We start from the raw sequence: 144,179 nt of genomic DNA on the forward strand, positions 1-144,179 counted from the left end.
AAGACTGACTCTTCCTTCTGTCTATGTTTTGTACCATTCCTGTGACACTAGTTATAGATTCCGATGCTTCACCTCACGTTTACTGTATCCCTCTGACCTTCTTATTGACGATGAAACATAGAAATCGCATCCGAATTAAATACAAAAGGCACAATGCCGACCCAAGTGCAAGAAATCTGGCTCTTCTTACTGACTATGTTTTGTACCAGTCATGTGACACTAGTTATAGATTCCGATGCTTCACTTCAGGTTTACTGTATCCCTCTGACCATCTTATTGACGAAGAAACACATAAATTGCATCGTAATTAAATATAATAGGCACAATGGCGACTCAAGTAGAAGAAGACTGGCTCTTCTTACTGTCTATGTTTTGAACCATTCCTGTGACACTAGTTATAGATTCCGATGCTTCACTTCAGGTTTACTGTATCGCTCTGACCTTCTTATTGTCGTTGAAATACAGAAATTGCATCGGAATTAAATACAAAAGGCACAATGCCGACTTAAGTACAAGAAAACTGACTCTCCTTACTATCTATGTCTTGAACCATTCCTGTGACACTAGTTATAGATTCCTAAGCTTCACTTCAGGTTTACTGTATCCTTCTGACCTTCTTATTGACGATGAAACACAGAAATTGCATCGGAATTGTATACAAAAGACACAACGCCGACTTAAGTACAAGAAGACTGACTCTTCTTACTGTCTATGTTTTTGAACCTTTCCTGTGACACTAGTTATTCATTCCGATGCTTCACTTCAGGTTGACTGTATCCCTCTGACCTTCTTATTGCCCATGAAACACAGAAATTACATCTTAATTAAATACAAAAGGCACAATGCCGACTTAAGTACTAGAAGACTGACTCTTCTTACTGTCTATGTTTTGAACCATTCCTGTGACACTAGTTATAGATTCCGATGCTTCACTTTAGGTTTACTGTATCCCTCTGACCTTCGTATTGACGATCAAACACAGAAAATTGATCGGAATTAAATAGAAAAGGCACAAGGCCGACTCAAGTACAAGAGGATTGGCTCTTCTAACTGTCTATGATTTGAACCATTCCTATTACGATAGTTATAGATTCCGATGCTTAACTTCAGGTTCACTGTATCCAGCTGACCTTCTTATTGACGATGAAGCACATATATTGCATCGGAATTAAATACAAAAGGCACAATGCCGACTCAAGTACAAGAAGACTGGCTCCTCTTACAATGTTTTGAACCATTTCTGTGACACTAATTATAGATTCCGATTCTACACTTCAGGTTTACTGTATCCCTCTGACCTTCTTATTGACGATCAAACACAGAAAATTCCTCGGAATAAAATACAAAAGGCACAATGCCGACTCAAGTACAAGAAGATCGGCCCTTCTTACTGTCTTTGTTTAGAACCATTCCTGTGACACTAGTTATAGATTGCGATGCTTCACTTCAGGTTTACTGTATCCCTCTGATCTTCTTATTGACGATGAAAAACAGAAATTGCATCTTCATTAAATACAAAATGCACATTGCATACGTAAGTACAAGAAGACTGACGATTCTTACAGTCTATGTTTTGAACCATTCCTGTGACACTAGTAATAGATTCCGATGCTTCACTTCAGGTTTACTGTATCCCTCTGTCCTTCTTATTGACGATCAAACACAGAAAATTCCTCGGAATTAAATACAAAAGGAACAATGCCGACTCAAGTACAAGAAGATCGGCCCTTCTTACTGTCTTTGTTTAGAACCATTCCTGTGACACTAGTTATAGATTGCGATGCTTCACTTCAGGTTTACTGTATCCCTCTGATCTCCTTATTGACGATGAAACACACAAATTGCATCGGGATTAAATATAAAAGGCACAATGCCGACTTAAGTACAATAAGACTGACTCTTCTTACTCTCTATGTTTTGAACCATTCCTGTGACACTAGTTATAGATTCCGATGCTTCACTTCAGGTTTACTGTATCGCTCTGACCTTCTTATTGTCGTTGAAATACAGAAATTGCATCGGAATTAAATACAAAAGGCACAATGCCGACTTAAGTACAAGAAAACTGACTCTCCTTACTATCTATGTCTTGAACCATTCCTGTGACACTAGTTATAGATTCCTAAGCTTCACTTCAGGTTTACTGTATCCTTCTGACCTTCTTATTGACGATGAAACACAGAAATTGCATCGGAATTGTATACAAAAGACACAACGCCTACTTAAGTACAAGAAGACTGACTCTTCTTACTGTCTATGTTTTTGAACCTTTCCTGTGACACTAGTTATTCATTCCGATGCTTCACTTCAGGTTGACTGTATCCCTCTGACCTTCTTATTGCCCATGAAACACAGAAATTACATCTTAATTAAATACAAAAGGCACAATGCCGACTTAAGTACTAGAAGACTGACTCTTCTTACTGTCTATGTTTTGAACCATTCCTGTGACACTAGTTATAGATTCCGATGCTTCACTTTAGGTTTACTGTATCCCTCTGACCTTCGTATTGACGATCAAACACAGAAAATTGATCGGAATTAAATAGAAAAGGCACAAGGCCGACTCAAGTACAAGAGGATTGGCTCTTCTAACTGTCTATGATGTGAACCATTCCTATTACGATAGTTATAGATTCCAATGCTTAACTTCAGGTTCACTGTATCCAGCTGACCTTCTTATTGACGATGAAGCACATATATTGCATCGGAATTAAATACAAAAGGCACAATGCCGACTCAAGTACAAGAAGACTGGCTCCTCTTACAATGTTTTGAACCATTTCTGTGACACTAATTATAGATTCCGATTCTACACTTCAGGTTTACTGTATCCCTCTGACCTTCTTATTGACGAAGAAACACAGATATTGCATCGGAATTAAATACAAAAGGCACAATGCCGACTTAAGTACAAGAAGACTGACCCTTCTTACCGTCTATGTTTAGAACTTATCCTGTGTCACTAGTTATAGATTCCGATGCTCCACTTCAGGTTTACTGTATCCCTCTGACCTTCGTATTGACGTAAGACACAGAAATTGCATCGGAATGAAATACAAAAGGCTAAATGCCGACTTAAGTACAAAAAGACTGACTCTTCTTACTGTCTATGTTTTGAAGCATTCCTGTGACACTAGTTATAGATTCCGATGCTTCACTTCAGGATTACTGTATCCCTCTGACTGTCTTATTGACGATGAAACACAGAAATTGCATCTTAATTAAATACTAAAGGCACAATGCCGACTTAAGTACAAGAAGACTGACTCTTGTTACTGGCTATTTTTTGAACCATTCCTGTGACACTAGTTATAGATTCCGATGCTTCACTTCAGGTTTACTGTATCCCTCTGACCTTATTATTGACGATGATACACCGAAATTGCATCTTAATTAAATACAAAAGGCACAATGCAAACTTAAGTACAAGAAAACTGACTCTTCTTACTGTTTATGTTTTGAACCATTCCTGTGATACTAGTTATAGATTCCGATGCTTCAGTTCAGGTTTACTGTATCCCTGTGACCTTCTTATTGACGATGAATCACATAAATTGCATCGGAAATAAATACAAAAGGCACAATGCCGACTTAAGTACAAGAAAACTGACTCTTCTTACTGTCTATGTTTGAACCATTCCTGTGACACTAGTTTTAGATTCCGATGCTTCACTTCAGGTTTACTGTATCCCCCTGACCTTCGTATTGACGATGAAACACAGAAATTGCATCGGAATTAAATACAAAAGGCACAATGCCGAGTGAAGTACAAGAAGACTGACTCTTTCTATTTTCAACGTTTCGAACCATTTCGGTGACACTAGTTATAGATTCCGATGCTTCACTTCAGGTTTAGTGAACCCTCAGACCATCTTATTGACGATGAAACACAGAAATTGCTTCGGAATTAAATACAAAGGGCACAATGCCGACTCAAGTACAAGAGGAGACTGGTTCTTCTTACTGTATATGTTTTGAACCATTCCTGTGACACTAGTTATAGATTGCGATGCTTCACTTCAGGTTTACTGTATCCCTCTGACCTTCTCATTGACGATCAAACACAGAAATTACATCGGAATGAAATACAAAAGGCACAATGCCGACTCAAGTACAAGTAGAATGGCCTTTCTTACTGTCTATGTTTTGAACCATTCATGTGACACTAGGTATAGATTCCAATGATTCACTTCAGGTCTACTGTATCCCTCTGACCTTCTTATTGACGATGAAACACAGAAATTGCATCTTAATTAAATTCAAAAGGCACAATGCCGACTTCAGTACAAGAACACTGACTCTTTTTACTGTTAATGGTTAGAACCATTCCCGTGCCACTAGTTAAGGATTCCGATGCTTCACTTCAGGTTTACTGTATCTCTCTGACCTTCTTATTGACGATGAATCACAGATATTGCATCGGAATTAAATACAAAGGGCACAATGCCGACTCAAGAACAAGAAGACTGGCTCTTCTTACTGTCTATGCTTTGAACCATTCCTGTGATACTAGTTACAGATTCCGATGCTTCACTTCAGGTTTACTGTATCCCTCTGATCTCCTTATTGACGATGAAACACAGAAATTGCATCGGAATTAAATATAAAAGGCACAATGCCGACTTAAGTACAATAAGACTGACTCTTCTTACTCTCTATATTTTGAACCATTCCTGTGACACTAGTTATAGATTCCGATGCTTCACTTCAGGTTTACTGTATCCCTCTGACCTTCGTATAGTCGATGAAACACAGAAATTGCATCTGAATTAAATAGAAAAGGCACAATGCCTACTTAAGTACAAGAAAACTGACTCTTCTTACTGTCTATGTTTTGAACCATTCCTGTGACACTAGTTATGGATTCCGATGATTCACTTCAGGTTTACTGTATCCCTCAGACCTTCTTATTGACGATGAAACACAGAAACTGCATCGGAATTAAATACGAAAGGCACAATGCCGACTCAAGTACAAGAAGACTGGCTCTTCTTACTGTTTATGTTTTGAACTATTCCTGTGACACTAGTTATAGATTCCCATGCTTCATTTCAGGTTTACTGTATCCCTCTGACCTTCTTATTGACGATGAAACACAGAAATTGCATCGGAATTATTTACAAAAGGCACAATGCTGACTTAAGTACAAGAAGACTGACTCTTCTCACTGTCTATGTTTTCAACCTTTCCTGTGAGACTAGATATTGATTCCGATGCTTCACTTCAGATTGACTGTATCCCTCTGACCTTCTTATTGACGATGAAACACAGAAATTGCATCATAATAAAATACAAAAGGCACAATGCCGACTTAAGTACAGGAAGACTGACTCTTCTTACTGTCTATGTTTTGAACCATTCCTGTGACACTAGTTATAGATTCCGATGCTCACTTCAGGTTTACTGTATCCCTGTGCCCTTCTTATTGACGATGAATCACAGAAATTGCATCGGAATTAAATACTAAAGGCACAATGCCGACTTAAGTACAGGAAAACTGACTCTTCTTACTGTCTATGTTTTGAACCATTCCTGTAGCACTAGTTATAGATTCCGATGCCTCACTTCAGGTTTACTGTATCCCCCTGACCTTCTTATTGACGATGAAGCTCAGAAATTGCATCGGAATTAAATACAAAAGGCACAGTGCCGAGTGAAGTATAAGAAGACTGACTCTTTCTATTGCGTACGTTGTGAACCATTCCGGTGACACTATTTATAGATTCCGATGCTTCACTTCAGGTTTACTGTATCCCTCTGACCTTCTCATTGACGATCAAACACAGAAATTACATCGGAATGAAATACAAAAGGCACAATGCCGACTCAAGTACAAGTAGAATGGCCTTTCTTACTGTCTATGTTTCGAACCATTCATGTGACACTAGGTATAGATTCCGATGATTCACTTCAGGTCTACTGTATCCCTCTGACCTTCTTATTGACGATGAAACACAGAAATTGCATCTTAATTAAATTCAAAAGGCACAATGCCGACTTCAGTACAAGAACACTGACTCTTTTTACTGTCTATGGTTAGAACCATTCCCGTGCCACTAGTTAAGGATTCCGATGCTTCACTTCAGGTTTACTGTATCTCTCTGACCTTCTTATTGACGATGAACCACAGATATTGCATCGGAATTAAATACAAAGGGCACAATGCCGACTCAAGTACAAGAAGACTGGCTCTTCTTACTGTCTATGCTTTGAACCATTCCTGTGACACTAGTTACAGATTCCGATGCTTCACTTCAGGTTTACTGTATCCCTCTGATCTCCTTATTGACGATGAAACACAGAAGTTGCATCGGAATTAAATATAAAAGGCACAATTCCGACTTAAGTACAAAAAGACTGACTCTTCTTACTCTCTATATTTTGAACCATTCCTGTGACACTAGTTATAGATTCCGATGCTTCACTTCAGGTTTACTGTATCCCTCTGACCTTCGTATAGTCGATGAAACACAGAAATTGCATCTGAATTAAATACAAAAGGCACAATGCCTACTTAAGTACAAGAAAACTGACTCTTCTTACTGTCTATGTTTTGAACCATTCCTGTGACACTAGTTATGGATTCCGATGATTCACTTCAGGTTTACTGTATCCCTCAGACTTTCTTATTGACGATGAAACACAGAAACTGCATCGGAATTAAATACGAAAGGCACAATGCCGACTCAAGTACAAGAAGACTTGCTCTTCTTACTGTTTATGTTTTGAACTATTCCTGTGACACTAGTTATAGATTCCCATGCTTCATTTCAGGTTTACTGTATCCCTCTGACCTTCTTATTGACGATGAAACACAGAAATTGCAACGGAATTATTTACAAAAGGCACAATGCTGACTTAAGTACAAGAAGACTGACTCTTCTTACTGTCTATGTTTTCAACCTTTCCTGTGAGACTAGATATTGATTCCGATGCTTCACTTCAGATTGACTGAATCCCTCTGACCTTCTTATTGACGATGAAACACAGAAATTGCATCATAATAAAATACAAAAGCCACAATGCCAACTTAAGTACAGGAAGACTGACTCTTCTTACTGTCTATGTTTTGAACCATTCCTGTGGCACAAGTTATAGATTCCGATGCCTCACTTCAGGTTTACTGTATCCCCCTGACCTTCTTATTGACGATGAAGCTCAGAAATTGCATCGGAATTAAATACAAAAGGCACAGTGCCGAGTGAAGTATAAGAAGACTGACTCTTTCTATTGCGTACGTTGTGAACCATTCCGGTGACACTATTTATAGATTCCGATGCTTCACTTCAGGTTTACTGTATCCCTCAGACCTTCTTATTGACGATGAAACACAGAAATTGCATCGGAATTAAATACAAAAGGCACAATGCCGACTCAAGTACAAGAAGACTGGCTTTTCTTACTGTCTATGATTTGAACCATTCCTGTGACACTAGTTATAGATTCCGATGCTTCACTTCAGGTTTACTGTATCCCTCTGACCTTCTTATTGACGATGAAACACAGAAATTGCATCGGAATTAAATACAAAAATCACAATGCCGACTTAAGTACAAGAAGACTGACTCTTCTTACTGTCTGTGTTTTGAACCATTCCTGTGACACTAGTTATAGATTCCGATGCTTCACTTCAGGTTTACTGTATCCCTCTGACCTTCTTATTGACGATGAAACACTGAAATTGCATCGGAATTAAATACAACAGGCACAATGCTTACTCAAGTACAAGAAGACAGGCTCTTCTTACTGTCTATGTTTTGAACCATTCCTGTGACACTAGTTATAGATTCCGATGCTTCACTTCAGGTTTACTGTATCCCTCAGACCTTCTTATAGTCGATGAAACACAGAAATTGCATCTGAATTAAATACAAAAGGCACAATGCCTACTTAAGTACAAGAAAACTGACTCTTCTTACTGTCTATGTTTTGAACCATTCCTGTGACACTAGTTATGGATTCCGATGATTCACTTTAGGTTCACTGTATCCCTCAGACTTTCTTATTGACGATGAAACACAGAAACTGCATCGGAATTAAATACGAAAGGCACAATGCCGACTCAAGTACAAGAAGACTTGCTCTTCTTACTGTCTATGTTTTGAACTATTCCTGTGACACTAGTTATAGATTCCTATGCTTCATTTCAGGTTTACTGTATCCCTCTGACCTTCTTATCGACGATGAAACACAGAAATTGCATCGGAATTATTTACAAAAGGCACAATGCTGACTTAAGTACAAGAAGACTGATTCTTCTTACTGTCTATGATTTGAACCTTTCCTGTGAGACTAGTTATTGATTCCGATGCTTCACTTCAGATTGACTGTATCCCTCTGACCTTCTTATTGACGATGAAACACAGAAATTGCATCATAATAAAATACAAAAGGCACAATGCCGACTTAAGTACAGGAAGACTGACTCTTCTTACTGTCTATGCTTTGAACCATTCCTGTGACACTAGTTATAGATTCCGATGCTTCACTTCCGGTTTACTGTATCCCTGTGCCCTTCTTATTGATGATGAATCACAGAAATTGCATCGGAATTAAATACAAAAGGCACAATGCCGACTTAAGTACAAGAAAACTGACTCTTCTTTCTGTCTATGTTTTGAACCATTCCTGTGGCACTAGTTCTAGATTCCGATGCCTCACTTCAGGTTTACTGTTTCCCCCTGACCTTCTTATTGACGATGAAGCTCAGAAATTGCATCGGAATTAAATACAAAAGGCACAGTGCCGAGTGAAGTACAAGAAGACTGACTCTTTCTATTGCGTACGTTGTGAACCATTCCGGTGACACTAGTTATAGATTCCGATACTTCACTTCAGTTTTACTGTATCCTTCTGACCTTCTTATTGACGATCAAACGCAGAACACTGATCGGAATTATATACAAAAGGCACAATGTCGACTCAAGTGCAAGAGGAATGGCCTTTCTTACTGTCTATGTTTTGAACCATTCCTGTGACACTAGTTATAGATTCTGATGCTTCACTATAGGTTTACTGTGTCCAGCTGACCTTCTTATTGACGATGAAGGACAGAAATTGCATCGAAATTAAATACAAAAGGCACAATGCCGACTCAAGTACAAGTAGACTGGCTCTTCTTACTGTCTATGTTTTGAACCATTCCTGTGACACTAGTTATAGATTACGATGCTTCACCTCATGTCTACTGTATCCCTCTAAGCTTCTTATTGACGATGAAACACAGAAATTGCAACGGAATTAAATACAAAAGGCACAATGCCGACTTAAGAACAAGTAGACTGACTCTTCTTACTGTCTATGTTTTGAACCATTCCTGTGAGACTAGTTATAGATTCCGATGCTTATCTTCAATTTTACTGCATCCCTCTGACCGTCTTATTGGTGATGAAACACAGAAATTGCATCGAAATTAAGTACAAAATGCACAATGACGACTCAAGTACAAGTAGACTGGCTCTTCTTACTTTCTATGTTTTGAACCATTCTTGTGACACTAGTTATAGATTCCGATGCTTCACTTCAGTTTTACTGTATCCCTCTGACCTTCTTATTGACCATGAAACGCAGAAATTGCATCGGAATTAAATACAAAAGGCATAATTCCGAATTAAATACAAGAAGACTGACTCTTTCTACTGTCTATGTTTTGAACCATTACTGTGACACTAGTTTTAGATTCCGATGCTTCACTGCAGGTTTACTGGATCCCTCTGACCTCGTTATTGACGATGAAACACAGAAATTGCATCTTAATTGAATACAAATGGCGCAATGCCGACGTAAGTACAAGAAGACTGACTCTTCTTACTGTGTATGTATTGAACCATTCCTGTGACACTAGTTATAGATTCCGATGCTTCACTTCAGGTTTACTGTATCCCTCTGACCTTCTCATTGACGATCAAACACAGAAATTACATCGGAATGAAATACAAAAGGCACAATGCCGACTCAAGTACAAGTAGACTGGCTCTTCTTACTGTCTATGCTTTGAACCAATCCCGTGACACTACGTATAGATTCCGATGATTCACTTCAGGTCTACTGTATCCCTCTGAGCTTCTTGATGACGATGGAACACAGAAAATGCATCGGAATTACATAAAAAAAGGCACAATGCCGACTTAAGTACAAGTAGACTGACTCTTCTTACTGTCTATGTTTTGAACCATTCCTGTGACACTAGTTATAGATCCGATGCTTCACTTCAGTCTTACTGAATCCCTCTGACCGTCTTATTGATGATGAAACACAGAAATTGCATCGGAATTAAATACAAAAGGCAGAATGACGACTCAAGTACAAGAAGTCTGGCACTTCTTACTGTCCATATTTTGAACCTTTCCTGTGAGATCGGATTTGGAATCCGATGCTTCACTTCAGGTTAATGTATCCCTTGGACTTTCTTATTGACGACGAAACACAGAAATTGCATCGGAATTAAATAGAAAAGGCACAATGCCGACTTAAGTACATGAAAACTGGCTCTTCTTCCTGTCTATGTTTTGAACCATTCCTGTGACACTAGTTATAGATTCCGATGCTTCACTTCAGGTTTACTGTATCCCACTGACCTTATTATTGACGATGAAACACAGAAATTGCATCTTAATTAATTACAAAATGCACAATGCCGACCTAAGTACAAGAAAACTGACTCTTCTTACTGTTTATGTTTTGAAACATTCCTGTGACACTAGTTATAGATTCCGATGCTTCACTTCAGGTTTACTGTATTCCTCTGACCTTCTTATTGACGATGAAACACAGAAATTGCATCGGAATTATATAGAAAAGGCTCAATGCCGACTTAAGTACAAGAAGACCGACTCTTCTTACTGTCTATGTTTGAACCATTCCTGTGACACTAGTTATAGATTCCGATACTTCACTTCAGTTTTACTGTATCCCTCTGACCTTCTTATTGACGATCAAACGCAGAACACTGATCGGAATTATATACAAAAGGCACAATGCCGACTCAAGTACAAGAAGATTGGCTCTTCTTACTGTCTATGTGTTGAACCATTCCTGTGACACTAGTTATAGATTCTGATGCTTCACTATAGGTTTACTGTATCCAGCTGACCTTCTTATTGACGATGAAGCACAGAAATTGCATCGTAATTAAATACAAAAGGCACAATGCCGACTAAAGTACAAGTAGACTGGCTCTTCTGACTGTCTATGTTTTGAACCATTCCTGTGACACTAGTTATAGATTACGATGCTTCACTTCATGTCTACTGTATCCCTCTAAGCTTCTTATTGACGATGAAACACAGAAATTGCATCGGAATTAAATACAAAAGGCACAATGACGACTCAAGTACAAGTAGACTGGCTCTTCTTACTGTCTATGTTTTGAACCATTCCCGTGACACTAGTAATAGATTCCGATGCTTCACTTCAGTTTTGCTGTATCCCTCTGACCTTCTTATTGACGAAGAAACACAGAAATTGCATCGCAATTAAATACAAAAGGCTCAATTCCGACTTAAGTACAAGAAGACTGACTCTTCCTACTGTCTATGTTTTGAACCATTACTGTGACACTAGTTTTAGATTCCGATGCTTCACTGCGGGTTTACTGTATCCCTCTGACCTCCTTATTGACGATGTAACACAGAAATTGCATCTTAATTGAATACAAATGGCACAATGCAGACGTTAGTACAAGAAGTCTGACTCTTCTTACTGTGTATGTATTGAACCATTCCTGTGACACTAGTTATAGATTCCGATGCTTCACTTCAGGTTTACTGTATCCTTCTGACATTCTCATTGCCGATCAAACACAGAAATTACATCGGAATGAAATACAAAAGGCACATTGCCGACTCAGGTACAAGTAGACTGGCTCTTCTTACTGTCTATGATTTGAACCATTCCCGTGACACTAGGTATGGATTCCGATGATTCACTTCAGGTCTACTGTATCCCTCTGAGCTTCTTATTAACGATGGAACACAGAAAATGTATCGGATTTAAATACAAAAGGCACAATGCCGACTTGAGTACAAGTAGACTGACTCTTCTTACTGTCTATGTTTTGAACCATTACTGTGACACTAGTTTTAGATTCCGATGCTTCACTGCAGGTTACTGGATCCCTCTGACCTCGTTATTGACGATGAAACACAGAAATTGCATCTTAATAGAATACAAATGGCGCAATGCCGACGTAAGTACAAGAAGACTGACTCTTCTTACTGTGTATGTATTGAACCATTCCTGTGACACTAGTTATAGATTCCGATGCTTCACTTCAGGTTTACTGTATCCCTATGACCTTCTCATTGACGATCAAACACAGAAATTACATCGGAATGAAATACAAAAAGCACAATGCCGACTCAAGTACAAGTAGACTGGCTCTTCTTACTGTCTATGTTTTGAACCAATCCCATGACACTACGTATAGATTCCGATGATTCACTTCAGGTCTACTGTATCCCTCTGAGCTTCTTGATGACGATGGAACACAGAAAATGCATCGGAATTACATAAAAAAAGGCACAATGCCGACTTAAGTACAAGTACACTGACTCTTCTTACTGTCTATGTTTTGAACCATTCCTGTGACACTAGTTATAGATCCGATGCTTCACTTCAGTCTTACTGAATCCCTCTGACCGTCTTATTGATGATGAAACACAGAAATTGCATCGGAATTAAATACAAAAGGCAGAATGACGACTCAAGTACAAGAAGTCTGGCACATCTTACTGTCCATATTTTGAACCTTTCCTGTGAGATCGGTTTTGGAATCCGATGCTTCACTTCAGGTTAATGTATCCGCTGGACTTTCTTATTGACGACGAAACACAGAAATTGCATCGGAATTAAATAGAAAAGGCACAATGCCGACTTAAGTACATGAAAACTGGCTCTTCTTCCTGTCTATGTTTTGAACCATTCCTGTGACACTAGTTATAGATTCCGATGCTTCACTTCAGGTTTACTGTATCCCACTGACCTTATTATTGACGATGAAACACAGAAATTGCAACTTAATTAATTACAAAAGGCACAATGCCGACCTAAGTACAAGAAAACTGACTCTTCTTACTGTTTATGTTTTGAAACATTCCTGTGACACTAGTTATAGATTCCGATGCTTCACTTCAGGTTTACTGTATCCCTCTGACCTTCTTATTGACGATGAAACACAGAAATTGCATCGGAATTATATAGAAAAGGCTCAATGCCGACTTAAGTACAAGAAGACCGACTCTTCTTACTGTCTATGTTTGAACCATTCCTATGACACTAGTTATAGATTCCGATACTTCACTTCAGTTTTACTGTATCCCTCTGACCTTCTTATTGACGATCAAACGCAGAACACTGATCGGAATTATATACAAAAGGCACAATGCCGACTCAAGTACAAGAAGATTGGCTCTTCTTACTGTCTATGTGTTGAACCATTCCTGTGACACTAGTTATAGATTCTGATGCTTCACTATAGGTTTACTGTATCCAGCTGACCTTCTTATTGACGATGAAGCACAGAAATTGCATCGTAATTAAATACAAAAGCCACAATGCCGACTAAAGTACAAGTAGACTGGCTCTTCTGACTGTCTATGTTTTGAACCATTCCTGTGACACTAGTTATAGATTACGATGCTTCACTTCATGTCTACTGTATCCCTCTAAGCTTCTTATTGACGATGAAACACAGAAATTGCATCGGAATTAAATACAAAAGGCACAATGACGACTCAAGTACAAGTAGACTGGCTCTTCTTACTGTCTATGTTTTGAACCATTCCCGTGACACTAGTAATAGATTCCGATGCTTCACTTCAGTTTTGCTGTATCCCTCTGACCTTCTTATTGACGAAGAAACACAGAAATTGCATCGGAATTAAATACAAAAGGCTCAATTCCGACTTAAGTACAAGAAGACTGACTCTTCCTACTGTCTATGTTTTGAACCATTACTGTGACACTAGTTTTAGATTCCGATGCTTCACTGCGGGTTTACTGTATCCCTCTGACCTTCTTATTGACGATGTAACACAGAAATTGCATCTTAATTGAATACAAATGGCACAATGCCGACGTTAGTACAAGAAGTCTGACTCTTCTTACTGTGTATCTATTGAACCATTCCTGTGACACTAGTTATAGATTCCGACGCTTCACTTCAGGTTTACTGTATCCTTCTGACATTCTCATTGACGATCAAACACAGAAATTACATCGGAATGAAATACAAAAGGCACATTGCCGACTCAAGTACAAGTAGACTGGCTCTTCTTACTGTCTATGATTTGAACCATTCCCGTGACACTAGGTATAGATTCCGATGCTTCATTTCAGTCTTACTGAATCCCTCTGACCGTCTTATTGATGATGAAACTCCGAAATTGCATCGGAATTAAATACAAAAGGCAAAATGACGACTCAAGTACAAGAAGTCTGGCTCTTCTTACTGTCTATATTTTGAGCCTTTCCTGTGGGATCGGTTTTGGAATCCGTTGCTTCACTTCATTTTTACTGTATCCCTTGGACTTTCTTATTGACGACGAAACACAGAAATTGCATCGGAATTAAATAGAAACGGCACAATGCCGACTTAAGTACATGAAAACTGGCTCTTCTTCCTGTCTATGCTTTGAACGATTCCTGTGTCACTAGTTATAGATTCCGATGCTTCACTTCAGATTTACTGTATCCATCTGACCTTCTTATAGACGATGGAACACAGAAAACGCATCGGAATTAAATACAAAAGGCACAATGCCGACTTAAGTACAAGAAGACTGACTCTTCTTACTGTCTACGTTTTGAACCACTCCTGTGACACTAGCTATAGATTCCGATGCTACACTTCAGGTTTACTGTATCCCTTTGACCTTCTTATTGACGATGAAACACAGAAATTGCATCGGAATTAAATACAAAAGGCGCAATGCCGACTTAGGTACAAGAATACTGACTCTTCTTACTGTCTATGTATTTAACCATCGCCGAGACACTAGTTATAGATTCCGATGCTTCACTCCAGGTTTACTGTATCCATTGGACCTTCTTAATGACGATGAAACACAGAAATTGCATCGGAATTAAATACAAAAGGCACAATGCCGACTTAAGTACAAGAATACTGACTCTTCTTACCGTCTATGTTTTGAACCATCCCTGTGACACTAGTTATAGATTCCGATGCTTCTCTTCAGATTTACTGTATCCCCCTGACCGTCGTATTGACGATGAACACAGAAATTGCATCGGAACTAAATACAAAAGGGACAATGCCGACTCAAGTACAAGAAGACTGGCTCTTCTTCCTGTCAATGCTTTGAACCATTCCTGTGACACTAGTTATAGATTCAGATGCTTCACTTCAGGTTTACTGTATCCATCTGACCTCCTTATTGACGATGAAACACAGAAATTGCATCTTAATTGAACACAAAAGCCACAATGCCGACTTAGGTACAAGAAGACTGACTCTTCTTACTGACTATGTTTTGAACCATTCCTGTGACACTAGTTATAGATTCCGATGCTTCACTTCAGGTTTACTGTATCCCGCTGACCCTCGTATTGACGATGAAACACAGAAATTGCATCGGAATTAAATACAAAAGTGATATTCCGACTTAAGTACAAGATGACTGACTCTTCCTACTGTCTATGTTTTGAACCATTGCTGTGACACTAGTTATAGATTCCGATGCTTCACTCCAGGTTTACTGTATCCCTTGGACCTTCTTATTGACGATGGAACACAGAAAATGCATCGGATTTAAATACAAAAGGCACAATGCCGACTTAAGTACAAGTAGACTGACTCTTCTTACTGTCTATGTTTTGAACCATTCCTGTGACACTAGTTATAGATTCCGATGCTTCATTTCAGTCTTACTGAATCCCTCTGACCGTCTTATTGATGATGAAACTCCGAAATTGCATCGGAATTAAATACAAAAGGCAAATTGACGACTCAAGTACAAGAAGTCTGGCTCTTCTTACTGTCTATATTTTGAGCCTTTCCTGTGGGATCGGTTTTGGAATCCGTTGCTTCACTTCATTTTTACTGTATCCCTTGCACCTTCTCATTGACGATGAAACACAGAAATTGCATCGGAATAAAATAGAAAAAGCACAATGCCGACTTAAGTACAAGAAGACTGACTCTTCCTACTGTCTATGAATTGAACCATTCCAGTGACATTAGTTTTAGATTCCGATGCTTCACTTCAGGTTTACTGTAACCCTCAGACCTTCTCATTGACGTTGAAACACAGAAATTGCATCGGAATTAAATACAAAAGGCGCAATGCCGACTTGAGTACAAGAAGACTGACTCCTCTTACTGACTATGTTTGGAACCATTCCTGTGACACTAGTTGTAGATTCCGATGCTTCACTTCAGGTTTACTGTAACCCTTCGACCTTCTTATTGACAAGGAAACACAGAAATTGCATCGGAATTAAATACAAAAGGCACAATGCCGACTGAAGTACAAGAAGACTGACTCTTCTTACTGTCTATGTTTGAACCATTCCTATGGCACTAGTTATAGATTCCGATGTTTCCCTACAGGTTTACTGTATCCCTCAGACCTTCTTATTGACGATGAAACACAGAAATTGCATCGGAATAAAATACAAAAGGCACAATGCCGACTTAAGTACAAGGAGACTGACTCTTCCTACTGCCTATGTTTTGAACCATTCTTCTGACACTACTTATAGATTCCGATGCTTCACTCCAGGTTTACTGTATCCCTTGGACCTTCTTATTGACGATGAAACTCAGGTATTGCATCGGAATTGAAAAGAAAAGACACAATGCCGACATAAGTACAAGAAGACTGACTCTTCCAACTCTCTATGTTTTGAACCATTCCTGTGACACTAGTTATAGATTCCGATGCTTCAGTTCAGGTTTAATGTATCCCTTGAATCTTCTTGTTGACGATGAAACACAGAAATTGCATAGGAATTAAATACAAAAGGCACAATGCCGACTTAAGTACAAGAAGACTGATTCTTCTTACCGAATATGTTTGATTCATTCCTGTGACACTAGTTATAGATTCCGATGCTTCAGTCCAGGTTTACTGTATCCCTTGGACCTTCGTATTGACGATGAAACACAGAAATTGCATCGGAATTTAATACAAAAGGCACAATGCCGACTTAAGTACAAGAAGACTGCCTCTTCTTACTGACTACGTTTTGAACCATTCCTCTGACACTAGTTATAGATTCCGATGGTTCACTCCAGATTTACCGTATCCCTAAGTCATCCTTTTTGACGATGAAACACAGAAATTGCATCGGAATTAAATACAAAAGGCACAATGCCGACTTAAGTACAACAAGACTGACTCTTCCTACTGTCTACGTTTGAACCATTCCTGTGACACTAGTTATAGATTCCGATGCTTCACTCCAGGTTTACTGTATCCCTTGGACCTTCTTATTGACGATGAAACACAGAAATTGCATCGGAATTAAATAGAAAAGGCACAATGCCGACTTAAGTACAAGAAGACTGACTCTTCCTACTGTCTATGTTTTGAACCAATCCTGTGACACTAGTTATAGATTCCTAAGTTTCACTTCAGGTTTACTGTATCCCTCTGACCCTCTTATTGACGATGAAACACAGAAATTGCATCGGAATTAAATACAAAAGGCACATTCCGACTTAAGTACAAGATGACTGACTCTTTTTACTGTCTATGTTTTGAACAATTCCTGTGACACTAGTTATAGATTCCGATGCTGCACTCCAGGTTTACTGAGTCCCTTGGCCCTTCTTATTGACCGTGAAACACAGAAATTGCATCGGAATGAAATACAAAAGGCAAAATGCCGACTTAAGTACAAGAAGACTGACTCTTCTTACTGACTATGTTTTGAACCATTCCTGTGACACTAGTTATAGATTCCGATGCTTCACTCCAGGTTTACCGTATCCCTTAGTCATCCTTATTGACGATGAAACACAGAAATTGCATCGGAATTAAATACAAAAGGCACAATGCCGACTTAAGTACAACAAGACTGACTCTTCCTACGGTCTACGTTTGAACCATTCCTGTGACACTAGTTATAGATTCCGATGCTTCACTCCAGGTTTACTGTATCCCTTGGACCTTCGTATTGACGATGAAACACAGAAATTGCATCGGAATTAAATAGAAAAGGCACAGTGCCGACTTAAGTAGAAGAAGACTGACTCTTCCTACTGTCTATGTTTTGAACCAATCCTGTGACACTAGTTATAGATTCCGAAGCTTCACTTCAGGTTTACTGTATCCCTCTGACCCTCTTATTGACGATGAAACACAGAAATTGCATCGGAATTAAATAGAAAAGGCTCAGTGCCGACTTAAGTACAAGAAAACAGACGCTTCCTACTGTCTATGTTTTGAACAATTCCTGTGACACTAGTTATAGATGCCCATGCTTCACTTCAGGTTTACTGTATCCCTCTGACCCTCTTATTGACGATGAAACACAGAAATTGCATCGGAATGAAATACAAAAGGCACATTCCGACTTAAGTACAAGATGACTGACTCTTCTGACTGTCTATGCTTTGAACCATTCCTGTGAAACTAGTTATAGATTCCGATGCTTCACTCCAGGTTTACTGTGTCCCTTGGACCTTCTTATTGACGATGGAACACAGAAATTGCATCGGAATTAAATACAAAAGGCACAATGCCGACTTAAGTACAAGAAGACTGACTCTTCTTACTGACTATGTTTTAAACCATTCTTCTGACACTAGTTATAGATTCCGATGCTTCACTCCCGGTTTACAGTATCCCTTGGACCTTCTTATTGACGATGAAACACAGAAATTGCATCGGAATTAAATACAAAAGGCACAATGCCGACTTAAGTACAACAAAACTGACCCTTCCTACTGACTACGTTTGAACCATTCCTGTGACACTAGTTATAGATTCCGATGCTTCACTCCAGGTTTACTGTGTCCCTTGGACCTTCTTATTGACGATGAAACACAGAAATTGCATCGGAATTAAATAGAAAAGGCACAATGCCGACTTAAGTACAAGAAGACTGACTCCTCTTACTGTCTATGTTTTGAACAATTCCTGTGACACTAGTTATAGATTCCGATGCTGCACTCCAGGTTTACTGTGTCCCTTGGCCCTTCTTATTGACGATGAAACACAGAAATTGCATCGGAATTAAATAGAAGAGGCACAATGCCGACTTTAGTACAAGAAGACTGACTCTTCCTACTGTCTACGTTTTGAACCAATCCTGTGACACTAGTTACAGATTCCGAAGTTTCACTTCAGGTTTACTGTATCCCTCTGGCCCTCTTATTGACGATGAAACACAGAAATTGCATCGGAATTAAATACAAAAGGCACATTCCGACTTAAGTACAAGATGACTGACTCCTCTTACTGTCTATGTTTTTAACAATTCCTATGACACTAGTTATAGATTCCGATGCTGCACTCCAGGTTTACTGTGTCCCTTGGCCCTTCTTATTGACGATGAAACACAGAAATTGCATCGGAATGAAATACAAAAGGCAAAATGCCGACTTAAGTACAAGAAGACTGACTCTTCTTACTGGCTATGTTTTCAACCATTCCTGGGACACTAGTTATAGATTCCGATGCTTCACTTCAGGTTTACTGTATCCCTTGGACCTTCTTATTGACGATGAAACACAGAAATTGCATCGTAATTAAATACAAAAGGCACAATGCCGACTTAAGTGCAAGAAGACTGACTCTTCTTACTGACTATGTTTTGAACCATTCCTGTGACACTAGTTATAGATTCCGATGCTTCACTCCAGGTTTACCGTATCCCTTAGTCATCCTTATTGACGATGAAACACAGAAATTGCATCGGAATTAAATACAAAAGGCACAATGCCGACTTAAGTACAACAAGACTGACTCTTCCTACTGTCTACGTTTGAACCATTCCTGTGTCACTAGTTATAGGTTCCGATGCTTCACTCCAGGTTTACTGTATGCCTTGGACCTTCTTATTGACGATGAAACACAGAAATTGCATCGGAATTAAATAGAAAAGGCACAGTGCCGACTTATGTACAAGAAGACTGACTCTTCCTACTGTCTATGTTTTGAACCATTCCTGTGACACTAGTTATAGATTCCGATGCTTCATTTCAGTCTTACTGAATCCCTCTGACCGTCTTATTGATGATGAAACTCCGAAATTGCATCGGAATTAAATACAAAAGGCAAAATGACGACTCAAGTACAAGAAGTCTGGCTCTTCTTACTGTCTATATTTTGAGCCTTTCCTATGGGATCGGTTTTGGAATCCGTTGCTTCACTTCATTTTTACTGTATCCCTTGGACTTTCTTATTGACGACGAAACACAGAAATTGCATCGGAATTAAATAGAAAAGGCACAATGCCGACTTAAGTACATGAAAACTGGCTCTTCTTCCTGTCTATGCTTTGAACCATTCCTGTGTCACTAGTTATTGATTCCGATGCTTCACTTCAGATTTACTGTATCCAGCTGACCTTCTTATTGACGATGGAACACAGAAAACGCATCGGAATTAAATACAAAAGGCACAATGCCGACTTAAGTACAAGAAGACTGACTCTTCTTACTGTCTACGTTTTGAACCACTCCTGTGACACTAGCTATAGATTCCGATGCTACACTTCAGGTTTACTGTATCCCTTTGACCTTCTTATTGACGATGAAACACAGAAATTGCATCGGAATTAAATACAAAAGGCGCAATGCCGACTTAGGTACAAGAATACTGACTCTTCTTACTGTCTATGTATTTAACCATCGTTGAGACACTAGTTATAGATTCCGATGCTTCACTCCAGGTTTACTGTATCCATTGGACCTTCTTAATGACGATGAAACACAGAAATTGCATCGGCATTAAATACAAAAGGCACAATGCCAACTTAAGTACAAGAATACTGACTCTTCTTACCGTCTATGTTTTGAACCATCCCTGTGACACTAGTTATAGATTCCGATGCTTCTCTTCAGATTTACTGTATCCCCCTGACCGTCGTATTGACGATGAACACAGAAATTGCATCGGAACTAAATACAAAAGAGACAATGCCGACTCAAGTACAAGAAGACTGGCTCTTCTTCCTGTCAATGCTTTGAACCATTCCTGTGACACTAGTTATAGATTCAGATGCTTCACTTCAGGTTTACTGTATCCATCTGACCTCCTTATTGACGATGAAACACAGAAATTGCATCTTAATTGAACACAAAAGCCACAATGCCGACTTAGGTACAAGAAGACTGACTCTTCTTACTGACTATGTTTTGAACCATTCCTGTGACACTAGTTATAGATTCCGATGCTTCACTTCAGGTTTACTGTGTCCCGCTGACCCTCGTATTGACGATGAAACACAGAAATTGCATCGGAATTAAATACAAAAGTGATATTCCGACTTAAGTACAAGATGACTGACTCTTCTTACTGTCTATGTTTTGAACCATTCCTGTGACACTAGTTATAGATTCCGATGCTTCACTCCAGGTTTACTGTATCCCTTGGACCTTCTTATTGACGATGGAACACAGAAAATGCATAGGATTTAAATACAAAAGGCACAATGCCGACTTAAGTACAAGTAGACTGACTCTTCTTACTGTCTATGTTTTGAACCATTCCTGTGACACTAGTTATAGATTCCGATGTTTCATTTCAGTCTTACTAAATCCCTCTGACCGTCTTATTGATGATGAAACTCCGAAATTGCATCGGAATTAAATACAAAAGGCAAAATGACGACTCAAGTACAAGAAGTCTGGCTCTTCTTACTGTCTATATTTTGAGCCTTTCCTGTGGGATCGGTTTTGGAATCCGTTGCTTCACTTCATTTTTACTGTATCCCTTGGACTTTCTTATTGACGACGAAACACAGAAATTGCAGCGGAATTAAATAGAAAAGGCACAATGCCGACTTAAGTACATGAAAACTGGCTCTTCTTCCTGTCTGTGCTTTGAACCATTCCTGTGTCACTAGTTATAGATTCCGATGCTTCACTTCAGATTTACTGTATCCAGCTGACCTTCTTATTGACGATGGAACACAGAAAACGCATCGGAATTAAATACAAAAGGCACAATGCCGACTTAAGTACAAGAAGACTGACTCTTCTTACTGTCTACGTTTTGAACCACTCCTGTGACACTAGCTATAGATTCCGATGCTACACTTCAGGTTTACTGTATCCCTTTGACCTTCTTATTGACGATGAAACACAGAAATTGCATCGAAATTAAATACAAAAGGCGCAATGCCGACTTAGGTACAAGAATACTGACTCTTCTTACTGTCTATGTATTTAACCATCGCCGAGACACTAGTTATAGATTCCGATGCTTCACTCCAGGTTTACTGTATCCGTTGGACCTTCTTAATGACGATGAAACACAGAAATTGCATCGGAATTAAATACAAAAGGCACAATGCCGACTTAAGTACAAGAATACTGACTCTTCTTACCGTCTATGTTTTGAACCATCCCTGTGACACTAGTTATAGATTCCGATGCTTCTCTTCAGATTTACTGTATCCCCCTGACCGTCGTATTGACGATGAACACAGAAATTGCATCGGAACTAAATACAAAACGGACAATGCCGACTCAAGTACAAGAAGACTGGCTCTTCTTCCTGTCAATGCTTTGAACCATTCCTGTGACACTAGTTATAGATTCAGATGCTTCACTTCAGGTTTACTGTATCCATCTGACCTCCTTATTGACGATGAAACACAGAAATTGCATCTTAATTGAACACAAAAGCCACAATGCCGACTTAGGTACAAGAAGACTGACTCTTATTACTGACTATGTTTGGAACCATTCCTGTGACACTAGTTAGAGATTCCGATGCTTCACTTCAGGTTTACTGTATCCCGCTGACCCTCGTATTGACGATGAAACACAGAAATTGCATCGGAATTAAATACAAAAGTGATATTCCGACTTAAGTACAAGATGACTGACTCTTCTTACTGTCTATGTTTTGAACCATTCCTGTGACACTAGTTATAGATTCCGATGCTTCACTCCAGGTTTACTGTATCCCTTGGACCTTCTTATTGACGATGGAACACAGAAAATGCATCGGATTTAAATACAAAAGGCACAATGCCGACTTAAGTACAAGTAGACTGACTCTTCTTACTGTCTATGTTTTGAACCATTCCTGTGACACTAGTTATAGATTCCGATGCTTCATTTCAGTCTTACTGAATCCCTCTGACCGTCTTATTGATGATGAAACTCCGAAATTGCATCGGAATTAAATACAAAAGGCAAAATGACGACTCAAGTACAAGAAGTCTGGCTCTTCTTACTGTCTATATTTTGAGCCTTTCCTGTGGGATCGGTTTTGGAATCCGTTGCTTCACTTCATTTTTACTGTATCCCTTGCACCTTCTTATTGACGATGAAACACAGAAATTGCATCGGACTAAAATAGAAAAAGCACAATGCCGACTTAAGTACAAGAAGACTGACTCTTCCTACTGTCTATGAATTGAACCATTCCAGTGACATTAGTTTTAGATTCCGATGCTTCACTTCAGGTTTACTGTAACCCTCAGACCTTCTCATTGACGTTGAAACACAGAAATTGCATCGGAATTAAATACAAAAGGCGCAATGCCGACTTGAGTACAAGAAGACTGACTCCTCTTACTGACTATGTTTGGAACCATTCCTGTGACACTAGTTGTAGATTCCGATGCTTCACTTCAGGTTTACTGTAACCCTTCGACCTTCTTATTGACAAGGAAACACAGAAATTGCATCGGAATTAAATACAAAAGGCACAATGCCGACTTAAGTACAAGAAGACTGACTCTTCTTACTGTCTATGTTTGAACCATTCCTATGGCACTAGTTATAGATTCCGATGTTTCCCTACAGGTTTACTGTATCCCTCAGACCTTCTTATTGACGATGAAACACAGAAATTGCATCGGAATAAAATACAAAAGGCACAATGCCGACTTAAGTACAAGGAGACTGACTCTTCCTACTGCCTATGTTTTGAACCATTCTTCTGACACTACTTATAGATTCCGATGCTTCACTCCAGGTTTACTGTATCCCTTGGACCTTCTTATTGACGATGAAACACAGGTATTGCATCGGAATTGAAAAGAAAAGGCACAATGCCGACATAAGTACAAGAAGACTGACTCTTCCAACTCTCTATGTTTTGAACCATTCCTGTGACACTAGTTATAGATTCCGATGCTTCAGTTCAGGTTTACTGTATCCCTTGGACCTTCTTATTGACGATGAAACACAGAAATTGCATCGGAATTTAATACAAAAGGCACAATGCCGACTTAAGCACAAGATGACTGACTCTTCTTACTGTCTATGTTTTGAACAATTCCTGTGACACTAGTTATAGATTCCGATGCTGCACTCCAGGTTTACTGAGTCCCTTGGCCCTTCTTATTGACCGTGAAACACAGAAATTGCATCGGAATGAAATACAAAAGGCAAAATGCCGACTTAAGTACAAGAAGACTGACTCTTCTTACTGACTATGTTTTGAACCATTCCTGTGACACTAGTTATAGATTCCGATGCTTCACTCCAGGTTTACCGTATCCCTTAGTCATCCTTATTGACGATGAAACACAGAAATTGCATCGGAATTAAATACAAAAGGCACAATGCCGAATTAAGTACAACAAGACTGACTCTTCCTACGGTCTACGTTTGAACCATTCCTGTGACACTAGTTATAGATTCCGATGCTTCACTCCAGGTTTACTGTATCCCTTGGACCTTCGTATTGACGATGAAACACAGAAATTGCATCGGAATTAAATAGAAAAGGCACAGTGCCGACTTAAGTAGAAGAAGACTGACTCTTCCTACTGTCTATGTTTTGAACCAATCCTGTGACACTAGTTATAGATTCCGAAGCTTCACTTCAGGTTTACTGTATCCCTCTGACCCTCTTATTGACGATGAAACACAGAAATTGCATCGGAATTAAATACAAAAGGCTCAGTGCCGACTTAAGTACAAGAAGACAGACACTTCCTACTGTCTATGTTTTGAACCATTCCTGTGACACTAGTTATAGATTCCCATGCTTCACTTCAGGTTTACTGTATGCCTCTGACCCTCTTATTGACGATGAAACACAGAAATTGCATCGGAATGAAATACAAAAGGCACATTCCGACTTAAGTACAAGATGACTGACTCTTCTTACTGTCTATGTTTTGAACCATTCCTGTGAAACTAGTTATAGATTCCGATGCTTCACTCCAGGTTTACTGTGTCCCTTGGACCTTCTTATTGACGATGGAACACAGAAATTGCATCGGAATTAAATACAAAAGGCACAATGCCGACTTAAGTACAAGAAGACTGACTCTTCTTACTGACTATGTTTTAAACCATTCTTCTGACACTAGTTATAGATTCCGACGCTTCACTCCCGGTTTACAGTATCCCTTGGACGTTCTTATTGACGATGAAACACAGAAATTGCATCGGAATTAAATACAAAAGGCACAATGCCGACTTAAGTACAACAAAACTGACCCTTCCTACTGTCTACGTTTGAACCATTCCTGTGACACTAGTTATAGATTCCGATGCTTCACTCCAGGTTTACTGTGTCCCTTGGACCTTCTTATTGACGATGAAACACAGAAATTGCATCGGAATTAAATAGAAAAGGCACAATGCCGACTTAAGTACAAGAAGACTGACTCCTCTTACTGTCTATGTTTTGAACAATTCCTGTGACACTAGTTATAGATTCCGATGCTGCACTCCAGGTTTACTGTGTCCCTTGGCCCTTCTTATTGACGATGAAACACAGAAATTGCATCGGAATTAAATAGAAAAGGCACAATGCCGACTTTAGTACAAGAAGACTGACTCTTCCTACTGTCTATGTTTTGAACCAATCCTGTGACACTAGTTATAGATTCCGAAGTTTCACTTCTGGTTTACTGTATCCCTCTGGCCCTCTTATTGACGATGAAACACAGAAATTGCATCGGAATTAAATACAAAAGGCACATTCCGACTTAAGTACAAGATGACTGACTCTTCTTACTGTCTATGATTTGAACCATGCCTGTGAAACTCATTATGGACTCCGATGCTTCACTCCAGGTTTACTGTGTCCCTTGGACCTTCTTATTGACGATGAAACACAGAAATTGCATCGGAGTTAAACACAAAAGGCACATTGCCGACTTAAGTACAAGAAGACTGATTCTTCTTACTGTCTATGTTTGGAACCATTCCTGTGACACTAGTTATAAATTCCGATGCTTCACTCCAGGTTTACTGTATCCCTTGGACCTTCTTATTGACGATGAAACACAGAAATTGCATCGGAATTAAATACAAAAGGCACAATGCCGACTTAAGTTCAAGAAGACTGACTCTTCTTACTGACTATGTTTTAAACCATTCCTGTGACATTAGTTATAGATTCCGATGCTTCACTTCAGGTTTACTGTATCCCTCCGACCCTCTTATTGAAGATGAAACACAGAAATTGCATCGGAATTACATACAAAAGTCACATTCCGACTTAAGTACAAGATGACTGACTCTTCTTACTGTCTATGTTTTGAACAATTCCTGTGACACTAGTTATAGATTCCGATGCTGCACTCCAGGTTTACTGTGTCCCTTGGCCCTTCTTATTGACGATGAAACACAGAAATTGCATCGGAATGAAATAGAACAGGCACAATGCCGACTTAACTACAAGAAGACTGACTCTTCTTACTGACTATGTTTTCAACCATTCCTGGGACACTAGTTATAGATTCCGATGCTTCACTTCAGGTTTACTGTATCCCTCAGACCTTCTTATTGACGATGATTCACAGAAATTGCATCGGAATTAAATACAAAAGGCACAATGCCGACTTCAGAACAAGGATACTGACTCCTCTTACTGTCTATGTTTTTAACCATCGCTGAGACACTAGTTATAGATTCCGATGCTTCACTCCAGGTTTACTGTATCCCTTGGACGATCTTAGTGACGATGAAACACAGAAATTGCATCTGAATTGAATACAAAAGGGACAATGCCGACTTAAGTACAGGAATTCTGACTCTTCTTACTGACTATGATTTGAACCATTCCTGTGACACTAGTTATAGATTCCGATGCTTCACTTCAGGTTTACTGTATCCCTTGGACCTTCTTAATGACGATGAAACACAGAAATGGTATCGGACTTAAATACAGAAGGCACAATGCCGACTTAAGTACAAGAAGACAGACGCTTCCTACTGTCTATGTTTTGAACCATTCCTGTGACACTAGTTATAGTTTCCGATTCTTCACTTCAGGTTTACTGTATCCCTCTGACCCTCTTATTGACGATGATACACAGAAATTGCATCGAAATTATATACAAAAGGCACATTCCGACTTAAGTACAAGATGACTGACTCTTCTTACTGTCTATGTTTTGAACCATTCCAGTGAAACTAGTTATAAATTCCGATGCTGCACTCCAGGTTTACTGTATCCCTCTGACCCTCTTATTGACGATGAAACACAGAAATTGCATCGGAATTAAATACAAAAGGCATAATGCCGACTTAAGTACAAGAAGACTGATTTTTCTTACTGTCTATGTTTGAACCATTCCTGTGACACTAGTTATAAATTCCGATGCTTCACTCCAGGTTTACTGTATCCCTTGGACCTTCTTATTGACGTTGAAACACAGAAATTGCATCGGAATTAAATACAAAAGGCACAATGCCGACTTAAGTACAAGAAGACTGACTCTTCTTACTTACTATGTTTTGAACCATTCCTGTGACACTAGTTATAGATTCCGATGCTTCACTTCAGGTTTACTGTATCCCTCTGACCCTCTTATTGACGATGAAACACAGAAATTGCATCGGAATTAAATACAAAAGTCACATTCCGACTTAAGTACAAGATTACTGACTCTTCTTACTGTCTATGTTTTGAACCATTCCTGTGACACTAGTTATAGATTCCGATGCTGCACTCCAGGTTTACTGTGTCCCTTAGCCCTTCTTATTGACGATGAAACACAGAAATTGCATCGGAATTAAATACAAAAGGCACAATGCCGACTTAAGTACAAGAAGACTGATTCTTCTTACCGAATATGTTTGATTCATTCCTGTGACACTAGTTATAGATTCCGATGCTGCACTCCAGGTTTACTGTGTCCCTTGGCCCTTCTTATTGACGATGAAACACAGAAATTGCATCGGAATGAGATACAAAAGGCACAATGCCGACTTAAGTACAGGAAGACTGACTCATCTTACTGACTATGTTTTGAACCATTCCTGGGACACTAGTTATAGATTCCGATGCTTCACTCCAGGATTACCGTATCCCTTGGACCTTCTTATTGACGATGAAACACAGAAATTGCATCGGAATTTAATAGAAAAGGCACAATGCCGACTTAAGTACAAGAAGATTGACTCTTCCTACTGTCTATGCTTTGAACCATTCCTGTGACACTAGTTATAGATTCCGATGCTTCACTTCAAGTTTAATGTATCCCTGGGACCTTCTTGTTGACGATGAATCACAGATATTGCATCGGAATTAAATACAAAAGGCACAATGCCGACTTAAGTACAAGAAGACTGATTCTTCTTACCGACTGTGATTTGATTCATTCCTGTGACACTAGTTATAGATTCCGATGCTTCACTCCCGGTTTACTGTATCTCTTGGACCTTCTTATTGACGATGAAACACAGAAATTGCATCCGAATTAAATACAAAAGGCACAACGCCGAGTTAAGTACAAGAAGACTGACTCTTCTTACTGTCTATGCTTTAACCAACGCTGAGACAATAGTTATGGTTTCCGATGCTTCACTCCAGGTTTACTGTATCCCTTTGACCTTCTTAGTGACGATGAAACACAGAAACTGCATCGGAATTAAATACAAAAGGCACAATGCCGACTTAACTACAAGAAGACCGACTCTTCTTACTGACTATGTTATTAACCATTCCTGGGACACTAGTTATAGATTCCGATGCTTCACGTCAGGCTTACTGATCCCTCGGACCTTCTTTTTGATGATGAAACACAGAAATTGCATCGGAATGAAATACAAAAGGCACAATGCCGACTTAAGTACAAGAAGACTGACTCTTCTTACTGACTATGTTTGATTCATTCCTGTGACTCTAGTTATAGATTCCGATGCTTCAGTCCAGGTTTACTGTATCCCTCTGACCTTCTTATTGACGATGAAACACAGAAATTGCATCGGAATTTAATACAAAAGGCACAATGCCGACTTAAGTACAAGAAGACTGACTCTTCTTACTGACTATGCTTTGAACCATTCCTGTGACTCTAGTTATAGATTCCGATGCTTCACTCCAGGTTCACTGCGTCCCTTTGACCTTCTTATTGACGATGAAACACAGAAATTGCATCAGAATTAAATACAAAAGGCACAATGCCGACTTAACTACAAGAAGATTGACTCTTCTTAGTGTCTATGTTTTGAACCATTCCTGTGACACTAGTTATAGATTCCGATGCTTCACTTCAGGTTTACTGTATCCCTCTGACCCTCTTATTGACGGTGAAACACAGAAATTGCATCGGAATTAAATACAAAAGTCACATTCCGACTTAAGTACAAGATGACTGACTCTTCTTACTGTCTATGTTTTGAACCATTCCTGTGACACTAGTTATAGATTCCGATGCTGCACTCCAGGTGTGCTGTGGCCCATTGGCCCTTCTTATTGACGATGAAACACAGAAATTGCATCGGATTGAAATACAAAAGGCACAATGCCGACTTAAGTACAAGAAGACTGGCTCTTCTTACTGACTATGTTTTTTACCATTCCTGGGACACTAGTTATAGATTACGATGCTTCACTTCAGGTTTACTGTATACCTTGGACCTTCTTATTGACGATGAAACACAGAAATTGCATCGGAATGAAATACAAAAGGCACAATGCCGACATAAGTACAAGAAGACTGACTCTTCTTACTGACTATGTTTGGAACCATTCCTGTAACACTAGTTATAGATTCCGATGCTTCACTTCTGGTTTACTGTATCTTTTGTACCTTCTTATTGACGATGAAACACAGATATTGCATCGGAATTGAATAGAAAAGGCACAATGCCGACATAAGTACAAGAGGACTGACTCTTCCTACTCTCTATGTTTGAACCATTCCTGTGACACTAGTTATAGATTCCGATGCTTCACTTCAGGTTTTATGTATCCCTTGGACCTTCTTCTTGACGATGAAACACAGAAATTGCATCGGAATTAAATACAAAAGGCACAATGCCGACTTAAGTACAAGAAGACTGATTCATCTTACCGACTATGTTTGATTCATTCCTGTGACACTAGTTATAGTTTCCGATGCTTCAGTCCAGGTTTTCTGTATCCCTTGGACCTTCTTATTGGCGATGAAACACAGAAATTGCATCGGAATTTAATAGAAAAGGCACAATGCCGACTTAAGTACAAGAAGACTGACTCGTAATACTGTCTATGCTTTCAACCATTCCTGTGACACTAGTTATAGATTCCGATGCTTCACTCCAGATTTAGTGTATCTTTTGGACCTTCTTATTGACGATGAAACACAGATATTGCATCGGAATTGAATAGAAAATGCACAATGCCGACATAAGTACAAGAGGACTGACTCTTCCTACTCTCTATGTTTGAACCATTCCTGTGACACTAGTTATAGATTCCGATGCTTCACTTCAGGTTTTATGTATCCCTTGGACCTTCTTCTTGACGATGAAACACAGAAATTGCATCGGAATTAAATAAAAAAGGCACAATGCCGACTTAAGTACAAGAAGACTGATTCTTCTTACCGACTATGTTTGATTCATTCCTGTGACACTAGTTATAGATTCCGATGCTTCAGTCCAGGTTTACTGTATCCCTTGGACCTTCTTATTGACGATGAAACACAGAAATTGCATCAGAATTTAATACAAAGGGCACAATGCCGACTTAAGTACAAGAAGACTGACTCGTCCTACTGTCTATGTTTTGAACCATTCCTGTGACACTAGTTATAGATTCCGATGCTTCACTCCAGGTTTACTGTATCCCTTGGACCTTCTTATTGTCGATGAAACACAGAAATTGCATCGGAATTAAATAGAAAAGGCACAATGCCGACTTAAGTACAAGAAAACTGACTCTTCATACTGTCTATGTTTTGAACCATTCCTGTGACACTAGTTATAGATTCCGATGCTTCACTTCAGGTTTAATGTATCCCTTGGCCCTTCTTGTTGACGATGAATCACAGAAATTGCATCGGAATTAAATACAAAAGGCACAATGCCGACTTAAGTACAAGAAGACTGATTCTTCTTACCGACTATGTTTTCATTCATTCCTGTGACACTAGTTATAGATTCCGATGCTTCACTCCCGGTTTACTGTATTCCTTGGACCTTCTTATTGACGATGAAACACAGAAATTGCATCCGAATTAAATACAAAAGGCACAATGCAGACTTAAGAACAAGAAGACTGACTCTTCTTACTGTCTATGTTTTAACCATCGCTGAGACACTAGTTATAAATTCCGATGCTTCACTCCAGGTTTACTGTATCCCTTGGACCTTCTTATTGACGATGAAACACAGAAATTGCATCGGAATTAAATATAAAAGGCACAATGCCGACTTAAGTACAAGAAGACTGACTCTTCTAACTGACTATGTTTTGAACCATTCCTGTGACACTAGTTATAGATTCCGATGCTTCACTCCAGGTTTACCGTATCCCTTGGACATCCTTATTGACGATGAAACACAGAAATTGCATCGGAATTAAATACAAAAGGCACAATGCCGACTTAAGTACAAGAAGACTGACTCTTCCTACTGTCTATGTTTTGAACCATTCCTGTGACACTAGTTATAGATTCCGATGCTTCACTTCAGGTTTACTGTGTCCCTCTGACCCTCTTATTGACGATGAAATCCAGAAATTGCATCGTAATTAAATACAAAAGTCACATTCCGACTTAAGTACAAGATGACTGACTCTTCTTACTGTCTATGTTTTGAACCATTCCTGTGTCACTAGTTATAGATTCCGATTCTTCACTCCAGGTTTACTGTGTCCCTTGGACCTTCTTGTTGACGATGAAACACAGAAATTGCATCGGAATTAAATACAAAAGGCACAATGACGACTTAAGTACAAGAAGACTGACTCTTCCTACTGTCTATTTTTGAACCATTCCTGTGACACTACTTTTAGATTCCGATGCTTCACTCCGGGTTTACTGTATCCCTTGGACCTTCTTATTGACGATGAAACACAGATATTGCATCGGAATTGAATAGAAAAGGCACAATGCCGACATAAGTACAAGAGGACTGACTCTTCCTACTCCCTATGTTTGAACCATTCCTGTGACACTAGTTATAGATTCCGATGCTTCACTTCAGGTTTTATGTATCCCTTGGACCTTATTCTTGACGATGAAACACAGAAATTGCATCGGAATTAAATACAAAAGGCACAATGCCGACTTAAGTACAAGAAGACTGATTCTTCTTACCGACTATGTTTGATTCATTCCTGTGACACTAGTTATAGATTCCGATGTTTCAGTCCAGGTTTACTGTATCCCTTGGACCTTCTTATTGACGATGAAACACAGAAATTGCATCGGAATTTAATACAAAAGGCACAATGCCGACTTAAGTACAAGAAGACAGACTCTTCTTACTGACTATGTTTTGAACCATTTCTGTGACACTAGTTATAGATTCCGATGCTTCACTCCCGGTTTACTGTATCCCTTGGACCTTCTTATTGACGATGAAACACAGAAATTGCATCGGAATTAAATATAAAAGGCACAATGCCGACTTATGTACAAGAAGACTGACTCTTCTTACTGACTATGTTTTGAACCATTCCTGTGACACTAGTTATAGATTCCGATACTTCACTCCAGGTTTACCGTATCCCTTGGACATCATTATTGTCGATGAAACACAGAAATTACATCGGAATTAAATACAAAAGGCACAATGCCGACTTAAGTACAAGAAGACTGACTCGTCCTACTGTCTATGTTTTGAACCATTCCTGTGACACTAGTTATAGATTCCGATGCTTCACTCCAGGTTTACTGTATCCCTTGTACCTTCTTATTGACGATGAAACACAGAAATTGCATCGGAATTAAATAGAAAAGGCACAATGCCGACTTAAGTACAAGAAGACTGACTCTTCATACCGTCTATGTTTTGAACCATTCCTGTGACACTAGTTATAGTTTCCGATGCTTCACTTCAGGTTTAATGTATCCCTTGGCCCTTCTTTTTGGCGATGAATCACAGAAATTGCATCGGAATTAAATAGAAAAGGCACAATGCCGACTTAAGTACAAGAAGACTGACTCTTCATACCGTCTATGTTTTGAACCATTCCTGTGACACTAGTTATAGTTTCCGATGCTTCACTTCAGGTTTAATGTATCCCTTGGCCCTTCTTATTGGCGATGAATCACAGAAATTGCATCGGAATTAAATACAAAGGGCACAATGCCGACTTAAGTACAAGAATACTGATTCTTCTTACCGACTATGTTTTCATTCATTCCTGTGACACTAGTTATAGATTCCGATGCTTCACTCCAGGTTTAGTGTATCCCTTGGACATCATTATTGTCGATGAAACACAGAAATTACATCGGAATTAAATACAAAAGGCACAATGCCGACTTAAGTACAAGAAGACTGACTCGTCCTACTGTCTATGTTTTGAACCATTCCTGTGACACTAGTTATAGATTCCGATGCTTCACTCCAGGTTTACTGTATCCCTTGTACCTTCTTATTGACGATGAAACACAGAAATTGCATCGGAATTAAATAGAAAAGGCACAATGCCGACTTAAGTACAAGAAGACTGACTCTTCATACCGTCTATGTTTTGAACCATTCCTGTGACACTAGTTATAGTTTCCGATGCTTCACTTCAGGTTTAATGTATCCCTTGGCCCTTCTTTTTGGCGATGAATCACAGAAATTGCATCGGAATTAAATAGAAAAGGCACAATGCCGACTTAAGTACAAGAAGACTGACTCGTAATACTGTCTATGCTTTCAACCATTCCTGTGACACTAGTTATAGATTCCGATGCTTCACTCCAGGTTTAGTGTATCTTTTGGACCTTCTTATTGACGATGAAACACAGATATTGCATCGGAATTGAATAGAAAATGCACAATGCCGACATAAGTACAAGAGGACTGACTCTTCCTACTCTCTATGTTTGAACCATTCCTGTGACACTAGTTATAGATTCCGATGCTTCACTTCAGGTTTTATGTATCCCTTGGACCTTCTTCTTGACGATGAAACACAGAAATTGCATCGGAATTAAATAAAAAAGGCACAATGCCGACTTAAGTACAAGAAGACTGATTCTTCTTACCGACTATGTTTGATTCATTCCTGTGACACTAGTTATAGATTCCGATGCTTCAGTCCAGGTTTACTGTATCCCTTGGACCTTCTTATTGACGATGAAACACAGAAATTGCATCAGAATTTAATACAAAGGGCACAATGCCGACTTAAGTACAAGAAGACTGACTCGTCCTACTGTCTATGTTTTGAACCATTCCTGTGACACTAGTTATAGATTCCGATGCTTCACTCCAGGTTTACTGTATCCCTTGGACCTTCTTATTGACGATGAAACACAGAAATTGCATCGGAATTAAATAGAAAAGGCACAATGCCGACTTAAGTACAAGAAAACTGACTCTTCATACTGTCTATGTTTTGAACCATTCCTGTGACACTAGTTATAGATTCCGATGCTTCACTTCAGGTTTAATGTATCCCTTGGCCCTTCTTGTTGACGATGAATCACAGAAATTGCATCGGAATTAAATACAAAAGGCACAATGCCGACTTAAGTACAAGAAGACTGATTCTTCTTACCGACTATGTTTTCATTCATTCCTGTGACACTAGTTATAGATTCCGATGCTTCACTCCCGGTTTACTGTATTCCTTGGACCTTCTTATTGACGATGAAACACAGAAATTGCATCCGAATTAAATACAAAAGGCACAATGCAGACTTAAGAACAAGAAGACTGACTCTTCTTACTGTCTATGTTTTAACCATCGCTGAGACACTAGTTATAAATTCCGATGCTTCACTCCAGGTTTACTGTATCCCTTGGACCTTCTTATTGACGATGAAACACAGAAATTGCATCGGAATTAAATATAAAAGGCACAATGCCGACTTAAGTACAAGAAGACTGACTCTTCTAACTGACTATGTTTTGAACCATTCCTGTGACACTAGTTATAGATTCCGATGCTTCACTCCAGGTTTACCGTATCCCTTGGACATCCTTATTGACGATGAAACACAGAAATTGCATCGGAATTAAATACAAAAGGCACAATGCCGACTTAAGTACAAGAAGACTGACTCTTCCTACTGTCTATGTTTTGAACCATTCCTGTGACACTAGTTATAGATTCCGATGCTTCACTTCAGGTTTACTGTGTCCCTCTGACCCTCTTATTGACGATGAAATCCAGAAATTGCATCGTAATTAAATACAAAAGTCACATTCCGACTTAAGTACAAGATGACTGACTCTTCTTGCTGTCTATGTTTTGAACCATTCCTGTGTCACTAGTTATAGATTCCGATTCTTCACTCCAGGTTTACTGTGTCCCTTGGACCTTCTTGTTGACGATGAAACACAGAAATTGCATCGGAATTAAATACAAAGGCACAATGACGACTTAAGTACAAGAAGACTGACTCTTCCTACTGTCTATTTTTGAACCATTCCTGTGACACTACTTTTAGATTCCGATGCTTCACTCCGGGTTTACTGTATCCCTTGGACCTTCTATTGACGATGAAACACAGATATTGCATCGGAATTGAATAGAAAAGGCACAATGCCGACATAAGTACAAGAGGACTGACTCTTCCTACTCCCTATGTTTGAACCATTCCTGTGACACTAGTTATAGATTCCGATGCTTCACTTCAGGTTTTATGTATCCCTTGGACCTTATTCTTGACGATGAAACACAGAAATTGCATCGGAATTAAATACAAAAGGCACAATGCCGACTTAAGTACAAGAAGACTGATTCTTCTTACCGACTATGTTTGATTCATTCCTGTGACACTAGTTATAGATTCCGATGTTTCAGTCCAGGTTTACTGTATCCCTTGGACCTTCTTATTGACGATGAAACACAGAAATTGCATCGGAATTTAATACAAAAGGCACAATGCCGACTTAAGTACAAGAAGACAGACTCTCTTACTGACTATGTTTTTGAACCATTTCTGTGACACTAGTTATAGATTCCGATGCTTCACTCCCGGTTTACTGTATCCCTTGGACCTTCTTATTGACGATGAAACACAGAAATTGCATCGGAATTAATATTAAAAGGCACAATGCCGACTTATGTACAAGAAGACTGACTCTTCTTACTGACTATGTTTTGAACCATTCCTCTGTGACACTAGTTATAGATTCCGATACTTCACTCCAGGTTTACCGTATCCCTTGGACATCATTATTGTCGATGAAACACAGAAATTACATCGGAATTAAATACAAAAGGCACAATGCCGACTTAAGTACAAGAAGACTGACTCGTCCTACTGTCTATGTTTTGAACCATTCCTGTGACACTAGTTATAGATTCCGATGCTTCACTCCAGGTTTACTGTATCCCTTGTACCTTCTTATTGACGATGAAACACAGAAATTGCATCGGAATTAAATAGAAAAGGCACAATGCCGACTTAAGTACAAGAAGACTGACTCTTCATACCGTCTATGTTTTGAACCATTCCTGTGACACTAGTTATAGTTTCCGATGCTTCACTTCAGGTTTAATGTATCCCTTGGCCCTTCTTTTTGGCGATGAATCACAGAAATTGCATCGGAATTAAATAGAAAAGGCACAATGCCGACTTAAGTACAAGAAGACTGACTCTTCATACCGTCTATGTTTTGAACCATTCCTGTGACACTAGTTATAGATTCCGATGCTTCACTCCCGGTTTACTGTATCCCTTGGACCTTCTTATTGACGATGAAAGACAGAAATTGCATCGGAATTAAGTACAAAAGGCACAATGCAGACTTAAGAACAAGAAGACTGACTCTTCTTACTGTCTATGTTTTAACAATCGCTGAGACACTAGTTATAGATTCCGATGCTTCACTCCAGGTTTACTGTATCCCTTGGACCTTCTTATTGACGATGAAACACAGAAATTGCATCGGAATTAAATATAAAAGGCACAATGCCGACTTAAGTACAAGAAGACTGACTCTCCTAACTGACTATGTTTTGAACCATTCCTGTGACACTAGTTATAGATTCCGATGCTTCACTCCAGGTTTACCGTATCCCTTGGACATCCTTATTGACGATGAAACACAAAAAGTGCATCGTAATTAAATACAAAAGTCACATTCCGACTTAAGTACAAGATGACTGACTCTTCTTACTGTCTATGTTTTGAAATATTCCTGTGACACTAGTTATAGATTCCGATGCTTCACTCCTGGTTTACTGTGTCCCTTGGACATTCTTGTTGACGATGAAACACAGATATTGCATCGGAATTAAATACAAAAGGCACAATGCCGACTTAAGTACAAGAAGACTGACTCTTATTACTATCTATATTTGAACCATTCCTGTGACACTACTTTTAGATTCCGATGCTTCACTCTGGGTTTACTGTATCCCTTGGACCTTCTTATTGACGATGAAACACAGATATTGCATCGGAATTGAATAGAAAAGGCACAATGCCGACATAAGTACAAGAAGACTGACTCTTCCTACTCTCTATGTTTGAACCATTCCTGTGACACTAGTTACAGATTCACATGCTTCACTTCAGGTTTACTGTATCCCTTGCACCTACGTATTGACGATGAAACACAGAAATTGCATCGGAATTAAATAGAAAAGGCACAATGCCGACTTAAGTACAAGAAGACTGACTCTTCCTACTGTCTATGTTTTGAACCATTCCTGTGACACTACTTTTTGATTCCGATGCTTCACTTCAGGTTTAATGTATCCCTTTGACCTTCTTGTTGACGATGAAACACAGAAATTGCATCGGAATTAAATACAAATGTCTCAATGCCGACTTAAGTACAAGAAGACTGACTCTCCTTACCGACTATGTTTGATTCATTCCTGTGACACTAGTTATAGATTCCGATGCTTCAGTACAGGTTTACTGTATCCCTTGGACCTTCTTATTGACGATGAAACACAGAAATTGCATCGGAACGTAATACAAAAGGCACAATGCCGACTTACGTACAAGAAGACTGACTCTTCTTACTGACTATGTTTTGAACCATTCCTGTGAAACTAGTTATAAATTCCGATGCTTCACTCCAGGTTTACTGTATCCCTTGGACCTTCATATTGCCGATGAAACACAGAAATTGCATCGGAATTAAATACAAAGTGCACAATGCAAACTTAAGTACAAGAAGACTGACTCTTCTTACGGACTATGTTTTGAACCATTTCTGTGACACTAGTTATAGATTCCGATGCTTCACTTCAGGTTTACTGTATCCCTCTGACACTGTTATTAACGATGAAACACAGAAATTGCATCGGAATTAAATACAAAAGCCACATTCCGACTTAAGTACAAGTTGACTGACTCTTCCTACTGCCTATGTTTTGAACCATTCCTGTGACACTAGCTACAGATTCCGATGCTTCACCCCAGGTTTACTGTATCCCTTTGACCCTCTTATTGACGATGAAACACAGAAATTGCATCGGAATTAAATACAAAAGGCGCAATGCCGACTTAAGTACAAGAAGACTGACTCTTCTTACTGACTATGTTTGGAACCATTCCTGTGACACTAGTTACAGATTCCGATGCTTCACTTCAAGTTTACTGTATCCCTCAGACCTTCTCATTGACGATGAAACACAGAAATATCATCGGAATTAAATACAAAAGGCGCAATGCCGACTTAAGTACAAGAAGACTGACTCTTTTTACTGACTATGTTTGGAACTATTCCTGTGACACTAGTTATAGTTTCCGATGCTTCACTTCAGGTTTACTGTATCCCTTGGACCTTCTTATTGACGATGAGACACAGAAATTGCATCGGAATTAAATGCAAAGGGCACTATACCGACATAAGTACAAGAAGACTGACTCTTCTTACTGTCTATGTTTGAACCATTCCTATGACATTAGTTGTAGATTCCGATGCATCACTTCAGGTTTACTGTACCCCTCAGACCTTCTTATTGACGATGAAACACAGAAATTGCATCGGAATAAAATACAAAAGGCACAATGCCGACTTAAGTACAAGAAGACTGACTCTTCCTACTGTCTATGATTTGAACCATTCCTGTTACACTACTTATAGAATCCGATGCTCACTCCAGGTTTACTGTATCCCTTGGACCTTCTTATTGACGATGAAACACAGATATTGCATCGGAATTGAATACAAAAGGCACAATGCGGACATAAGTACAAGAAGACTGACTCTTCCTACTCTCTATTTTTTGAACCATTCCTGTGACACTAGGTATAGATTCCGATGCTTCACTTTAGGTTTAATGTATCCTTTGGACCTTCTTGTTGACGTTGAAACACAGAAATGGCATCGGAATTAAATACAAAAGGCACAATGCCGACTTAAGTACAAGAAGACTGATTCTTCTTACCGACTATGTTTCATTCATTCGTGTGACACTAGTTATAGATTCCGTTGCTTCAGTCCAGGTTTACTGTATCCCTTGGACCTTCTTGTTGACGATGAATCACAGAAATTGCATCGGAGTTAAATACAAAAGGCACAATGCCGACTTAAGTACAAGAAGACTGACTCTTCTTACTGTCTATGTTTTCAACAACCGCTGGGACACTAGTTATAGATTCCGATGCTTCACTCCAGGTTTACTGTATCCCTTTGACCTTCTTATTGACGATAAAACACAGAAATTGCATCGGAAATAAATACAAAAGGCACAATGCCGACTTAAGTACAAGAAGACTGACTCTTCTTACAGACTATGTTTTGAACCATTCCTGTGACACTAGTTATTGATTCCGATGCTTCACTGGAGGTTTACTGTATCCCTTGGACCCCCTTATTGACGATGAAACACAGAAATTGCATCGGAATTAAATACAAAAGGCACAAGGCCGACCTATCTACAAGAGGACTGACTCTTCCTACTGTCTATGTTTTGAACCATTCTTGTGACACTAGTTATGGATTCCGATGCATCACTTTAGGTTTACTGTGTCCCTTGGACCTTCTTATTGACGATGAAACACAGAAATTGCATCGGAATTAAATGTAAAAGGCACAATGCCGACTTAAGTACAAGAAGACTAACTCTTCTTACTGTCCATGTTTTGAACCATTCCTGTGACACTAGTTATAGATTCCGATGCTTCACTTCAGATTTACTGCATCCCCCTGACCGTCGTATTGACGATGAACATAGAAAATGCATCGGAATTAAATACAAAAGACACAATGCCGACTCAAGTACAAGACAACTGGCTCTTCTTCCTGTCAATGCTTTGAACCATTCCTGTGACACTAGGTATAGATTCAGATGCTTCACTTCAGGTTTACTGTATCCAGCTGACCTTGTTATTGACGATGAAACACAGAAAATGCATCGGAATTAAGTACAAAAGGCACAATGGCGAGTTAAGTACAAGACAACCGACTCTTCTTACAGTCTATGTTTTGAACCATTACTGTGACACTAGTTTTACATTCCGATGCTTCACTCCAGGTTTACTGTATCCATCTGACCTCCTTGTTGACGATGAAACACAGAAATTGCATCTTAATTGAATACAAAAGGCACAATGCCGACTTAGGTACAAGAAGACTGACTCATCTTACGGTCTGTGTTTTGAACCATTCCTGTGACACTAGTTATGGATTCCGATGCTTGACTTCAGGTTCACTGTATCCCTCTGACCTTCTTATTGACGATGAAACACAGAAATTGCATCGGAATTATATAGAAAAGGCACAATGCCGACTTAGGTACAAGAAGACTGACTCTTCTTACTGTCTATGTTTTGAACCATTCCTGTGACACTAGTTATAGATTCCGATGCTTCACCTCAGGTTTACAGTATCCCTCTGACCTTCTTACTGACGATGAAACACAGAAATTGCATCGGAATTAAATGCGAAAGGCAGAATGCCGACTTAACTACAAGAAGACTGACTCTTCTTATTGACTATGTTTTGAACCATTCCTGTGACACTAGTTATAGATTCCGATGCTTCACTCCAGGTTTACCGTATCCCTTGGACATCATTATTGACGATGAAACACAGAAATTACATCGGAATTAAATACAAAAGGCACAATGCCGACTTAAGTACAAGAAGACTGACACGTCCTACTGTCTATGTTTTGAACCATTCCTGTGACACTAGTTTTAGATTCCGATGCTTCACTCCAGGCTTACTGTATCCCTTGGACCTTCTTATTGACGATGAAACACAGAAATTGCATCGGAAGTAAATAGAAAAGGCACAATGCCGACTTAAGTACAAGAAGACTGACTCTTCATACTGTCTATGTTTTGAACCATTCCTGTGACACTAGTTATAGATTCCGATGCTTCACTTCAGGTTTAATGTATCCCTTGGCCCTTCTTGTTGACGATGAATCACAGAAATTGCATCGGAAATAAATACAAAAGGCACAATGCCGACTTAAGTACAAGAAGACTGATTCTTATTACCGACTATGTTTTCATTAATTCCTGTGACACTAGTTATAGATTCCGATGCTTCACTCCCGGTTTACTGTATCCCTTGGACCTTCTTATTGACGATGAAACACAGAAATTGCATCCGAATTAAATACAAAAGGCACAATGCAGACTTAAGAACAAGAAGACTGACTCTTCTTCCTGTCTATGTTTTAACCATCGCTGAGACACTAGTTATAGATTCCGATGCTTCACTCCAGGTTTACTGTATCCCTTGGACCTTCTTACTGACGATGAAACACAGAAATTGCATCGGAATTAAATAGAAAAGGCACAATGCCGACTTAAGTACAAGAAGACTGACTCTTCCTACCGTCTATGTTTTGAACCATTCCTGTGACACTAGTTATAGATTCCGATGTTTCACTCCAGGTTTACTGTGTCCCTTGGACCTTCTTGTTGACGATGAAACACAGAAATTGCATCGGAATTAAGTACAAAAGGCACAATGCAGACTTAAGTACCAGAAGACTGACTTTTCCTACTGTCTATATTTGAACCATTCCTGTGACACTACTTTTGGATTCCGATGCTTCACTCTGGGGTTACTGTATCCCTTGGACCTTCTTATTGACGATGAAACACAGATATTGCATCGGAATTGAATAGAAAAGGCACAATGCCGACATAAGTACAAGAAGACTGACTCTTCCTACTCTCTATGTTTGAACCATTACTGTGACACTAGTTTCAGATTCACATGCTTCACTTCAGGTTTGCTGTATCCCTTGCACCTACTTATTGACGATGAAACACAGAAATTGCATCGGAATTAAATAGAAAAGGCACAATGCCGCCTGAAGTACAAGAAGACTGACTCTTCCTACTGTCTATGTTTTGAACCATTCCTGTGACACTAGTTATAGATTCCGATGCTTCAGTCCAGGTTTACTGTGTCCCTTGGACCTTCTTGTTGACGATGAAACACAGAAATTGCATCGGAATTAAATACAAAAGGCACAATGCCGACTTAAGTACAAGAAGAGTGACTCTTCCTACTGTCTATTTTTGAACCATTCCTGTGACACTACTTTTAGATTCCGATGCTTCACTCCGGGTTTACTGTATCCCTTGGACCTTCCTATTGACGATGAAACACAGATATTGCATCGGAATTGAATAGAAAAGGCACAATGCCGACATAAGTACAAGAAGACTGACTCTTCCTACTCTCTATGTTTGAACCATTCCTGTGACACTAGTTATAGATTCCGATGCTTCACTTCAGGTTTAATGTATCCCTTGGACCTTCTTGTTGACGATGAAACACAGAAATTGCATCGGAATTAAATACAAATGGCACAATGCCGACTTAAGTACAAGAAGACTGACTCTTCTTACCGACTATGTTTGATTCATTACTGTGACACTAGTTATAGATTGCGATGCTTCAGTCCAGGTTTACTGTATCCCTTGGACCTTCTTATTGACGATGAAACACAGAAATTGCATCGGAACGTAATACAAAAGGCACAATGCCGACTTACGTACAAGAAGACTGACTCTTCTTACTGACTATGTTTTGAACCATTCCTGTGACACTAGTTATAGATTCCGATGCTTCACTTCAGGTTTAATGTATCCCTTGGACCTTCTTGTTGACGACGAATCACAGAAATTGCGTCGGAATTAAATACAAAAGGCACAATGCCGACTTAAGTACAAGAAGACTGATTCATCTTACCGACTATGTTTTGATTCATTCCTGTGACACTAGTTATAGATTCCGATGCTTCACTCCCGGTTTACTGTATCCCTTGGACCTTCTTATTGACGATGAACTACAGAAATTGCATCCGAATTAAATACAAAAGGCACAATGCCGACTTAAGTACAAGAAGACTGACTCTTCTTAGTGTCTATGTTTTGAACCATTCCTGTGACACTAGTTATAGATTCCGATGCTCCACTCCAGGTTTATGGTATCCCTTGGACCTTCTTATTGACGATGAAACACAGAAATTACATCGGAATTAAAGACAAAAGGCACAATGCCGACTTAAGTAAAAGAATACTGACTCTTCTTACTGACTATGATTTGAACCATTCCTGTGACACTACTTACAGATTCCGATGCTTCACTTCAGGTTTACTGTATCCCTTGGACCTTCTTATTGACGATGAAACACAGAAATGGTATCGGAATTAAATACAGAGCACAATGCCGACTTAAGTACAAGAAGACTGACTCTTCTTACTGTCTATGTTTTGAACCATTCCTGTGAAACTAGTTATAAATACCGATGCTTCACTCCAGGTTTACTGTGTCCCTTGGACCTTCTTATTAACGATGAAACACAGAAACTGCACCGGAATTAAATACAAAAGGCACAATGCCGACTTAAGTACAAGAAGACTGATTCTTCTTCCTGACTATCTTTGAACCATTCCTGGGACACTAGTTATAGATTCCGATGCTTCACTTCAGGTTTACTGTTTCTCTTGGACCTTCTTATTGACGATGAAACACAGAAATTGCATCGGAATTAAATAGAAAAGGCACAATGCCGACTTAAGTACAAGAAGACTGACGCTTCCCAATGTCTATGATTTGAACCATTCCAGTGACACTAGTTATAGATTCCGATGCTTCACTTCACGTTTACTGTATCCCTCAGACCTCCTCATTGACGATGAAACACAGAAATTGCATCGGAATTAAATACAAAAGGCGCAATGCCGACTTAAGTACAAGAAGACTGACTCTTCTTACTGACTATGTTTGGAACCATTCCTGTGACACTAGTTATAGATTCCGATGCTTCACTTCAGGTTTACTGTATCCCTCAGACCTTCACATTGACGATGAAACACAGAAATTGCATCTGAATTAAATACAAAAGGCGCAATGCCGACTTAAGTACAAGAAGACTGACTCTTCTTACTGACTATGTTTGGAACTATTCCTGTGACACTAGTTATAGTTTCCGATGCTTCACTTCAGGTTTACTGTATCCCTTGGACCTTCTTATTGACGATGAAACACAGAAACTGCATCGGAATTAAATGCAAAAGGCACAATGCCGACATAAGTACAAGAAGATTGACTCTTCTTACTGTCTATGTTTGAACCATTCCTATGACACTAGTAGTAGATTCCGATGCTTCACTTCAGGTTTACTGTATCCCTCAGACCTTCTTATTGACGATGAAACACAGAAATTGCATCGGAATAAAATACAAAAGGCACAATGCCGACTTAAGTACAAGAAGACTGACTCTTCCTACTGTCTATGATTTGAACCATTCCTGTTACACTACTTATAGAATCCGATGCTCACTCCAGGTTTACTGTATCCCTTGGACCTTCTTATTGACGATGAAACACAGATATTGCATCGGAATTGAATACAAAAAGCACAATGCGGACATAAGTACAAGAAGACTGACTCTTCCTACTCTCTATTTTTTGAACCATTCCTGTGACACTAGTTATAGATTCCGATGCTTCACTTTAGGTTTAATGTATCCTTTGGACCTTCTTGTTGACGATGAAACACAGAAATTAAATACAAAAGGCACAATGCCGACTTAAGTACAAGAAGACTGATTCTTCTTACCGACTATGTTTCATTCATTCGTGTGACACTAGTTATAGATTCCGTTGCTTCAGCCCAGGTTTACTGTATCCCTTGGACCTTCTTGTTGACGATGAATCACAGAAATTGCATCGGAATTAAATACAACAGGCACAATGCCGACTTAAGTACAAGAAGACTGATTCTTCTTACCGACTATGTTTTGATTCATTCCTGTGACACTAGTTATGGATTCCGATGCTTCACTCCCGGTTTACTGTATCCCTTGGACCTTCTTATTGACGATGAAACACAGAAATTGCATCCGAATTAAATACAAAAGGCACAATGCCGACTTAAGTACAAGAAGACTGACTCTTCTTACTGACTATGTTTTGAACCATTCCTGTGACACTAGTTATTGATTCCGATGCTTCACTCCAGGTTTACTGTATCCCTTGGACCCCCTTATTGACGATGAAACACAGAAATTGCATCGGAATTAAATACAAAAGGCACAATGCCGACCTATCTACAAGAGGACTGACTCTTCCTACTGTCTATGCATTGAACCATTCTTGTGACACTAGTTATGGATTCCGATGCATCACTTCAGGTTTACTGTGTCCCTTTGACCTTCTTATTGACGATGAAACACAGAAATTGCATCGGAATTAAATACAAAAGGCACAATGCCGACTTAAGTACAAGAAGACTGACTCTTCTTACTCACTATGTTTTGAGCCATTCCTGTGACACTAGTTACTGATTCCGATGCTTCACTCCAGGTTTACCGTATCCCTTGGACCTTCTTATTGACGATGAATTACAGATATTGCATCGGAATTGAATACAAAAGGCACAATGCGGCCATAAGTACAAGAAGACTGACTCTTCCTACTATCTATGTTTTGAACCAATCCTGTGACACTAGTTATAGAATCCGATGCTTCACTTCAGGTTTAATGTATCCTTTGGTCCTTCTTGTTGACGATGAAACACAGAAATGGCATCGGAATTAAATACAAAAAGGCACAATGCCGACTTAAGTACAAGAAGACTGATTCTTCTTACCGACTATGTTTCATTCATTCGTGTGACACTAGTTATAGATTCCGTTGCTTCAGTCCAGGTTTACTGTATCCCTTGGACCTTCTTGTTGACGATGAATCACAGAAATTGCATCGGAATTAAATACAAAAGGCACAATGACGACTTAAGTACAAGAAGACTGATTCTTCTTACCGACTATGTTTTGATTCATTCCTGTGACACTAGTTATGGATTCCGATGCTTCACTCCCGGTTTACTGTATCCCTTGGACCTTCTTATTGACGATGAAACACAGAAATTGCATCCGAATTAAATACAAAAGGCACAATGCCGACTTAAGTACAAGAAGACTGACTCTTCTTACTGTCTATGTTTTCAACAACCGCTGGGAGACTAGTTATAGATTCCGATGCTTCACTCCAGGTTTACTGTATCCCTTTGACCTTCTTATTGACGATGAAACACAGAAATTGCATCGGAATTAAATACAAAAGGCACAATGCCGACTTAAGTACAAGAAGACTGACTCTTCTTACTGACTATGTTTTGAACCATTCCTGTGACACTAGTTATTGATTCCGATGCTTCACTCCAGGTTTACTGTATCCCTTGGACCCCCTTATTGACGATGAAACACAGAAATTGGATCGGAATTAAATACAAAAGGCACAATGCCGACCTATCTACAAGAGGACTGACTCTTCCTACTGTCTATGTTTTGAACCATTCTTGTGACACTAGTTATGGATTCCGATGCATCACTTCAGGTTTACTGTGTCCCTTAGACCCTCTTATTGACGATGAAACACAGAAATTGCATCGGAATTAAATACAAAAGGCACAATGCCGACTTAAGTACAAGAAGACTGACTGTTCTTACTGTCCATGTTTTGAACCATTCCTGTGACACTAGTTATAGATTCCGATGCTTCACTTCAGATTTACTGTATCCCCCTGACCGTCGTATTGACGATGAACACAGAAAAGGCATCGCAATTAAATACAAAAGGCACAATGCCGACTCAAGTACAAGACAACTAGCTCTTCTTCTTGTCAATGCTTTGAACCATTTCTGTGACACTAGGTATAGATTCAGATGCTTCACTTCAGGTTTACTGTATCCAGCTGACCTTCTTATTGACGATGAAACACAGAAATTGCATCGGAATTAAATACAAAAGGCACAATGGCGAGTTAAGTACAAGAAAACCGACTCTTCTTACAGTCTATGTTTTGAACCATTACAGTGACACTAGTTTTACATTCCGATGCTACACTCCAGGTTTACTGTATCCATCTGACCTCCTTGTTGACGATGAAACACAGAAATTGCATCTTAATTGAATACGAAAGGCACAATGCCGACTTAGGTACAAGAAGACTGACTCATCTTACGGTCTGTGTTTTGAACCATTCCTGTGACACTAGTTACGGATTCCGATGCTTCACGTCAGGTTCACTGTATCCCTCTGACCTTCTTATTGACGATGAAACACAGAAATTGCATCGGAATTATATAGAAAAGGCACAATGCCGATTTAGGTACAAGAAGACTGACTCTTCTTACTGTCTATGTTTTGAACCATTCCTGTGACACTAGTTATAGATTCCGATGCTTCACCTCAGGTTTACTGTATCCCTCTGACGTTCTTACTGACGATGAAAGACAGAAATTGCATCGGAGTTAAATGCGAAAGTCCCAATGCCGACTTAAGTACAAGAAGACTGACTCTTCTTATTGACTATGTTTTGAACCATTCCTGTGACACTAGTTATAGATTCCGATGCTGCACTCTTGGTTTACTGTATCCCTTGGACCTTCTTATTGACGATGAAACTCAGAAATTGCATCGGAATGAAATACAAAAGGCACAATGCCGACTTAACTACAAGAAGACTGACTCTTCTTACTGACTATGTTTTGAACCATTCCTGTGACACTAGTTAGAGTTTCCGATGCTTCACTTCAGGTTTACTGTATCCTTCTGACCCTCTTATTGACGATGAAACACAGAAACTGCATCGGAATTAAATACCAAAGGCACATTCCGTCTTAAGTACAAGATGACTGACTCTTCTTACTGTCTATGTTTTGAACCATTCCTGTGAAACTAGTTATAGATTCCAATGCTTCACTCCAGGTTTACTGTGTCCCTTGGACCTTCTTATTGACCATGAAACACAGAAATTGCATCGGAATTAAATACAAAAGGCACAATGCCGACTTAAGTACAAGAAGACTGACTCTTCTTTCTGTCTATGTTGTGAACCATTCCTGTGACACTAGTTATAAATTCCGATGCTTCACCTCAGATTTACTGTATCCCCCTGACCGTCGTATTGACGATAAACGCAGAAAATGCATCGGAATTAAGTACAAAAGGCACAATGCCGACTAAAGTACAAGACGACTGGCTCTTCTTCCTGTCACTGCATTGAACCATTCCTGTGACACTAGTTATTGATTCGGATGCTTCATTTCAGGTTTACTGTATCCAGCTGACCTTCTTATTGACGATGAAACACAGAAATTGCATCAGAATTAAATACAAAAGGCACAATGGCGAGTTAAGTACAAGAAGACTGACTCTTCTTACTGTCTATGTTTTGAACCAATACTGTGACACTAGTCTTACATTCCGATGCTTCACTCCAGGTTTACTGTATCCATCTGACCTCCTTATTGACAAAGAAACACAGAAATTGCATCTTAATTGAATACAAAAGGCACAATGCCGACTTAGGCACAAGTTGACTGACTCTTCTTACTGTCTGTGTCTTGAACCATTCCTGTGACACTAGTTATGGATTCCGACGCTTCACTTCAGGTTCACTGTATCCCTCTGACCTTCTTATTGACGATGAAACACAGAAATTGCATCGGAAGTATATAGAAAAGGCACAATGCCGACTTAGGTACAAGAAGACTGACTCTTCTCGCTGTCTATGTTTTGAATCATTCCTGTGACACTAGTTACAGATTCCGATGCTTCACTTCAGGTTTACTGTATCCCTCTGACCTTCTTACTGACGAAGAAACACAGAAATTGCATCTTAATTGAATACAAAAGGCACAATGCCGACTTAAGTACAAGAAGACTGACTCTTCTTACTGTCTACGTTTTGAACCATTCCTGTGACAGTAGTTATAGATTCCGATGCTTAACTTCAGGTATACTGTGTCCCTCTGACCTTCTTATTGACGATGAAACACAGAAATTGCATCGGAATTAGATACAAAAGGCACAATGCCGACTTAAGTACAAGAAGACTGACTTATCTTATTGACTATATTTTGAACCATTCCTGTGACACAAGTTATAGATTCCGATGCTTCACTCCCGGTTTACGGTATCCCTTGGACCTTCTTATTGACGATGAAACACAGAAATTGCATCGGAATTAAATACAAAAGGCACAATGCCGACTTAACTACAAGAAGACTGACTCTTCTTACTGACTATGTTTTGAACCATTCCTGTGACACTAGTTATAGTTTCATATGCTTCACTTCAGGTTTACTGTATCCCTCTGACCCTCTTATTGACGATGAAACACAGAAATTGCATCGGAATTAAATACCAAAGGCACATTCCGACTTAAGTACAAGATGACTGACTCTTCTTCTTGACTATGTTTTGAACCATTCCTGTGAAACTAGTTATAGATTCCGATGCTTCACTCCAGGTTTACTGTGTCCCTCTGACCTTCTTATTGACGATGAAACACAGAAATTGCATCGGAATTAAATACAAAAGGCACAATGGCGAGTTAAGTACATGAAGGCCGACTCTTCTTACTGTCTATGTTTTGAACCATTACTGTGACACTAGACTTACATTCCGATGCTTCACTCCAGGTTTACTGTATCCATCTGACCTCCTTATTGACAATGAAACACAGAAATTGCATCTTAATTGAATACAAAAAGCACAATGCCGACTTAGGCACAAGATGACTGACTCTTCTTACTGTCTGTGTTTTGTACCATTAATGTGACACTAGTTATGGATTCCGAGGCTTCACTTTAGGTTAACTGTATCCCTCTGACCTTCTTCTAGACGATGAAACACAGAAATTGCATCGGAATTATATAGAAAAGGCACAATGCCGACTTAGGTACAAGAAGACTAACTCTTCTTACTGTCTATGTTTTGAACCATTCCTGTGACACTAGTTATAGATTCCGATGCTTCACTTCAGGTTTACTGTATCCCTCAGACCTTCTTACTGACGATGAAACACTGAAATTGCATCTTAATTAAATACAAAAGGCACAATGCAGACTTATGTACAAGAAGACTGACTCTTCTTACTGTCTATGATTTGAACCATTCCTGTGAAAGTAGTTATAGATTCCGATGCTTAACTTCAGGTTTTTCTGTATCCCTCTGACCTTCTTATTGACGATGTAACACAGAAATTGCATCGGAATTAAATAGAAAAGGCACAATGCCGACCTAAGTACAAGATGACTGACTCTTCTTATTGACTATGTTTTGAACCATTCCTGTGACACTAGTTATAGATTCCGATGCTTCACTCCCGGTTTACTGTATCCTTTGGACCTTCTTATTGACGATGAAACACAGAAATTTCATCGGAATTAAATACAAAAGGCACAACGCCGACTTAACTACAAGAAGACTGACTCTTCTTACTGACTATGTTAAGGAACCATTCCTGTGACACTAGTTACAGTTTCCGAAGCTTCAATTCAGGTTTACTGTATCCCTCTGACCCACTTATAGACGACGAAACACAGAAATCGCATTGGAATTAAATACAAAAGGCACAATCCGACTTAAGTACAAGATGACTGACTCTTCTTACTGTCTGTGTTTTGAACCATTCCTGTGACACTAGTTATGGATTCCGATACTTCACTCCAGGTTCACTGTATCCCTCTGACCTTGTTATTGACGATGAAACACAGAAATTGCATCGGAATTATATAGAAAAGGCACAATGCCGACTTAGGTACAAGAAGACTGACTCTTCTTACTGTCTATGTTTTGAGCCATTCCTGTGACAGTAGTTATAGATTCCGATGCTTAACTTCAGGTTTACTGTATCCCCTGACCTTCTTATTGACGATGAAACAGAGAAATTACATCGGAATTAAATACAAAAGGGACAATGCCGACTTAAGTACAAGATGACTGACTCTTCTTACTGTCTATGATTTCAACCAATCCTGTGTCACTAGTTATAGATTCCGATGCTTCTTTTCATGTTTACTGTATCCCTTGGACCTTCTTATTGACGATGAAACACACAAATTGCGTCGGAATTAAATACAAAAGGCACAAAGCCGACTTAACTACAAGAAGACTGACTCTTCTTACAGACTATGTTTTGAACCATTCCTGTGACACTAGTTATAGTTTCCGAAGCTTCATTTCAGGTTCGCTGTATCCCTCTGACCTTGTTGTTGACGTTGAAACACAGAAATTGCATCGGAATTATATAGAAAAGGCACAATGCCGACTTAGGTACAAGAAGACTGACTCTTCTTACTGTCTATGTTTTGAGCCATTCCTGTGACAGTGGTTATAGATTCCGTTGCTTCACTTAGGGTTTACTGTATCCCTCTGACCTTCTTATCGACGATGAAACACATCAATTGCATCTTAATTAAATACAAAAGGCACAATGCCGACTTAAGTACATGAAGAGTCAGTCTTCTTACTGTCTATGTTTTGAACCATTCCTGTGACAGTAGTTATAGATTCCGACGCTTAACTTCAGGTTTACTGTATTACTCTGACCTTCTTATTGACGATGAAACACAGAAATTACATCGGAATTAATTACAAAAGGCACAATGCCGACTTCAGAACAAGAATACTGACCCTTCTTACTGTCTATGTTTTTAACCATCGCTGAGACGCTAGTTATAGATTCCGATGCTTTCCCTCCAGGTTTACTGTATCCCTTGGACCATCTTATTGACGATGAAACACAGAAATTGCATCTGAATTAAATACAAAAGGGACAATGCCGACTTAAGTACAAGAATACTGACTCTTCTTACTGACTATGATTACAACCAATCCTGTGTCACTAGTTATAGATTCCGATGCTTCACTTCAGGTTTACTGTATCCCTTGGACCTTCTTATTGACGATGAAACACAGAAATGGTATCGGAATTAAATACAGAAGGCAAAATGCCGACTTAAGTACAAGAAGACTAACTCTTCTTACTGTCTATGTTTTGAACCATTCCTGTGACACTAGTTATAAATTCCGATACTTCACTCCAGGTTTACTGTGTCCCTTGGACCTTCTTATTGACGATGAAGCACAGAAATTGCAGCGGAATTAAATACAAAAGGGACAATGCCGACTTAAGTACAAGAATACTGACTCTTCTTACTGACTATGATTTCAACCAATCCTGTGTCACTAGTTATCGATTCCGATGCTTCACTTCAGGTTTACTGTATCCCTTGGAACTTCTTATTGACGATGAAACACAGAAAGTGCATCGGAATTAAATAGAAAACTCACAATGCCGATTTAAGTACAAGAAGACTGACTCTTCCCACTGTCTATGATTTGAACCATTCCAGTGACACTAGTTTTAGATTCCGATGCTTCACTTCTGGTTTACCGTATCCCTCAGACCCTCTCATTGACGATGAGACACAGAAATTGCATCGGAATTAAATACAAAAGGCGCAATGCCGACTTAAGTACAAGAAGACTGATACTTCTTACTGACTATGTTTGGAACCATTCCTGTGACACTAGTTATAGATTCCGATGCTTCACTTCAGGTTTACTGTATCCCTCAGACCTTCTTATTGACGATGAAACACAGAAATTGTATCGGAATGAAATACAAAAGGCACAATGCCGACTTAAGTACAAGAAGACTGACTCTTCCTACTGTCTATGTTTTGAACCATTCCTGTGACACTACTTATAGATTCCGATGCTTCACTCCAGGTTTACTGTATCCCTTGGACCTTCTTATTGACGATGAAACACAGAAATTGCATCGGAATTGAATAGAAAAGGCACAATGCCGACATAAGTACAAGAAGACGGAGACTTCCTACTGTCTATGCTTTGAACCATTCCTGTGACACTAGTTACAGATTCCGATGCCTCACTTCAGGTTTAATGTATCGCTTGGACCTTCTTGTGGACGATAAAACACAGAAATTGCATCGGAATTAAATACAAAATGCACAATTTAGACTTAAGTACAAGAAGACTGATTCTTCTTACCGACTATGTTTGATTCATTCCTGTGACACTAGTTATAGATTCCGATGCTTCAGTCCAGGTTTACTGTATCCCTTGGACCTTCTTATTGACGATGATACACAGAAATTGCATCGGAATTTAATACAAAAGGCACAAAGCCGACTTAAGTACAAGAAGACTGACTCTTCTTACTGACTATGTTTTGAACCATTCCTGTGACACTAGTTATAGATTCCGATGCTTCACTCCAGGTTTACTGTGTCCCTTGGACGTTCTTATTGACGATGAAACACAGAAATTGCATCGGAATTAAATACAAAAGGGACAATGCCGACTTAAGTACAAGAATACTGACTCTTCTTACTGACTATGATTTCAGCCAATCATGTGTCACTAGTTATAGATTCCGATGCTTCACTCCAAGTTTACTGTATCCCTTAGACCTTCTTATTGACGATGAAACACGGCAATTGCATTGGAATTAAATACAAAAGGCACAATGCCGACTTAAGTACAAGAAGACTGACTCTTCTTACTGACTATGTTTTGAACCATTCCTGTGACACTAATTATAGATTTTGATGCTTCACTCCCGGTTTACTGTATCCATCTGACCTCCTTATTGACGATGAAACACAGAAATTGCATCTTAATTGAATACAAAAGGCACAATGCCGACTTAGGTACAAGAAGACTGATTCTTCTTACTGCCTGTGTTTTGAACCATTCCTGTGACACTAGTTATGGATTCCGATGCTTCACTTCAGGTTCACTGTATCCCTCTGTCCTTCTCATTGACGATGAAACACAGAAATTGCATCGGAATTATATAGAAAAGGCACAATGCCGACTTAGGTACAAGAAGACTGACTCTTCTTACTGTCTATGATTTGAACCATTCCTGTGACACTAGTTATGGATTCCGATACTTCACTTCAGGTTCACTGTATCCCTCTGAACTTCTTATTGACGATGAAACACAGAAATTGCATCGGAATTATATAGAAAAGGCACAATGCCGACTTAGGTACAAGAAGACTGACTCTTCTTACTGTCTATGTTTTGAACCATTCCTTTGACACTAGTTATAGATTCCGATGCTTCACTTCAGGTTTACTGTATCCCTCTGACCTTCTTACTGACGATGAAACACAGAAATTGCATCTGAATTAAATACAAAAGGGACAATGCCGACTTAAGTCCAAGAATACTGACTCTTCTTACTGACTATGATTGCAACCAATCCTGTGTCAGTAGTTATAGATTCCGATGCGTCACTTCAGGTTTACTGTATCCCTTGGACCTTCTTATTGACGATGAAACACAGAAATTGCATCGGAATTACATAGAAAAGGCACAATGCCGACTTAGGTACAAGAAGACTGACTCTTCTTACAGTCCATGTTTTGAACCATTCCTGTGACACTAGTTATAGATTCCGATGCTTCACTTCAGGTTTACTTTATCCCTCTGACCTTCTTATTGACGATGAAACACAGAAATTGCATCGGCATTAAATACAAAGGGCACAATGCCGACTTAAGTACAAGAAGACTGACACTTCCTACTGACTATGTTTTGAACCTTTCCTGTGACACTAGTTATAGATTGCGATGCTTCACTTCAGGTTTACTGTATCTCTCTGACCCTCTTATTGACGATGAAACACAGAAATTGCATCGGAATTAAATACAAAAAACACATTCCGACTTAAGTACAAGATGAATGACTTTTCTTACTGTCTATGTTTTGAACCATTCCAGTGACACTAGTTATAGATTCCGATGCTTCACTCCAGGTTTACTGTGTCCCTTTGACCTTCTTATTGACGATGAAACAAGGAAATTGCATAGGAATTCAATACAAAAGGGACAATGCCGACTTAAGTACAAGAATACTGACTCTTCTTACTGACTATGATTTCAACCAATCCTGTGTCACTAGTTATAGATTCCGATGCTTCACTTCAGGTTTACTGTATCCCTTGGACCTTCTTATCGACGATGAAACACAGAAATTGCATCGGAATTAAATAGAAAAGACTCAATGACGACTTAAGTAGAAGAAGACTGACTCTTCCTACTGTCTATGATTTGAACCATTCCAGTGACACTAGTTTTAGATTCCGATGCTTCACTTCAGGTTTACTGTATCCCTCAGACCCTCTCATTGACGATGATACACAGAAATTGCATCGGAATTAAATACAAAAGGCGCAATGCCGACTTAAGTAGAAGAAGACTGACTTTTTTTACTGACTGTGTTTGGAACCATTCCTGTGACACTAGTTATAGATTCCGATGCTTCACTTCAGGTTTACTGTATCCCTTGGACCTTTTTGTTGACGATGAATCACAGAAATTGAATCGGAATTAAATACAAAAGGCACAATGCCGACTTAAGTACAAGAAGACTGATTCCTCTTACCGACTATGTTTGATTCCTTCCTGTGACACTAGTTATAGTTTCCGATGCTTCACTCCCGGTTTACTGTATCCCTTGGACCCTCTTATTGACGATGAAACACATAAATTGCATCGGAATTGAATACAAAAGGCACAATGCCGACTTAAGTACAAGAAGATTGACTTTTCTTACTGACTATGATTTGAACAATTCCTGTGACACTAGTTATAAATTCCGATGCTTCACTTCAGGTTTACCGTATCCCTTGCACATCCTTGGTGACGATGAAACACAGAAATTGCATCGGAATTAAATACAAAAGGCACAATGACGACTTAAGTACAAGAAGACTGACACTTCCTACTGTCTATGTTTTGAACCAATCCTGTGACACAAGTTATAGATTCCGATGCTTCACTCCAGGTTTACTGTATCCCTTGGACATTCTTATTGACGATGAAACACAGAAATTGCATCGGAATGAAATAGAAAAGGCACAATGCCGACTTAAGTACAAGGATACTGACTCTTCTTACTGTCTATGATTTGAACCATTCCTGTGACACTAGTTATAAATTCCGATGCTTCACTCCAGGTTTACTGTATCCCATGGACCTTCTTATTGACGATGAAACACAGAAATTGCATAGGAATTAAAAACAAAGGGCACAATGCCGACTTAAGTACAAGAAGACTGACTCTTCTTACTGACTATGTTTTGAACCATTCCTGTGATACTAGTTATAGATTCCGATGCTTCACTTCAGGTTTAATGTATCCCTTGGACCTTTTTGTTGACGATGAATCACAGAAATTGCATCGGAATTAAATACAAAAGGCACAATGCCGACTTAAGTACAAGAAGACTGACTCTTCTTACTGTCTATGTTTTGAACCATTCCTGTGACACTAGTTATAAATTCCGATGCTTCACTCCAGGTTTACTGTATCCCATGGACCTTCTTATTGACGATGAAACACAGAAATTGCATCGGAATTAAAAACAAAGGGCACAATGCCGACTTAAGTACAAGAAGACTGACTCTTCTTACTGACTATGTTTTGAACCTTTCCTGTGACACTAGTTATGGATTCCGATGCTTCACTTCAGGTTTACTGTATCTCTCTGACCCTCTTTTTGACGATGAAACACAGAAATTGCATCGGAATTAAATACAAAAGGCACATTCCGACTTAAGTACAAGATGACTCACTCTTCTTACTGTCTATGTTTTGAACCAGTCCTCTGACACTAGTTATAGATTCCGATGCTTCACTGCAGGTTTACTGTGTCCCTTGGACCTTCTTATTGACGATGAAACACAGAAATTGCATCGGAATTAAATACCAAAGGGACAATGCCGACTTAAGTACAAGAATACTGACACTTCTTACTGACTATGATTTCAACCAATCATGTGTCACTAGTTATAGATTCCGATGCCTCACTTCAGGTTTACTGTATCCCTTGGACCTTCTTATTGACGATGAAACACAGAAACTGCATCGTAATTAAATACAAAAGGCACAATGCCGACTTAAGTACAAGAAGACTGACTCTTCTTACTGTCTATGTTTGAACAATTCCTATGCCACTATTTATAGATTCCGATGCTTCACTTCAGGTTTACTGTATCCCTCAGACCTTCTTATTGGCGATGAAACACAGAAATTGCATCGGAATAAAATACAAAAGGCACAGTGCCGACTTAAGTACAAGAAGACTGACTCTTCCTACTGTCTATGCTTTGAACCATTCCTGTGACACTACTTATAGATTCCGATGCTTCACTCCAGGTTTACTGTATCCCTTGGACCTTCTTATTGACATGAAACACAGAAATTGCATCGGAATTGAATAGAAAAGGCACAATGCCGACGTAAGTACAAGAAGACTGACTCTTCCTACTGTCTATGTTTTGAACCATTCATGTGACACTAGTTACAGGTTCCGATGCTTCACTTCAGGTTTAATGTATCCCTTGGACCTTCTTGTTGACGATGAAACACAGAAATTGCATCGGAATTAAATACAAAAGGCACAATGCCGACTTAAGTACATGAAGACTGATTCTTCTTACCAACCATGTTTGATTCATTCCTGTGACACTAGTTATAGATTCCGATGCTTCAGTCCAGGTTTACTGTATCATTTGGACCTTCTTATTAACGATGAAACACAGAAATTGCATCGAATTTTAAACAAAAGGTACAATGCCGACTTAAGTACAAGAAGACTGACTCTTCTTGCTGACTATGTTTTGAACCATTCCTATGACACTAGTTATAGATTCCGATGCTTCACTCCCGGTTTACTGTATCCCTTGGACCCTCTTATTGACGATGAAGCACAGAAATTGCATCGGAATTAAATACAAAATGCACAATGCCGACTTAAGTACAAGAAGATAGACTCTTCTTACTGACTATGTTTTGAACCATTCCTGTGACACTAGTTATGGATTCCGATGCTTCACTCCAGGGTTACCGTATCCCTTGCACATCCTTGTTGACAATGAAACACAGAAATTGCATCGGAATTAAATACAAAAGGGACAATGCTGACTTAAGTACGAGAATACTGACCCTTCTTACTGACTATGATTTCAACCAATCATGTGTCACTATTTATAGATTCCGATACTTCACTTCAAATTTACTGTATCCCTTGGACCTTTTTGTTGACGATGAATCACAGAAATTGCATCGGAATTAAATACAAAAGGCACAATGCCGACTTAAGTACAAGAAGACTGACTCTTCCTACTGTCTATGATTTGAACCATTCCTGTGATACTAGTTATAGATTCCGATGCTTCACTTCAGGTTTAATGTATCCCTTGGACCTTCTTGTTGACGATGAAACACAGAAATTGCATCGGAATTAAATACAAAAGGCACAATGCCGACTTAAGTACAAGAAGACTGATTCTTCTTACCGACTATGATTTGATACATTCCTGTGACACTAGTTATAGATTCCGATGCTTCAGTCCAGGTTTACTGTATCCCTTTGACCTTCTTATTGACGATGAAACACAGAAATTGCATCGGAATTAAATACAAAAGGCACAATGCCGACTTAAGTACAAGAAGACTGACTCTTATTACTGACTATGTTTTGAACCATTCCTGTGTCACTAGTTATAGATTTCGATGCTTCACTCCCGGATTACTGTATCCCTTGGACCTTCGTATTGACGATGAAACACAGAAATTGCATCGGAATTAAATACAAAACGCACAATGCACACTTAAGTACAAGAAGACTGACTCTTCCTACTGTCCATGCTTTGAACCATTCCCGTGACACTGGTTATAGATTCCGATGCTTCACTTCAGGTTTAATATATCCCTTGGACCTTCTTGTTGACGATGAAACACAGAAACTGCATCGGAATTAAATAGAAAAGGCACAATGCCGACTTAAGTAAAAGAAGACTGACTCTTCCTACTGTGTATGTTTTGCCCCATTCCTTTGACACTAGTTATAGATTCCGATGCCTCACTCCAGGTTTACTGTATCCCTTGGACCTTCTTATTGACGATGAAACAGAAATTGCATCGGAATTAAATAGATAAGGCACAATGCCGACTTAAGTACAAGAAGACTCACTCTTCCTACTGTCTATGTTTTGAACCGTTCCAGTGACACTAGTTATGGATTCCGATGCTTCGCTTCAGGTTTAATGTAACCCTTGAACCTTCTTGTTGACGATGAAACACAGAAATTGCATCGGAATTAAATTCAAAATGCACAATGCCGACTTAAATACAAAAAGACTGAATCTTCTTACCGACTATGATTTGATTCATTCCTGTGACACTAGTTATAGATTCTGATGCTTCACTCCAGATTTACTGTATCCCTTTGACCTTCTTATTGACGATGAAACACAAAAATTGCATCGGAATTAAATACAAAAGGCGCAATGCCGACTTAAGTACAAGAAGACTGACTCTTCTTACTGTCTATGGTTTGAACCATTCCTGTGACACTAGTTATGGATTCCGATGCTTCACTTCAGGTTCACTGTATCCCTCTGACCTTCTTACTGACGATGAAACACAGAAATTGCATCTTAATTAAATACAAAAGGCACAATGCCGACTTAAGTACAAGAAGACTGACTCATCATACTGTCTATGTTTTGAACCATTCCTGTGACAGTAGTCATAGATTCCGATGCTTATCTTCAGGTGTACTGTATCCCTCTGACCTTCTTATTGACGATGAAACACAGAAATTGCATCGGAAGTATATAGAAAAGGCACAATGCCGACTTACGTACAAGAAGACAGACTCTTCTTACTGTCTATGGTTTGAACCATTCCTGTGACACTAGTGATAGATTCCGATGCTTCACTCCCGGTTTACTGTATCCCTTGGACCTTCTTATTGACGATGAAACACAGAAATTGCATCGGAATTAAATACAAAAGGCACAATGCCGACTTAACTACAAGAAGACTGACTCTTCTTACTGACTATGATTTGAACCATTCCTGTGACACTAGTTATAGTTTCATATGCTTCACTTCAGGTTTACTGTATCCCTCTGACCCTCTTATTGACGATGAAACACAGAAATTGCATCGGAATTAAATACAAAAGGCACAATGGCGAGTTAAGTACAAGAAGACTGACTCTTCTTACTGTCTATGTTTTGAACCATTACTGTGACACTAGTTATAGATTCCGATGCCTCACTTCAGATTTACTGTATCCCCCTGACCGTCGTATTGACGATGAACACAGAAATTGCATCGGTATTAAATGCAAAAGGCACAATGCCGACTCAAGTACAAGACGACTGGCTCTTCTTCCTGTCAATGCTTTGCACCATTCCTGTGACACTAGTTATAGATTCAGATGCTTCACTTCAGGTTTACTGTATCCAGCTGACCTTCTTATTGACGATGAAACACAGAAATTGCATCGGAATTAAATACAAAAGGCACAATGGCGAGTTAAGTACAAGAAGAACGACTCTTGTTACTGTCTATGTTTTGAACCATTACTGTGACACTAGTTACAGATTCACATGCTTCACTTCAGGTTTACTGTATCCCTTGGACCTACTTATTGACGATGAAACACAGACATTGCATCGGAATTAAATAGAAAAGGCACAATGCCGACTTAAGTACAAGAAGACTGACTCTTCCTACTGTCTATGATTTGAACCATTCCAGTGACACTACTTATAGATGCCGATGCTTCACTCCCTGTTTACTGTATCCCTTGGACCTTCTTATTGACGATGAAACACAGATATTGCATCGGAATTAAATACAAAAGGCACAATGCCGACTTAAGTACAAGAAGAGTGACTCTTCCCACTGTCTGTGTTTTGAACCATTCCTATGACACTAGTTATAGATTCCGATGCTTCACTTCAGGTTTACTGTATCCCTCTGACCTTCTTGTTGACGATGAAACACAGAATTTGCATCGGAATTAAATACAAATGGCACAATGCCGACTTAAGTACAAGAAGACTGACTCTTCCTACTGTCTATGTTTTGAACCATTCCTGTGACACTACTTTTAGATTCCGATGTTTAACTCCAGGTTTACTGTATCCCTTAAACCTATTTATTGACGATGAAACACAGAAATTGCATCGGAATTGAATAGAAAAGGCACAATGCCGACATAAGTACAGGAAGACTGACTCTTCCTCCTGTCTATATTTTGAACCATTCCTGTGACACTAGTTATAGGTTCCGATGCTCCACTTCAGGTTTAATGTTTCCCTTGGACCTTCTTGTTGACGATGAAACACAGAAATTGCATCGGAATTAAATACAAAAGGCACAATGCCGACTTAAGTGCAAGAAGACTGAATCTTCTTACTGTCAATGCTTTGAACCATTCCTGTGACAGTAGTTATAGATTCCGATGCTTCACTCCCGGTTTACTGTATCCTTAGGACCTTCTTTTTGACGATGAAACACAGAAATTGCATCGGAATTAAATACAAAAGGCACAATGCCGACTGAAGTACAAGAAGACTGACTCTTCTTACTGACTATGCTTTGAACCATTTCTGTGGCACTAGTTATAGATTCCGATGCTTTACACCAGGTTTACTGTATCCCTTGGACATCCTTATTGACGACGAAACACAGAAACTGCATCGGAATTAAATACAAAAGGCACAATGCCGACTTAAGTACAGGAAGACTGACTCTTCCTACTGTCTATGCTTTGAACCATTCCTGTGACACTAGTTATAGATTCCGATGCTTCAAGCCACGTTTACTGTATCCCTTGGACCTTCTTATTGACGATGAAACACAGAAATTGCCTCGGAATTAAAGACAAAAGGCACAATGCCGATTTAAGTACAGGAAGACTGACTCTTCTTACTCTCTATGTTTGAACCATTCCTGTGACACTAGTTATAGATTCCGATGCTTCACTTCAGGTTTACTGTATCCCTCAGACCTTCTTGTTGACGATGCAACACAGAAATTGCATCGAAATAAAATACAAAAGGCACAATGGCGACTTAAGGAAAAAAAAATGACTCTTCCTACTGTCTATGTTTTGAACCATTCCTGGGACAATAGTTATAGATTCCGAAGCCCCACTCCAGGTTTACTGTATCCCTTGGACCTTCTTATTGACGATGAAACCCAGAAATTGCATCGGAATTGAATAGAAAAGGCACAATGCCGACATAAGTACAGGAAGACTGACTCTTCCTACTGTCTATATTTTGAACCATTCCTTGACACTAGTTATAGATTCCGATGCTCCACTTCAGGTTTAATGTTTCCCTTGGACCTTCTTGTTGACGATGAAACACAGAAATTACATCGGAATTAAATACAAAAGGCACAATGCCGACTTAAGTGCAAGAAGACTGAGACTTCTTACTGACTATGCTTTGAACCATTCCTGTGACAGTAGTTATAGATTCCGATGCTTCACTCCCGGTTTACTGTATCCCTTGGACCTTCTTTTTGACGATGAAACACAGAAATTGCATCGGAATTAAATACAAAAGGCACATTGCCGACTGAAGTACAAGAAGACTGACTCTTCTTACTGACTATGTTTTGAACCATTCCTGTGGCACTAGTTATAGATTCCGATGCTTTACTCCAGGTTTACTGTATCCCTTGGACATCCTTATTGACGACGAAACACAGAAACTGCATCGGAATTAAATACAAAAGGCACAATGCCGACTTAAGTACAGGAAGACTGACTCTTCCTACTGTCTATGCTTTGAACCATTCCTGTGACACTAGTTATAGATTCCGATGCTTCAAGCCAGGTTTACTGTATCCCTTGGACCTTCTTATTGACGATGAAACACAGAAATTGCCTCGGAATTAAAGACAAAAGGCACAATGCCGATTTAAGTACAGGAAGACTGACTCTTCTTACTCTCTATGTTTGAACCATTCCTGTGTCACTAGTTATAGATTCCGATGCTTCACTTCAGGTTTACTGTATCCCTCAGACCTTGTTGTTGACGATGCAACACAGAAATTGCATCGAAATAAAATACAAAAGGCACAATGCCGACTTAAGGAAAAAAAATGACTCTTCCTACTGTCTATGTTTTGAACCATTCCTGTGACAATAGTTATAGATTCCGATGCCCCACTCCAGGTTTACTGTATCCCTTGGACCTTCTTATTGACGATGAAACCCAGAAATTGCATCGGAATTAAATAGAAAAGGCACAATGCCGACTTAAGTACAAGAAGACTGACTCTTCCTAATGTCTATGTTTTGAATCATTCCTGTGACACTAGTTATGGATTCCGATGCTTCGCTTCAGGTTTAATGTATCCCTTGGACCTTCTTGTTGACGATGAAACACAGAAACTGCATCGGAATTAAATACAAAAGGCACAATTCCGACTTAAGTACAAGAAGACTGATTCTTCTTACCGACTATGATTTGATACATTCCTGTGACACTAGTTATAGATTCCGATGCCTCACTCCAGGTTTACTGAATCATTTTGACCATCTTATTGACGATGAAACACAGAAATTGCATCGGAATTAAATACAAAAGGCCCAATGCCGACTTAAGTACAAGAAGACTGACTCTTATTGCTGACTATGTTTTGAACCATTCTTGTGTCACTAGTTATAGATTCCGATGCTTCACTCCCGGATTACTGTATCCCATGGACCTTCGTATTGACGATGAAACACAGAAATTGCATCGGAATTAAATACAAAAGGCACAATGCCGACTTAAGTATAAGAAGACTGACTCTTCTTACTGACTATGTTTTGAACCATTCCTGTGACACTAGTTATAGATTCCGATGCTACACTCTAGGTTTACCGTATCCCTTGGACCTCCTTATTGACGATGAAACACAGAAATTGCATCGGAATTAAATAAAAAAGGCAAAATGCATACTTAAGTACAAGAAGACTGACTCTTCCTACTGTCCATGCTTTGAACCATTCCCGTGACACTAGTTATAGATTCCGATGCCTCACTCCAGGTTTACTGTATCCCTTGGACCTTCTTATTGACGATGAAACCCAGAAATTGCGTCGGAATTAAATAGAAAAGACAAAAATGCCGACTTAAGTAAAAGAAGACTGACCCTTCCTACTGTCTATGTTTTGCACCATTCCTTTGACACTAGTTATAGATTCCGATACCTCACTCCAGGTTTACTGTATCCCTTGGACATTCGTATTGACGATGAAACACAGAAATTGCATCAGAATTAAATAGAAAAGGCACAATGCCGACTTAAGTACAAGAAGACTGACTCCTCCTAATGTCTATGTTTTGTAACCATTCCTGTGACACTAGTTATAGATTCCGATGGTTCACTTCAGGTTTAACATATCCCTTGGACCTTCTTGTTGACGATGAAACACAGAAACTGCATCGGAATTAAATAGAAAAGGCACAATGCCGACTTAAGTAAAAGAAGACTGGCCCTTCCGACTGTCTATGTTTTGCACCATTCCTTTGACACTAGTTATAGATTCCGATACCTCACTCCAGGTTTACTGTATCCCTTGGACATTCTTATTGACGATGAAACACAGAAATTGCATCAGAATTAAATAGAAAAAGCACAATGCCGACTTAAGTACAAGAAGACTGACTCTTCCTACTGTCTATGTTTTGAACCATTCCAGTGACACTAGTTATGGATTCCGATGTTCGCTGCAGGTTTAATGTATCCCTTGGACCTTCTTGTTGACGATGAAACACAGAAATTGCATCGGAATTAAATACAAAAGGCACAATGCCGACTTAAATACAAGAAGACTGATTATTCTTACCGACTATGATTTGATTCATTCCTGTGACACTAGTTATAGATTCCGATGCTTCACTCCAGGTTTACTGTATCCCTTTGACCTTCTTATCGACGATGAAACAAAAAAATTGCATCGGAATTAAATACAAAAGGCACAATGCTGACTTATGTACAAGAAGACTGACTCATCTTACTGACTATGTTTTGAACCATTCCTGTGTCACTAGTTATAGATTCCGATGCTTCACTCCCGGATTACTGTATCCCTTGGACCTTCTTATTGACGATGAAACACAGAAATTGCATCGAAATTAAATACAAACGGCACAATGCCGACTTAAGTACAAGAAGACTGACTCTTCTTACTGACTATGTTTTGAACCATTCCTTTGACACTAGTTATAGATTCCGATGCTACACTCCAGGTTTACCGTATCCCTTGGACCTCCTTATTGACGATGAAACACAGAAATTGCATCGGAATTAAATACAAAAGGCACAATGCATACTTAAGTACAAGAAGACTGACTCTTCTTACTGTCTATGCTTTGAACCATTCCCGTGACACTTGTTATAGATTCCGATGCTTCACTCCAGGTTTACTGTATCCCTTGGACCTTCTTATTGACGATGAAACACAGAAATTCCATCGCAATTAAATAGAAAAGGCACAATGCCGACTTAAGTACAAGAACACTGACTCTTCTTATTGACTATGTTTTGAAACATTCCTGTGACACTAGTTATAGATTCCGATGCTTCACTACAGGTTTACTGTATCCCTCCGACCATCTTATTGACGATGAAACGCAGAAATTGCATCGGAATTAAATAAAAAGGAACAATGCCGACTTAAGAACAAGAAGACGGGCTCTTCTTACTGTCTATGTTTTGAACCTTTCCTGTGAGACCAGTTTTAGATTACAATGCTTCACTTCAGGTTTACTGTATCCCTTGGACCTTCTTATTAACGATGAAACACAGAAATTGCATCGGAATTAAATACTAAATGCACAATGCCGTCATAAGTACACGAAGACTGACTCTTCTTACTGTCTGTTATGAAACTACCCTGTGAGACCAGTTTTAGATTCCAGTGCATCACCTCAGGTTTATTGTATCCCTTGGACCTTCTTATTGTCGATGAAACAAAAAAATTGCATCGGAATTAAATACAAAAGGCACAATGCCTACTTAAGAACAAGAAGACTGACTCTTCTTACTGTCTATGTTTTGAATGTTTCCTGTGAGACCAGTTTTAGATTACGATGCCTCACGTCAGGTTTACTGTATCCCTTGGACCTTCTTATTGACGATGAAACACAGAAATTGCATCGGAATTTAATACAAAAGGCACAATGCCGACTTAAGTACAAGATGACTGACTCTTCCTACTCTCTATGTTTTGAACCAATCCTGTGACACTAGTTATAGATTCCGATGCTGCACTTCAGGTTTGCTGTATCCCTCTGACCTTCTTATTGACGATGAAACACAGAAATTGCATCGTAATTAAATACAAAAGGCACAATGCCGACTTAAGTACAAGAAGACTGACTCTTCTTACTGTCTATGTTTGAACCATTCCTGTGACTCAAGTTATAGATTCCGATGCATTACTCCAGGTTTACTGTATCCTTTGGACCTTGATATTGACGATGAAACACAGAACGTGCATCGGAATTAAATAGAAAAGGCACAATGCCGACTTAAGTACAAGAGGACTTATTCTTCTTACCGACTAAGTTTTGATTCATTCCCGTGACACTAGTTATAGATTCCGAAGCTTCATTCCAGGTTTAATGTATCCCTTTGACCTTCTTATTGACGATGGAACACAGAAACTGCATCGGAATTAAATACAAAAGGCACAATGCCGACTTAAGTACAAGAAGACTGACTCTTCTTACTGACTATGTTTTGAACCATTCCTGTGTCACTAGTTATAGATTCCGATGCTTCACTCCCGGTTTACTGGCTCCCTTGGACCTTCTTATTGACGATGAAACACAGAAATTGCATCGGAATTAAATACAAAAGGCACAATGCCGACTGAAGTACAAGAAGACTGACTCTTCTTACTGACTATGTTTTGAACCATTCCTGTGGCACTAGTTATAGATTCCGATGCTTTACTCCAGGTTTACTGTATCCCTTGGACATCCTTATTGACGACGAAACACAGAAACTGCAACGGAATTAAATACAAAAGGCACAATGCCGACTTAAGTACAGGAAGACTGACTCTTCCTACTGTCTATGCTTTGAACCATTCCTGTGACACTAGTTATGGATTCCGATGCTTCAAGCCAGGTTTGCTGTATCCCTTGGACCTTCTTATTGACGATGAAACACAGAAATTGCCTCGGAATTAAAGACAAAAGGCACAATGCCGATTTAAGTACAGGAAGACTGACTCTTCTTACTCTCTATGTTTGAACCATTCCTGTGACACTAGTTATAGATTCCGATGCTTCACTTCAGGTTTACTGTATCCCTCAGACCTTCTTGTTGACGATGCAACACAGAAATTGCATCGAAATAAAATACAAAAGGCACAATGCCGACTTAAGGAAAAAAAAATGACTCTTCCTACTGTCTATGTTTTGAACCATTCCTGTGACAATAGTTATAGATTCCGATGCCCCACTCGAGGTTTACTGTATCCCTTGGACCTTCTTATTGACGATGAAACCCAGAAATTGCATCGGAATTAAATAAAAAAGGCAAAATGCATACTTAAGTACAAGAAGACTGACTCTTCCTACTTTCCATGCTTTGAACCATTCCCGTGACACTAGTTATAGATTCCGATGCCTCACTCCAGGTTTACTGTATCCCTTGGACCTTCTTATTGACGATGAAACACAGAAATTGCATCGGAATTAAATACAAAAGGCACAATGCCGACTTAAGTATAAGAAGACTGACTCTTCTTACTGACTATGTTTTGAACCATTCCTGTGACACTAGTTATAGATTCCGATGCTACACTCTAGGTCTACCGTATCCCTTGGACCTCCTTATTGTCGATGAAACACAGAAATTGCATCGGAATTAAATAAAAAAGGCAAAATGCATACTTAAGTACAAGAAGACTGACTCTTCCTACTTTCCATGCTTTGAACCATTCCCGTGACACTAGTTATAGATTCCGATGCCTCACTCCAGGTTTACTGTATCCCTTGGACCTTCGTATTGACGATGAAACCCAGAAATTGCATCGGAATTAAATAGAAAAGGCAAAAATGCCGACTTAAGTACAAGAAGACTGACTCTTCCTAATGTCTATGTTTTGAACCATTCCTGTGACACTAGTTATGGATTCCGATGCTTCGCTTCAGGTTTAATGTATCCCTTGGACCTTCTTGTTGACGATGAAACACAGAAATTGCATCGGAATTAAATACAAAAGGCACAATGCCGACTTAAGTACAAGAAGACTGATTCTTCTTACCGAGTATGATTTGATACGTTCCTGTGACACTAGTTATAGATTCCGATGCTTCACTCCAGGTTTACTGTATCCCTTTGACCTTCTTATTGACGATGAAACACAGAAATTGCATCGGAATTAAATACAAAAGGCACAGTGCCGACATAAGTACAAGAAGACTGACTCTTATTACTGACTGTGTTTTGAACCATTCCTGTGTCACTAGTTATAGATTCCGATGCTTCACTCCCGGATTACTGTATCCCTTGGACCTTCGTATTGACGATGAAACACAGAAATTGCATCGGAATTAAATACAAAGGGCACAATGCCGACTTAAGTGCAAGAAGACTGACTCCTCCTAATGTCTATGTTTTGAACCATTCCTGTGACACTAGTTATAGGTTCCGATGCTTCACTTCAGGTTTAATATATCCCTTGGACCTTCTTGTTGACGATGAAACACAGAAACTGCATCGGAATTAAATAGAAAAGGCACAATGCCGACTTAAGTAAAAGAAGACTGACCCTTCCTACTGTCTATGTTTTGAACCATTCCAGTGACACTAGTTATGGATTCCGATGTTCGCTGCAGGTTTTATGTATCCCTTGGACCTTCTTGTTGACGATGAAACACAGAAATTGCATCGGAATTAAATACAAAAGGCACAATGCCGACTTAAGTACAAGAAGACTGACTCTTCCTACTGTCTATGTTTTGAACCATTCCAGTGAAACTAGTTATGGATTCCGATGTTCGCTGCAGGTTTTATGTATCCCTTGGACCTTCTTGTTGACGATGAAACACAGAAATTGCATCGGAATTAAATACAAAAGGCACAATGCCGAATTAAGTACAAGAAGACTGACTCTTCCTACTGTCTATGTTTTGAACCATTCCTGTGACACTACTTTTAGATTCCGATGTTTAACTCTAGGTTTACTGTATCCCTTGGACGTATTTATTGACGATGAAACACAGAAATTGCATCGGAATTGAATAGAAAAGGCACAATGCCGACATAAGTACAGGAAGACTGACTCTTCCTACTGTCTATATTTTGAACCATTCCTGTGACACTAGTTATAGATTCCGATGCGCCACTTCAGGTTTAATGTTTCCCTTGGACCTTCTTGTTGACGATGAAACACAGAAATTGCATCGGAACTAAATACAAAAGGCACAATGCCGACTTAAGTGCAAGAAGACTGACTGTTCTTACTGACTATGCTTTGAACCATTCCTGTGACAGAAGTTTTAGATTCCGATGCTTCACTCCCGGTTTACTGTATCCCTTGGACCTTCTTATCGACGATGAAACACAGAAATTGCATCGGAATTAAATACAAAAGGCACAATGCCGACTGAAGTACAAGAAGACTGACTCTTCTTACTGACTATGTTTTGAACCATTCCGGTGACACTAGTTATAGATTCCGATGCTTTACTCCAGGTTTACTGTATCCCTTGGACATCCTTATTGACGACGAAACACAGAAACTGCATCGGAATTAAATACAAAAGGCACAATGCCGACTTAAGTACAGGAAGACTGACTCTTCCTACTGTCTATGATTTGAACCATGCCTGTGACACTAGTTATAGATTCCGATGCTTCAAGCCAGGTTTACTGTATCCCTTGGACCTTCTTATTGACGATGAAACACAGAAATTGCCTCGGAATTAAAGACAAAAGGCACAATGCCGATTTAAGTACAGGAAGACTGACTCTTCTTACTCTCTATGTTTGAACCATTCCTGTGACACTAGTTATAGATTCCGATGCTTCACTTCAGGATTACTGTATCCCTCAGACCTTCTTGTTGACGATGCAACACAGAAATTGCATCGAAATAAAATACAAAAGGCACAATGCCGACTTAAGGAAAAAAAATGACTCTTCCTACTGTCTATGTTTTGAACCATTCCTGTGACAATAGTTATAGATTCCGATGCCTCACTCCAGGTTTACTGTATCCCTTGGACCTTCTTACTGACGATGGAACCCAGAAATTGCATCGGAATTAAATAGAATAGGCACAATGCCGATTTAAGTACAAGAAGACTGACTCTTCCTAATGTCTATGTTTTGAATCATTCCTGTGACACTAGTTATGGATTACGATGCTTCGCTTCAGGTTTAATGTATCCCTTGGACCTTCTTGTTGACGATGAAACACAGAAATTGCATCGAAATTAAATACAAAAGGCACAATGCCGACTTAAGTACAAGAAGACTGATTCTTCTTACCGACTATGATTTGATACATTCCTGTGACACTAGTTATAGATTCCGATGCCTCACTCCAGGTTTACTGAATCATTTTGACCATCTTATTGACGATGAAACACAGAAATTGCATCGGAATTAAATACAAAAGGCACAATGCCGACTTAAGTACAAGAAGACTGACTCTTATTGCTGACTATGGTTTGAACCATTCTTGTGTCACTAGTTATAGATTCCGATGCTTCACTCCCGGATTACTGTATCCCATGGACCTTCGTATTGACGATGAAACACAGAAATTGCATCGGAATTAAATACAAAAGGCACAATGCCGACTTAAGTATAAGAAGACTGACTCTTCTTACTGACTATGTTTTGAACCATTCCTGTGAAACTAGTTATAGATTCCGATGCTACACTCTAGGTTTACCGTATCCCTTGGACCTCCTTATTGACGATGAAACACAGAAATTGCATCGGAATTAAATAAAAAAGGCAAAATGCATACTTAAGTACAAGAAGACTGACTCTTCCTACTGTCCATGCTTTGAACCATTCCCGTGACACTAGTTATAGATTCCGATGCCTCACTCCAGGTTTACTGTATCCCTTGGACCTTCTTATTGACGATAGAACCCAGAAATTGCATCGGAATTAAATAGAAAAGGCAAAAATGCCGACTTAAGTAAAAGAAGTCTGACCCTTCCTACTGTCTATGTTTTGCACCATTCCTTTGACACTAGTTATAGATTCCGATACCTCACTCCAGGTTTACTGTATCCCTTGGACATTCGTATTGACGATGAAACACAGAAATTGCATCAGAATTAAATAGAAAAGGCACAATGCCGACTTAAGTACAAGAAGACTGACTCCTCCTAGTGTCTATGTTTTGAACCATTCCTGTGACACTAGTTATAGATTCCGATGGTTCACTTCAGGTTTAACATATCCCTTGGACCTTCTTGTTGACGATGAAACACAGAAACTGCATCGGAATTAAATAGAAAAGGCACAATGCCGACTTAAGTAAAAGAAGACTGACCCTTCCGACTGTCTAAGTTTTGCACCATTCCTTTGACACTAGTTATAGATTCCGATACCTCACTCCAGGTTTACTGTATCACTTGGACATTCTTATTGACGATGAAACACAGAAATTGCTTCAGAATTAAATAGAAAAGGCACAATGCCGACTTAAGTACAAGAAGACTGACTCTTCCTACTGTCTATGTTTTGAACCATTCCAGTGACACTAGTTATGGATTCCGATGTTCGCTGCAGGTTTAATGTATCCCTTGGACCTTCTTGTTGACGATGAAACACAGAAATTGCATCGGAATTAAATACAAAAGGCACAATGCCGACTTAAATACAAGAAGACTGATTCTTCTTACCGACTATGATTTGATTCATTCCTGTGACACTAGTTATAGATTCCGATGCTTCACTTCAGGTTTACTGTATCCCTTGGACTTTCTTATTGATGATGAAGCACAGAAATTGCATCGGAATTAAATAGATAAGGCACAATGCCGACTTAAGTACAAGAAGACTGACTCTTCCTACTGTCTATGTTTTGAACCATTCCTTTGGCACTAGTTATAGATTCCGATGCTTCACTACAGGTTTACTGTATCCCTCCGACCATCTTATTGACGATGAAACGCAGAAATTGCATCGGAATTAAATAAAAAGGAACAATGCCGACTTAAGAACAAGAAGACGGGCTCTTCTTACTGTCTATGTTTTGAACCTTTCCTGTGAGACCAGTTTTAGATTACAATGCTTCACTTCAGGTTTACTGTATCCCTTGGACCTTCTTATTAACGATGAAACACAGAAATTGCATCGGAATTAAATACTAAATGCACAATGCCGTCATAAGTACACGAAGACTGACTCTTCTTACTGTCTGTTATGAAACTACCCTGTGAGACCAGTTTTAGATTCCAGTGCATCACCTCAGGTTTATTGTATCCCTTGGACCTTCTTATTGGCGATGAAACAAAAAAATTGCATCGGAATTAAATACAAAAGGCACAATGCCTACTTAAGAACAAGAAGACTGACTCTTCTTACTGTCTATGTTTTGAATGTTTCCTGTGAGACCAGTTTTAGATTACGATGCCTCACGTCAGGTTTACTGTATCCCTTGGACCTTCTTATTGACGATGAAACACAGAAATTGCATCGGAATTTAATACAAAAGGCACAATGCCGACTTAAGTACAAGAAGACTGACTCTTCTTACTGACTAAGTTTTGAACCATTCCTGTGTCACTAGTTATAGATTCCGATGCTTCACTCCCGGTTTACTGGCTCCCTTGGACCTTCTTATTGACGATGAAACACAGAAATTGCATCGGAATTAAATACAAAAGGCACAATGCCGACTTAAGTACAAGAGGACTTATTCTTCTTACCGACTAAGTTTTGATTCATTCCCGTGACATTAGTTATAGATTCCGAAGCTTCATTCCAGGTTTAATGTATCCCTTTGACCTTCTTATTGACGATGGAACACAGAAATTGCATCGGAATTAAATACAAAAGGCACAATGCCGACTTAAGTACAAGAAGACTGACTCTTCTTACTGACTAAGTTTTGAACCATTCCTGTGTCACTAGTTATAGATTCCGATGCTTCACTCCCGGTTTACTGGCTCCCTTGGACCTTCTTATTGACGATGAAACACAGAAATTGCATCGGAATTAAATACAAAAGGCACAATGCCGACTTAAGTAAAAGAAGACTGACTCTTCTTACTGACTATGTTTTGAACCATTCCCGTGACACTAGTTATAGATTCCGATGCTTCACTCCAGGTTTACCGTATCCCTTGGACCTCCTTATTGACGATGAAACACAGAAATTGCATCGGAATTAAATACAAAAGGCACAATGCATACATAAGTACAAGAAGACTGACTCTTCTTACTGACTATGTTTTGAAAAATTCCTGTGACACTAGTTATGGATTCCGATGATTCACTTCAGGTTTACTCTATCCCTTGGACTTTCTTATTGACGGTGAAGCACAGAAATTGCATCGGAATTAAATAGAAAAGGCACAATGCCGACTTAAGTACAAGAAGACTGACTCTTCCTACTGTCTATGTTTTGAACCATTCCTGTGACACTAGTTATAGATTCCGATGCTTCACTTCAGGTTTAATGTATCCCTTGGACATTCTTGTTGACGATGAAACACAGAAATTGCATCGGAATTAAATACAAAGGGCACAATGCCGACTTAAGTACAAGAAGACTGATTCTTCTTACCGACTATGTTTTGATTCATTCCTGTGACACTAGTTATAGATTCCGATGCTTCACTCCAGGTTTACTGTATCTCTTTGACCTTCTTATTGACGATGAAACACAGAAATTGCATCAGAATTGAATACAAAAGGCACAATGCCGACTTAAGTACAAGAAGACTTACTCTTCTTACTGACTATGTTTTGAACCATTCCTGTGTCACTAGTTATAGATTCCGATGCTTCACTCCCGGTTTACTGTATCCCTTGGACCTTCTTATTGACGATGAAACACAGAAATTGCATCGGAATTAAATACAAAAGGCACAATTCCGACTTAAGTACAAGAAGACTGACTCTTCTTACTGACTATGTTTTGAACCACTCCTGTGACACTAGTTATAGATTCCGATGCTTCACTCCAGGTTTACCGTATCCCTTGGACCTCCTTATTGACGATGAAACACAGAAACTGCATCGGAATTAAATACAAATGGCACAATGCATACTTAAGTACAAGAAGACTGACTCTTCTTACTGTCAATGCTTTGAACCATTCCCGTGACACTAGTTATAGATTCCGATGCTTCGCTCTAGGTTTACTGTATCCCTCTGACCTTCTTATTGACGATGAAATACAGAAATTGCATCGGAATTAAATAGAAAAGGCACAATGCCGACTTAAGTACAAGAAGACTGACTCTTCTTACTGACTATGCTTTGAAACATTACTGTGACACTAGTTACAGATTCCGATGCTTCACTTCAGATTTACTGTATCCCTTGGACTTTCTTATTGACGATGAAGCACAGAAATTGCATCAGAATTAAATAGAAAAGGCACAATGCCGACTTAAGTACAAGAAGACTGACTCTTCCTACTGTCAATGTTTTGAACCATTCCTTTGACACTAGTTATAGTTTCCGATGCTTCACTACAGGTTTACTGTATAACTCCGACATTCTTATTGACGATGAAACACAGAAATTGCATTGGGATTAAATAAAAAGGAACAATGCCGACTTAAGGACAAGAAGACGGGCTCTTCTTACCGTCTATGTTTTGAACCATTCCTGTGAGACCAGTTTTAGAATACGATGCTTCACTTCAGGTTTACTGTATCCCTTGGACCTTCTTATTAATGATGAAACACAGAAATTGCATCGGAATTAAATACTAAATGCACAATTCCGTCATAAGTACACGAAGACTGACTCTTCTTACTGTCTGTTATGAAACTACCCTGTGAGACTAGTTTTAGATTTCAGTGCTTCACCTCAGGTTTACTGTATCCCTCTTACCTTCTTATTGACGATGAAACAAAAAAATTGCATCGGAATTAAATACAAAAGGCACAATGCCGACTTAGTACAAGAAGACTGACTCTTCCTACTGTCTATGTTTTGAACCATTCCTTTGACACTAGTTATAGTTTCCGATGCCTCACTACAGGTTTACTGTATAACTCCGACATTCTTATTGACGATGAAACACAGAAATTGCATCGGAATTGAATACAAAAGGCACAATGCCGACTTAAGTACAAGAAGACTGACTCTTCTTACTGACTATGTTTGGAACCATTCCTGTGTCACTAGTTATAGACTCCGATGCTTCACTCCCGGTGTACTGTATCCCTTGGACGTTCTTATTGATGATGAAACACAGAAATTGCATCGGAATTAAATAGAAAAGGCACAATGCCGACTTAAGTACAAGAAGACTGACTCTTCCTACTGTCTATGTTTTGAACCATTCCTGTGACACTAGTTATAGATTGCGATGCTTCACTTCAGGTTTATGGTATCCCTTGGACATTCTTGTTGACGATGGACACAGAAATTGCATCGGAATTAAATACAAAGGGCACAATGCCGACTTAAGTACATGAAGACTGATTCTTCTTACCGACTATGTTTTGATTAATTCCTGTGACACTAGTTATAGATTCCGATGCTTCACTCCAGGTTTACTGTATCCCTTTGACCTTCTTATTGACGATGATACATAGAAATTGCATCGGAATTGAATACAAAAGGCACAATGCCGACTTAAGTACAAGAAGACTTACTCTTCTTACTGACTATGTTTTGAACCATTCCTGTGTCACTGGTTATAGATTCCGATGCTTCACTCCCGGTTTACTGTATCCCTTGGACCTTCTTATTGACTATGAAACACAGATATTGCATCCGAATTAAATACAAAAGGCACAATGCCGACTTAAGTACAAGAAGACTGACTCTTCTTACTGACTATGTTTTGAACCACTCCTGTGACACTAGTTATAGATTCCGATGCTTCACTCCAGGTTTACCGTATCCCTTGGACCTCGTTATTGACGATGAAACACAGAAATTGCATCGGAATTAAATACAAAAATCACAATGCATACTTAAGTACAAAAAGACTGACTCTTCTTACTGTCTATGCTTGAACCATTCCCGTGACACTAGTTATAGATTCCGATGCTTCGCTCTAGGTTTACTGTATCCCTCTGACCTTCTTATTGACGATGAAATACAGAAATTGCATCGGAATTAAATAGAAAAGGCACAATGCCGACGTAAGTACAAGAAGACTGACTCTTCTTACTGACTATGTTTGAAACATTCCTGTGACACTAGTTATAGATTCCGATGCTTCACTTCAGATTTACTGTACCCCTTGGACTTTCTTATTGAGGATGAAGCACAGAAATTGCATCGGAATTAAATAGAAAAGGCACAATGCCGACTTAAGTACAAGAAGACTGACTCTTCCTACTGTCTATGTTTTGAAACATTCCTTTGACACTAATGTAGATTCCGATGCTTCACTACAGGTTTACTGTATAACTCCGACCTTCTTATTGACGATGAAACACAGAAATTGCGTTGGGATTAAATAAAAAGGAACAATGCCGACTTAAGGACAAGAAGACGGGCTCTTCTTACCGTCTATGTTTTGAACCATTCCTGTGAGACCAGTTTTAGAATAGCATGCTTCACTTCAGGTTTACTGTATCCCTTGGACCTACTTATTAATGATGAAACACAGAAATTGCATCGGAATTAAATACTAAATGCACAATTCCGTCATAAGTACACGAAGACTGACTCTTCTTACTGTCTGTTATGAAACTACCCTGTGAGACTAGTTTTAGATTCAGTGCTTCACCTCAGGTTTACTGTATCCCTTGGACCTTCTTATTGACGATGAAACAAAAAAATTGCATCGGAATTAAATACAAAAGGCACAATGCCGACTTAGTACAAGCAGACTGACTCTTCCTACTGTCTATGTTTTGAACCATTCCTTTGACACTAGTTATAGTTTCCGATGCTTCACTACAGGTTTACTGTATAACTCCGACATTCTTATTGACGATGAAACACAGAAATTGCATCGGAATTAAATACAAAAGGCACAATGCCGACTTAAGTACAAGAAGACTGACTCTTCTTACTGACTATGTTTTGAACCACTCCTGTGACACTAGTTATAGATTCCGATGCTTCACTCCAGGTTTACCGTATCCCTTGGACCTCGTTATTGACGATGAAACACAGAAATTGCATCGGAATTAAATACAAAAATCACAATGCATACTTAAGTACAAGAAGACTGACTCTTCTTACTGTCTATGCTTGAACCATTCCCGTGACACTAGTTATAGATTCCGATGCTTCGCTCTAGGTTTACTGTATCCCTCTGACCTTCTTATTGACGATGAAATACTGAAATTGCATCGGAATTAAATAGAAAAGGCACAATGCCGACGTAAGTACAAGAAGACTGACTCTTCTTACTGACTATGTTTGAAACATTCCTGTGACACTAGTTATAGATTCCGATGCTTCACTTCAGATTTACTGTATCCCTTGTACTTTCTTATTGAGGATGAAGCACAGAAATTGCATCGGAATTAAATAGAAAAGGCACAATGCCGACTTAAGTACAAGAAGACTGACTCTTCCTACTGTCTATGTTTTGAAACATTCCTTTGACACTAGTATAGATTCCGATGCTTCACTACAGGTTTACTGTATAACTCCGACCTTCTTATTGACGATGAAACACAGAAATTGCATTGGGATTAAATAAAAAGGAACAATGCCGACTTAAGGACAAGAAGACGGGCTCTTCTTACCGTCTATGTTTTGAACCATTCCTGTGAGACCAGTTTTAGAATACGATGCTTCACTGCAGGTTTACTGTATCCCGTGGACCTTCTTATTAATGATGAAACACAGAAAATGCATCGGAATTAAATACTAAATGCACAATTCCGTCATAAGTACACGAAGACTGACTCTTCTTACTGTCTGTTATGAAACTACCCTGTGAGACTAGTTTTAGATTTCAGTGCTTCACCTCAGGTTTACTGTATCCCTTGGACCTTCTTATTGACGATGAAACAAAAAAATTGCATCGGAATTAAATACAAAAGGCACAATGCCGACTTAGTACAAGAAGACTGACTCTTCCCACTCTCTATGTTTTGAACCATTCCTGTGACACTTGTTATAGATTCCGATGCTTCACTCCACTTTTACTGTATCCCTTGGACCTTCTTATTGACGATGAAACACAGAAATTGCATCGGAATTAAATAGAAAAAGCACAATCCCGACTTAAGTACAAGAAGACTGACTCTTCCTACTGTCTATGTTTTGAACTATTCCTGTGACACTAGTTATAGATTCCGATGCTTCACTACAGGTTTACTGTATCCCTCTGACCTTCTTATTGACGATGAAACACTGAAATTGCATCGGAATTAAATGAAAAGGCATAATGACGACTTAAGTACAACAAGACTGACTTTTCCTACTGTCTATGTTTTGAACCATTCCTGTGACACTAGTTATAGATTCCGATGCTTCACTACAGGTTTACTATATCCCTTGGACCTTCTTATTGACGATGAAACACAGAAATTGCATCGGAATTAAATACAATAGGCACAATGCCGACTTAAGTACAAGAAGACTGACTCTTTTTACTGTCTATGATTTGAACCAGTCATGTGACACTAGTTATTGATTCCGATGCTTCACTTCAGGTTTACTGTATCCCTCTTACCTTCTTATTGGCGATGAAACACTGAAATTGCATCGGAATTAAATACAAAAAGCACAATGCCGACTTAAGTACAGGAAGACTAACTCTTCCTACAGTCTAAGTTTTGAATCATTCCTATGACACTAGTTATAGATTCCGATGCTTCACTTCAGGTTTACTGTATCCCTCTTACCTTTTTATTGACAATGAAACACAGATATTGCATCGGAATTAAATACAAAAAGTACAATGCCGACTTAAGAACAAGAAAACTGACTCTTCCTACTGTCTATGTTTTGACTCATTCCTGTGACGCTAGTTATAGATTCCGATGCTTCACTTCAGGTTTACTGTACCCCTTGGACCTTCATATTGACGATTAAAGACATAAATTGCATCGGAATTAAATACAAAAGGCACATTTCCGACTTGCGTACAAGAAGACTGACTCTTCTTGCTGACTATGTTTGAACTATTCCTGTGACAGTAGTTATAGATTACGATTCTTAACTTCAGGTTTACTGTATCCCTCTGACCTTCTTGTCGACGATGAAACTCAGAAATTGCACCGGAATTAAATACAAAAGGCACAATGCCGACTTAAGTACAAGAATACTGACTCTTCTTACTGTCTATATTTTGAACCATCCCTGTGACACTAGTTATAGATTCCGATGCTTCACATCAGGTTTACTGTATCCCTTGTACCTTCTTATTGACGATTAAAGACATAAATTGCATCGGAATTAAATACAAAAGGCACAATTCCGAATTGAGTACAAGAAGACTGACTCTTCTTACTGACTATGTTTGAACTATTCCTGTAACAGTAGTTATAGATTCCGATGCTTCACTCCAGGTTTTTCTGTATCCCTTGGACGTCCTTATTGACGACGAAACACAGAAATTGCATCGGAACTAAATACAAAATGCACAATGCCGACTTAAGTACAAGAAGACTGACTCTTCTTACTGTCTATGCATTGAACCGTTCCTGTGACACTAGTTATAGATTCCGATGCTTCAAACTAGGTTTACTGTATCCCTTGGACCTTCTTATTGACGATGAAACACAGAAATTGCTTTGGAATTAAATACAAAAGGCACAATGCTGACTTAAGTACAAGAAGACTGACTCTTCTTACTGTCTATGTTTGAACCATTCCTGTGACACTAGTTATAGATTCCGATGCTTCACTTCAGGTTTACTGCATCCCTCAGACCTTCTTATTGACGATGAAACACAGAAATTGCATCGGAATTAAATACAAAAGGCACAATGCCGACTTAAGTACAAGAAGACTGACTCTTCCTACTGTCTATGTTTTGAACCATTCCTGTGACATTAGTTATAGATTCCGATGCTTCACTCCAGGTTTACTGTATCCTTTGGACCTTCATATTGACGATGAAACACAGAACGTGCATCGGAATTAAATAGAAAAGGCACAATGCCGACTTAAGTACAAGAAGACCGACTCTTCCTACTGTCTATGTTTTGAACCATTCCTGTGACACTAGTTATAGATTCCCATGGTTCACTTCAATTTGAATGTATCCCTTGGACCTTCTTGTTGACGATGAAACACAGATATTGCATCGGAATTAAATACAAAAGGCACAATGCCGACTTAAGTACAAGAAGACTGATTCTTCTTACCGACTATGATTTGATTCATTCCTGTGACACTAGTTATAGATTCCGATGCTTCATTCCAGGTTTACTGTATCCCTTTGACCTTCTTATTGACGATGAAACATAGAAATTACATCGGAATTAAATACAAAAGGCACAATGCCGACTTAAGTGCAAGAAGACTGACTCTTCTTACTGACTATGTTTTGAAACATTCCTGTGACACTAGTTACAGATTCCGATGCTACACTTCAGATTTACTGTATCCCTTGGACCTGCTTATTGACGATGAAACACAGAAATTGCATCGGAATTAAATACAAATGGCACAATGCATACTTAAGTACAAGAAGACTGACTCTTCTTACTGACTATGTTTTGAAACATTCCTGTGTCACTAGTTATAGATTCCGATGCTTCACTCCCGGTTTACTGTATCCCTTGGACCTTCTTATTGACGATGAAACACAGAAATTGCATCGGAATTAAATACAAAAGGCACAATTCCGACTTAAGTACAAGAAGACTGACTGTTTTTACTGACTATGTTTTGAACCACTCCTGTGAAACTAGTTATAGATTCCGATGCTTCACTCCAGGTTTACCGTATCCCTTGGACCTCCTTATTGACGATGAAACACAGAAATTGCATCGGAATTAAATACAAATGGCACAACGCATACTTAAGTACAAGAAGACTGACTCTTCTTACTGTCAATGCTTTGAACCATTCCCGTGACACTAGTTATAGATTCCGATGCTTCGCTCTAGGTTTACTGTATCCCTCTGACCTTCTTATTGACGATGAAATACAGAAATTGCATCGGAATTAAATAGAAAGGGCACAATGCCGACTTATGTACAAGAAGACTGACTCTTCTTACTGACTATGTTTTGAAACATTCCTGTGACACTAGTTACAGATTCCGATGCTTCACCTCAGATTTACTGTATCCCTTGGACTTTCTTATTGACGATGAGGCACAGAAATTGCATGAGAATTAAATAGAAAAGGCACAATGCCGACTTAAGTACAAGAAGACTGACTCTTCCTACTGTCTATGTTTTGAACCATTCCTTTGACACTAGTTATAGTTTCCGATGCTTCACTACAGGTTTACTGTATAACTCCGACATTCTTATTGACGATGAAACACCTAAATTGCATCGGAATTAAATACAAAAGGCACAATGCCGACTTAAGTACAAGAAGACTGACTCTTCTTACCGACTATGTTTGGAACCATTCTTGTGTCACTAGTTATAGATTCCGATGCTTAACTCCCGGTGTACTGTATCCCTTGGACGTTCTTATTGATGATGAAACACAGAAATTGCATCGGAATTAAATAGAAAAGGCACAATGCCGACTTAAGTACAAGAAGACTGACTCTTCTTACTGACTATGTTTTGAAAAGATACTGTGACACTAGTTATGGATTCCGATGATTCACTTCAGGTTTACTGTATCCCTTGGACTTTCTTATTGACGATGAAGCACAGAAATTACATCAGAATTAAATAGAAAAGGCACGATGCCGACTAAAGTACAAGAAGACTGACTCTTCCTACTGTCTATGTTTTGAACCATTCCTGTGACACTAGTTATAGATTCCGATGCTTCACTTCAGGTTTAATGTATCCCTTGGACATTCTTGTTGACGATGGAACACAGAAGTTGCATCGGAATTAAATACAAAGGGCACAATGCCGACTTAAGTACATGAAGACTGATTCTTCTTATCGACTATGTTTTGATTAATTCCTGTGACACTAGTTATAGATTCCGATGCTTCACTCCAGGTTTACTGTATCCCTTTGACCTTCTTATTGACGATGAAACATAGAAATTGCATCGGAATTGAATACAAAAGGCACAATGCCGACTTAAGTACAAGAAGACTTACTCTTCTTACTGACTATGTTTTGAATCATTCCTGTGTCACTAGTTATAGATTCCGATGCTTCACTCCCGGTTTACTGTATCCCTTGGACCTTCTTATTGACTATGAAACACAGAAATTGCATCCGAATTAAATACAAAAGGCACAATGCCGACTTAAGTACAAGAAGACTGACTCTTCTTACTGACTATGTTTTGAACCACTCCTGTGACACTAGTTATAGATTCCGATGCTTCACTCCAGGTTTACCGTATCCCTTGGACCTCGTTATTGACGATGAAACACAGAAATTGCATCGGAATTAAATACAAAAGGCACAATGCATACTTAAGTACAAGAAGACTGACTCTTCTTACTGTCTATGCTTGAACCATTCCCGTGACACTAGTTATAGATTCCGATGCTTCGCTCTAGGTTTACTGTATCCCTCTGACCTTCTTATTGACGATGAAATACAGAAATTGCATCGGAATTAAATAGAAAAGGCACAATGCCGACGTAAGTACAAGAAGACTGACTCTTCTTACTGACTATGTTTGAAACATTCCTGTGACACTAGTTATAGATTCCGATGCTTCACTTCAGATTTACTGTATCCCTTGGACTTTCTTATTGAGGATGAAGCACAGAAATTGCATCGGAATTAAATAGAAAAGGCACAATGCCGACTTAAGTACAAGAAGACTGACTCTTCCTACTGTCTATGTTTTGAAACATTCCTTTGACACTAGTATAGATTCCGATGCTTCACTACAGGTTTACTGTATAACTCCGACCTTCTTATTGACGATGAAACACAGAAATTGCATTGGGATTAAATAAAAAGGAACAATGCCGACTTAAGGACAAGAAGACGGGCTCTTCTTACCGTCTATGTTTTGAACCATTCCTGTGAGACCAGTTTTAGAATACGATGCTTCACTTCAGGTTTACTGTATCCCTTGGACCTTCTTATTAATGATGAAACACAGAAATTGCATCGGAATTAAATACTAAATGCACAATTCCGTCATAAGTACACGAAGACTGACTCTTCTTACTGTCTGTTATGAAACTACCCTGTGAGACTAGTTTTAGATTTCAGTGCTTCACCTCAGGTTTACTGTATCCCTTGGACCTTCTTATTGACGATGAAACAAAAAAATTGCATCGGAATTAAATACAAAAGGCACAATGCCGACTTAGTACAAGAAGACTGACTCTTCCTACTCTCTATGTTTTGAACCATTCCTGTGACACTTGTTATAGATTCCGATGCTTCACTCCAGGTTTACTGTATCCCTTGGACCTTCTTATTGACGATGAAACACAGAAATTGCATCGGAATTAAATAGAAAAAGCACAATCCCGACTTAAGTACAAGAAGACTGACTCTTTTTACTGTCTATGATTTGAACCAGTCATGTGACACTAGTTATAGATTCCGATGCTTCACTCCAGGTTTACTGTATCCCTTGGACCTTCGTATAGACGATGACACAGAAATTGCATCGGAAATAAATAGAAAAGGCACAATGCCGACTTAAGTACAGGAAGACTGACTCTTTTTACTGACTATGTTTTGAACCATTCCTGTGACACTAGTTATTGATTCCGATGCTTCACTTCAGGTTTACTGTATCCCTTGGACTTTCTTATTGACGATGAAACACAGAAATTGCATTGGAATTAAATAGAAAAGGCACAATCCCGACTTAAGTACAAGAAGACTGACTCTTCCTGCTGTCTATGATTTGAACCATTCCTGTGACACTAGTTATAGATTCCGATGCTTCACTTCAGGTTTACTGTATCCCTCTTACCTTCTTATTGACGATGAAACACTGAAATTGCATCGGAATTAAATACAAAAAGCACAATGCCGACTTAAGTACAGGAAGACTAACTCTTCCTACAGTCTAATTTTTGAATCATTCCTATGACACTAGTTATAGATTCCGATGCTTCACTCCAGGTTTACTGTATCCCTTGGACCTTCGTATAGACGATGAAACACAGAAATTGCATCGGAAATAAATAGAAAAGGCACAATGCCGACTTAAGTACAGGAAGACTGACTCATTTTACTGACTATGTTTTGCACCATTCCTGTGACACTAGTTATAGATTCCGATGCTTCACTACAGGTTCACTGTATCCCTCTGACCTTCTTATTGACGATGAAACACTGAAATTGCATCGGAATTAAATGAAAAGGCATAATGACGACTTAAGTACAACAAGACTGACTTTTCCTACTGTCTATGTTTTGAACCATTCCTGTGACACTAGTTATAGATTCCGATGCTTCAGTACAGGTTTACTATATCCCTTGGACCTTCTCATTGACGATGAAACACAGTAATTGCATCGGAATTAAATACAATAGGCACAATGCCGACTTAAGTACAAGAAGACTGACTCTTTTTACTGTCTATGATTTGAACCAGTCATGTGACACTAGTTATAGATTCCGATGCTTCACTCCAGGTTTACTGTATCCCTTGGACCTTCGTATAGACGATGAAACACAGAAATTGCATCGGAAATAAATAGAAAAGGCACAATGCCGACTTAAGTACAGGAAGACTGACTCTTTTTACTGACTATGTTTTGAACCATTCCTGTGACACTAGTTATTGATTCCGATGCTTCACTTCAGGTTTACTGTATCCCTTGGACTTTCTTACTGACGATGAAACACAGAAATTGCATTGGAACTAAATAGAAAAGGCACAATCCCGACTTAAGTACAAGAAGACTGACTCTTCCTGCTGTCTATGATTTGAACCATTCCTGTGACACTAGTTATAGATTCCGATGCTTCACTTCAGGTTTACTGTATCCCTCTTACCTTCTTATTGACGATGAAACACTGAAATTGCATCGGAATTAAATACAAAAAGCACAATGCCGACTTAAGTACAGGAAGACTAACTCTTCCTACAGTCTAAGTACTAAATCATTCCTATGACACTAGTTATAGATTCCGATGCTTCACTTCAGGTTTACTGTATCCCTTGGACCTTCTTATTGACGATTAAAGACATAAATTGCATTGGAATTAAATACAAAAGGCACAATTCCGACCTGAGTACAAGAAGACTGACTCCTCTTACTGACTATGTTTGAACTATTCCTGTGACAGTAGTTATACATTCCGATGCTTCACTCCAGGTTTTTCTGTATCCCTTGGACGTCCTTATTGACGACGAAACACAGAAATTGCATCGGAATTAAATACAAAATGCACAATGCCGACTTAAGTACAAGAAGACTGACTCTTCTTACTGTCTATGCATTGAACCATTCCTGTGACACTAGTTATAGATTCCGATGCTTCAAACTAGGATTACTGTATCCCTTGGACCTTCTTATTGACGATGAAACACAGAAATTGCTTTGGAATTAAATACAAAAGGCACAATGCTGACTTAAGAACAAGAAGACTGACTCTTCTTACTGTCTATGTTTGAACCATTCCTGTGACACTAGTTATAGATTCCGATGCTTCACTTCAGGTTTACTGCATCCCTCAGACCTTCTTATTGACGATGAAACACAGAAATTGCTTTGGAATTAAATACAAAAGGCACAATGCCGACTTAAGTACAAGAAGACTGACTCTTCCTACTGTCTATGTTTTGAACCATTCCTGTGACATTAGTTATAGATTCCGATGCTTCACTCCAGGTTTACTGTATCCTTTGGACCTTCATATTGACGATGAAACACAGAACGTGCATCGTAATTAAATAGAAAAGGCACAATGCAGACTTAAGTACAAGAAGACTGACTCTTCCCACTGTCTATGTTTTGAACCATTCCTGTGACACTAGTTATAGATTCCCATGGTTCACTTCAATTTGAATGTATCCCTTGGACCTTCTTGTTGACGATGAAACACAGAAATTGCATCGGAATTAAATACAAAAGGCACAATGCCGACTTAAGTACAAGAAGACTGATTCTTCTTACCGACTATGATTTGATTCATTCCTGTGACACTAGTTATAGATTCCGATGCTTCATTCCAGGTTTACTGTATCCCTTTGACCTTCTTATTGACGATGAAACATAGAAATTACATCGGAATTAAATACAAAAGGCACAATGCCGACTTAAGTACAAGGAGACTGACTCTTCTTACTGACTATGTTTTGAAACATTCCTGTGACACTAGTTACAGATTCCGATGCTTCACTTCAGATTTACTGTATCCCTTGGACCTCCTTATTGACGATGAAACACAGAAATTGCATCGGAATTAAATACAAATGGCACAATGCATACTTAAGTACAAGAAGACTGACTCTTCTTACTGACTATGTTTTGAACCATTCCTGTGTCACTAGTTATAGATTCCGATGCTTCACTCCCGGTTTACTGTATCCCTTGGACCTTCTTATTGACGATGAAACACAGAAATTGCATCGGAATTAAATACAAAAGGCACAATTCCGACTTAAGTACAAGAAGACTGACTGTTTTTACTGACTATGTTTTGAACCACTCCTGTGACACTAGTTATAGATTCCGATGCTTCACTCTAGGTTTACCGTATCCCTTGGACCTCCTTATTGTCGATGAAACACAGAAATTGCATCGGAATTAAATACAAATGGCACAATGCATACTTAAGTACAAGAAGACTGACTCTTCTTACTGTCAATGCTTTGAACCATTCCCATGACACTAGTTATAGATTCCGATGCTTCGCTCTAGGTTTACTGTATCCCTCTGACCTTCTTATTGACGATGAAATACAGAAATTGCATCGGAATTAAATAGAAAAGGCACAATGCCGACTTAAGTACAAGCAGACTGACTCTTCTTACTGACTATGTTTTGAAACATTCCTGTGTCACTAGTTACAGATTCCGATGCTTCACTTCAGATTTACTGTATCCCTTGGACTTTCTTATTGACGATGAAGCACAGAAATTGCATCAGAATTAAATAGAAAAGGCACAATGCCGACTTAAGTACAAGAAGACTGACTCTTCCTACTGTCTATGTTTTGAACCATTCCTTTGACACTAGTTATAGTTTCCGATGCTTCACTACAGGTTTACTGTATAACTCCGACATTCTTATTGACGATGAAACACAGAAATTGCATCGGAATTAAATACAAAAGGCACAATGCCGACTTAAGTACAAGAAGACTGACTCTTCTTACCGACTATGTTTGGAACCATTCCTGTGTCACTAGTTATAGATTCCGATGCTTCACTCCCGGTGTACTGTATCCCTTGGACGTTCTTATTGATGATGAAACACAGAAATTGCATCGGAATTAAATAGAAAAGGCACAATGCCGACTTAAGTACAAGAAGACTGACTCTTCTTACTGACTATGTTTTGAAAAGATACTGTGACACTAGTTATGGATTCCGATGATTCACTTCAGGTTTACTGTATCCCTTGGACTTTCTTATTGACGATGAAGCACAGAAATTACATCAGAATTAAATAGAAAAGGCACGATGCCGACTAAAGTACAAGAAGACTGACTCTTCCTACTGTCTATGTTTTGAACCATTCCTGTGACACTAGTTATAGATTCCGATGCTTCACTTCAGGTTTAATGTATCCCTTGGACATTCTTGTTGACGATGGAACACAGAAATTGCATCGGAATTAAATGCAAAGGGCACAATGCCGACTTAAGTACATGAAGACTGATTCTTCTTACCGACTATGTTTTGATTAATTCCTGTGACACTAGTTATAGATTCCGATGCTTCACTCCAGGTTTACTGTATCCCTTTGACCTTCTTATTGACGATGAAACATAGAAATTGCATCGGAATTGAATGCAAAAAGCACAATGCCGACTTAAGTACAAGAAGACTTACTCTTCTTACTGACTATGTTTTGAACCATTCCTGTGTCACTAGTTATAGATTCCGATGCTTCACTCCCGGTTTAGTGTATCCCTTGGGCCTTCTTATTGACTATGAAACACAGAAATTGCATCCGAATTAAATACAAAAGGCACAATGCCGACTTAAGTACAAGAAGACTGACTCTTCTTACTGACTATGTTTTCAACCACTCCTGTGACACTAGTTATAGATTCCGATGCTTCACTCCAGGTTTACCGTATCCCTTGGACCTCGTTATTGACGATGAAACACAGAAATTGCATCGGAATTAAACACAAAAGGCACAATGCATACTTAAGTACAAGAAGACTGACTCTTCTTACTGTCTATGCTTGAACCATTCCCGTGACACTAGTTACAGATTCCGATGCTTCGCTCTAGGTTTACTGTATCCCTCTGACCTTCTTATTGACGATGAAATACAGAAATTGCATCGGAATTAAATAGAAAAGGCACAATGCCGACGTAAGTACAAGAAGACTGACTCTTCTTACTGACTATGTTTGAAACATTCCTGTGACACTAGTTATAGATTCCGATGCTTCACTTCACATTTACTGTATCCCTTGGACTTTCTTATTGAGGATGAAGCACAGAAATTGCATCGGAATTAAATAGAAAAGGCACAATGCCGACTTAAGTACAAGAAGACTGACTCTTCCTACTGTCTATGTTTTGAAACATTCCTTTGACACTAGTATAGATTCCGATGCTTCACTACAGGTTTACTGTATAACTGCGACCTTCTTATTGACGATGAAACACAGAAATTGCATTGGGATTAAATAAAAAGGAACAATGCCGACTTAAGGACAAGAAGACGGGCTCTTCTTACCGTCTATGTTTTGAACCATTCCTGTGAGACCAGTTTTAGAATACGATGCTTCACTTCAGGTTTACTGTATCCCTTGGACCTTCTTATTAATGATGAAACACAGAAATTGCATCGGAATTAAATACTAAATGCACAATGCCGTCATAAGTACACGAAGACTGACTCTTCTTACTGTCTGTTATGAAACTACCCTGTGAGACTAGTTTTAGATTTCAGTGCTTCACCTCAGGTTTACTGTATCCCTTGGACCTTCTTATTGACGATGAAACAAAAAAATTGCATCGGAATTAAATACAAAAGGCACAATGCCGACTTAGTACATGAAGACTGACTCTTCCTACTCTCTATGCTTTGAACCATTCCTGTGACACTTGTTATAGATTCCGATGCTTCACTCCAGGTTTACTGTATCCCTTGGACCTTCTTATTGACGATGAAACACAGAAATTGCATCGGAATTAAATAGAAAAAGCACAATCCCGACTTAAGTACAAGAAGACTGACTCTTCCTACTGCCTATGTTTTGAACCATTCCTGTGACACTAGTTATAGATTCCGATGCTTCACTACAGGTTTACTGTATCCCTCTGACCTTCTTATTGACGATGAAACACTGAAATTGCATCGGAATTAAATGAAAAGGCATAATGACGACTTAAGTACAACAAGACTGACTTTTCCTACTGTCTATGTTTTGAACCATTCCTGTGACACTAGTTATAGATTCCGATGCTTCACTACAGGTTTCCTATATCCCTTGGACCTTCTTATTGACGATGAAACACAGAAATTGCATCGGAATTAAATACAATAGGCACAATGCCGACTTAAGTACAAGAAGACTGACTCTTTTTACTGTCTATGATTTGAACAAGTCATGTGACACTAGTTATAGATTCCGATGCTTCACTCCAGGTTTACTGTATCCCTTGGACCTTCGTATAGACGATGAAACACAGAAATTGCATCGGAATTAAATAGAAAAGGCACAATGCCGACTTAAGTACAGGAAGACTGACTCTTTTTACTGACTATGTTTTGAACCATTCCTGTGACACTAGTTATTGATTCCGATGCTTCACTTCAGGTTTACTGTATCCCTTGGACTTTCTTATTGACGATGAAACACTGAAATTGCATCGGAATTAAATACAAAAAGCACAATGCCGACTTAAGTACAGGAAGACTAACTCTTCCTACAGTCTAAGTTTTGAATCATTCCTATGACACTAGTTATAGATTCCGATGCTTCACTTCAGGTTTACTGTATCCCTCTTACCTTTTTATTGACAATCAAACACAGATATTGCATCGGAATTAAATACAAAATGTACAATGCCGACTTAAGAACAAGAAAACTGACTCTTCCTACTGTCTATGTTTTGACCCATTCCTGTGACGCTAGTTATAGATTCCGATGCTTCACTTCAGGTTTACTGTATCCCTTGGACCTTCATATTGACGATTAAAGACATAAATTGCATCGGAATTAAATACAAAAGGCACATTTCCGACTTGCGTACAAGAAGACTGACTCTTCTTGCTGACTATGTTTGAACTATTCCTGTGACAGTAGTTATAGATTACGATTCTTAACTTCAGGTTTACTGTATCCCTCTGACCTTCTTGTTGACGATGAAACTCAGAAATTGCACCGGAATTAAATACAAAAGGCACAATGCCGACTTAAGTACAAGAATACTGACTCTTCTTACTGTCTATGTTTGAACCATCCCTGTGACACTAGTTACAGATTCCGATGCTTCACTTCAGGTTTACTGTATCCCTTGGACCTTCTTATTGACGATTAAAGACATAAATTGCATCGGAATTAAATACAAAAGGCACAATTCCGACTTGAGTACAAGAAGACTGACTCTTCTTGCTGACTATGTTTGAACTATTCCTGTGACAGTAGTTATAGATTCCGAATCTTCACTCCAGGTTTTTCTGTATCCCTTGGACGTCCTTATTGACGACGAAACACAGAAATTGCATCGGTATTAAATACAAAAGGCACAATGCCGACTTAAGTACAAGAAGACTGACTCTTCTTACTGTCTATGCATCGAACCATTCCTGTGACACTAGTTATAGATTCCGATGCTTCAAGCCAGGTTTACTGTATCCCTCGGATCTTCTTATTGACGATGAAACACAGAAATTGCTTTGGAATTAAATACAAAAGGCACAATGCCGACTTAAGTACAAGAAGACTGACTCTTCTTACTGTCTATGTTTGAACCATTCCTGTGACACTAGTTATAGATTCCGATGCTTCACTTCAGGTTTACTGCATCCCTCAGACCTTCTGATTGACGATGAAACACAGAAATTGCATCGGAATTAAATACAAAAGGCACAATGCCGACTTAAGTACAAGAAGACTGACTCTTCCTACTGTCTATGTTTTGAACCATTCCTGTGACATTAGTTATAGATTCCGATGCTTCACTCCAGGTTTACTGTATCCTTTGGACCTTCATATTGACGATGAAACACAGAACGTGCATCGTAATTAAATAGAAAAGGCACAATGCCGACTTAAGTACAAGAAGACTGACTCTTCCTACTGTCTATGTTTTGAACCATTCCTGTGACACTAGTTATAGATTCCCATGCTTCACTTTAATTTGAATGTATCCCTTGGACCTTCTTGTTGACGATGACACACAGAAATTGCATCGGAATTAAATACAAAAGGCACAATGCCGACTTAAGTACAAGAAGACTGATTCTTCTTACCGACTATGATTTGATTCATTCCTGTGACACTAGTTATAGATTCCGATGCTTCATTCCAGGTTTACTGTATCCCTTTGACCTTCTTATTGACGATGAAACACAGAAATTACATCGGAATTAAATACAAAAGGCACAATGCCGACATAAGTGCAAGAAGACTGACTCTTCTTACTGACTATGTTTCGAACGACTCCTGTGTCACTAGTTATAGATTCCGATGCTTCACTCCCGGTTTACTGGCTCCCTTGGACCTTCTTATTGACGATGAAACACAGAAATTGCATTGGAATTAAATACAAAAGGCACAATGCCGACTTAAGTAAAAGAAGACTGACTCCTCATACTGACTATGTTTTGAACCATTCCTGTGACACTAGTTATAGATTCCGATGCTTCACTCCAGGTTTACCGTATCCCTTGGACCCCCTTATTGACGATGAAACACAGAAATTGCATCGGAATTAAATACAAAAGGCACAATGCATACTTAAGTACAAGAAGACTGACTCTTCTCACTGTCTATGCTTTGAACCATTCCCGTGACACTAGTTATAGATTCCGATGCTTCACTCCAGGTTTACTGTATCCCTTGGACCTTCTTGTTGACGATGAAACACAGAAATTGCATCGGAATTAAATAGAAAAGGCACAATGTCGACTTAAGTACAAGAAGACTGACTCTTCTTACTGACTATGTTTTGAAACATTCCTGTGACACTAGTTATAGATTCCGATGCTTCACTTCAGATTTACTGTATCCCTTGGACTTTCTTACTGACGATGAAGCACAGAAATTGCATCAGAATTAAATAGAAAAGGCACAACGCCGACTTAAGTACAAGAAGACTGACTCATCCTACTGTCTATGTTTTGAGCCATTCCTTTGACACTAGTTGTTGTGTCGGTAGCTGGGCCGACACCGTGAAGTTGAGATGACTGAAAAGGCAAGCTAGACTAACGCAGACGGGCGTGAAGTACTGGAACAGGATACGTAATTAATGCTAGGAAGAAAAGTACGGAGCAGGTTTAATACTTAACTTTACTCATTGATTGAGGTACATCGATCTTGACGATACACAGGAGGCTTTAAGTACAATCACTGTATGGCTAATGGCGCCTTGCTAGTTCGTAGCCATTAACTTAGCTGATGGCTATTCTGTCTCTCGGCTAATGAGAGAGAAAGGCTTCGTACATCTGGTCGGTAGCAAGGTTCGCGTACAACTGGGGCGAGTGCTATATCGTCGCTCGAGACCTGCCTTGTGGTGGCGCTAGGTCTGCGATCACACAGTGGCGACACGCGGGTCCAACATGTACTAAATGGACCGCGGCCGATTTAAGCTACCACCTAGCAAGTGTGGTGTCTGGCGGTGACACCACACTAGTTATAGTTTCCGATGCTTCACTACAGGTTTACTGTATAACTCCGACCTTCTTATTGACGATGAAACACAGAAATTGCATCGGGATTAAATAAAATGGAACAATGCCGACTTAAGAACAAGAAGACGGGCTCTTCTTACCGTCTATGTTTTGAACCATTCCTGTGAGACCAGTTTTAGAATACGATGCTTCTCTTCAGGTTTACTGTATCCCTTGGACCTTCTTATTAATGATGAAACACAGAAATTGCATCGGAATTAAATACTAAATGCACAATTCCGTCATAAGTACAAGAAGACTGACTCTTCCTACTCCCTATGTTTTGAACCATTCCTGTGACACTTGTTATAGATTCCGATGCTTCACTCCAGGTTTACTGTATCCCTTGGACGTTCTTATTGATGATGAAACACAGAAATTGCATCGGAATCAAATAGAAAAGGCACAATGCCGACTTATGTACAAGAAGACTAACTCTTCTTACTGACTATGTTTTGAAAAATTCCTGTGACACTAGTTATGGATTCCGATGATTCATTTCAGGTTTACTGTATCCCTTGGACTTTCTTATTGACGATGAAGCACAGAAATTACATGGGAATTAAATAGAAGAGGCACAATGCCGACTAAAGTACAAGAAGACTGACTCTTCCTACTGTCTATGTTTTGAACCATTCCTGTGACACTAGTTATAGATTCCGATGCTTCACTTCAGGTTTAATGTATCCCTTGGACATTCTTGTTGACGATGAGACATTGAAATTGCATCGGAATTAAATACAAAGGGCACAATGCCGACTTAAGTACAAGAAGACTGATTCTTCTTACCGACTATTTTTTGATTAATTCCTGTGACACTAGTTATAGATTCCGATGCTTCACTCCAGGTTTACTGTATCCCTTTGACCCTCTTATTGACGATGAAACACAGAAATTGCATCGGAATTGAATACAAAAGGCACAATGCCGACTTAAGTACAAGAAGACTTACTCTTCTTACTGACTATGTTTTGAACCATTCCTGTGTCACTAGTTATAGATTCCGATGCCTCACTCCCGGTTTGCTGTATCCCTTGGACCTTCTTACTGATGATGAAACACAGAAATTGCATCGGAATTAAATACAAAAGGCACAATGTCGACTAAAGTACAAGAAGACTGACTCTTCTTACTGACTATGTTTTGAACCACTCCTGTGACACTAGTTATAGATTCCGATGCTTCACTCCAGGTTTACCGTATCCCTTGGTCCTCGTTATTGACGATGAAACACAGAAATTGCATCGGAATTAAATACAAAAGGCACAATGCATACTTAAGTACAAGAAGACTGACTCTTCTTACTGTCTATGCTTGAACCATTCCCGTGACACTAGTTATAGATTCCGATGCTTCGCTCTAGGTTTACTGTATCCCTCTGACCTTCTTATTGACGATGAAATACAGAAATTGCATCGGAATTAAATAGAAAAGGCACAATGCCGACTTAAGTACAAGAAGACTGACTCTTCTTACTGACTATGTTTTGAAACATTCCTGTGACACTAGTTATAGATTCCGATGCTTCACTTCAGATTTACTGTATCCCTTGGACTTTCTTATTGACGATGAAGCACAGAAATTGCATCGGAATTAAACAGAAAAGGCACAATGCCGACTTAAGTACAAGAAGACTGACTCTTCCTACTGGTTATGTTTTGAACCATTCCTTTGACACTAGTTATAGATTCCGATGCTTCACTACAGGTTTACTGTATAACTCCGACCTTCTTATTGACGATGAAACACAGAAATTGCATTGGGATTAAATAAAAAGGAACAATGCCGACTTAAGGACAAGAAGACGGGCTCTTCTTACCGTCTATGTTTTGAACCATTCCTGTGAGACCAGTTTTAGAATACGATGCTCCACTTCAGGTTTACTGTATCCCTTGGACCTTCTTATTAATGATGAAACACAGAAATTGCATCGGAATTAAATACTAAATGCACAATTCCGTCATAAGTACACGAAGACTGACTCTTCTTACTGTCTGTTATGAAACTACCCTGTGAGACTAGTTTTAGATTTCAGTGCTTCACCTCAGGTTTACTGTATCCCTCTGACCTTCTTATTGACGATGAAACACAGAAATTGCATCGGAATTAAATACAATAGGCACAATGCCGACTTAAGTACAAAAAGACTGACTCTTTTTACTATCTATGATTTGAACCAGTCATGTGACACTAGTTATAGATTCCGATGCTTCACTCCAGGTTTACTGTATCCCTTGGACCTTCGTATAGACGATGAAACACAGTAATTGCATCGGAATTAAATAGAAAAGGCACAATGCCGACTTAAGTACAGGAAGACTGACTCTTTTTACTGACTATGTTTTGAACCATTCCTGTGACACTAGTTATTGATTCCGATGCTTCACTTCAGGTTTACTGTATCCCTTGGACTTTCTTATTGACGATGAAACACAGAAATTGCATTGGAATTAAATAGAAATGGCACAATCCCGACTTAAGTACAAGAAGACTGACTCTTCCTGCTGTCTATGATTTGAACCATTCCTGTGACACTAGTTATAGATTCCGATGCTTCACTTCAGGTTTACTGTATCACTCTTACCTTCTTATTGACGATGAAACACTGAAATTGCATCGGAATTAAATACAAAAAGCACAATGCCGACTTAAGTACAGGAAGACTAACTCTTCCTACTGTCTAAGTTTTGAATCATTCCTGTGACACCAGTTATAGATTCCGATGCTTCACTTCAGGTTTACTGTATCCCTCTTACCTTTTTATTGACAGTGAAACACAGATATTGCGTCGGAATTAAATACAAAAAGTTCAATGCCGACTTAAGAACAAGAAAACTGACTCTTCCTACTGTCTACGTTTTGACCCATTCCTGTGACGCTAGTTATAGATTCCGATGCTTCACTTCAGGTATACTGTATCTCTTGGACCTTCATATTGACGATTAAAGACATAAATTGCATCGGAATTAAATACAAAGGCACATTTCCGACTTGCGTACAAGAAGACTGACTCTTCTTGCTGACTATGTATGAATTATTCCTGTGACAGTAGTTATAGATTACGATTCTTAACTTCAGGTTTACTGTATCCCTCTGACCCTCTTATTGACGATGAAACTCAGAAATTGCACCGGAATTAAATACAAAAGGCACAATGCCGACTTAAGTACAAGAATACTGACTCTTCTTACTGTCTATGCATTGAACCATTCCTGTGACACTAGTTATAGATTCCGATGCTTCAAGCCAGGTTTACTGTATCCCTTGGACCTTCTTATTGACGATGAAACACAGAAATTGCTTTGGAATTAAATACAAAAGGCACAATGCCGACTTAAGTACAAGAAGACTGACTCTTCTTACTGTCTATGTTTGAACCATTCCTGTGACACTAGTTATAGATTCCGATGCTTCACTTCAGGTTAACTGTATCCCTCAGTCCTTCTTATTGACGATGAAACACAGAAATTGCATCGGAATTAAATACAAAAGGAACAATGCCGACTTAAGTACAAGAAGACTGACTCTTCCTACTGTCTATGTTTTGAACCATTCCTGTAACATTAGTTATAGAATCCGATACTTCACTCCCGGTTTACTGTATCCCTTGGACCTTCATATTGACGATGAAACACAGAACGTGCATCGTAATTAAATAGAAAAGTCACAATGCCGACTTAAGTACAAGAAGACTGACTCTTCCTACTGTCTATGTTTTGAACCATTCCTGTGACACTAGTTATAGATTCCCATGCTTCACTTCAATTTGAATGTATCCCTTGGAACTTCTTGTTGACGATGAAACACAGAAATTGCATCGGAATTAAATACAAAAGGCACAATGCCGACCTAAGTACAAGAACACTGATTCTTCTTACCGACTATGATTTGATTCATTCCTGTGACACTAGTTACAGATTCCGATGCTTCATTCCAGGTGTACTGTATCCCTTTGACCTTCTTATTGACGATGAAACACAGAAATTACATCGGAATTAAATACAAAAGGCACAATGCCGACTTAAGTGCAAGAAGACTGACTCTTCTTACTGACTATGTTTCGAACGACTCCTGTGTCACTAGTTATAGATTCCGATGCTTCACTCCCGGTTTACTGGCTCCCTTGGACCTTCTTATTGACGATGAAACACAGAAATTGCATTGGAATTAAATACAAAAGGCACAATGCCGACTTAAGTAAAAGAAGACTGACTCTTCTTACTGACTATGTTTTGAACCATTCCTGTGACACTAGTTATAGATTCCGATGCTTCACTCCAGGTTTACCGTATCCCTTGGACCCCCTTATTGACGATGAAACACAGAAATTGCATCGGAATTAAATACAAAAGGCACAATGCATACTTAAGTACAAGAAGACTGACTCTTCTCGCTGTCTATGCTTTGAACCATTCCCGTGACACTAGTTATAGATTCCGATGCTTCACTTCAGGTTTACTGTATCCCTTGCACCTTCTTATTGACGATGAAACACAGATATTGCATCGGAATTAATTACTAAATGCACAATTCCGTCATAAGTACACGAAGACTGACTCTTCTCACTGTCTGTTATGAAACTACCCTGTGAGACTAGTTTTAGATTCCAGTGCTTCGCCTCAGGTTTACTGTATCCCTTGGACCTTCTTATTGACGATGAAACAAAGAAATTGCATCGGAATTAAATGCAAAAGGCACAATGCCGACTTAAGTACAAGAAGACTGACTCTTCCTACTCTCTATGTTCTGAACCATTCCTGTGACACTAGTTATAGATTCCGATGCTTCACTTCAGGTTTACTGTATCACTCTTACCTTCTTATTGACGATGAAACACAGAAATTACATCGGAATTAAATACAAAAGGCACAATGCCGACTTAAGTGCAAGAAGACTGACTCTTCTTACTGACTATGTTTCGAACGACTCCTGTGTCACTAGTTATAGATTCCGATGCTTCACTCCCGGTTTACTGGCTCCCTTGGACCTTCTTATTGACGATGAAACACAGAAATTGCATTGGAATTAAATACAAAAGGCACAATGCCGACTTAAGTAAAAGAAGACTGACTCTTTTTACTGACTATGTTTTGAACCATTCCTGTGACACTAGTTATAGATTCCGATGCTTCACTCCAGGTTTACCGTATCCCTTGGACCCCCTTATTGACGATGAAACACAGAAATTGCATCGGAATTAAATACAAAAGGCACAATGCATGCTTAAGTACAAGAAGACTGACTCTTCTCGCTGTCTATGCTTTGAACCATTCCCGTGACACTAGTTATAGATTCCGATGCTTCACTTCAGGTTTACTGTATCCCTTGGACCTTCTTATTGACGATGAAACACAGATATTGCATCGGAATTAAATACTAAATGCACAATTCCGTCATAAGTACACGAAGACTGACTCTTCTCACTGTCTGTTATGAAACTACCCTGTGAGACTAGTTTTAGATTCCAGTGCTTCACCTCAGGTTTACTGTATCCCTTGGACCTTCTTATTGACGATGAAACAAAGAAATTGCATCGGAATTAAATGCAAAAGGCACAATGCCGACTTAAGTACAAGAAGACTGACTCTTCCTACTCTCTATGTTCTGAACCATTCCTGTGACACTAGTTATAGATTCCGATGCTTCACTTCAGGTTTACTGTATCACTCTTACCTTCTTATTGACGATGAAACACTGAAATTGCATCGGAATTAAATACAAAAAGCACAATGCCGACTTAAGTACAGGAAGACTAACTCTTCCTACTGTCTAAGTTTTGAATCATTCCTGTGACACCAGTTATGGATTCCGATGCTTCACTTCAGGTTTACTGTATCCCTCTTACCTTTTTATTGACAGTGAAACACAGATATTGCGTCGGAATTAAATACAAAAAGTTCAATGCCGACTTAAGAACAAGAAAACTGACTCTTCCTACTGTCTACGTTTTGACCCATTCCCGTGACACTAGTTATAGATTCCGATGCTTCACTACAGGTTTACTGTATCCCTCTGACCTTCTTATTGACGATGAAACAATGAAATTGCATCGGAATTAAATGAAAAGGCATAATGACGACTTATGTACAACAAGACTGACTTTTCTAACTGTCTATGTTTTGAACCATTCCTGTGACACTAGTTATAGATTCCGATGCTTCACCACAGGTTTACTATATCCCTTGGACCTTCTTATTGACGATGAAACACAGAAATTGCATCGGAATTAAATACAATAGGCACAATGCCGACTTAAGTACAAAAAGACTGACTCTTTTTACTATCTATGATTTGAACCAGTCATGTGACACTAGTTATAGATTCCGATGCTTCACTCCAGGTTTACTGTATCCCTTGGACCTTCGTATAGACGATGAAACACAGTAATTGCATCGGAATTAAATAGAAAAGGCACAATGCCGACTTAAGTACAGGAAGACTGACTCTTTTTACTGACTATGTTTTGAACCATTCCTGTGACACTAGTTATTGATTCCGATGCTTCACTTCAGGTTTACTGTATCCCTTGGACTTTCTTATTGACGATGAAACACAGAAATTGCATTGGAATTAAATAGAAATGGCACAATCCCGACTTAAGTACAAGAAGACTGACTCTTCCTGCTGTCTATGATTTGAACCATTCCTGTGACACTAGTTATAGATTCCGATGCTTCACTTCAGGTTTACTGTATCACTCTTACCTTCTTATTGACGATGAAACACTGAAATTGCATCGGAATTAAATACAAAAAGCACAATGCCGACTTAAGTACAGGAAGACTAACTCTTCCTACTGTCTAAGTTTTGAATCATTCCTGTGACACCAGTTATAGATTCCGATGCTTCACTTCAGGTTTACTGTATCCCTCTTACCTTTTTATTGACAGTGAAACACAGATATTGCGTCGGAATTAAATACAAAAAGTTCAATGCCGACTTAAGAACAAGAAAACTGACTCTTCCTACTGTCTACGTTTTGACCCATTCCTGTGACGCTAGTTATAGATTCCGATGCTTCACTTCAGGTATACTGTATCTCTTGGACCTTCATATTGACGATTAAAGACATAAATTGCATCGGAATTAAATACAAAGGCACATTTCCGACTTGCGTACAAGAAGACTGACTCTTCTTGCTGACTATGTATGAATTATTCCTGTGACAGTAGTTATAGATTACGATTCTTAACTTCAGGTTTACTGTATCCCTCTGACCCTCTTATTGACGATGAAACTCAGAAATTGCACCGGAATTAAATACAAAAGGCACAATGCCGACTTAAGTACAAGAATACTGACTCTTCTTACTGTCTATGCATTGAACCTTTCCTGTGACACTAGTTATAGATTCCGATGCTTCAAGCCAGGTTTACTGTATCCCTTGGACCTTCTTATTGACGATGAAACACAGAAATTGCTTTGGAATTAAATACAAAAGGCACAATGCCGACTTAAGTACAAGAAGACTGACTCTTCTTACTGTCTATGTTTGAACCATTCCTGTGACACTAGTTATAGATTCCGATGCTTCACTTCAGGTTAACTGTATCCCTCAGTCCTTCTTATTGACGATGAAACACAGAAATTGCATCGGAATTAAATACAAAAGGAACAATGCCGACTTAAGTACAAGAAGACTGACTCTTCCTACTGTCTATGTTTTGAACCATTCCTGTAACATTAGTTATAGATTCCGATACTTCACTCCCGGTTTACTGTATCCCTTGGACCTTCATATTGACGATGAAACACAGAACGTGCATCGTAATTAAATAGAAAAGTCACAATGCCGACTTAAGTACAAGAAGACTGACTCTTCCTACTGTCTATGTTTTGAACCATTCCTGTGACACTAGTTATAGATTCCCATGCATCACTTCAATTTGAATGTATCCCTTGGAACTTCTTGTTGACGATGAAACACAGAAATTGCATCGGAATTAAATACAAAAGGCACAATGCCGACCTAAGTACAAGAACACTGATTCTTCTTACCGACTATGATTTGATTCATTCCTGTGACACTAGTTATAGATTCCGATGCTTCATTCCAGGTGTACTGTATCCCTTTGACCTTCTTATTGACGATGAAACACAGAAATTACATCGGAATTAAATACAAAAGGCACAATGCCGACTTAAGTGCAAGAAGACTGACTCTTCTTACTGACTATGTTTCGAACGACTCCTGTGTCACTAGTTATAGATTCCGATGCTTCACTCCCGGTTTACTGGCTCCCTTGGACCTTCTTATTGACGATGAAACACAGAAATTGCATTGGAATTAAATACAAAAGGCACAATGCCGACTTAAGTAAAAGAAGACTGACTCTTCTTACTGACTATGTTTTGAACCATTCCTGTGACACTAGTTATAGATTCCGATGCTTCACTCCAGGTTTACCGTATCCCTTGGACCCCCTTATTGACGATGAAACACAGAAATTGCATCGGAATTAAATACAAAAGGCACAATGCATACTTAAGTACAAGAAGACTGACTCTTCTCGCTGTCTATGATTTGAACCATTCCCGTGACACTAGTTATAGATTCCGATGCTTCACTTCAGGTTTACTGTATCCCTTGGACCTTCTTATTGACGATGAAACACAGATATTGCATCGGAATTAAATACTAAATGCACAATTCCGTCATAAGTACACGAAGACTGACTCTTCTCACTGTCTGTTATGAAACTACCCTGTGAGACTAGTTTTAGATTCCAGTGCTTCACCTCAGGTTTACTGTATCCCTTGGACCTTCTTATTGACGATGAAACAAAGAAATTGCATCGGAATTAAATGCAAAAGGCACAATGCCGACTTAAGTACAAGAAGACTGACTCTTCCTACTCTCTATGTTCTGAACCATTCCTGTGACACTTGTTATAGATTCCGATGCTTCACTCCAGGTTTACTGTATCCCTTGGACCTTATTATTGACGATGAAACACACAAATTGCATCGGAATTAAATAGAAAATGCACAATCCCGACAAGAAGACTGACTCTTCCTGCTGTCTATGATTTGAACCATTCCTGTGACACTAGTTATAGATTCCGATGCTTCACTCCAGGTTTACTGTATCCCTTTGACCTTCTTATTGACGATGAAACACAGAAATTGAATCGGAATTGAATACAAAAGGCACAATGCCGACTTAAGTACAAGAAGACTTACTCTTCTTACTGACTATGTTTTGAACCATTCCTGTGTCACTAGTTATAGATTCCGATGCTTCTCTCCCGGTTTGCTGTATCCCTTGGACCTTCTTATTGATGATGAAACACAGAAATTGCATCGGAATTAAATACAAAAGGCACAATGCCGACTTAAGTACAAGAAGACTGACTCTTCTTACTGACTATGTTTTGAACCACTCCTGTGACACTAGTTATAGATTCCGATGCTTCACTCCAGGTTTACCGTATCCCTTGGTCCTCGTTATTGACGATGAAACACAGAAATTGCATCGGAATTAAATACAAAAGGCACAATGCATACTTAAGTACAAGAAGACTGACTCTTCTTACTGTCTATGCATGAACCATTCCCGTGACACTAGTTATAGATTCCGATGCTTCGCTCTAGGTTTACTGTATCCCTCTGACCTTCTTAATGACGATGAAATACAGAAATTGCATCGGAATTAAATAGAAAAGGCACAATGCCGACTTAAGTACAAGAAGACTGACTCTTCTTACTGACTATGTTTTGAAACATTCCTGTGACACTAGTTATAGATTCCGATGCTTCACTTCAGATTTACTGTATCCCTTGGACTTTCTTATTGACGATGAAGCACAGAAATTGCATCGGAATTAAACAGAAAAGGCACAATGCCGACTTAAGTACAAGAAGACTGACTCTTCCTACTGTCTATGTTTTGAACCATTCCTTTGACACTAGTTATGGATTCCGATGCTTCACTACAAGTTTACTGTATAACTCCGACCTTCTTATTGACGATGAAACACAGAAATTGCATTGGGATTAAATAAAAAGGAACAATGCCGACTTAAGGACAAGAAGACGGGCTCTTCTTACCGTCTATGGTTTGAACCATTCCTGTGAGACCAGTTTTAGAATACGATGCTTCACTACAGGTTTACTGTATCCCTTGGACCTTCTTATTAATGATGAAACACATAAATTGCATCGGAATTAAATACTAAATGCACAATTCCGTCATAAGTACACGAAGACTGACTCTTCTTACTGTCTGTTATGAAACTACCCTGTGAGACTAGTTTTAGATTTCAGTGCTTCCCCTCAGGTTTACTGTATCCCTTGGACCTTCTTATTGACGATGAAACAAAATAATTGCATCGGAATTAAATACAAAATGCACAATGCCGACTTAGTACAAGAAGACTGACTCTTCCTACTCTCTATGTTTTGAACCATTCCTGTGACACTTGTTATAGATTCCGATGCTTCACTCCAGGTTTACTGTATCCCTTGGACCTTCTCATTGACGATGAAACACAGAAATTGCATCGGAATTAAATAGAAAAAGCACAATCCCGACTTAAGTACAAGAAGACTGATTCTTCCTACTGCCTATGTTTTGAACCATTCCTGTGACACTAGTTATAGATTCCGATGCTTCACTACAGGTTTACTGTATCCCTCTGACCTTCTTATTGACGATGAAACACTGAAATTGCATCGGAATTAAATGAAAAGGCATAATGGCGACTTATGTACAACAAGACTGACTTTTCTAACTGTCTATGTTTTGAACCATTCCTGTGACACTAGTTATAGATTCCGATGCTTCACCACAGGTTTACTATATCCCTTGGACCTTCTTATTGACGATGAAACACAGAAATTGCATCGGAATTAAATACAATAGGCACAATGCCGACTTAAGTACAAAAAGACTGACTCTTTTTACTGTCTATGATTTGAACCAGTCATGTGACACTAGTTATAGATATAGGTGCTTCACTCCAGGTTTACTGTATCCCTTGGACCTTCGTATACACGATGAAACACAGAAATTGCATCGGAATTAAATAGAAAAGGCACAATGCCGACCTAAGTACAGGAAGACTGACACTTTTTACTGACTATGTTTTGAACCATTCCTGTGACACTAGTTATTGATTCCGATGCTTCACTTCAGGTTTACTGTATCCCTTGGACTTTCTTATTGACGATGATACACAGAAATTGCATTGGAATTAAATAGAAAAGGCACAATCCCGACTTAAGTACAAGAAGACTGACTCTTCCTGCTGTCTATGATTTGAACCATTCCTGTGACACTAGTTATAGATTCCGATGCTTCACTTCAGGTTTACTGTATCACTCTTACCTTCTTATTGACGATGAAACACTGAAATTGCATCGGAATTAAATACAAAAAGCACAATGCCGACTTAAGTACAGGAAGACTAACTCTTCCTACTGTCTAAGTTTTGAATCATTCCTGTGACACCAGATATAGATTCCGATGCTTCACTTCAGGTTTACTGTATCCCTCTTACCTTTTTATTGACAATGAAGCACAGATATTGCGTCGGAATTAAATACAAAAAGTTCAATGCCGACTTAAGGACAAGAAAACTGACTCTTCCTACCGTCTATGTTTTGACCCATTCCTGTGACGCTAGTTATAGATTCCGATGCTTCACTTCAGGTTTACTGTATCCCATGGACCTGCATATTGACGATTAAAGACATAAATTGCATCGGAATTAAATCCAAAGGCACATTTCCGACTTGCGTACAAGAAGACTGACTCTTCTTGCTGACTATGTATGAATTATTCCTGTGACAGTAGTTATAGATTACGATTCTTAACTTCAGGTTTACTGTATCCCTCTGACCTTCTTATTGACGATGAAACTCAGAAATTGCACCGGAATTAAATACAAAAGGCACAATGCCGACTTAAGTACAAGAATATTGACTCTTCTTACTGTCTATATTTTGAACCATCCCTGTGACACTAGTTATAGATTCCGAAGCTTCACTTCAGGTTTACTGTATCCCTTGGACCTTCTTATTGACGATTAAAGACATAAATTGCATCGGAATTAAATACAAAAGGCACAATTCTGACTTGAGTACAAGAAGACTGACTCTTCTTACTGACTATGTTTGAACTATTCCTGTGACAGTAGTTATAGATTCCGATGCTTCACTCCAGGTTTTTCTGTATCCCTTGGACATCCTTATTGACGACGAAACACAGAAATTGCATCGGAATTAAATACAAAAGGCACAATGCCGACTTAAGTGCAAGAAGACTGACTCTTCTTACTGTCTATGCATTGAACCATTCCTGTGACACTAGTTATAGATTCCGATGCTTCAAGCCAGGTTTACTGTATCCCTTGGACCTTCTTATTGACGATGAAACACAGTAATTGCTTTGGAATTAAATACAAATGGCACAATGCCGACTTAAGTACAAGAAGACTGACTCTTCTTACTGTCTATGTTTGAACCATTCCTGTGACACTAGTTATAGATTCCGATGCTTCATTTCAGGTTTACTGTATCCCTCAGACCTTCTTATTGACGATGAAACACAGAAATTGCATCGGAATTAAATACAAAAGGCACAATGCCGACTTAAGTACAAGAAGACTGACTCTTCCTACTGTCTATGTTTTGAACCATTCCTGTGACATTAGTTATAGATTCCGATGCTTCACTCCAGGTTTACTGTATCCCTTGGACCTTCATATTGACGATGAAACACAGAACGTGCATCGTAATTAAATAGAAAAGGCACAATGCCGACTTAAGTACAAGAAGACTGACTCTTCCTGCTGTCTATATTTTGAACCATTCCAGTGACACTAGTTATAGATTCCCATGCTTCACTTCAATTTGAATGTATCCCTTGGAACTTCTTGTTGACGATGAAACACAGTAATTGCATCGGAATTAAATACAAAAGGCACAATGACGACCTAAGTACAAGAACACTCACTCTTCTTACCGACTATGATTTGATTCATTCCTGTGACACTAGTTATAGATTCCGATGCTTCACTCCAGGTTTTTCTGTATCCCTTGGACATCCTTATTGACGACGAAACACAGAAATTGCATCGGAATTAAATACAAAAGGCACAATGCCGACTTAAGTGCAAGAAGACTGACTCTTCTTACTGACTATGTTTCGAACGACTCCTGTGTCACTAGTTATAGATTCCGATGCTTCACTCCCGGTTTACTGGCTGCCTTGGACCTTCTTATTGACGATGAAACACAGAAATTGCATTGGAATTAAATACAAAAGGCACAATGCCGACTTAAGTTAAAGAAGACAGACTCTTCTTACTGACTATGTTTTGAACCATTCCTGTGACACTAGTTATAGATTCCGATGCTTCACTCCAGTTTTACCGTATCCCTTGGACCCCCTTATTGACGATGAAACAAAGAAATTGCATCGGAATTAAATACAAAAGGCACAATCCATACTTAAGTACAAGAAGACTGACTCTTCTCGCTGTCTATGCTTTGAACCATTCCCGTGGCACTAGTTATAGATTCCGATGCTTCACTTCAGGTTTACTGTATCCCTTGGACCTTCTTATTGACGATGAAACACAGAAATTGCATCGGAATTAAATACTAAATGCACAATTCCGTCATAAGTACACGAAGACTGACTCTTCTCACTGTCTGTTATGAAACTACCCTGTGAGACTAGTTTTAGATTCCAGTGCTTCAACTCAGGTTTACTGTATCCCTTGGACCTTCTTATTGACGATGAAACAAAGAAATTGCATCAGAATTAAATACAAAAGGCACAATGCCGACATAAGTACAAGAAGACTGACTCTTCCTACTCCCTATGTTTTGAACCATTCCTGTGACACTTGTTATAGATTCCGATGCTTCACTCCAGGTTTACTGTATCCCTTGGACCTTCTTATTGACGATGAAACACCCAAATTGCATCGGAATTAAATAGAAAATGCACAATCCCGACTTAAGTACAAGAAGACTGACTCTTCCTGCTGTCTATGATTTGAACCATTCCTGTGACAATAGTTATAAATTCCGATGCTTCACTTCAGGTTTACTGTATCCCTCTTACCTTCTTATTGACGATGAAACACTGAAATTGCATCGGAATTAAATACAAAAGGCTCAATGCCGACTTAAGTACAAGAAGACTGACTCTTCTTACTGACTATGTTTTGAACCATTCCTGTGTCACTAGTTATAGATTCCGATGCTTCACTCCCGGTTTACTGTATCCCTTGGTTATTCTTATTGATGGTGAAACACAGAAATTGCATCGGAATTAAATAGAAAAGGCACAATGCCGACTTAAGTACAAGAAGACTGACTCTTCTTACTGACTATATTTTGAAAAATTCCTGTGACACTAGTTATGGATTCCAATGATTCACTTCAGGTTTACTGTATCCCTTGGACTTTCTTATTGACGATGAAGCACAGAAATTACATCGGAATTAAATAGAAAAGGCACAATGCCGGCTAAAGTACAAGAAGACTGACTCTTCCTACTGTCTATGTTTTGAACCATTCCTGTGACACTAGTTATAGATTCCGATGCTTCACTTCAGGTTTAATGTATCCCTTGGACATTCTTGTTGACGATGATACACAGAAATTGCATCGGAATTAAATACAAAGGGCACTATGCCGACTTAAGTACAAGAAGACTGATTCTTCTTACCGACTATGTTTTGATTAATTCCTGTGACACTAGTTACAGATTCCGATGCTTCACTCCAGGTTTACTGTATCCCTTTGACCTTCTTATTGACGATGAAACACAGAAATTGCATCGGAATTGAATACAAAAGGCACAATGCCGACTTAAGTACAAGGAGACTTACTCTTCTTACTGACTATGTTTTGAACCATTCCTGTGTCACTAGTTATAGATTCCGATGCTTCACTCCCGGTTTGCTGTATCCCTTGGACCTTCTTATTGACGATGAAACACAGAAATTGCATCGGAATTAAATACAAAAGGCACAATGCCGCCTTAAGTACAAGAAGACTGACTCTTCTTACTGACTATGTTTTGAACCACTCCTGTGACACTAGTTATATATTCCGATGCTTCACTCCAGGTTTTTCTGTATCCCTTGGACATCCTTATTGACGACGAGACACAGAAATTGCATCGGAATTAAATACAAAAGGCACAATGCCGACTTAAGTACAAGAAGACTGACTCTTCTTACTGTCTATGTTTGAACCATTCCTGTGACACTAGTTATAGATTCCGCTGCTTCACTTCAGGTTTACTGTATCCCTCAGACCTTCTTATTGACGATGAAACACAGAAATTACATCGGAATTAAATACAAAAGGCACAATGCCGACTTAAGTACAAGAAGACTGACTCTTCCTACTGTCTATGTTTTGAACCATTCCTGTGACATTAGTTATAGATTCCGATGCTTCACTCCAGGTTTACTGTATCCCTTGGACCTTGATATTGACGATGAAACACAGAACGTGCATCGTAATTAAATAGAAAAGGCACAATGCCGACTTAAGTACAAGAAGACTGACTCTTCCTACTGTCTATGTTTTGAACCATTCCTGTGACACTAGTTATAGATTCCCATGCTTCACTTCAATTTGAATGTATCCCTTGGAACTTCTTGTTGACGATGAAACACAGAAATTGCATCGGAATTAAATACAAAAGGCACAATGCCGACCTAAGTACAAGAACACTGATTCTTCTTACCGACTATGATTTGATTCATTCCTGTGACACTAGTTATAGATTCCGATGCTTCACTCCAGGTTTACCGTATCCCTTGGACCCCCTTTTTGACGATGAAACACAGAAATTGCATCGGAATTAAATACAAAAGGCACAATGCATACTTAAGTACAAGAAGACTGACTCTTCTCACTGTCTATGCTTTGAACCATTCCCGTGACACTAGTTATAGATTCCGATGCTTCACTTCAGGTTTACTGTATCCCTTGGACCTTCTTATTGACGATGAAACACAGAAATTGCATCGGAATTTAATACTAAATGCACAATTCCGTCATAAGTACACGAAGACTGATTCTTCTCACTGTGTGTTATGAAACTACCCTGTGAGACTAGTTTTAGATTCCAGTGCTTCACCTCAGGTTTACTGTATCCCTTGGACCTTCTTATTGACGATGAAACAAAGAAATTGCATCGGAATTAAATACAAAATGCACAATGCCGACTTAAGTACAAGAAGACTGACTCTTCCTACTCTCTATGTTTTGAACCATTCCTGTGACACTTGTTATAGATTCCGATGCTTCACTCCAGGTTTACTGTATCCCTTGGACCTTCTTATTGACGATGAAACACAGAAATTGCATCGGAATTAAATAGAAAATGCACAATCCCGACTTAAGTACAAGAAGACTGACTCTTCCTGCTGTCTATGATTTGAACCATTCCTGTGACACTAGTTATAAGTTCCGATGCTTCACTTCCGGTTTACTGTATCCCTCTTACCTTCTTATTGACGATGAAACACTGAAATTGCATCGGAATTAAATACAAAAGGCACAATGCCGACTTAAGTACAAGAAGACTGACACTTCTTACTGACTATGTTTTGAACCATTCCTGTGTCACTAGTTATAGATTCCGATGCTTCACTCCCGGTTTACTGTATCCCTTGGACATTCTTATTGATGATGAAACACAGAAATTGCATCGGAATTAAATAGAAAAGGCACAATGCCGACTTAAGTACAAGAAGACTGACTCTTCTTACTGACTATGTTTTGAAAAATTCCTGTGACACTAGTTATGGATTCCAATGATTCACTTTAGGTTTACTGTATCCCTTGGACTTTCTTATTGACGATGAAGCACAGAAATTACATCGGAATTAAATAGAAAAGGCACAATGCCGACTAAAGTACAAGAAGACTGACTCTTCCTACTGTCTATGTTTTGAACCATTCCTGTGACACTAGTTATAGATTCCGATGCTTCACTTCAGGTTTAATGTATCCCTTGGACATTCTTGTTGACGATGATACACAGAAATTACATCGGAATTACATACAAAGGGCACCATGCCGACTTAAGTACAAGAAGACTGATTCTTCTTACCGACTATGTTTTGATTAATTCCTGTGACACTCGTTATAGATTCCGATGCTTCACTCCAGGTTTACTGTATACCTTTGACCTTCTTATTGACGATGAAACACAGAAATTGCATCGGAATTGAATACAAAAGGTACAATGCCGACTTAAGTACAAGAAGACTTACTCTTCTTACTGACTATGTTTTGAACCATTCCTGTGTCACTAGTTATAGATTCCGATGCTTCACTCCCGGTTTGCTGTATCCCTTGGACCTTCTTATTGACGATGAAACACAGAAATTGCATCGGAATTAAATACAAAAGGCACAATGCCGACTTAAGTACAAGAAGACTGACTCTTCTTACTGACTATGTTTTGAACCACTCCTGTGACACTAGTTATAGATTCCGATGCTTCACTCCAGGTTTACCGTATCCCTTGGTCCTCGTTATTCACGATGAAACACAGAAATTGCATCGGAATTAAATACAAAAGGCACAATGCATACTTAAGTACAAGAAGACTGACTCTTCTTACTGTCTATGCTTGAACCATTCCCGTGTCACCAGTTATAGATTCCGATGCTTCGCTCTAGGTTTACTGTATCCCTCTGACCTTCTTATTGACGATGAAATACAGAAATTGCATCGGAATTAAATAGAAAAGGCACAATGCCGACTTAAGTACAAGAAGACTGACTCTTCTTACTGACTATGCTTTGAAACATTCCTGTGACACTAGTTATAGATTCCGATGCTTCACTTCAGATTTACTGTATCCCTTGGACTTTCTTATTGACGATGAAGCACAGAAATTGCATCGGAATTAAACAGAAAAGGCACAATGCCGACTTAAGTACAAGAAGAGTGACTCTTCCTACTGTCTATGTTTTGAACCATTCCTTTGACACTAGTTATAGATTCCGATGCTTCACTACAGGTGTACTGTATATCTCCGACCTTCTTATTGACGATGAAACACAGAAATTGCATTGGGATTAAATAAAAAGTAACAATGCCGACTTAAGGACAAGAAGACGGGCTCTTCTTACCGTCTATGTTTTGAACCATTCCTGTGAGACCAGTTTTAGAATACGATGCTTCACTTGAGGTTTACTGTATCCCTTGGACCTTCTTATTAATGATGAAACACAGAAATTGCAACGGAATTACATATTAAATGCACAATTCCGTCATAAGTACACGAAGACTGACTCTTCTTACTGTCTGTTATGAAACTACCCTGTGAGACTAGTTTTAGATTTCAGTGCTTCACCTCAGGTTTACTGTATCCCTTTGACCTTCTTATTGACGATGAAACAAAAAAATTGCATCGGAATTAAATACAAAATGTACAATGCCGACTTAAGTACAAGAATACTGACTCTTCTTACCGTCTATATTTTGAACCATCCCTGTGACACTAGTTATAGATTCCGATGCTTCACTTCAGGTTTACTGTATCCCTTGGACCTTCTTATTGACGATTAAAGACATAAATTGCACCGGAATTAAATACAAAAGGCACAATTCTGACTTGAGTACAAGAAGACTGACTCTACTTACTGACTATGTTTGAACTATTCCTGTGACCGTAGTTATAGATCCCGATGCTTCAATCCAGGTTTTTCTGTATCCCTTGGACATCCTTATTGACGACGAAACACAGAAATTGCATCGGAATTAAATACAAGAGGCACAATGCCGACTTCAGTACACGAAGACTGACTCTTGTTACTGTCTATGCATTGAACCATTCCTGTGACACTAGTTATAGATTCCGATGCTTCAAGCCAGGTTTACTGTATCCCTTGGACCTTCTTATTGACGATGAAACACAGAAATTGCTTTGGAATTAAATACAAAAGGCACAATGCCGACTTAAGTACAAGAAGACTGAATCTTCTTACTGTCTATGTTTGAACCATTCCTGTGACACTAGTTATAGATTCCGATGCTTCACTTCAGGTTTACTGTATCCCTCAGACCTTCTTATTGACGATGAAACACAGAAATTGCATCCGAATTAAATACAAAAGGCACAATGCCGACTTAAGTACAAGAAGACTGACTCTTCCTACTGTCTATGTTTTGAACCATTCCTGTGACATTAGTTACAGATTCCGATGCTTCACTCCAGGTTTACTGTATCCCTTGGACCTTCATATTGACGATGAAACAAAGAACGTGCATCGTAATTAAATAGAAAAGGCACAATGCCGACTTAAGTACAAGAAGACTGACTCTTCCTACTGTCTATGTTTTGAATCATTCCTGTGACACTAGTTACAGATTCCCATGCTTCACTTCAATTTTAATGTATCCCTTGGACCTTCTTGTTGACGATGAAACACAGAAATTGCATCGGAATTAAATACAAAAGGCACAATGCCGACTTAAGTACAAGAAGACTGATTCTTCTTACCGACTATGTTTTGATTCATTCCTGTGACACTAGTTATAGATTCAGATGCTTCATTCCAGGTTTTCTGTATCCCTTTGACCTTCTTATTGACGATGAAACACAGAAATTACATCGGAATTAAATACAAAAGGCACAATGCCGACTTAAGTACAAGAAGACTGACTCTTCTTACTGACTATGTTTCGAACCACTCCTGTGTCACTAGTTGTAGATTCCGATGCTTCACTCCCGGTTTACTGGCTCCCTTGGACCTTCTTATTGACGATGAAACACAAAAATTGCATTGGAATTAAATACAAAAGGCACAATGCCGACTTAAGTAAAAGAAGACTGACTCTTCTTACTGACGATGTTTTGAACCATTCCTGTGACACTAGTTATAGATTCCGATGCTTCACTCCAGGTTTACCGTATCCCTTGGACACCCTTATTGACGATGAAACACAGAAATTGCATCGGAATTAAATACAAAACGCACAATGCATACTTAAGTACAAGAAGTCTGACTCTTCTTACTGTCTATGCTTTGAACCATTCCCGTGACACTAGTTACAGATTCCGATGCTTCACTCCAGGTTTACTGTATCCCTTGGACCTTCTTATTGACGATGAAACACAGAAATTGCATCGGAATTAAATAGAAAAGGCACAATGCCGACTTAAGTACAAGAAGACTGACTCTTCTTACTGACTATGTTTTGAAAAATTCCTGTGACACTAGTTATGGATTCCGATGCCTCACTTATGTTTACTGTATCCCTTGGACTTTCTTATTGACGATGAAACACAGAAATTGCATCGGAATTAAACCCAAAAGGCACAATGACGACTTAAGTACAAGAAGACTGACTCTTATTACTGACTATGTTTTGAACCATTCCTGTGTCACTTGTTATAGATTCCGATGCTTCACTCCAGGTTTACTGTATCCCTTGGACCTTCTTATTGACGATGAAACACAGAAATTGCATCGGAATTAAATAGAAAATGCACAATCCCGACTTAAGTACAAGAAGACCGACTCTTCCTGCTGTCTATGATTTGAACCATTCCTGTGACACTAGTTATTAATTCCGATGCTTCACTTCCGGTTTACTGTATCCCTCTTACCTTCTTATTGACGATGAAACACTGAAATTGCATCGGAATTAAATACAAAAGGCACAATGCCGACTTAAGTACAAGAAGACTGACTCTTCTTACTGACTATGTTTTGAACCATTCCTGTGTCACTAGTTATAGATTCCGATGCTTCACTCCCGGTTTACTGTATCCCTTGGACATTCTAATTGATGATGAAACACAGAAAGTGCATCGGAATTAAATAGAAAAGGCACAATGCAGACTTAAGTACAAGAAGACTGACTCTTCTTACTGACTATGTTTTGAAAAATTCCTGTGACACTAGTTATGGATTCCAATGATTCACTATAGGTTTACTGTATCCCTTGGATTTTCTTATTGACGATGAAGCACAGAAATTACATCGGAATTAAATAGAAAAGGCACAATGCCGACTAAAGTACAAGAAGACTGACTCTTCCTACTGTCTATGTTTTGAACCATTCCTGTGACACTAGTTATAGATTCCGATGCTTCACTTCAGGTTTAATGTATCCGTTGGACATTCTTGTTAACGATGATACACAGAAATTACATCGGAATTACATACAAAGGGCACTATGCCGACTTAAGTACAAGAAGACTGATTCTTCTTACCGACTATGTTTTGATTAATTCCTGTGACACTAGTTATAGATTCCGATGCTTCACTCCAGGTTTACTGTATCCCTTTGACCTTCTTATTGACGATGAAACACAGAAATTGCATCGGAATTGAATGCAAAAGGTACAATGCCGACTTAAGTACAAGAAGACTTACTCCTCTTACTGACTATGTTTTGAACCATTCCTGTGTCATTAGTTATAGATTCCGATGCTTCACTCCCGGTTTGCTGTATCCCTTGGACCTTCTTATTGACGATGAAACACAGAAATTGCATCGGAATTAAATACAAAAGGCACAATGCCGACTTAAGTACAAGAAGATTGACTCTTCTTACTGACTATGTTTTGAACCACTCCTGTGACACTAGTTATAGATTCCGATGCTTCACTCCAGGTTTACCGTATCCCTTGGTCCTCGTTATTGACGATGAAACACAGAAATTGCATCGGAATTAAATACAAAAGGCACAATGCATACTTAAGTACAAGAAGACTGACTCTTCTTACTGTCTATGCTTGAACCATTCCCGTGACACTAGTTATAGATTCCGATGCTTCGCTCTAGGTTTACTGTATCCCTCTGACCTTCTTATTGACGATGAAATACAGAAATTGCATCGGAATTAAATAGAAAAGGCACAATGCCGACTTAAATACAAGAAGACTGACTCTTCTTACTGACTATGTTTTGAAACATTCCTGTGACACTAGTTATAGATTCCGATGCTTCACTTCAGATTTACTGTATCCCTTAGACTTTCTTAATGACGATGAAGCACAGAAATTGCATCGGAATTAAACAGAAAAGGCACAATGCCGACTTAAGTACAAGAAGACTGACTCTTCCTACTGTCTATGTTTTGAACCATTCCTTTGACACTAGTTATAGATTCCGATGCTTCACTACAGGTTTACTGTATAACTCCGACCTTCTTATTGACGATGAAACACAGAAATTGCATTGGGTTTAAATAAAAAGTAACAATGCCGACTTAAGGACAAGAAGACGGGCTCTTCTTACCGTCTATGTTTTGAACCATTCCTGTGAGACCAGTTTTAGAATACGATGCTTCACTTCAGGTTTACTGTATCCCTTGGACCTTCTTATTAATGATGAAACACAGAAATTGCATCGGAATTACATACTAAATGCACAATTCCGTCATAAGTACACGAAGACTGACTCTTCTTACTGTCTGTTATGAAACTACCCTGTGAGACTAGTTTTAGATTTCAGTGCTTCACCTCAGGTTTACTGTATCCCTTGGACCTTCTTATTGACGATGAAACAAAAAAATTGCATCGGAATTAAATACAAAATGCACAATGCCGATTTAAGTACAGGAAGACTAACTCTTCCTACTGTCTAAGTTTTGAATCATTCCTGTGACACCAGTTATAGATTCCGATGCTTCACTTCAGGTTTACTGTATAGCTCTTACCTTTTTATTGACAATGAAACACAGATATTGCGTTGGAATTAAATACAAAAAGTACAATGCCGACTTAAGAACAAGAAAACTGACTCTTCCTACTGCCTATGTTTTGACCCATTCCTGAGACGCTAGTTATAGATTCCGATGTTTCACATCAGGTTTACTGTATCCCTTGGACCTTCATATTGACGATTAAAGACATAAATTGCATCGGAATTAAATACAAAAGGCACATTTCCGACTTGCGTACAAGAAGACTGACTCTTCTTGCTGACTATGTGTGAACTATTCCTGTGACAGTAGTTATAGATTACGATTCTTAACTTCAGGTTTACTGTATCCCTCTGACCGTCTTATTGACGATGAAACTCAGAAATTGCACCGGATTTAAATACAAAAGGCACAATGCCGACTTAAGGACAAGAATACTGACTCTTCTTACCGTCTATATTTTGAACCATCCCTGTGACACTAGTTATAGATTCCGATGCTTCACTTCAGGTTTACTGTATCCCTTGGACCTTCTTATTGACGATTAAAGACATCAATTGCACCGGAATTAAATACAAAAGGCACAATTCTGACTTGAGTACAAGAAGACTGACTCTACTTACTGACTATGTTGGAACTATTCCTGTGACAGTAGTTATAGATCCCGATGCTTCAATCCAGGTTTTTCTGTATCCCTTGGACATCCTTATTGACGACGAAACACAGAAATTGCATCGGAATTAAATATAAAAGGCACAATGCCGACTTCAGTACACGAAGACTGACTCTTGTTACTGTCTATGCATTGAACCATTCCTGTGACACTAGTTATAGATTCCGATGCTTCAAGCCAGGTTTACTGTATCCCTTGGACCTTCTTATTGACGATGAAACACAGAAATTGCTTTGGAATTAAATACAAAAGGCACAATGCCGACTTAAGTACAAGAAGACTGAATCTTCTTACTGTCTATGTTTGAACCATTCCTGTGACACTAGTTATAGATTCCGATGCTTCACTTCAGGTTTACTGTATCCCTCAGACCTTCTTATTGACGATGAAACACAGAAATTGCATCCGAATTAAATACAAAAGGCACAATGCCGACTTAAGTACAAGAAGACTGACTCTTCCTACTGTCTATGTTTTGAACCATTCCTGTGACATTAGTTATAGATTCCGATGCTTCACTCCAGGTTTACTGTATCCCTTGGACCTTCATATTGACGATGAAACACAGAACGTGCATCGTAATTAAATAGAAAAGGCACAATGCCGACTTAAGTACAAGAAGACTGACTCTTCCCACTGTCTATGTTTTGAATCATTCCTGTGACACTAGTTACAGATTCCCATGCTTCACTTCAATTTTAATGTATCCCTTGGACCTTCTTGTTGACGATGAAACACAGAAATTGCATCGGAATTAAATACAAAAGGCACAATGCCGACTTAAGTACAAGAAGACTGATTCTTCTTACCGACTATGTTTTGATTCATTCCTGTGACACTAATTATAGATTCAGATGCTTCATTTCAGGTTTTCTGTATCCCTTTGACCTTCTTGTTGACGATGAAACACAGAAATTACATCGGAATTAAATACAAAAGGCACAATGCCGACTTAAGTACAAGAAGACTGACTCTTCTTACTGACTATGTTTCGAACCACTCCTGTGTCACTAGTTATAGATTCCGATGCTTCACTCCCGGTTTACTGGCTCCCTTGGACCTTCTTATTGACGATGAAACACAGAAATTGCATTGGAATTAAATACAAAAGGCACAATGCCGACTTAAGTAAAAGAAGACTGACTCTTCTTACTGACAATGTTTTGAACCATTCCTGTGACACTAGTTATAGATTCCGATGCTTCACTCCAGGTTTACCGTATCCCTTGGACCCCCTTATTGACGATGAAACACAGAAATTGCATCGGAATTAAATACAAAACGCACAATGCATACTTAAGTACAAGAAGACTGACTCTTCTTACTGTCTATGCTTTGAACCATTCCTGTGACACTAGTTACAGATTCCGATGCCTCACTTCAGGTTTACTGTATCCCTTGGACTTTCTTATTGACGATGAAACACAGAAATTGCATCGGAATTAAACCCAAAAGGCACAATGACGACTTAAGTACAAGAAGACTGACTCTTATTACTGACTATGTTTTGAACCATTCCTGTGTCACTAGTTATAGATTCCGATGCTTCACTCCCGGATTACTGTATCCCTTGGACCTTCTTATTGACGATGAAACACAGAAATTGCATCGGTATTAAATAGAAAAGGCACAAGCCGACTTAAGTACAAGAAGACGGACTCTTCTTACTGACTATGTTTTGAAACATTCCTGTGACACTAGTTATGGATTCCGTTGCTTCGCTTCAGGTTTAATGTATCCCTTGGACCTTCTTGTTGACGATGAAACACAGAAATTGCATCGGAATTAAATAGAAAAGGCACAATGCCGAGTTAAGTACAAGAAGACTGACTCCTCCTAATGTCTATGCTTTGAACCATTCCTGTGACACTAGTTATAGATTCCGATGCTTCACTTCAGGTTTAATATATCCCTTGGACCTTCTTGTTGAGGATGAAACACAGAAATTGCATCGGAATTAAATACAAAAAGCACAATGCCGACTTAAGTACAAAAAGACTGATTCTACTTACCGATTCTGCTTTGATTCATTGCTGTGACACTAGTTATAGATTCCGATGCTTCACTCCAGGTTTACTGTATCCCTCTGACCTTCATATTGACGATGAAACACAGAAATTGCATCGGAATTAATTACAAAAGGCACAATGCCGACTTAAGTGCAAGAAGACTGGCTCTCCTTACTGACTATGTTTTGAACCATTCCTATGTCACTAGTTATAGATTCCGATGCCTCACTCCCGGTTTACTGTATCCCTTGGACGTTCTTATTGACGATGAAACACAGAGATTGCATCGGAATTAAATACAAAAGGCACAATGCCGACTTAAGTACACGAAGACTGACTCTTCTTACTGACAATGTTTTGAACCATTCCAGTGACACTAGTTATGGATTCCGATGCTTCACTCCAGGTTTACCGTATCCCTTGGACCTCCTTATTGACGATGAAACACAGAAATTGCATCGGAATTAAATACAAAAGGCACAATGCATACTTAAGTACAAGAAGACTGACTCTTCTTACTTTCTATGCTTTGAACCATTCCCGTGACACTTGTTATAGATTCCGATGCTTCACTCCAGGTTTACTGTATCCCTTTTACCTTCCTATTGACGATGAAACACCAAAATTCCATAGGAATTAAATAGAAAAGGCACAATGCCGACTTAAGTACCAGAAGACTGACTCTTCTTATTGACTATGTTTTGAAACATTCCTGTGACACTAGTTATAGATTCCGATGCTTCACTTCAGGTTTTCTGTATCCCTTGGACTTTCTTATTGACGATGAAGCACAGAAATTGCATCGGAATTAAATAGAAAAGGCACAATGCCGACTTAAGTACAAGAAGACTGACTCTTCCCACTGTCTATGTTTTGAACCATTCCTTTGTCACTAGTTATAGATTCCGATGCTTCACTACAGGTTTACTGTATCCCTCCGACCTTCTTATTGACGATGAAACGCAGAAATTACATCGGAATTAAATAAAAAGGAACAATGCCGACTTAAGAACAAGAAGACGGGCTCTTCTTGCTGTCTATGTTTTGAACCTTTCCTGTGAGACCAGTTTTAGATTACAATGCTTCACTTCAGGTTTACTGTATCCCTTGGACCTTCTTATTAACGATGAAACGCAGAAACTGCGTCGGAATTAAATACTAAATGCACAATGCCGTCATAAGTACACGAAGACTGACTCTTCTTACTGTCTGTTATGAAACTACCCTGTGAGACCACTTTTAGATTCCAGTGCTTAACCTCAGGTTTACTGTATCCCTTGGACCTTCTTATTGACGATGAAACAAAATAATTGCATCGGAAATAAATACAAAAGGCACAATGCCGACTTAAGAACAAGAGGACTGACTCTTCTTACTGTCTATGTTTTGAATGTTTCCTGTGAGACCAGTTTTAGATTACGATGCTTCACGTCAGCTTTACTGTATCCCTTGGACCTTCTTATTGACGATGAAACACAGAAATTGCATCGGAATTTAATACAAAAGGCACAATGCCGACTTAGTACAAGAAGACTGACTCTTCTTACTGACTATGATTTGAACCATTCCTGTGACACTAGTTATAGATTCAGATCCTTCAGTCCCGGTTTACTGTATCCCTTGGACCTTCTTATTGACGATGAAACACAGAAATTGCATCGGAATTAAATACAAAAGGCACAATGCCGACTTAAGTACAATAAGACTGACTCTTGTTACTGACTATGTTTTGAACCATTCCTGTGACACTAGTTATAGATTCCGATGCTTTACTCCAGGTTTACTGTATCCCTTGGACATCCTTATTTACAACGAAACACAGAAATTGCATCGGAATTAAATACAAAAGGAACAATGCCGACTTAAGTACAAGAAGACTGACTCTTCTTACTGTCTATTTATTAAACCATTCCTGTGACACTAGTTATAGATTCCGATGCTTAAAGCCAGGTTTACTGTATCCCTTGGACCTTCTTATTGACGATGAAACACAGAAATTGCCTTGGAATTAAATACAAAAGGCACAATGCCGACTTAAGTACAAGAAGACTGACTCTTCTTACTGTCTATGTTTGAACCATTCCTGTGACACTAGGTATAGATTCCGATGCTTCACTTCAGGTTTACTGTATCCCTCAGACCTTCTTATTGACGATGAAACACAAAAATTGCATCGAAATAAAATACAAAAGGCACAATGCCGACTTAAGTACAAGATGACTGACTCTTCCTACTCTCTATGTTTTGAACCCATCCTGTGACACTAGTTATAGATTCCGATGCTTCACTTCAGGTTTGCTGTATCCCTCTGACCTTATTATTGACGATGAAACACAGAATCTGCATCGGAATTAAATACAGAAGGCACAATGCCGACTTAAGAACAAGAAGACTGACTCTTCCTACTGTCTATGTTTTGAACCCTTCCTGTGACACTAGTTATAGATTCCGATGCTTTACTCCAGGTTTACTGTATCCCTTGGACCTTGATATTGACGATGAAACACAGAACGTGCATCGGAATTAAATAGAAAAGGCACAATGCCGACTTAAGTACAAGAAGACTGACTCTTCTTACTGTCTCTGCATTGAACCGTTCCCGTGACACTAGTTATAGATTCCGATGCTTCACTCCAGGTTTACTGTATCCCTTGGACCTTCTTATTGATGATGAAACACAGAAATTGCATCGGAATTAAATAGAAAAGGCACAATGCAGACTTAAGTACCAGAAGACTGACTCTTCTTATTGACTATGTTTTGAAACATTCCTGTGACACTTGTTATAGATTCCGATGCTTCACTTCAGGTTTACTGTATCCCTTGGACTTTCTTATTGACGATGAAGCACAGAAATTGCATCGGAATTAAATAGAAAAGGCACAATGCCGACTTAAGTACAAGAAGACTGACTCTTCCTACTGTCTATGCTTTGAACCATTCCTTTGTCACTAGTTATAGATTCCGATGCTTCACTACAGGTTGACTGTATCCCTCCGACCTTCTTATTGACGATGAAAAGCAGAAATTGCGTCGGAATTAAATAAAAAGGAACAATGCCGACTTAAGAACAAGAAGACGGGCTCTTCTTACTGTCTATGTTTTGAACCTTTCCTGTGAGACCACTTTTGGATTACAATGCTTCACTTCAGGTTTACTGTATCCCTTGGACCATCTTATTAACGATGAAACACAGAAACTGCGTCGGAATTAAATACTAAATGCACAATGCCGTCATAAGTACACGAAGACTGACTCTTCTTACTGTCTGTTATGAAACTACCCTGTGAGACCAGTTTTAGATTCCAGTGCTTCACCTCAGGTTTACTGTATCCCTTGGACCTTCTTATTGACGATGAAACAAAAAAATTGCATCGGAATTAAATACAAAAGGCACAATGCCGACTTAAGAACAAGAAGACTGACTCTTCTTACTGTCTATGTTTTGAATGTTTCCTAAGAGACCAGTTTTAGATTACGATGCTTCACGTCAGGTTTACTGTATCCCTTGGACCTTCTTATTGACGATGAAACACAGAAATTGCATCGGAATTTAATACAAAAGGCACAATGCCGACTTAAGTACAAGAAGACTGACTCTTCTTACTGACTATGATTTGAACCATTCCTGTGACACTAGTTATAGATTCAGATGCTTCAGTCCCGGTTTACTGTATCACTTGGACCTTCTTATTGACGATGAAACACAGAAATTGCATCGGAATTAAATACAAAAGGCACAATGCCGACTTAAGTACAAGAAGACTGACTCTTGTTACTGACTATGTTTTGAACCATTCTTGTGACACTAGTTACAGATTCCGATGCTTCAAGCCAGGTTTACTGTATCCCTCGGACCTTCTTATTGACGATGAAACACAGAAATTGCTTTGGAGTTAAATACAAAAGGCACAATGCCGACTTAAGTACAAGAAGACTGACTCTTCTTACTGTCTATGTTTGAACCATTCCTATGACACTAGTTATAGATTCCGATGCTTCACTTCAGGTTTACTGTATCCCTCAGACCTTCTTATTGACGATGAAACACAGAAATTGCATCGAAATAAAATACAAAAGGCACAATGCCGACTTAAGTACAAGATGACTGACTCTTCCTACTCTCTATGATTTGAACCAATCCTGTGACACTAGTTATAGATTCCGATGCTTCACTTCAGGTTTGCTGTATCCCTCTGACCTTCTTATTGACGATGAAACACAGAATTTGCATCGGAATTAAATACAAAAGGCACAATGCCGACTTAAGTACAAGAAGACTGACTCTTCCTACTGTCTATGTTTTGAACCACTCCTGTAACACTAGTTATAGATTCCGATGCTTTACTCAAGGTTTACTGTATCCCTTGGACCTTGATATTGACGATGAAACACAGAACGTGCATCGGAATTAAATAGAAAAGGCACAATGCCGACTTAAGTACAAGAAGACTGACTCTTCCTACTGTCTATGTTTTGAACTATTCCTGTGACGCTAGTTATAGATTCCCATGCTTCACTTCAGGTTTAATGTATCCCTTGGACCTTCTTGTTGACGATGAAACACAGAAATTGCATCGGAATTAAATACAAAAGGCACAATGCCGACTTAAGTACAAGAAGACTGATTCTTCTTACCGACTATGTTTTGATTCATTCCTGTGACACTAGTTATAGATTCCGATGCTTCATTCCAGGTTTACTGTATCCCTCCGACCTTCTTATTGACGATGAAACGCAGAAATTGCATCGGAATTAAATAAAAAGGAACAATGCCGACTTAAGAGCAAGAAGACGGGCTCTTCAAACTGTCTATGTTTTGAACCTTTCCTGTGAGACCAGTTTTAGATTACAATGCTTCACTTCAGGTTTACTGTATCCCTTGGACCTTCTTATTAACGATGAAACACAGAAACTGCGTCGGAATTAAATACTAAATGCACAATGCCGTCATAAGTACACGAAGACTGACTCTTCTTACTGTCTGTTATGAAACTACCCTGTGAGACCAGTTTTAGATTCCAGTGCTTCACCTCAGGTTTACTGTATCCCTTGGACCTTCTTATTGACGATGAAACAAAAAAATTGCATCGGAATTAAATACAAAAGGCACAATGCCGACTTAAGAACAAGAAGACTGACTCTTCTTACTGTCTATGTTTTGAATGTTTCCTAGGAGACCAGTTTTAGATTACGATGCTTCACGTCAGGTTTACTGTATCCCTTGGACCTTCTTATTGACGATGAAACACAGAAATTGCATCGGAATTTAATACAAAAGGCACAATGCCGACTTAAGTACAAGAGGACTGACTCTTCTTACTGACTATGATTTGAACCATTCCTGTGACACTAGTTATAGATTCAGATGCTTCAGTCCCTGTTTACTGTATCACTTGGACCTTCTTATTGACGATGAAACACAGAAATTGCATCGGAATTAAATACAAAAGGCACAATGCCGACTTAAGTACAAGAAGACTGACTCTTGTTACTGACTATGTTTTGAACCATTCCTGTGACACTAGTTATAGATTCCGATGCTTTACTCCAGGTTTACTGTATCCCTTGGACATCCTTATTGACAACGAAACACAGAAATTGCATCGGAATTAAATACAAAAGGAGCAATGCCGACTTAAGTACAAGAAGACTCACTCATCATACTGTCTATTTATTGAACCATTCCTGTGACACTAGTTACAGATTCCGATGCTTCAAGCCAAGTTTACTGTATCCCTCGGACCTTCTTATTGACGATGAAACACAGAAATTGCTTTGGAGTTAAATACAAAAGGCACAATGCCGACTTAAGTACAAGAAGACTGACTCTTCTTACTGTCTATGTTTGAACCATTCCTATGACACTAGTTATAGATTCCGATGCTTCACTTCAGGTTTACTGTATCCCTCAGACCTTCTTATTGACGATGAAACACAGAAATTGCATCGAAATAAAATACAAAAGGCACAATGCCGACTTAAGTACAAGATGACTGACTCTTCCTACTCTCTATGATTTGAACGAATCCTGTGACACTAGTTATAGATTCCGATGCTTCACTTCAGGTTTGCTGTATCCCTCTGACCTTCTTATTGACGATGAAACACAGAATTTGCATCGGAATTAAATACAAAAGGCACAATGCCGACTTAAGTACAAGAAGACTGACTCTTCCTACTGTCTATGTTTTGAACCATTCCTGTAACACTAGTTATAGATTCCGATGCTTTAGTCCAGGTTTACTGTATCCCTTGGACCTTGATATTGACGATGAAACACAGAACGTGCATCGGAATTAAATAGAAAAGGCACAATGCCGACTTAAGTACAAGAAGACTGACTCTTCCTACTGTCTATGTTTTGAACTATTCCTGTGACGCTAGTTATAGATTCCCATGCTTCACTTCAGGTTTAATGTATCCCTTGGACCTTCTTGTTGACGATGAAACACAGAAATTGCATCGGAATTAAATACAAAAGGCACAATGCCGACTTAAGTACAAGAAGACTGATTCTTCTTACCGACTATGTTTTGATTCATTCCTGTGACACTAGTTATAGATTCCGATGCTTCATTCCAGGTTTACTGTATCCCTCCGACCTTCTTATTGACGATGAAACGCAGAAATTGCATCGGAATTAAATAAAAAGGAACAATGCCGACTTAAGAACAAGAAGACGGGCTCATCTTACTGTCTATGTTTTGAACCTTTCCTGTGAGACCAGATTTAGATTACAATGCTTCACTTCAGGTTTACTGTATCCCTTGGACCTTCTTATTAACGATGAAACACAGAAACTGCGTCGGAATTAAATACTAAATGCACAATGCCGTCATAAGTACACGAAGACTGACTCTTCTTACTGTCTGTTATGAAACTACCCTGTGAGACCAGTTTTAGATTCCAGCGCTTCACCTCAGGTTTACTGTATCCCTTGGACCTTCTTATTGACGATGAAACAAAAAAATTGCATCGGAATTAAATACAAAAGGCACAATGCCGACTTAAGAACAAGAAGACTGACTCTTCTTACTGTCTATGTTTTGAATGTTTCATGTGAGACCAGTTTTAGATTACAATGCTTCACGTCAGGTTTACTGTATCCCTTGGACCTTCTTATTGACGATGAAACACAGAAATTGCATCGGAAGTTAATACAAAAGGCACAATGCCGACTTAAGTACAAGAAGACTGACTCTTTTTACTGACTATGATTTGAACTATTCCTGTGACACTAGTTATAGATTCAGATGCATCAGTCCCGGTTTACTGTATCCCTTGGACTTTCTTATTGACCATGAAACACAGAAATTGCATCGGAATTAAATACAAAAGGCACAATGCCGACTTAAGTACAAGAAGACTGACTCTTGTTACTGACTATGTTTTGAACCATTCCTGTGACACTAGTTATAGATTCCGATGCTTTACTCCAGGTTTACTGTATCCCTTGGACATCCTTATTGACAACGAAACACAGAAATTGCATCGGAAATAAATACAAAAGGAACAATGCCAACTTAAGTACAAGATGACTGACTCTTCCTACTCTCTGTGTTTTGAACCAATCCTGTGACACTAGTTATAGATTCCGATGCTTCACTTCAGGTTTGCTGAATCCCTCTGACCTTCTTATTGACGATGAAACACAGAATTTGCATCGGAATTAAATACAAAAGGCACAATGCCGACTTAAGTACAAGAAGACTGACTCTTCCTACTGTCTATGTTTTGAACCATTCCTGTGACACTAGTTATAGATTCCGATGCTTTACTCCAGGTTTACTGTATCCCTTGGACCTTGATATTGACGATGAAACGCAGAACGTGCATCGGAATTAAATAGAAAAGGCACAATGCCGACTTAAGTACAAGAAGACTGACTCTTCCTACTGTCTATGTTTTGAACTATTCCTGTGACACTAGTTATAGATTCCCATGCTTCACTTCAGGTTTAATGTGTCCCTTGGACCTTCTTGTTGACGATGAAACACAGAAATTGCATCGGAATTAAATACAAAAGGCACAATGCCGACTTAAGTACAAGAAGACTGATTCTTCTTACCGACTATGTTTTGATTCATTCCTGTGACACTAGTTATAGATTCCGATGATTCATTCCAGGTTCACTGTATCCCTTTGACCTTCTTATTGACGATGGAACACAGAAATTGCATCGGAATCAAATTCAAAATTCACAATGCCGACTTAAGTACAAGAAGACTGACTCTTCTTACTGACTATGTGTTGAACCATTCCTGTGTCACTAGTTATAGATTCCGATGCTTCACTCCCGGTTTACTGGCTCCCTTGGATCTTCTTATTGACGATGAAACACAGAAATTGCATCGGAATTAAATACAAAAGGAACAATGCCGACTTAAGTACAAGATGACTGACTCTTCCTACTCTCTGTGTTTTGAACCAATCCTGTGACACTAGTTATAGATTCCGATGCTTCACTTCGGGTTTGCTGAATCCCTCTGACCTTCTTATTGACGATGAAACACAGAATTTGCATCGGAATTAAATACAAAAGGCACAATGCCGACTTAAGTACAAGAAGACTGACTCTTCCTACTGTCTATGTTTTGAACCATTCCTGTGACACTAGTTATAGATTCCGATGCTTTACTCCAGGTTTACTGTATCCCTTGGACCTTGATATTGACGATGAAACGCAGAACGTGCATCGGAATTAAATAGAAAAGGCACAATGCCAACTTAAGTACAAGAAGACTGACTCTTCCTACTGTCTATGTTTTGAACTATTCCTGTGACACTAGTTATAGATTCCCATGCTTCACTTCAGGTTTAATGTGTCCCTTGGACCTTCTTGTTGACGATGAAACACAGAAATTGCATCGGAATTAAATACAAAAGGCACAATGCCGACTTAAGTACAAGAAGACTGATTCTTCTTACCGACTATGTTTTGATTCATTCCTGTGACACTAGTTATAGATTCCGATGATTCATTCCAGGTTCACTGTATCCCTTTGACCTTCTTATTGACGATGGAACACAGAAATTGCATCGGAATTAAATTCAAAAGGCACAATGCCGACTTAAGTACAAGAAGACTGACTCTTCTTACTGACTATGTGTTGAACCATTCCTGTGTCACTAGTTATAGATTCCGATGCTTCACTCCCGGTTTACTGGCTCCCTTGGACCTTCTTATTGACGATGAAACACAGAAATTGCATCGGAATTAAATACAAAAGGCACAATGCCAACTTAAGTAAAAGAAGACTGACTCTTCTTACTGACTATGTTTTGAACCATTCCTGTGACACTAGTTATAGATTCCGATGCTTCACTCCAGGTTTACCGTATCCCTTGGACCTCCTTATTGACGATGAAACACAGAAATTGCATCGGAATTAAATACAAAAGGCACAATGCATACTTAAGTACAAGAAGACTGACTCTTCTTACTGTCTCTGCATTGAACCGTTCCCGTGACACTAGTTATAGATTCCGATGCTTCACTCCAGGTTTACTGTATACCTTGGACCTTCTTATTGATGATGAAACACAGAAATTGCATCGGAATTAAATACAAAAGGCACAATGCCGACTTAAGTACAAGAAGACTGACTCTTCTTACTGACTATGTTTTGAAAAATTCCTATGACACTAGTTATGGATTCCGATGATTCACTTCAGGCTTACTGTATCCCTTGGACTATCTTATTGACGATGAAGCACAGAAATTGCATCGGAATTAAATAGAAAAGGCACAATGCCGACTTAAGTACAAGAAGACTGACTCTTCCTACTGTCTATGTTTTGAACCATTCCTGTGACACTAGTTATAGATTCCGATGCTTCACTTCAGGTTTTTAATGTATCCCTTGGACCTTCTTGTTGACGATGAAACACAGAAATTGCATCGAAATTAAATACAAAGGGCACAATGCCGACTTAAGTACAAGAAGACTGATTCTTCTTACCGACTATGTTTTGATTCATTCCTGTGACACTAGTTATCGATTCCGATGAATCACTCCAGGTTTACTGTATCCCTTTGACCTTCTTATTGACGATGAAACACAGAAATTGCATCGGAATTAAATACAAAAGGCACAATGCCAACTTAAGTAAAAGAAGACTGACTCTCCTTACTGACTATGTTTTGAACCATTCCTGTGACACTAGTTATAGATTCCGATGCTTCACTCCAGGTTTACCGTATCCCTTGGACCTCCTTATTGACGATGAAACACAGAAATTGCATCGGAATTAAATACAAAAGGCACAATGCATACTTAAGTACAAGAAGACTGACTCTTCTTACTGTCTCTGCATTGAACCGTTCCCGTGACACTAGTTATAGATTCCCATGCTTCACTCCAGGTTTACTGTATACCTTGGACCTTCTTATTGATGATGAAACACAGAAATTGCATCGGAATTAAATACAAAAGGCACAATGCATACTTAAGTACAAGAAGACTGACTCTTCTTACTGTCCATGCTTTGAACTATTCCCGTGACACTAGTTATAGATTCCGATGCTTCGCTCCAGGTTTACTGTATCCCTCTGACCTTCTTATTGACGATGAAAAACAGAAATTGCATCGGAATTAAATAGAAAGGAACAATGCCGACTTAAGAACAAGAAGACGGGCTCTTCTTACGTCTATGTTTTGAACCATTCCTGTGAGACCAGTTTTAGTATACGATGATTCACTTCAGGTTTACTGTATCCCTTGGACCTTCTTATTAATGATGAAACACAGAAATTGCATCGGAATTAAATACTAAATGCACAATTCCGTCATAAGTACACGAAGACTGACTCTTCTTACTGTCTCTGCATTGAACCGTTCCCGTGACACTAGTTATAGATTCCGATGCTTCACTCCAGGTTTACTGTATCCCTTGGACCTTCTTATTGATGATGAAACACACAAATTGCATCGGAATTAAATAGAAAAGGCACAATGCCGACTTAAGTACCAGAAGACTGACTCTTCTTATTGACTATGTTTTGAAACATTCCTGTGACACTAGTTATAGATTCCGATGCTTCACTTCAGGTTTACTGTATCCCTTGGACTTTCTTATTGACGATGAAGCACAGAAATTGCATCGGAATTAAATAGAAAAGGCACAATGCCGACTTAAGTACAAGAAGACTGACTCTTCCTACTGTCTATATTTTGAACCATTCCTGTAACACTAGTTATAGTCTCCGATGCTTTACTCCAGGTTTACTGTATCCCTTGGACCTTGATATTGACGATGAAACACAGAACGTGCATCGGAATTAAATAGAAAAGGCACAATGCCGACTTAAGTACAAGAAGACTGACTCTTCCTACTGTCTATGTTTTGAACTATTCCTGTGACGCTAGTTATAGATTCCCATGCTTCACTTCAGGTTTAATGTATCCCTTGGACCTTCTTGTTGACGATGAAACACAGAAATTGCATCGGAATTAAATACAAAAGGCACAATGCCGACTTAAGTACAAGAAGACTGATTCTTCTTACCGACTATGTTTTGATTCATTCCTGTGACACTAGTTATAGATTCCGATGCTTCATTCCAGGTTTACTGTATCCCTCCGACCTTCTTATTGACGATGAAACGCAGAAATTGCATCGGAATTAAATACAAAAGGCACAATGCCGACTTAAGAACAAGAAGACTGACTCTTCTTACTGTCTATGTTTTGAATGTTTCCTAAGAGACCAGTTTTAGATTACGATGCTTCACGTCAGGTTTACTGTATCCCTTGGACCTTCTTATTGACGATGAAACACAGAAATTGCATCGGAATTTAATACAAAAGGCACAATGCCGACTTAAGTACAAGAAGACTGACTCTTCTTACTGACTATGATTTGAACCATTCCTGTGACACTAGTTATAGATTCAGATGCTTCAGTCCCTGTTTACTGTATCACTTGGACCTTCTTATTGACGATGAAACACAGAAATTGCATCGGAATTAAATACAAAAGGCACAATGCCGACTTAATTACAAGAAGACTGACTCTTGTTACTGACTATGTTTTGAACCATTCCTGTGACACTAGTTATAGATTCCGATGCTTTACTCCAGGTTTACTGTATCCCTTGGACATCCTTATTGACAACGAAACACAGAAATTGCATCGGAATTAAATACAAAAGGAGCAATGCCGACTTAAGTACAAGAAGACTCACTCATCATACTGTCTATTTATTGAACCATTCCTGTGAGACTAGTTACAGATTCCGATGCTTCAAGCCAGGTTTACTGTATCCCCCGGACCTTCTTATTGACGATGAAACACAGAAATTGCTTTGGAGTTAAATACAAAAGGCACAATGCCGACTTAAGTACAAGAAGACTGACTCTTCTTACTGTCTATGTTTGAACCATTCCTATGACACTAGTTATAGATTCCGATGCTTCACTTCAGGTTTACTGTATCCCTCAGACCTTCTTATTGACGATGAAACACAGAAATTGCATCGAAATAAAATACAAAAGGCACAATGCCGACTTAAGTACAAGATGACTGACCCTTCCTACTCTCTATGATTTGAACCAATCCTGTGACACTAGTTATAGATTCCGATGCTTCACTTCAGGTTTGCTGTATCCTTCTGACCTTCTTATTGACGATGAAACACAGAATTTGCATCGGAATTAAATACAAAAGGCACAATGCCGACTTAAGTACAAGAAGACTGACTCTTCCTACTGTCTATGTTTTGAACCATTCCTGTAACACTAGTTATAGATTCCGATGCTTTACTCCAGGTTTACTGTATCCCTTGGACCTTGATATTGACGATGAAACACAGAACGTGCATCGGAATTAAATAGAAAAGGCACAATGCCGACTTAAGTACAAGAAGACTGACTCTTCCTACTGTCTATGTTTTGAACTATTCCTGTGACGCTAGTTATAGATTCCCATGCTTCACTTCAGGTTTAATGTATCCCTTGGACCTTCTTGTTGACGATGAAACACAGAAATTGCATCGGAATTAAATACAAAAGGCACAATGCCGACTTAAGTACAAGAAGACTGATTCTTCTTACCGACTATGTTTTGATTCATTCCTGTGACACTAGTTATAGATTCCGATGCTTCATTCCAGGTTTACTGTATCCCTCCGACCTTCTTATTGACGATGAAACGCAGAAATTGCATCGGAATTAAATAAAAAGGAACAATGCCGACTTAAGAACAAGAAGACGGGCTCTTCTTACTGTCTATGTTTTGAACCTTTCCTGTGAGACCAGTTTTAGATTACAATGCTTCACTTCAGGTTTACTGTATCCCTTGGACCTTCTTATTAACGATGAAACACAGAAACTGCGTCGGAATTAAATACTAAATGCACAATGCCGTCATAAGTTCACGAAGACTGACTCTTCTTACTGTCTGTTATGAAACTACCCTGTGAGACCAGTTTTAGATTCCAGCGCTTCACCTCAGGTTTACTGTATCCCTTGGACGTTCTTATTGACGATGAAACAAAAAAATTGCATCGGAATTAAATACAAAAGGCACAATGCCGACTTAAGAACAAGAAGACTGACTCTTCTTACTGTCTATGTTTTGAATGTTTCATGTGAGACCAGTTTTAGATTACAATGCTTCACGTCAGGTTTACTGTATCCCTTGGACCTTCTTATTGACGATGAAACACAGAAATTGCATCGGAAGTTAATACAAAAGGCACAATGCCGACTTAAGTACAGGAAGACTGACTCTTTTTACTGACTATGATTTGAACTATTCCTGTGACACTAGTTATAGATTCAGATGCATCAGTCCCGGTTTACTGTATCCCTTGGACCTTCTTATTGACCATGAAACACAGAAATTGCATCGGAATTAAATACAAAAGTCACAATGCCGACTTAAGTACAGGAAGACAGACTCTTGTTACTGACTATGTTTTGAACCATTCCTGTGACACTAGTTATAGATTCCGAAGCTTTACTCCAGGTTTACTGTATCCCTTGGACATCCTTATTGACAACGAAACACAGAATTTGCATCGGAAATAAATACAAAAGGAACAATGCCGACTTAAGTACAAGATGACTGACTCTTCCTACTCTCTGTGTTTTGAACCAGTCCTGTGACACTAGTTATAGATTCCGATGCTTCACTTCAGGTTTGCTGAATCCCTCTGACCTTCTTATTGACGATGAAACACAGAATTTGCATCGGAATTAAATACAAAAGGCACAATGCCGACTTAAGTACAAGAAGACTGACTCTTCCTACTGTCTATGTTTTGAACCATTCCTGTGACACTAGTTATAGATTCCGATGCTTTACTCCAGGTTTACTGTATCCCTTGGACCTTGATATTGACGATGAAACGCAGAACGTGCATCGGAATTAAATAGAAAAGGCACAATGCCGACTTAAGTACAAGAAGACTGACTCTTCCTACTGTCTATGTTTTGAACTATTCCTGTGACACTAGTTATAGATTCCCATGCTTCACTTCAGGTTTAATGTGTCCCTTGGACCTTCTTGTTGACGATGAAACACAGAAATTGCATCGGAATTAAATACAAAAGGCACAATGCCGACTTAAGTACAAGAAGACTGATTCTTCTTACCGACTATGTTTTGATTCATTCCTGTGACACTAGTTATAGATTCCGATGATTCATTCCAGGTTCACTGTATCCCTTTGACCTTCTTATTGACGATGGAACACAGAAATTGCATCGGAATTAAATTCAAAAGGCACAATGCCGACTTAAGTACAAGAAGACTGACTCTTCTTACTGACTATGTGTTGAACCATTCCTGTGTCACTAGTTATAGATTCCGATGCTTCACTCCCGGTTTACTGGCTCCCTTGGACCTTCTTATTGACGATGAAACACAGAAATTGCATCGGAATAAAATACAAAAGGCACAATGCCAACTTAAGTAAAAGAAGACTGACTCTTCTTACTGACTATGTTTTGAACCATTCCTGTGACACTAGTTATAGATTCCGATGCTTCACTCCAGGTTTACCGTATCCCTTGGACCTCCTTATTGACGATGAAACACAGAAATTGCATCGGAATTAAATACAAAAGGCACAATGCATACTTAAGTACAAGAAGACTGACTCTTCTTACTGTCTCTGCATTGAACCGTTCCCGTGACACTAGTTATAGATTCCGATGCTTCACTCCAGGTTTACTGTATACCTTGGACCTTCTTATTGATGATGAAACACAGAAATTGCATCGGAATTAAATACAAAAGGCACAATGCCGACTTAAGTACAAGAAGACTGACTCTTCTTACTGACTATGTTTTGAAAAATTCCTATGACACTAGTTATGGATTCCGATGATTCACTTCAGGTTTACTGTATCCCTTGGACTATCTTATTGACGATGAAGCACAGAAATTGCATCGGAATTAAATAGAAAAGGCACAATGCCGACTTAAGTACAAGAAGACTGACTCTTCCTACTGTCTATGTTTTGAACCATTCCTGTGACAATAGTTATAGATTCCGATGCTTCACTTCAGGTTTTTAATGTATCCCTTGGACCTTCTTGTTGACGATGAAACACAGAAATTGCATCGAAATTAAATACAAAGGGCACAATGCCGACTTAAGTACAAGAAGACTGATTCTTCTTACCGACTATGTTTTGATTCATTCCTGTGACACTAGTTATCGATTCCGATGAATCACTCCAGGTTTACTGTATCCCTTTGACGTTCTTATTGACGATGAAACACAGAAATTGCATCGGAATTAAATACAAAAGGCACAATGCCAACTTAAGTAAAAGAAGACTGACTCTCCTTACTGACTATGTTTTGAACCATTCCTGTGACACTAGTTATAGATTCCGATGCTTCACTCCAGGTTTACCGTATCCCTTGGACCTCCTTATTGACGATGAAACACAGAAATTGCATCGGAATTAAATACAAAAGGCACAATGCATACTTAAGTACAAGAAGACTGACTCTTCTTACTGTCTCTGCATTGAACCGTTCCCGTGACACTAGTTATAGATTCCCATGCTTCACTCCAGGTTTACTGTATACCTTGGACCTTCTTATTGATGATGAAACACAGAAATTGCATCGGAATTAAATACAAAAGGCACAATGCATACTTAAGTACAAGAAAACTGACTCTTCTTACTGTCCATGCTTTGAACTATTCCCGTGATACTAGTTATAGATTCCGATGCTTCGCTCCAGGTTTACTGTATCCCTCTGACCTTCTTATTGACGATGAAAAACAGAAATTGCATCGGAATTAAATAGAAAGGAACAATGCCGACTTAAGAACAAGAAGACGGGCTCTTCTTACGTCTATGTTTTGAACCATTCCTGTGAGACCAGTTTTAGTATACGATGATTCACTTCAGGTTTACTGTATCCCTTGGACCTTCTTATTAATGATGAAACACAGAAATTGCATCGGAATTAAATACTAAATGCACAATTCCGTCATAAGTACACGAAGACTGACTCTTCTTACTGTCTCTGCATTGAACCGTTCCCGTGACACTAGTTATAGATTCCGATGCTTCACTCCAGGTTTACTGTATCCCTTGGACCTTCTTATTGAGGATGAAAAACACAAATTGCATCGGAATTAAATAGAAAAGGCACAATGCCGACTTAAGTACCAGAAGACTGACTCTTCTTATTGACTATGTTTTGAAACATTCCTGTGACACTAGTTATAGATTCCGATGCTTCACTTCAGGTTTACTGTATCCCTTGGACTTTCTTATTGACGATGAAGCACAGAAATTGCATCGGAATTAAATAGAAAAGGCACAATGCCGACTTAAGTACAAGAAGACTGACTCTTCCTACTGTCTATATTTTGAACCATTCCTTTGTCACTAGTTATAGATTCCGATGCTTCACTACAGGTTTACTGTATCCCTCCGACCTTCTTATTGACGATGAAACGCAGAAATTGCATCGGAATTAAATAAAAAGGAACAATGCCGACTTAAGAACAAGAAGACGGGCTCTTCTTACTGTCTATGTTTTGAACCTTTCCTGTGAGACCAGTTTTAGATTACAATGCTTCACTTCAGGTTTACTGTATCCCTTGGACCTTCTTATTAACGATGAAACACAGAAACTGCGTCGGAATTAAATACTAAATGCACAATGCCGTCATAAGTACACGAAGACTGACTCTTCTTACTGTCTGTTATGAAACTACCCTGTGAGACCAGTTTTAGATTCCAGCGCTTCATCTCAGGTTTACTGTAACCCTTGGACCTTCTTATTGACGATGAAACAAAAAAATTGCATCGGAATTAAATACAAAAGGCACAATGCCGACTTAAGAACAGGAAGACTGACTCTTCTTACTGTCTATGTTTTGAATGTTTTCTGTGAGACCAGTTTAAGGTTACGATGCTTCACGTCAGGTTTACTGTATCCCTTGGACCTTCTTATTGACGATGAAACACAGAAATTGCATCGGAAGTTAATACAAAAGACACAATGCCGACTTAAGCACAAGAAGACTGACTCTTTTTACTGACTATGATTTGAACCATTCCTGTGACACTAGTTATAGATTCAGATGCTTCAGTCCCGGTTTACTGTATCCCTTGGACATCCTTATTGACAACGAAACACAGAAATTGCATCGGAAATAAATACAAAAGGAACAATGCCGACTTAAGTTTAAGAAGACTGACTCTTCTTACTGTCTATTTATTGAACCATTCCTGTGACACTAGTTATAGATTCCGATGCTTCAAGCCAGGTTTACTGTATCCCTTGGACCTTCTCATTGACGATGAAACACAGAAATTGCTTTGGAATTAAATACAAAAGGCACAATGCCAACTTAAGTACAAGAAGACTGACTCTTCTTACTGTCTATGTTTGAACCATTCCTGTGACACTAGTAATAGATTCCGATGCTTCACTTCAGGTTTACTGTATCCCTCAGACCTTCTTATTGACGATGAAACACAGAAATTGCATCGAAATAAAATACAAAAGGCACAATGCCGACTTAAGTACAAGATGACTGACTCTTCCTACTCTCTATGTTTTGAACCAATCCTGTGACACTAGTTATAGATTCCGATGCTTCACTTCAGGTTTGCTGTATCCCTCTGACCTTCTTATTGACGATGAAACACAGAATTTGCATCGGAATTAAATACAAAAGGCACAATGCCGACTTAAGTACAAGAAGACTGACTCTTCCGACTGTCTATGTTTTGAACCATACCTGTGACACTAGTTATAGATTCCGATGCTTTACTCCAGGTTTACTGTATCCCTTGGACCTTGATATTGACGTTGAAACACAGAACGTGCATCGGAATTAAATTAAAAAGGCACAATGCCGACTTAAGTACAAGAAGACTGACTCTTCCTACTGTCTATGTTTTGAACTATTCCTGTGACACTAGTTATAGATTCCCATGCTTCACTTCAGGTTTAATGTATCCCTTGGACCTTCTTGTTCACGATGAAACACAGAAATTGCATCGGAATTAAATACAAAAGGCACAATGCCGACTTAAGTACAAGAAGACTGATTCTTCTTACCGACTATGTTTTGATTCATCCCTGTGACACTAGTTATAGATTCCGATGCTTCATTCCAGGTTTACTGTATCCCTTTGACCTTCTTATTGACGTTGGAACACATAAATTGCATCGGAATTAAATTCAAAAGGCACAATGCCAACTTAAGTAAAAGAAGACTGACTCTTCTTACTGACTATGTTTTGAACCATTCCTGTGACACTAGTTATAGATTCCGATGCTTCACTCCAGGTTTACCGTATCCCTCTGACCTCCTTATTGACGATGAAACACAGAAATTGCATCGGAATTAAATACAAAAGGCACAATGCATACATAAGTACAAGAAGACTGACTCTTCTTACTGTCTCTGCATTGAATCGTTCCCGTGACACTAGTTATAGATTCCGATGCTTCACTCCAGGTTTACTGTATACCTTGGACATTCTTATTGATGATGAAACACAGAAATTGCATCGGAATTAAATAGAAAAGGCACAATGCCGACTTAAGTACAAGAAGACTGACTCTTCTTACTGACTATGTTTTGAAAAATTCCTATGACACTAGTTATGGATTCCGATGATTCACTTCAGGTTTACTGTATCCCTTGGACTATCTTATTGACGATGAAGCACAGAAATTGCATCGGAATTAAATAGAAAAGGCACAATGCCGACTTAAGTACAAGAAGACTGACTCTTCCTACTTCCTACTGTCCATTTGAACCATTCCTGTGACACTAGTTATAGATTCCGATGCTTCACTTCAGGTTTTTAATGTATCCCTTGGACCTTCTTGTTGACGCTGAAACACAGAAATTGCATCGGAATTAAATACAAAGGGCACAATGCCGACTTAAGTACAAGAAGACTGATTCTTCTTACCGACTATGTTTTGATTCATTCCTGTGACACTAGTTATCGATTCCGATGCTTCACTCCAGGTTTACTGTATCCCTTTGACCTTCTTATTGACGATGAAACACAGAAATTGCATCGGAATTGAATACAAAAGGCACAATGCCGACTTAAGTACAAGAAGACTGGCTCTTCTTACTGACTATGTTATGAACCATTCATGTGTCACTAGTTATAGATTCCGATGCTTCACTCCCGGTTTACTGTATCCCTTGGACCTTCTTATTGACGATGAAACACAGAAATTGCATCGGAATAAAATACAAAAGGCACAATGCCAACTTAAGTACAAGAAGACTGACTCTTGTTACTGACTATGCTTTGAACCACTCCTGTGACACTAGTTATAGATTCCGATGCTTCACTCCAGGTTTACCGTATCCCTTGGACCTCCTTATTGACGATGAAAACCAGAAATTGCATCGGAATTAAATACAAAAGGCACAATGCATACTTAAGTACAAGAAGACTGACTCTTCTTACTGTCCATGCTTTGAACCATTCCCGTGACACTAGTTATAGATTCCGATGCTTCGCTCCAGGTTTACTGTATCCCTCTGACCTTCTTATTGACGATGAAAAACAGAAATTGCATCGGAATTAAATAGAAAGGAACAATGCCGACTTAAGAACAAGAAGACGGGCTCTTCTTACCGTCTATGTTTTGAACCATTCCTGTGAGACCAGTTTTAGTATACGATGTTTCACTTCAGGTTTACTGTATCCCTTGGACCTTCTTATTAATGATGAAACACAGAAATTGCATCGGAATTAAATACTAAATGCACAATTCCGTCATAAGTACACGAAGACTGACTCTTCTTACAGTCTCTTATGAAACTACCCTGTGAGACTACTTTTAGATTCCAGTGCTTCACCTCAGGTTTACTGTATCCCTTGGACTTTCTTAATGACGATGAAACACAGAAATTGCATTGGAATTAAATAGAAAAGGCACAATCCCGACTTAAGTACAAGAAGACTGACTCTTCCTGCTGTCTATGATTTGAACCATTCCTGTGACACTAGTTATAGATTCCGATGCTTCACTTCAGGTTTACTGTATCCCTCTTACCTTCTTATTGACGATGAAACACTGAAATTGCATCGGAATTAAATACAAAAAGCACAATTCCGACTTAAGTACAGGAAGACTAACTCTTCCTACTGTCTAAGTTTTGAATCATTCCTGTGACACTAGTTATAGATTCCGATGCTTCACTTCAGGTTTACTGTATCCCTCTTACCTTTTTATTGACAATGAAACACAGATATTGCATCGGAATTAAATACATAAAGTACAATGCCGACTTAAGTACAAGAAAACTGACTCTTCCTACTGTCTATGTTTTGACCCATTCCTGTGACGCTAGTTATAGATTCCGATGCTTCACTTCAGGTTTACTGTATCCCTTGGACCTTCTTATTGACGATTAAAGACATAAATTGCATCGGAATTAAATACAAAAGGCACATTTCCGACTTGCGTACAAGAAGACTGACTCTTCTTACTGACTATGCTTGAACTGTTCCTGTGACAGTAGTTATAGATTCCGATGCTTCACTCCAGGTTTTTCTGTATCCCTTGGACATCCTTATTGACGACGAAACACAGAAATTGCATCGGAATTAGATACAAAAGGCACAATGCCGACTAAAGTACAAGAAGACTGACTCTTCTTACTGTCTATGCATTGAACCATTCCTGTGACACTAGTTATAGATTCCGATGCTTCATGTCAGGTTTACTGTATCCCTTGGACCTACTTATTGACGATGAAACACAGAAATTGCTTCGGAATTAAATACAAAAGGCACAATGCCGACTTAAGTACAAGAAGACTGACTCTTCTTACTGTCTATGTATGAACCATTCCTGTGACACTAGTTATAGATTCCGATGCTTCACTTCAGGTTTACTGTATCCCTCAGACCTTCTTATTGACGATGAAACACAGAAATTGCATCGGAATTAAATACAAAAGGCACAATGCCGACTTAAGTACAAGAAGACTGACTCTTCCTACTGTCTATGTTTTGAAACATTCCTGTGACATTAGTTATAGATTCCGATGCTTCACTCCTGGTTTACTGTATCCCTTCGACCTTCATATTGACGATGAAACGCAGAACGTGCATCGGAATTAAATAGAAAAGGCACAATGCCGACTTAAGTACAAGAAGACTGACTCTTCCTACTGTCTATGTTTGAACCATTCCTGTGACACTAGTTATAGATTCCCATGCTTCACTTCAATTTTAATGTATCCGTTGGACCTTCTTGTTGACGATGAAACTCAGAAATTGCATCGGAATTAAATTCAAAAGGCACAATGCCGACTTAAGTACAAGAAGACAGATTCTTCTTACCGACTATGTTTTGATTCATTCCTGTGACACTAGTTATAGATTCCGATGCTTCATTCCAGGTTTACTGTATCCCTTTGACCTTCTTATTGACGATGAAACACAGAAATTACATCGGAATTAAATACAAAAGGCACAATGCCGACTTAAGTACAAGAAGACTGACTCTTCTTACGGACTATGTTTTGAAACATTCCTGTGTCACTAGTTATAGATTCCGATGCTTCACTCCCGGTTTACTGGCGCCCTTGGACCTTCTTATTGACGATGAAACACAGAAATTGCATCGGAATTAAATACAAAAGGCACAATGCCGACATAAGTAAAAGAAGACTGACTCTTCTTACTGACTATGTTTTGAACCATTCCTGTGACACTAGTTATAGATTCCGATGCTTCACTCCAGGTTTACCGTATCCCTTGGACCCCCTTATTGACGATGAAACACAGAAATTGCATCGGAATTAAATACAAAAGGCACAATGCATACTTAAGTACAAGAAGACTGACTCTTCTTACTGTCTGTTATGAAACTACCCTGTGAGACTAGTTTTAGATTCCAGTGCTTCACCTCACGTTTACTGTATCCCTTGGACCTTCTTATTGACCATGAAACAAAAAAATTGCATCGGAATTAAATGCAAAAGGCACAATGCCGACTTAAGAACAAGAAGACTGACTCTTCTTACTGTCTATGTTTTGAATTTTTCCTGTGAGACCAGTTTTAGATTACGATGCTTCACGTCAGGTTTACTGTATCCATTGGGCCCTCTTATTGACGATGAAACACAGAAATAGCATCAGAATTAAATACAAAAGGCACAATGCCGACTTAAGTACAAGAAGACTGACTCTTCTTACTGACTATGTTTTGAACCATTCCTGTGACACTAGTTATTGATTCCGATGCTTCACTTCAGGTTTACTGTATCCCTTGGGCTTTGTTATTGACGATGAAACACAGAAATTGCTTTGGAATTAAATAGAAAAGGCACAATCCCGACTTAAGTACAAGAATACTGACTCTTCTTACTGTCTATGTTTTGAACCATCCCTGTGACACTAATTATAGATTCCGATGCTTCACTCCAGGATTACTGTATCCCTCTGACCTTATTATTGACGATGAAACACAGACATTGCATCGGAATTAAATACAAAAGGTACAATGCCGATTTAAGTGCAAGAAGACTGACTCTTCTTACTGACTATGATTTGAACCATTCCTGTGACACTAGTTATAGATTCCGATGCTTCTCTCCCGGTTTACTGGCTCCCTTGGACCTTCTTATTGACGATGAAACACAGAAGTTGCATCGGAATTAAATACAAAAGGCACAATGCCGACTTAAGTAAAAGAAGACTGACTCTTCTTACTGACTATGTTTTGAACCATTCCTGTGACACTAGTTATAGATTCCGATGCTTCACTCCAGGTTTACCGTATCCCTTGGACCCCCTTATTGACGATGAAACACAGAAATTGCATCGGAACTAAATACAAAAGGCACAATGCATACTTAAGTACAAGAAGACTGACTCTTCTTACTGTCTGTTATGAAACTACCCTGTGAGACTAGTTTTAGATTTCAGTGCTTCACCTCAGGTTAACTGTATCCCTTGGACCTTCTTATTGACGATGAAACAAAAAAATTGCATCGGAATTAAATACAAAAGGCACAATGCCGACTTAAGAACAAGAAGACTGACTCTTCTTACTGTCTATGTTTTGAATTTTTCCTGTGAGACCAGTTTTAGATTACGATGCTTCACGTCAGGTTTACTGTATCCATTGGGCCTTCTTTTTGACGATGAAACACAGAAATTGCATCAGAATTAAATACAAAAGGCACAATGCCGACTTAAGTACAAGAAGACTGACTCTTCTTACTGACTATGTTTTGAACCACTCCTGTGACACTAGTTATAGATTCCGATGCTTCACTTCAGGTTTACTGTATCCCTCTTACCTTCTTATTGACGATGAAACACAGAAATTGCATCGGAATTAAATACAAAAAGCACAATGCCGACTTAAGTACAGGAAGACTAACTCTTCCTACTGTCTATGTTTTGAATCATTCCTGTGACACTAGTTATAGATTCTGATGCTTCACTTCAGGTTTACTGTATCTCTTGGACCTTCTAATTGACGATGAAACACAGCCATTGCATCGAAATTAAATACAAAAATGTACAATGCCGACTTAAGTACAAGAAGACTGACTCTTCTTACTGACTATGTTTTGAACCATCCCTGTGACACTAATTATAGATTCCGATGCTTCACTGCAGGTTTACTGTATCCCTTGGACCTTCTTATTGTCGATGAAACACAGACATTGCATCGGAATTAAATACAAAAGGTACAATGCCGATTTAAGTGCAAGAAGACTGACTCTTCTTACTGACTATGTTTTTAACCATCCCTGTGACACTAGTTATAGATTCCGATGTTTCACTTCAGGTTTACTGTATCCCTTGGACCTTCTTATTGACGATGAAAAACAGAAATTGCATCGGAATTAAATAAAAAGGCACAATGCCGATTTAAGTACAACAAGACTGACTCTTTCTACTGTCTATGTTTTGAACCATTCCTGTGACACTAGTTGTAGATTCCGATGCCTCACTTCAGGTTTACTGTATCCCTTGGACTCTCGTATTGACGATGAAGCACAGAAGTTGCATCGGAATTAAACAGAAAAGGCACAATGCCGACTTAAGTACAAGAAGACTGACTCTAACTACTGTCTATGCTTTGAACCATTCCTGTGACACAAGTTATAGATTCCGATGCTTCACTTCAGGTTTACTGTATCCATAGACCTTCTTATTGACGATGAAACACAGAAATTGAGTAGGAATTAAATACTAAAGGCACAATGCCGACTTAAGTACAAGAAGACTGACTCTTCTTACTGTCTATGTCCCGAACCATTCCTGTGACACTAGTTATAGATTGCGATGCTTCACTCCAGGTTTACTGTATACCTTGGACCTTCTTATTGACGATGAAACACAGAAATTCATCGGAATTAAATACAAACGGCACAATGCCGACTTAAGTACAAGAAGACTGACTCTTCTTATTGACTTTGCTTTGAACCATTCCTGTGACACTAGTTATGGATTCCGATGCTTAACTTCAGGTTTGCTGTATCCCTCTGACCTTGTTATTGATGATGAAACACAGAAATTGCATCGGAAATAATACATA

The sequence above is a fragment of the Schistocerca americana genome, chromosome X, assembly GCF_021461395.2.
Source record: "Schistocerca americana isolate TAMUIC-IGC-003095 chromosome X, iqSchAmer2.1, whole genome shotgun sequence".
Classification (NCBI taxonomy): domain Eukaryota; kingdom Metazoa; phylum Arthropoda; class Insecta; order Orthoptera; family Acrididae; genus Schistocerca; species Schistocerca americana.